Genomic DNA, 144,179 nt, shown 5'->3' with positions numbered 1-144,179 from the left:
ATTGCAGGAATCTCAGCTAAAGCATCCATGACTGATGGCCACCCAACCTCTGCTTCTAAACCTCCAAGGAAGGAAAGTCAACAACCTCCTGAGGGAGACCATTCAACTCACAAATAACTCTTATTGTCAGGAAGTTCTTCCTGATGTTTAGCTGGAATCTCCTTTCTTGTAACTTGAAGCCACTGGTTCAAGTCATACACTCCAGAGCAGGAGTAAACAAGCTTGCTCCATCTTCCATGTGACTTCTCTCAGTCTTCTCTTTTCCAGGCTAAACATGCCCAGTTCCTTCAACCGTTCCTCATAAGGCTTGGTTTCCAGACCCTTGATCATCTTGGTTGCCCTCCTTTTCTAAGTGCTCATAGACTGACTGTTGAATTATCTGTTCTAGGACCTTCTTGGTAACGATGTCAAGCTCACCTGAATCTTCTCTCTCCCCCTTTTGAAGATGGTGGCAACATTTGCTTGCCTCCAGTCTGCAGGGAGCTCACCTGTCCTCCAAAAATTCTCAAAGATCACAGACAAAGGCTCTGAGTTTACATCTGCAAGCTCCTTTAGTATCCTTGGGTTCAGCCACTGGTGGACGAAGGCGGGGCGGGGGGAGCACCTTGGCCCGGCTGCTTTTCCGGGGGGGGGGGTGTGCCATTGTGGCTGCCCCCCGGAATGTGCGCCACTCGCCGCGCACCCCTGGGATGCTCACCGCACACCTCCAGGAAGCGCAACAAGTGCCCCCCGCAACGTGCGCCACGCTCCCCTGTGACGTGCACCAGCCACGCCTCCACCTGTTCACTGCTCCAGGTGCCAGAGCATGTCGCTCCACCACTGGGTTCAGCTCATCAGGCCCTGTAGATCTGAATTCATTTAAAAGAGTTAGGTGTTCCCTTACTACCTCTTTTCCTATCTTGGGCTGCCTATCACTCCTTACATAATTTATTTTCTTATCACCAGGTTGGGCATTGTTTTCCTTTTGGGTGAATACAGAGGCAAAGCATGTGTTGAGCAGTTCCGCCTTCTCTCTTTTACCCAATAACATTTATCTGTTTTCTCCACACAGAGGACCTACCATTTGCTTGTTCTTCCTGTTGCTTCGAACATAGACAAAGAAACTTTAAAAAATATTTTTAACCTCTCTTGCAAGCCTTTGTGCAAGAATAACTTTTATTGGTAATTACTTCACTCACTTTTGCTCGTGGCCCCACCCACTACTGCCATGTGACCCCCCCCCCCGAAGGTTACCCAATAGGGAAAGTGGCCCTCTTGCTGAAAAAGTGTCCCCATTCCTGCTGTAGCCTGCTGAACTATGGACCATGCAGCAATCTTGGGTAGGCAAGCAGAAATGAGTCTAATAGGTTGTTACAGTTTAATTTAATTTTATTTATTTATTTAACAAGATTTATATACTACTGTACTTAACAGAGAGAAAAAACTCTTAAGTGTTTTACATAAAACAATATAAAATTTTCATAATGAAATACCACTGCAAACAATAAAACTGTTGATTTTATCTATATATTGATAAATTTCATATGTCTACTTGTTTTAGACCTAATAAAATTGATGAAAATGGAAATAAACTCAACAGATTTAGAACAAATATACATAATAAAATTTGCAACATAGCTTCCTTTTCCCATCAGATCTGTGAAAACGAGGTATTTTATTTAAAATGCCTCTGAGAATAAAAATTCTTAAGCCTGCACTTCAAAGATGACAACATTTGCACCAGGCTGTGTTTCAGTGGTAGTAATGTTGACCACAGCCAAGGCTAACCAGGGTTTCAGTCCAATTGGATTAGACAATTTGCTCCCAGTCTTATCACCAAGGTTTAAGGCCACAACCTGTACCAGCTTGTGATATGCCCCAGAGGATGTTCTGTTTGTGGAGTTAGACTATTCTTTGTTAATTTAATTCAGTGGCTTCAAATTATCTTCTGATTACGCTTGTGTGCTGTGTCCTCTCCCCCATTAAGACTGGCCATGCATTTCTAATAAAATCAAGTTCTGGAAGCCAAGGCTGCAAGCTTTGCTTCAGCAGATGCACCCCAATGGCCTCATAAAACTAGGCCTTTTAACGTTAAATAGGACATTTTATGGTTACATGTAATCTTCTCTCTTTTGAAGCAGATGAACCAGCATCTCTTAATCTAGCCTTTAATATGTTGGGATAAACCCTGAGAGCAAATTGTCTTTGTACTATTAGAACTATTTTTTCTCCCCCACCCCCACTTCTCCATCTAAAAATCTCAAACCAGAAGCAGCTGTTGGTAGCAAGCGGAGCAGAGGCCACAGAATAAATTTGGGTAAGATGCTCTGTGGTGTCTGGAATACAATTTAACGGGGCCCAGAACAGTTTTAAAACCCAGCTACATGAACTAAGACGCTCTGTAAGGAAAACCTGGCCTGACAAAGCTGTTTGACTCCCACAGTTGCACGTTTAAGACCGCACTTAGGACTCTTGCTACACTCACACGGCCATAGCTGAGAAACCATCTACTCTGTTATGCTCAACATTATAATCTCTGCAGATCTGTTATTTCCATATAATGGCAAGCACAATACATTTGTGCTTGTGGAAGAACGTTACCTTGTCTAATACTCCTTTTGTTGTTCTTGCCAAAATATAGGGAGACTATGAAGGTCTGCAGCCACTTGATGTATGTAGAAAAACACCATTCATTAAGTTAGGCAGATGGGACCTCTGAGTATGAGTAAAGGCTCTGCTGTTACATTCACCTAGCAGAGGGGCTATTATGGTTGTTTTTAGTATTACTGCAATTATTTTTATATTACTTTTGAGGCATAAGCAACCTCTTAAATTGGTTTACCATAAAAATGAAACAAGACATCAGTAAAAATGTCATACAATAAAGGAAAGCAGTAGAGAGAGAAAAAGTGTATCAAAAATCAGAAAAAAAAAACCCATCAGACCATGAATTTCAGCAGAGTGGGTGCAGGAGACCTTTCTAATTGGCGACAACCTGTATTAATTCAGCAGGCTGCATATCAGTCTGACAATTAGCTTTTTAAAAGTAAAATAAAATATTGTAATGTTATCTAAAAGACAAGTCTTTTGTTTTAAATATCTCTGGTAAGGAAAGGCTAGAATTACTGTAGTTACAGATAGGTAGCCGTGTTGGTCTGCCATAGTCAAAACAAAATTAAAAAATTCCTTCCAGTAGCACCTTAAAGACCAACTAAGTTAGTTCTTGGTATGAGCTTTCGTGTGCATGCACACTTCTTCAGATACACTGAAACAGAAGACACCAGACTATATAGAAGTCACACTATATAGAAGGGTCTGGTGACTTCTGTTTCAGTGTATCTGGAGAAGTGTGCATGCACATGAAAGCTCATACCAAGAACTAACTTAGTTGGTCTTTAAGGTGCTACTGGAAGGAATTTTTTAATTTTGTTTAGAATTACTGTAGACAGTCACAGTTGCTCCGAGTAGCTCTGGACCGTGTTCTGCTATATACACATGATCCCCAATTGTGTGGTGGGAAAGTGTGCTCTGAGAAAGAGGTAGAGAGGGAGCCCTTGTGGAGAAAACTCTAGAATTGTCATTTGAGAGAAGAGACTGGAGTGCTCCACTATGTGACATGCTTCCTTCAGAGCTACAAGTTCAATAGTTTTTACTTCCTGCTAGCAAGAAGGGAAGCCATTAGGATGCAGAAGCTGGTTGGTAGACAAGGGAGAAGCACCTTAATAAGTCAGGATCATCAAGATCTCAAAGAACCAGGCAGGATCTATAGGACCCATGCCATAGATGAGAGAGTTGATGAATTAGGCCTCTAGTCTCCATGGTGCACAGGTCAAAGGTAGGACATTTGGACAACAACTCCCATAATCCCCAATCATTGGTCATGCTGGGCGGAGCTGGAGTGAAACAACACTTGGACAGTCACGGCAGAGGCAGAGCCCTTGAGTGACGGGTTTGTACCTGGCACAAACAAATAACGTTTCTGCTTTGATGTGTGGATGGAGCAGGTGCCTAAATGCATTTATGAAGTAAGAACAAAAAAGCCTTTGTTTCTGAGTTTGTTCTGTATGCTTTTCTGCTAGGGCTGTGCAAGAGGTTGCTTATTGTTGATATTAGTTGATATTTTAGCCAGCCTTGTCCAAAAAGTGACATTGCAACTGAAGGACACTGGTTGGCAAATAAAGAGATTTGCTTTTCAAGGCTAGAATTTTCTAAATGCTTAGTTTGCATGCTAGTGCTCTTCTGTAAATTTGCATCATTCCCCATTCAAACTTCTGCTGGCCAGTTTGTTATGACCTGCCCTTGTTCCCAGTTTTAGACCTGATAATAATAATAATAATTTATTATTTGTACCCCGCCCATCTGGCTGGGTTTCCCCAGCCACTCTGGGCGGCTTCCATAGAAACCAAAAATACACTAAAATATCACACATTAAAAACTTCCCTGAACAGGGCTGCCTTAAGATGTCTTCTGAATGTCAGGTAGTTGTTTATCGCTTTGACATCTGATGGGAGGGCGTTCCACAGGGCGGGCGCCACTACCGAGAAGGCCCTCTGCCTGGTTCCCTGTAGCTTTGCTTCTCGCAATGAGGAACCGCCAGAAGGCCCTCGGTGCTGGACCTCAGTGTCCGGGCAGAATGATGGGGGGGGTGGAGACGCTCCTCCAGGTATACTGGGCCGAGGCCGTTTAGGGCTTTAAAGGTCAACACCAGCACTTTGAATTGTGCTTGGAAATGTACTGGGAGCCAATGTAGGTCTTTCAAGACCGGTGTTATGTGGTCTCGGCGGCCGCCCCCAGTCACCAGTCTAGCTGCTGCATTCTGGATTAGTTGTAGTTTCCGAGTCACCTTCAAAGGTAGCCCCACGTAGAGCGCATTGCAGTAGTCCAAGTGGGAGATAACTAGAGCATGCACCACTCTGGCGAGACAGTCCGCGGGCAGGTAGGGTCTCAGCCTGCGTACCAGGTGGAGCTGGTAGACAGCTGCCCTGGATACAGAATTGACCTGCACCTCCATGAACAGCTGTGAGTCCAAAATGACTCCCAGGCTGTGCACCTGGTCTTTCAAGGGCACAGTTACCCTATTCAGGACCAGGGAGTCCTCCACACCAGCCCGCCCCCTGTCCCCCAAAAACAGTACTTCTGTCTTGTCAGGATTCAACCTCAATCCATTAGCCGCCATCCATCCTCCAACTGCCTCCAGGCACTCATACAGGACCTTCACCGCCTTCACTGGTTCTGATTTGAAAGAGAGGTAGAGCTGGGTATCATCTGCATATTGATGGACACCCAGTCCAAACCCCCTGATGATCTCTCCCAGCGGCTTCATATAGATGTTAAAAAGCATGGGGGAGAGGACGGAACCCTGAGGCACCCCACAAGTGAGGGCCCAGGGGTCTGAACACTCATCCCCCCCACCACTTTCTGAACATGGCCCAGGAGGAAGGAGCGAAACCACTGTATAACAGTGCCCCCAGCTCGCAGCCCCTCTAGACGGTCCAGAAGGATGTTATGGTCGATTGTGTGTTCACAACCTGAGTGTTCGCTATGCTGTCATTGTCCCCATATAAATGCTGAGTGGTTTGCTATTGCTTCTTCTTGTTCCCAATGAGAAGGCTGAAAAGTTTGGTATTATGAACAGCACTGAGCTATTGCTGAAAAGACCAGGCCACTGAACATCTCCATTTTGTAAAATAGGCTTCACTGAATTTTGACTCTGAGTAATGCAAAACAGCACATTCCTAATTATGCCTGATATCTATGGAGTGCTTAAGCTGACTTAAAGAAGGGGTACTTCATAAATGTAGCAAAACTGTGCAGGGCAAAGGTTACAGAGCTACAGAGTATTCTGTAATTCCTATGGGTTATATCAAGTGTTATTCATCCTCAGACTAGATCAGAGTAGAAATCAGTGAACTTAAGTTACTTCAATACATTTATTTCAATGAATCTACTCTGAGTATGATTAACATTGGGTATCACCCTCTATCTGCTTGAAAAGTTGCACCTTCCAAGCCGCTGAAAAAGTAGCCATCAAAAATACTCACTTCACATTGTTTAAATCCTGTTTGGCAATCTTGTACTCATTTGGCTGCTCTTTTCAGCATCGTTTTCCATCTATTTTGTCTGCATACCACTGCTCAATCCAGGGGAGGGGGGGGGCATGGTCTGTTTTTGCAGCCCCATTCATAGGACCCAAATAAGGGGGGGTGGCTTTGGGGACAGGAGCTGGGAATATTTGGGAGGGATTGACAAATATTGCACCAGTTCCCTCACAGCTCTGTTGCTATCCCTCCCTGGCCCATTATGGCAACCCCCAGTCTACGGTGTTTGGTGGGGGGAAGCCCAACAAAGTTGTGAGGGAGCTCTGGTAAATCACCTCCTCCAATTCAAAGGCCATCCTCACCTGAATTTGAGATAGACTTTCAAAGCTCAAGGCCACCAAAATCCAGACAGAATTTTCAAAGCTTAATCCATATTTCTTCATATACAGTTGCCTAAGGTGATTTTTAAAAACAACATAACACATAATCCATGATATCATATCAAATATAGTGCCATGAGACCATCAACAGAGTTGTGTGGATCATGGCAACAATCTGGCATTGTTGGTAAAGGAGACCAAGGACAGTGACAAAGGAGGAAGAAAATGACATTCAAAGGGGTATAGCAACATGGAAACACTAATTTCTGAAATATAAATATGTTCAGAACATTTCAGAAAATAGATAACACTCTCTCATCACTGAAAATGAGGCAACCCGTTTTGGTTCAACATGCAAGGCATGTTAATTTCATTGGTGAAATGTGCATGGCTAATTACCTATAACATTCCACAAAGGTAGATGGGGCCAGTGGCGTAGTGTGTGTGTGTGTTTGGGGGAGACAAAGATGGTCGCCCTGGGTGCAAAATTGTTAGGGGCGCAAGCTGTGAGCTTCCTTTGCTGGGCTTCTCCATGAGAACCAGGAAGTGATGTCTCCACGCAATGGAATGATTCTTCTTATCTTTGTGGCTGCAATCTCCTGGGTGACGCGGGTGCCATTAGGCAGTTCGTCATTGTCATCGTCATTGTCATCGTCATCGTCATCATCATTTTATTTTTATACTGCCTTTCCACGGTTAAAACAATGCTCAAGGCAGCTTACAATATTTACAAAGCAAAACAGTCATAAAAATAAATAAAACACACCAAAATCTACACAACCAAATTGAACAATTTCCACATTAAAATAAAGAAATCAATATCAATAACAGCAAAATCTCCCGACAAAACTTCCCCTAAAATACCCCAGGCCTTGCTGGGCAGCAGCAGCAGTCCTTAGGAGGCCTCTTCAGCTGGGCCAGGTGGAGAGAGGAAGGAACGGGGCCCTCAGGCTCTCAGCAGGGTAGTTGCATATGCATGTGTCCTCTGTCTGTTTCCCTTGCTCTCACCCTCCTTCTGTGTGGCCCTGGGCACCGGCAGTCCCCACTACGTTACTGACTGGGACTATATGACATGAATTTGGTTGTCACAGAACAACCTACATTGGTTTGAGTACTGCACAGCTTTCAACGGACTGATGCCAATTGAGAGTAAAGGGCAGAAAATCTAATGGTTCCAAACTACAATAAAAAAGATTCCACCTAAACATTAGGAAGAACTTCCTGACAGTAAGAGCTGTTCGACAGTGGAATTTGCTGCCAATGAGTGTGGTGGAGTCTCCTTCTTTGGAGGTCTTTAAGCAGAGGCTTGACAACCATATGTCAGGAGTGCTCTGATGGTGTTTCCTGCTTGGCAGGGGGTTGGACTCGATGGCCCTGGTGGTATCTTCCAACTCTATGATTCTATGATTCTAACCAAATCAATGATGAATCAATGATACATTTTCAGATTCCTTGTATTTGGGCCATGTTGTTGTTGTTTTAGTTCATTTTCCCCATATCTGGGCAGATGGCCTCTATTGAAGCAAATGGAATAATTTGAATGTAAGGAAATGACATGACACACACTAAGGAGAAACAGAATGCTGCGTACTGATTTTTCAAGTTCCCCACAGTGGCAAATAACATGTGAACATTCAACCAAGGATTTCCTGTTAAATGATGCTGTGTACAAACTGAAGATTCTATCCAAAATCATATATTGGATCTAATTTGATGAAAAATTTGTGACTGAGCCTTAATTCATTTCCACTTAAAGCCAGCCAGATTTTTCTTGAAATAGAGTCCAACAGAGTGAACCTTTTTAGTCAACTTGGCTTGATTATCAGGCTTGTAATGCAAAAATGAAATGCATTTTTGAAGGCTTTCCAGTTTAGTTATTGCATTTAGCTTGATAATACTAAATCAAACAACATAATCTTGTAGTTTCCAGTATAAAACAAAATGTACATAGAACTGGGTGGACAAATTGTTGCTCCATTACAACATCCCAAGTCGCATCAGTCTATATCTAATCCATGTCACTTTCACATACATGAATTCTTAAATCCACAGTGTCTTGTTTTTGCATTAATCTGCACACATACATACACAAAATCACTTTTAAATATGTATTTAAATAACTAATCCTGTATACATTCCAGATAGTGTGTGTCAGCTAACACAGGGGTGACACTCAGCAGCCGGTGGCGCCAACTCCAGGACACACACACACACAAATTGGTGTGGGTGCCCAGCCTCCATTGTCCGCTGCCACTGGCCACCTCCTTGCCTCTGGCGCTCTCACACCAGCAGCAACTGGGCCGGGGCCTCCACAGCAGGGCCTCTGTTGGGGCCCATTGCAGTCATGAATGTGCTTCTGGGGTGCAAGAGCAGCTGCCTCTCCCAGACAGAGCCCCCATGGCGGAGGCGCAGGCTCCGGATGAGTCGTCACTGTGGTGCCGGAACATGCACACACCCGCCACCACACCGTCATGGCGCACATCACTGTCATGATGTCACTACACGGTGCTGCGCTGGGCCCCCACAGTCTGGGGCCCAAGTCAGTGCCGCTGCCAGCAGCTATTTCTGATACCTTGAATCACAATGGGTTGGTAAAGGTAAAGGGACCCCTGACTATTAGGTCCAGTCGTGGTCGACTCTGGGGTTGCGGCGCTCATCTCGCTTTATTGGCCGGGAGCTGGCGTTCAGCTTCTGGGTCATGTGGCCAGCATGACTAAGCCGCTTCTGGCGAACCAGAGCAGCGCATGGAAATGCCATTTACCTTCCCGCCAGAGCGGTACCTATTTATCTACTTGTACTTTGACGTGCTTTCGAACTGCTAGGTTGGCAGGAGCAGGAACCGAGCAACGGGAGCTCACCCCGTCATCGGGATTCAAACCGCCAACTTTCTGATCAGCAAGTCCTAGGCTCTGTGGTTTAACCCACAGCGCCACCCGCGTCCCTAATGGGTTGGTACTGTTACATTAATTGTTGAGTGAATTTCTTCATTTTCTGCCTTGTGCTTTTCATATGATTATAGTGACTGTAATGTCTGCTCATTTTAAATCTCATTTTAATTGTAAGCTGCTTTGTTGTTGGAAAAGCAGAATACCAATATTAAATAAAATCAAAATGTGGGTAACTCCTACCCAGGGAGTGCAGAAGTCTGAGAGATTGCTGCAGGTGTAGAAATGACTTAGGATGGAATATTTGCTGTCTAAGTGGTAAAGGACACCAGAATTGTGAGATATACCTTGTAAGATCAGACCAAGCATATTTCTGATCCTCCTAAAGATGCCATCTATTTCTGATCCCCTTTTAAATAATATAGCCTGCTGTTGTGCAACTGTAAGGAAAGAAACTTATTTGATTTTTATAGTATACAATCAGAATATCAAGTTTTTTCTTCATGCCCACATTCTGTAACAATGCAAATATTTGTTAATGATTAAAAAAAACCAAGAATAAATTAACATGGTCAAATTTTAGGTGACTTCCTTTTAATTTAAAATGCTTTAATACTTCTGCACGGTTACACAGAAGTAAGCCCACTGAATTCAGTGGGACTTGCTCATAGGTAAATATGTCTAGCGTAGCAGCTCAATACATTTTAAGTATTTCATGTTTCAAACAAGAACCTTTTTCTAATTTTCATCCCAGTAGACTCAGCCTGGTCCATGAGATGAATTTGAACAGATCCATCTAATTGGACTGTAGTAAACAGTTCTGCGGTTGAAAGCTTTCCAAGGCATGGCAAGTCTCCCTTCACCTTTTCCTCCTTGGTGAAATCAGATGAATGGATGGAGCAGATACACTGAATTAGGAGTTGTCAATTTTACATAAACAGTGCTGTGCTTTAGTTTCAGAACTTTGCTGCAGGAAAAACAGCCGCTATCTACAGAAATTCTGGTTCAAATCTGTCTGGTTTTAAATTCTTTTTAGAGATGCTCATGTCAAATTGGCTGAGAAATGAGCCATGCTGTTTTCACAAAAGTGGAGAATGACTTGATTTATTTCCAAACATATCTAAACCAGCCCCCTCCCACTCCTAGAGGCCAATCTGGCACACTTTATTGCTTTGCTTTTAAGGTAAAGGACCCCTGACGGTTAAGTCCAGTCGCAAAGAACTCTGGGGTTGCGGTGCTCATCTCACTTTACTGGCCGAGGGAGCCGTCATTTGTCCGCAGACAGTTTTTCCGGATCATGTGGCCAGCATGGCTAAGCCTCTTCTGGCGAAACCAGAGCAGCGCACGGAAACGCCGTTTACCTTCCCACCGGTCGGATCAGCAAGCCCTAGGCTCAGTGGTTTAGACCACAGCGCCACCTGCATCCCTTTGCTTTTAGCTGTTGCAAAGTTGAATTAATGCTTCCTTGATAGTTCTTTGCTACATGCCCTTCTTGTCCTTGATTCTCGTCTACAGACACTATATTGCCGTTTGGGCTTGTCACAGAGCAAGGAGCTCCAGCATATGAACTCGGCTCCAATTCCAATGCAGCCCCAACTGAGCAGTTGGACTTCTGTTAATTGGCTAGGGAAGTGGAACATGTTTTGGAATTGAATTGCTGCCCATCCTATACCACCCATGTCTGCTGCCCCCATCCCCAGTATCTTGCTAATAATATTGAAAACAATGATCTTGTATATAATAATAAATGAAAATAATTAAGCATTTGCTATCCTTCATTTTGTCTCCCTGCTTATTTAACTTATATGCAGAATTCATCATGCGAAAGGCTGGGCTGGATGAATCCCTAGCCGGAATTAAGATTGCCGGAAGAAATATCAACAACCTCAGATATGCAGATGACACAACCTTGATGGCAGAAAGTGAGGAGGAATTAAAGAACCTTTTATTGAGGGTGAAAGAGGAGAGTGCAAAATATTGTCTGAAGCTCAACATCAAAAAAACGAAGATCATGGCTACTGGTCCCATCACCTCCTGGCAAATATATATATATATATATTTAAATGATATTTATTAAGATTTTCCAATTACAACAAAAAGAATAAAAAAAAAACCATCCAATTTTAAAATCTTTTCCCCAATAACATCTTTTCGGGACTTCCCCTCCCCTCCCCCTCCTGTATTCCAATTCTTACAAATAAACAAAAAAATTTCAACAAATTCTTATCCCAAATTTAAACTTATTATCATTGACTCAGTTTTAAAAATATTTTCCCATCCCCTAAAATCGACCTGTTCCCTTCCGCGAGTTCCCCCCTTTAATATGCAATACAGATTAAAATAGAAGAAAAATAAAAAAATAATTTTACACCCTTTGGATTCCAAGTTTCCCTCCCCCCTTTCCCGGTTGCGTTCCCAATGTTCCTCGACGTCTAATGTCTTCCTGGAGTTCCCACATCTCTCTAAACCATAGTCCTTTCCCAGTCATCTTTAATTTCGAATGTCCAATCTTGGAAGGAGTCTGTTTCAAAAAAGTCCCATTTCTTCCATCCAGATTTTTATATCTAGGAGTAAAAGCTCCAATTTTATTACTTTAAACCTGTCAAATCTGGATGTCCCAAATGTTCCCATTTCCAGCTTTGTCCAGTTCTTATTATTCTTGTTGTTCTTGTTGATCTCACTCCTCCTTTTTTTTTTCCCCCTGCTCTCCTGCACAAATGTTCCAATTCCAAAAGCTTCTAATTCCTCTGCAGAGGCTTGTTATTCAAGGACAAAACATTACGTCAAGTCCCTTTCATTCTTCAATAGATAAATCTATTGTCTCCTTTAGTGCGTAGACCTCTGTAGACAAAATAGTGTTCCATTTCTGCAGTTTCCCAGGAGATAGAGAGTTCTGGTCAAATTCCACGCCAACAATACTTGTAATGTCCCTCGGCTCCTCTAGGTGGTTTGCAATAACTAAATTCCCTTCCAGATCACGTCCACCAGTCAAAATAACTTGTTATTCCTTGTTTATAACAATTTGTATCCAATTTGTAACAAATGTAACCGCCAAAGTCCTCATAACAAAGTTCTCTATTTTATTCTTCCACTTTGACAGCTCTTTGACAGCTGTCAAAACCTCTATTTCTCTTCTCCCGGCGCAACCTGGAACCTTCACATGTGCTAAAACCCCTTCCTTACAAATTAAATTTATTGCAACTGTGCTATACGAAGATTAATCTTCCATTATCTTTTTAATCAAAAAACCGAAGATCATGGCCACTGGTCCCATCACCTCCTGGCAAATAGAAGGGGAAGAAATGGAGGCAGTGAGAGATTTTACTTTCTTGGGCTCCATGATCACTGCAGATGGTGACAGCAGCCACGAAATTAAAAGACGCCTGCTTCTTGGGAGAAGGGCAATGACAGGCCTAGACAGCATCTTGAGAAGTAGAGACATCACCTTGCCAACAAAGGTCCGTATAGTTAAAGCTATGGTTTTCCCAGTAGTGATGTATGGAAGTGAGAGCTGGACCATAAAGAAGGCTGATCGCCGAAGAATTGATGCTTTTGAATTATGGTGCTGGAGGAGACTCTTGAGAGTCCCATGGACTGCAAGAAGATCAAACCTCTCCATTCTGAAGGAAATCAGCCCTGAGTGCTCACTGGAAGGACAGATTGTGAAGCTGAGGCTCCAGTACTTTGGCCACCTCATGAGAAGAGAAGACTCCCTGGAGAAGACCCTGATGTTGGGAAAGATGGAGGGCACAAGGAGAAGGGGGTGACAGAGGACGAGATGGTTGGATAGTGTTTTTGAGGTTACCAGCATGAGTCTGACCAAGCTGCGGGGGGCAGTGGAGGACAGGAGTGCCTGGCGTTCTCTGGTCCATGGGGTCACGAAGAGTCGGACACGACTAAACGACTAAACAACAACAACAAATCCTTCAATAGTTATCAGCGTATACTGCCTTAGGCGGGACAACTGAACTCTGACTTAGGGCTGGCTTTTGAACAGGGCATGGAGAGTCACCATGAGGCAGTCAACTCTGGCTGTGTTTTATGCTTTATCAACCTCAAATGACTGATTTTTGGACATTCAGAAAAGAAATGCTGAAGGCATGCAATTGTACCTGCATTTCTCCTGCTGAGAACATAGAATATGAGTTTTGTGAGAGGAATGAAGTCCGAAGTGTTTCTGTTACACATCGTTGCAGAGCAGCTAACCACCCCAAAAAAACTAGGAGAGCAGAGAAATTCCAGATGTCCAGTGACAGCTGCAAAACAGACCTATTAGTGATTTTCAGGCATCACATTTCAAATGGTGTTTTATCAGCAGGCACGTCTGATTAGTGGAGGTCACTAGCACGCTACCAGCAAAACTGAACTGCATTGTTCAGACAGGGGTCAACTTCTGGGATCTGGTAGGTTCACACACTAGCTGGGAGAAACTCCATCGGAAAACATCAGGCTCTTGTTAAGCAATTGCCGTTATTGAAACTTACAGGATTTATGTCTGGCATGGTAATTCATTTTGTGGGTGGCAAATCTTCCTCTAAGGGCTCATCAGATGAATTCCACTGATGTTTTATTTGTAATTCGTTTGGGGACGAGGTGGGAGGGGGGTTCTACCCCCACTTTGAATCTTGCTTTTTTGTATGTTTTAAAATACTTTGTAATTTGCCTTGACCCAATGGGAAATTAAATTTGGAATAGTAATTTAGATTTATAGCCCACCCTAATTTTCAGGATGTAAAGTGATGCCTCAAATTTGGTGCCGCTCATAATGCGTCAGCCTTTGCCTAAGGCAAACAGCCTTCAGCAGCCTCTTTCCTTGTTTCTTTCCCTCCCTGGACATCAGATCAAGGTGGCAGTTTCAGATTTCAGTCACGGTCGATGCTCAGGGTAGAAATAAATGTGACAGTTGGCCTGGAACCACTGCTAAAATCGAAGCTTTGTCCTGAATTCTTCCACCTTGTAATGCTTAGGAACAAATACCCATGTTGGAGCAGGTAATCATGTGGGTTGGGAATGGAGAAGCAAAGTGTGGTGATATCATAACACAGGTAGGTTATGTGGCAAGTAAGAGCGGGACACAGACCTGCCCTTCTTGGCAACCCCGTACTGAGAATTTTCTTGTTCTTTCCTCCATTACTCAGTGTATGTGGGGTCTTTGAAATGGTGGTTGGAGAAATAAAAGTCGCTTGATCCTATTCAAAACTGCCACCCAAAGCTCAATAGCCAGCTGTGTTTTAATTGTATATTTGCATTTCTTTACACAATTTGTATTGTTGCTCTCCAGCAGCCTTCTAAATCATGCTAGCTACTATTATGCAACCATCTAGTTAATTCTCAGCAAGCTGCACATTCATGCTAAGGGGGTGTTGCTTTGATCCCGGACTTTGCAGTATATCATGTGAGTTACTTACTTTCTTGTCATTTGGGGCTATTGAAAATACCTGATGCGTAGGAATGAGTTAGACAGAAGCTATAAATTAATACATTAACTTTATTTCTTTTTATTGGTCTAGTGTATTTCTCTAGAGTGCTAACTGGGAAATATCCTTAGACTGGGAATGAAAAGAACAGTGAAATGTTTATGGGATATCTTTTGTTTTTCTTAGATATCTCATGTCCTTTCCTTTGGTTTCAGTGGACATAAAAAATAAGCTCACCTGACAGGTTTCAAAGTGATAAAGAAGTTTTTTGGGGGGGAGGTATTTGTACACAAAGCCAATATTTGGCTTATTATAGAATCGCAAGGCTGCTTCGCTTTGGAAAAGAAACAGCGTCCTGATAGGAACCACAGTGGGAAGCAGCAATCTTTCTGTGTTGGAAAGCACAGGAGGGGAGAATGCTGTTGTGCTCGAATCCTGCTTCCAGGTTTCCCATGGACATCTGGAAGGCCACCTTGAGAACAGGATGCTGGACTAGATGGGCCATTGGCCTGATCCAGCAGACTCCTCTTATGTTCTTAGGAATGGGATACTTGAAGAACTTGAGCTTTGTGAATTTCACCATCAGTTGATCTGAGCCACAGCTGCTGGCCTAATGTGTGGTTTGGGTCTTCATTCTCCACCTGCTTTCACACTTCCTGAATGGGCCAGTTCTTGGCTCAAATAACTTATCAAAATGCATTGTAGAATTATGTATGTTGAGTGAAATTTGAATGTGGATTTTTTCTTTCAAGGAAGATTAATGCTGAAATGGGCAGAAAGGCCTTCATTATCAACACCTAAAACAGACTTAAATTTTATCTTCCCTGCTCTCTGCTAGCACCCTTAAAAAATTGCAGTCTCCAGGATTCTCCATGACTGTTGAAGTGATATAAGACTGCCTTCAATGTATAGTGTGGATCCCTCCCAAGGGGTAAGAGGTAGGGAGTACTCACTGCTTACTCTACCACCCTGCTGTGTTTCTAGCCTGTCATCCCCCCCTTTTTTTTAGTACATTGCTTTTTACTCAAAACAGGGGCTGGCAAAGAGAGTGGACCTGTTTTCACCCTCCACTAGATTCCCTTATGAGTAAAATACAGAGGAGTAAACAATGTTGGCGATGTAACATTTGGGTGTGAATTTACAAGACTGTGGATTCATGTTCTGTGGACAACTGTGGTTGGCCCAATCCCACTTATATGGGTTGCTGTAAACTAGGGGTGCAGAACATCAATTTTTTGAATGCTTGCTGATAACATTTCACAAGACTACAGAAATCTAGCACACATACCTACTTTACTTTACTTTACTTTACTTTACTTTACTTTACTTTACTTTACTGAAAGCAGAAATACCATGTGACTCACAATAGTGACTCATTATCATGGCCAGCTGTTTTAAGTAACTTGCTTTATTGGCCTTAATTAGGCCCCTTGCATTCATTTATCCATAGCAGGGATGGAAAATCTTCTGAAGGCCACATGTGAGTTGTGGATGTGGCCAAAGGAAAAAGTGGGCTCACAACCAATGAACATGTTACCTGCATCCAGTTGGCTAGTTCCTACTCACACTCACAGACTCATCTCGGTCCTCTGTCCAGACAAGCAAGAAGCATGATCAGAGTTCACCATACTGGTGAGGACTGTTGCAAAACAAGCCCTGATTGTGTGTGTGTTTTTTTTTTATTTTTCATGGTTTTTCATGCAATAATGGCTGCAGCAATATAGGACAGTCACCTCTTTGTTTTTTGTTTATAATAATGTTTATTAAGTTTTCAATTATACATCTCAGAATAAACATTTTAAAGGTAAAGGTAAAGGTACCCCTGCCCGTACGGGCCAGTCTTGACAGACTCTGGGGTTGTGCGCCCATCTCACTCAAGAGGCCAGCGCTGTCCGGAGACACTTCCGGGTCACGTGGCCAGCGTGACATCGCTGCTCTGGCGAGCCAGAGCCGCACACGGAAACGCCGTTTACCTTCCCGCTGGTAAGCGGTCCCTATTTATCTACTTGCACCCGGAGGTGCTTTTGAACTGCTAGGTTGGCAGGCGCTGGGACCGAGCAGCGGGAGCGCACCCCGCCGCAGGGATTCGAACCGCCGACCTTTCGATCGGCAAGCCCTAGGCGCTGAGGCTTTAACCCACAGCGCCACCTGCGTCCCGAATAAACATTTTACATGCTGTTAAATATTCAGCGACTTCCCTCTTTCTCCTTCCATGGTTCATTCTGTTTGTCTTTCATTCCTGCATATTTCACTCTTTGGGTCAACCTCTTTGGGTGGAAGGCAAACAGATTTGTACCTTTTGGTATGCATATCTATCACTCATTGAATTGTTTAAAATCATATTCACTACATCATTACAACTCCTGTTGGCCAGAAATACAACTTCTCCAGATGTATAATCAATAGGATTGTGGAATGGACTGCAATAACTTTAGGGACATCAAATATTCACAAGGCTTCACTTACTATTTATAAGGAGATTTTTATTAAATTTAAAACAGAGGAAGGCTGGATGTTGGCCTCCCAGTGTTCTGGTTGTTGAGCCTTTGCCTACTTACACGCATGAATGAGTCTTGAAATGAAGAGACTCTCCCTTGTTAATTGTGAGCCAAAGAGTAAAGAAAGTTAAATGAGAGTTGAAGCTTCAACTTTGGTGCTAGAGTTGGCTGAACCTAATAATAACATTTTGTTTTCATTGATAGCAGTTTCGGATTTCTCCCTAATTCTTCTTTGTGGTCTCTGTACAACAGGGATAAGAAACCTCAGGCTTGGGGCCAAATGCAGCCCTCTCAAAATGGCCCCTGGGCGCAGCCCTAACTAGCCCTGCTTCGCCCCCTGCTTGGCTTTTTTGCCTGACTGGAATAGAGGGCCGTGTGAGTGGGAAGGAAGAAGACTACTGTCCAAAGGTGAAATTTGCATTTTCTGCTCTGCCAACTTTTGCCTCCCACCGTCACCCCCCAGTGGCAAGTGGCCCTCAAAAGATGGCCCCTAGACTGGAAAAATGTCCCCCATTCCTGCTGGGTTTGTGAACCTGTGCAGAGCAACATTCAGAACTATCTAGAGCTGTGCGAAAGAGTCAAATAAAACAGGAGCAACAAGATCACAGTTAAGCAGGTGAGCTGAGCCCTTAAAGTTCAACAGCAACTTCCATCTCAGGCAGTGATTTTTTGTCAGGACTACAACATCTGGGAAAGGGCTATTCCACCTCCATGCAGGCCAATGCTGATCTGCTGCTCCAGTTGCTAGATTTGTCCCCCCTCCCCCCAAAAAACCCCTTCTAAATAAAGCAAGCAAGCAGATACATTAAATACAACTGGACATTTAACGTAACATTGTTTGGCCTTAGTAACTAGGCTACACCACCTCCCCAAGCATAAAAGTGCTGACTGCATCATGGATTTTCTAGAGATTAGAAATACACACATGCCCCTTATGAATTTGATCCAGACTAATAAAATGAAGATATGAAGGCTTTTTACACCTGTAGCTTTCACACAATTTGTGACAGTCATTGTTTGAATAGTGCAGTGAATAATTGTAGGGTTTTTGCTAAGTATTTGGAGAGCAATGTTCTATTGCTTTTTTAATGAGCCGAAAACTTTTATTGTCCAATTTGAGATTATTCAAGATTCGTACAACCTTCAGTAGTTATTTTCACTCCAAGATAGATCATATTTCATTATTTCTAGCCACTCGGTTATTTGCTAATCTTTTCTAACATCTTCCTCAAAATGACCTATCTGAATTCATACATCTGGACTTTATTAGAATTGGTTGTGATTTACACATGCAGGCTTCTAATCTCATTGTAAGCAGTGGACCATGCTGTGGTCACTAGACCTTTTGCTGTCTGAATGATTTCTAATTTGATTATCCTGCATTAATCACAATCTACCAGATGTACAAAAAGGGAGGGGGAGGGAATCCCAGGAGGTTCGTAAAGTCATTTAGAACAGGAAGCCATCCGTCAATACATTCATCATTATTCTCCTCATTACCCCATACGGTTTTAGGAAAAGCAAGTTACCACACAAGAAAGGCAGCTCATCCAGGACGAGGTTTCAAGGATCCAGTGAAGTTCTAAACTGAAACTCTGGTTCTGTTCCTACTTGTGAATTATTACTAAGCTGTTATTTACAAATAAAATGATATTTACATTTACCCAGCGAATGGTTTCTGTGAATCTACTTCCCTGGGAAGCAGTGTCTTCTGTCCCATTGTGTACACAGGGAAATCCCTAAAGGCAGGATGGGTGAATCTGCCCGTTTCTGTCCCTCTCAGTTTCTCATTTTCCCAATCATAGGTTCAGTTCATTACATTTCCACATCAGTTTCTGATTCTTTTTAAAGAGAAGTCCTCGCAAAAACTCATCACCGTATTGTATTTCCATGAATATATGCATTTTAGCTACACTTTCCCCCAGCAGATGCACTTTTGTACATATTTGGAGGGATACCTGTGTTTTAAAGTTCAGAAAGCAAGAGTTAGGTAGGTTCACATTAAAATGCAAACTAAACTGAATTTATCCCCCCTTCCTACCTAAGGACATTCTAGTAAGTTCTTTCACCTTGCTGCCCTGCCCCTTTAGCCAGCTGCACTGTGGTGGACTCAACCAGTACTTCCCAATGATATGAGCCACACATCCTCACTGGAGGCTAATTGCTGACTAATTGTTGTGAAGTACTGTGAAGACTTAAGTTTTGTGTAACCGAAGGCTTCCTAAACCTGGTCCATCTGATGACTCCACAGGTGATTACTCATAGCACCATGGATTCAAGTATCATTAAAGAAAACTCGAGGAACTCTGGGATGGAGGCATTCCCTTCTGCATACTTTGCTTGTACACAATCCTATTCACAATGTAAATATTTAGGAGTATCTAAAATGGGGCTAGAAAAAGAACATGAGTAATCCAAATAAGAAAAAGGAGTGAGCTAGTTGTGTGTTGTTGATTTTAAAGGACCAATAGAGCATCTCAAATTCCAAACAACATCTCTTAAAATGTAAAAGTATATCTAAATCATCTACCTTCCTGGAAAGCACTATGAGTAAGCGGGCATATGGGCAAAAGTGGTGGCTGCCTAAAACTGTTAACAGAATTAATCATCTAAAGAAAACTGAGCCATGCTAATGTGGACCTTAACTGCATTTATATTTCTAAAGCATAAGGGTTTTCTTCTCTCTCCCCCCCCCCTTTTTTTTTAAGGCACCAGCCTGGGAGTGCTTATTTATTGCTTCTGGGGAATGCCTTTGAAAACCCTGTTTTCTTTCTCATTGACACATTTATTTTGCTGGAATTAGAGGAGTGTCGAGGGCTTTCTCTCCCCCCCCCCCCACCTTAATAGCCTCCCCACTTCACTTATTCAGCTCTCACACACAAACGTGTAGAATGATGTGAGCTTTTCTTTAGGATCATGGTACTCCACCAACCATGAATCTCAAGGCCTCTTTTGTTAGCTAGTGAGAAATACTTCAAATATTCATGTGAAAAAATAAAGAAAGTGACCTGAATATAGATCACCACATGTAATGATGTGTGGAATGATATAATAACATTCAGACAGAATATTAAAAGATGGTTTGGCGTGATGTCGGGAAGCCTCGACCACTTCCCTCTCTTCTTTCCTATTCCTTTGTGCACAAGGAGAATATCCCCAAAGCTCCCTATTGGTTCAGAATAAACTTTGCTTAGAAAGTTAGAATAAACCACAAAGTTCAGATCTAGCAGAAAGCGATGGTCCATTCAAAGCTGAAAAGGGAAGCTTTCAATCTCTTCCCCTCACAACTGGCGGAAGACCGTGCTCCCTCAGGAGGCAGTGATGGTCCACCAACGTGGGTGGGTTTAAAAAGAATGAGACAGATTTTGGCTTCCCATAGGCATCTGGATGGCCACTGACTAGATGGGCCATTGGCTTGATCCAGCAGGCTTGTCTTACACAGTCTTGTACAGTCGCTTCTGCCCCAATATGCTCATTTTAAAAAAACATCTCTTTTGAAAACACTGACAAAATATGGATCCGCTATTTATTTTACTTTATGATTTATAACGCAGCTTTCTTCCAAGGAGCATAAGATGGTGTGCATGGATCTCCTTATTTTATCTTCACAACAACCTAGTGAGGTAAGTAAGGCCGAGAGCAAGTGGCCGTCTCAATATCACTGAATCAGCTTCATGGTTTAGTTGAGCCTGGGTCTCCCTGGTCATAGTCCAACACTTAAACCACTACATCACTCTTGATCAATGTCAATCCATAACATGCTGTTATTTACATCATCTTGGCTCTGGTTAATTTGGTAATGCAAAGTACATTAATTATTTTGCAGACTTGTATTCATTGTATCAAATTATAGGCACTTGTCATCTGATGTAACATTCAAATACTTCTCAAGAAAGCTAACTTTCTAATTTAGCAATCATGTGAAACCAGCAATGCTAGTTTAATGCTTATGTACTGGTTCTTATCTGCAGGGGACAGGGCTCTAAATCTTTGCTTACAAGCTAGCTTTCCGGGTAACAAGGGCCAGTTTTCAAACTGCTTATCCCCTCTTGATCTCTGCATAATAAATTGGTTCATTTCATCCAGGTTTTATTCCTCCATCCACTTTGGCATGGATCCAACAGTGAGTGTACTTGAAACGGGGAAGGATTTCTGGATGTGACAAAGACCACGGTTGAATGCTAACACTCACTTGTGGCCTCAATTGTAGTAGCAAAAGAGCCAGAGCAGCCAAGCAAAATCTAATCTGAAGATCTATAGTGTTGGTGTAAACAAATTAAGCCTTGCCGAGGGCATGGAGACATGTTGGTTTGTTCCTTTCAGGGAGGTACAATGGAAAGAGGCATGTGGTGACCTGCTCTTGGCACTGTCTTCTGTTTATTCTTTTCCTTAGCTTTAGCTCTTATATTTCTGTTTGTTTCTCTACAGATGGCTTGGAGAAAAGTAGCCCAGTGTTTACGCCATGATCTATAACTGAGGCATGCTTTCCTTTGCCGAGAGAGGGGCTGAAATCATAGCTGCAAGTTGACATGTGGTTTATTTTTGTTGGAAATCCCCCCTGTTCCATCATCGTATTTGTCATCCAAAAGTTACAGCAATCTGTACTTTTTATAGCTGTCATCTCTTTTGTCTAGGATTTTTCCTGCGATAAAGGGGAGGGGGTGAGCAGGGGAGTGGAGGTGAGGGGAATGCTTCAGATAGCTGAGAGAAATAGTAAAGGAGCAGATCTAACCATTGGGATAGATCTCTGTACAGACAAGCTAAAGAAGACCAGCCCAGTGGAGGCAGGGAGCATCTCATCCATGTTTTGTAATATACCTGATCAGAAAACAGCAGCCAGGTCATCAGCATGGTGTTTTAAACATGGGTGAAAGCATTTGCCAAAAGCGGTTCCTACGGAAGAAGGGGCTCAAAGGCAGGGGTGGTGATAGGGGGCAACCTCGGGCCATTGCCAGAGCCTGGTACCCTGGTAGGCCCAATGACTAATGCCCACCCTATTCCCGGAAGGTGATTTGTCTCGGCCAGCAACCCCCAGCTGAGCCCCCTTTTCACTATCATGGCGAAAGTATAACAGGGTTAGGATGTCTTTCCTCGCTCCTTCTACTGCTGAAACAGTGTTCTAGCCAATGAGGGCTGGTTGGCATCTGCCGTGCACCCCAATTCCTCTCAACCAACATCACATCATTGCACTAGGTAGGGTGGGGTGGGGGGGCAGTGTATGTTAAATGGTGGGGGCCAGCTGGCATTGGCTGGCTTGAATGCCACTGGTGTGGCCACAACTGCCACCGTCACTGCTGAAGTGAAAGAAAGAAAAATCCTGCTGCATGGCCAACACTTCTCCACATGTCACCCCTTTCCATTATAAGCAGCCCAAGCCCTGAGATGCTTACAGCCCCACCAAGAGCTGAAGCCCATCGTGTGGGGACCTGGAGGAGGGCCTTTCTTGTACTGGCCCCCAGTTATAGAACATGGATGGCTGAGGGGCATGGATGGGTGCAACTTTGATGGGGCTTTATCACATGATAAAGTTACCTCTCTTTTCTAAAGCTTCTGATGGCCACGTGTCAATCATTTTAGCCTTTACTCTCCTTTTGCACTGTGGAATTGAATGCAATTATTTTATCACTGATGCTTTGATTGTGCTTTGTATTGATATTGTTTGATTGTTATCTATAAACTGCTGTGAGGTCACACGTGCCAGAAAGCAGCATGTTCATCTATAATACAAATTATGTACAAGAGCTGTACCTATTAAGCAAACTGGGATAACCAACATGGTAGCCTCTCGCTGTTGTCAGACTCTAGCCCACCCTCTCTGACCACTAATCATGCTGGCTGCAGCTGATGAGAACTGAAGTCCAAAAACATGTGACTACCCCTGTAAAAAATAGCTCAAGCTCCCCACCAAACCTTGGCACAAATTATACAAACAGCATAATCAAATCTTAACTATCTTCCTGGACTGTCCACTTGAGGGGATAGAGATTAATATTTCCATGTTCCCCCATGAAGGAGACCTATTGGATTGTAGAAAAATAGCACGTCAGAAAAAAAGCAGAGTTGAAGCCTTGCCCATGACACTCAATTTTAAAAACATGGAAAGTGTCTTTCTGGATTGGACCAGAGGTCCATTCTAACATCAGTTTAGGATGAACTGGATGGTCTAGCATCTTAACTCACTAATGGGCTAGTTTTATGAACATGACAAAGAGCTCAGTGGCTTTGTTTTTGTCCTGGAACATCCTGATGAAACATTTGCTTGTGCTATTACTCATTCTGCCCAAGCTCCTTCTACAGGATGAAGCTAATAAGGTCACATTCTGCTTTCCTGCTTCACAGACAGCCCTATGGTCTGTTTGTGTGGGTGAGGAAGCTTAATGTGAAAGGAAGAAAACCCGTTTCTTCACCGCTTACTACACCTAACATCAGGAAGAAATTATATTTCTTTTCTGTTTTGCTGTTCAAAAAGAAATGATGTCACCTATTTACCAGCATGGGCCAACACATTAAATGGATTCCAGGTTCCTTAAAATAATAATAATAAAAAAACACAATGCACTGCATTTCATTTCATTAGGAATTGCATTCAGATCTTAGCATTTAGGATGGACTGTTTAGATGATATTTTTTCATACTGCCATCAATCGCCTCATGGCACTAAGGGCTTAACTACACATTTGCTACACAACATGAAGCTCTGTTTCTGTCTTTCTTATACAGGTCTTGTCTGCAGCAATCATTTAGATCATTATGACCCCACTATAAATGGCCATGACTTTCCTCAAAGACTCCTAGCAATTGAAGTTTGTGAAGGGTGGTGAGAGGTGTTAGGAAATCCCCCATTCTCCTCACAGATCTTACATTTCCCAGTTTTCCTTAACAATCAATCCCTCTTCCCAGGAAGCTCTAAGAATTGTAGCTCCATGAGAACAATGGTGACCTAATAATTCTTAGCACCCTTGACAAACTACAATTCCCAAATAATGGGAACCAAATAATGTTCAGAGTTGTATCACCTGCTGATGCCTTGACAATTCCATAATTCTATTGGATCCTCCTTGCTGTGGCAGTTCATAGTCATAGCTTTTCAGTGAAGCTAGTTCAAAGCCATTGAGTTGTTTGAAGGCAGTGCCAAGGTAAGCCTGAGATTTAACATGTGCACGGGACCAAGATGTTATGTGTCATGGTTCTTCATTATGCAGTGGGGGGGGGGGGTTTAGCTGCAACTTCACTAGGTCAGGGTGTAGTATTAAAAATAGGGGAAGATGGTTGGATGTCGTTTTGGATAATGACTTGTGATTGTTATACATCCAATTATCTCTAACACATTTTGTTGCATTGTAACTTCACTGCCTCGCCAAGAGGATCTTGTGACATATTAAGGAAATGAAATTAGTCACTAAGAGCACAAACATTTCTGGAGTGTGTAAAAAAAAAAAAGTAAACTCATAATTTATGCTGGGTATTTCATGGGGCCAAAAACATTGCAGAGCAAACAAACAAAAAGTAATATAATTTAGGAAGACGTTTCCATACTAAAGTGAGTTCTTCTTTCCCCAGACACCTGGCTGGTTTTTTGTTCCATATATTTTCATTCTGCTTTGAGCGTGTGCTTCATGTTCTCCATTCCTTAGTTGAGCAGTCTTCCAGGATCTCATAAGGAAATAAACGAATTGGCTCTGTTGCTGTTCTATTTAGAGATGGGTTGAAAGTTCCACATTGAACTTTTAATGGAACTATGATGGATCTTGGAGAACAAAAAGGTCTCCACAAAAAGTCAATTATCTTTGTGAAGTGTTCCCTTTATTTTTTTAATATATCTTTTTTGCCTTAACCCTGGCTCATATGAAGATTCTTTTGTGCATTGAAGGTCTTGCTCATATGAAGCTCCTTCTCTGGAGGCTCTGTATAGACACCAGAGATGCAGGGCTGGAGCTTGTCATTTCACAACTGAGTTCTTCTGCAATGGCAAGAGATAGTTATTTTCTTTGCCTCACAGACTCTGATTTCTATTTTCTCACACTATTTATTTTATTTCGTCTAAGTTTAAAAGTTAACTTAAAAAGAAATCCCAGTTTATAAATTATATTCTTCTTTTGTATACTTTGATATATTTTTTACTTCCCATAAAATAATATGCAATAAATCTCCCAGAAAGCAGATAATTTCCTCATCAATTTCTATGTTGGGGTTTTCTTGAACAGATCTCATTACTACAGCTCTTGAATTAATGTCAGAAAAGACTATCAAGATGTCTCTATCTAATTTTTTCTTTCATGAAAGGGCTGAGTTAATTCTACATACTGATTTGATCACCACATTGTCTGCATTTCTTCCTAGATTGTAACAAAGAACTCTTATAGAAACATCTTTAAATCATTTGCTTTCTCTTTCTCTTTAATACCTTCGACCTTAATGCTAGCACGACTCTTTTTATCATCAATAATATCTTTATGACTTTCTAACTAATCTGTCTTTTGTAACATTGATCTTGCTAATCACATCGATAAGTCAGGGATTCTGTCTTTTCCACTTGTCTTGATTTTCTGTGTACTTCCTCTGCTGTTTGTAATTCCTTACTTATTTTCCCTTGGTTAGATTTTCAAAACTTTCTCAGAAAGTTTTAATTTTTAAAATTCTGAGTCTGCCTTTCTTTTTTCAAATTAGTTTGCATTGTGTTATTTTTTAAAAAGCTTCAGTATTAATATTCCAAAACATATTCATGATTATTCTCTTCATATTTTATTGTTGTTAGCTGCCCTGAGCCCGGCTTCGGCTGGGGAGGGCGGGATATAAATAAATTTTATTATTATTATTATTATTATTATTATTATTATTATTATTATTATTTTCCATGTATATATCTGTGTGCGCATTTTATATACATACGCTTCATCAATTGCATTAGAACATTCACAATTTTTATCAACTAATTATGCATTCTACCACCCCATTATTAAATTACCCTTAAGCCCTGAATAGATTTCACTAGACTTGAGCATTAATGAACTATACCACTGTTTGTATAATTCACAAGTCCTCTTCAAATTTATTTATACTCCTATCACCTTACATAATATTACAGTAAAAGGTATCTACACTCAGTATTGCACAATGTCTAAGCATAATACATCTCTCTCTCTCTCTCTCTCTCTCTCTCTCTGTTAATTATATCACAAGAGTAAACTGTTTCTTGGAAAAAAGGGCAGAGCACAATAATTGTTCAGTCTTTTCTTCAACTGACCATGGTTCTTCACCTTTGTACGCACCAAAGGAGCTCACCCTTCTAGTTGTACTCCTCTGGTGGCACATCACCCAGCACCCTAAGACTTATTTTATAACTGTTCTCTTGCCTCAATACTATATGCTATTCAGCTGACCCAGAAATACTCACGCAGAGCCAGTCTGCTTTACCAAACACTTAAGACCAGCTGCACAACTGCAGTTGAGGAAAAATGAGAATTATGAGTCCATCAGGAGATTCACATTGGTGCTAAAATGGACCACACCCCATTCTCCCCATATCTCCATTCCAGCCAGGACTCTAAGTCCTCTTTGACAGCTTTCCTTTCCTTTCAGAAATGCTCGCTTACTGCTGATATTCTTCACCAAATACTCAAGGGGAGCCCCACACTGGTGCCTAGATAAAAGTGAGATTCAAGAATCTGACAAGAGAGGTCATATAGGTGGCAAGAGAGACCACACCCCTCTGCTTCCTGTGTCTATACAGTATCACACCTTTATATTATATTTGTAGGCAGATCTTAAATCCAATCCATCATGAATTTTTTGGAAGGGCCAATACTTGAAGAGAGTGAAATTTAGAAGATATCTAAGGTTGAAAGAATCATCTGTTCTGTCCAGGCCCATATAAAACAAGTCCCCACAAAAATTATTATTATTTTGCTTTTGCATTCCTTTTAGAACATCTTGATGCTGATTCTTTGGCAGGGCACCTGGACAAAGGTCATGCAAAACATCAAAATAGAAACCATGCAAATCAAGTGTGTGGATGAACAATGAGCAAAAATGATCTCATTGTTCATTTTTGCACAATGCCTAGTGAAGTACTTGGGGCATGAGGAGTTGCACAAAATAGTGGGACATCTGCTTTTAATAGGATTTTCTTCAGCCAGCTCCGCTTACCACTAAAGAGAAAATGCTCCTCAGATGACCTGCCAAGACTGTCTCTTTTCTCCTTATCACCACTGCACCGTGCCTTTCTCCAAATCTTCTGCTGACTGCTGGTGCCCTTCACTTGTTTCTTCGATACTGAGCATATAATTAAAATGGTGGCTGGGTTTTGGAGCTCCAACATGCACCACAGGCAGTAGATCAGATGTTGGAGCCTAGATCCAATCATTCGTCTCCGCTGTCCATACTGGCTGGCAGTGGATGACAGTTAGAGCTGCCCCACCAATCTCATTCTTCCCTCAGCAAGTCCCAACCTGTCTGCCTTCTTACTTACAACTAGCCAGGGGGTGGCTCAGGTGCCCTGCCTTCTGGCCTACCGGTCCCACTGACAACCCAACACTATTAGTGGCTGGGATTGATGGGAGATAGGAGTCCAGCAACCTCTGGAGGGCCACAGGTTCTTCATCCCTGAAGTAGATGACATGGGCAGCATAATTTTGCTTTTTAAACACCTATGAGGACAAAGCTAGTTGTGGCCTTGGAGATACATGAATTCATCTCTGATGTCTTTGTCTCCTTTTATGTGTGCAACTTTGGGTGTGCTGATTGGTATCAGGGTTGTGGTCCAACCCCAGCCCCAAATCACGACAGTTGCTCACTGACCTCCTATTAGCTATGGAAGAAATATATATATAAAGGGACAATGCAGATGCCTGCCTGTTTTTTTCCTGCGTAACTAGGAACAGATCTAGATGGGACTTAATTTATGTCAGGAAATTATGTCAGGGTTAAACTTGCCGCCCCCTTTGCCGCAAGCCTGATCCAAATTTTCTTCAGGTTTTGTTTTTGGTTTTTTTCTTTTTTTCTTTTTTTAAGCAAACACACACAAAGTTTTTGGAGATGAATTTGTGCATTTCTGAGGACATGCCTGGTTTGGCCTTGAACTGATGGTCTGGATATGGGCCATGGCTTTGTGGTAAAACTGTGTTTTTGGTAATTTGGTTCAATCCTGGGCCCGGTGTCATTAAAAAGATCCTTAGTAGTGGGCCTGAGAAAGGCCCTTGGCCATAGAGCATGGCCAACTAGAAGAGAAGGACCAATGGCCTGACAATCGATGGAAGACAGCTTCATGTGTTTATATTTGAGCTTGCTTGATGGCTCTCTTCAAGTGCTGACACACAAGAAAATGAAACAGACTGGTAGGACTAAGACCAATGGGTGGGGAAAGTAGGAAAGCACCATGGGGCTAAATTTCCTAATGGCGAAAGGCATTGGATATCTGGGAGACTGTATCAGGAGTTGGCAGACACTCCTTCACTATAGCTATTTAAGCAGCAATTGGATGGCTAAGTACCAGGCATGCTGTTTTTTGCATTCTCTACAGCAGATCCTGCATTGATCTGGGGGATGGAAGATCCCCTTGAAGATCTTGAAGATCCTGTTCTAGCATGATGCTTATGAATTCTTGTATCTTTATCCCTGCAAAACCAGATCCAGCACAGAGGGAGGGAGAGAGGGAGAGTCATGTATTCCTTTGTATCTAGGCATTATACTTACATGGTTACCTGGAGCTTCTGCAGGTAACAAAACAAATAAGGAAAGTCTGGGTGAAGTAGGAGACTGGAGTAACAGAATGGCAAAACAAATAACGTACACTGATCCCTGGATAATACTGAGACTCGGTCATCAACAGGATAGAGAGTCCACGAACAGTGCTTCTCTATGTCTGTAAATCCCACTGCCAGCCCATTAATTGAGCATCTCATCCATTGTCTGGAACTGATCTCCTCCCTTGCTGGGAGATGAGTTGATGGTTTAATAGCTTTTTCACATTTTTGACTTCTACACGTTGCAGCAGATGTTCAGTTGATAAGCCATTAGTTCATAATAATTACAGTATGCCTGTGTGCATAAAAGATAACAGCCACCTGGATGTAATGGGCAAGTTCCCTTTTATTATCGCAGCTGCTGAGTCGTCAAAAAGGTCTTAGTAAATACAAAAGAATCTGATTCCATACATAACGCCTTACAGAGTTACAAAGGCAGGATATGCAGGTCCCCACCCACAAGGAGCTTACAATCAAAGGTAGACAATGGGGAAAACAACAGGAGAAAGAGGTGAACATCAAAGGAATAAGGGATGATCCAGTTTTGACCTTAAGGTGTGTTGAATTAATCTGTAGTCTCTCTAGAAAATGGTGGTCTTCCTGTTTATAGATGGGCAGTGATGTTAATTTTGACTAGGCGATGTACTTCATAGACTGCTGCATTTGCTCAAGCTGGCTCTGAGATCTTCATTAAGCTGCTCTGAGGCCTCAGTTTGCAGCCCAGAGGTTTCTAGTTTTGCTTCAAGGGTGTCCATTTGCTGCTGATCCTTGGTGTCTTCCCCCTGCTGTGAGATATATTTCCTTCAAGCTACTGGCTTTGCTGTTTCAATGTCCAATTCACTTGGACTCGAGAGTGTTGCTGTTATTTCCTCCATTCTGGAACCATTATATGGAACAAAGCTAACATAAGGCCTTGGAAGACTAGACTCTAGACATGTTTTCTGAACTGAAAACCAAATATGTCTCAGATCGGCTTAAATGGCAATCCTTCCCAGGGAGCTCTGGGAATTGTAGCTCCAGGAGGGGAATAGGGGTGTGCCAACAATTTTGAGCATGCTTAGCAAACCACAATTCCCAGGCTTCTTCAGGGGAAGCAATGGCAATTTAAAGTGGCATGATACTGCTTTAAAAGTATAGTGCAGATAGGACCTAAGTCTTTAAGGACCAAACTGCATGCTACATTAATCATCTAGTTTGCCTTTCAGTGAAAGATTTTTCTTTCCAATAGCCAATATAGGAGAGGGTCAGGAGGGAAGCAACTCGGATTCTGACATTGGCATGGAGGATCAAGAGCTCCATCTCTCTGTCCTCTGCTGTGTTAGAGATGGTGGCTCATATATGGTGGCTGTTTTTGAAAGAAAAGTCTTGTACTCAGGGGCAAACCTGAGTACATTAGTACATGTTACATCAGTGTAACATGTAGCTTGGCCCTCAGCAACTGTGGCTGATTTAAAGGCCTCCACGACTTTGAATGGGATTTGGGTTGAGTTTGTTCTGCCCGTTGAAATTTGGCAGAGAAGCAAACTTAACATTATCAGCGGTTATGTGAACTTGGAACGTGCAACACACCCTCAAGACAATGCCGATCTTTTGTGCTTGGTAACAACATGATTGCTGCTTCCTTAATCTGCACTCAGTTTCTCGCAAGTGCAGCAGCACATACATTTCCCCATGAGCTGTTGGTTTTATGGATCTTGGGTGTTAGAATCTGTGCGTCATGGCATTAGCAAGAAACAGTCTTGTTGCCCTTTTAATGTGTACAGGTAAGTTGGACTATGACAGAGGCAGGTGAATATATTGAGAGAAATTGTACTTAAGATATACTTTCTCAGATAAGGATCTTGGTAAGTAGTATCTGTAGTTCAAACCTGAAATCTGACAAATCAAAGAGAAAGAAGTAGATTTTCTTCCTTTGACCCTTTTCCCTATCGTATTTTAGCAGTTTCAAGGATGACAGCTGACCTCATATTTACTTTCAACCCGGTCAATCTGAATGAGTCGACACCTGTAGAAACGGTGCTAAGTCAAGTTTCTGACCCTGATGTTAATGACACTACAAATACTTACACGATGGTTGATCACTTGGATAAATTTAGCATTGATCCAGGTAAGTATGCAATGCTTTTTCATTTGGGCATGTTCAGTATCTTCGTAATTTAATTTTGGGATGAAGAATGAATGAAAAACAAGAGGGTGAAATCACAAGTGTGTGCTTTGTGGCTTTATAAAGTATTTTTATAAGTACAGACAATATAAAAGAAAATGGGCAGACGTAAGAGGTTATCCTGGCCTCAACGGTGAGCCTTTCCTCCCAATTCATTTTGCAGTGTTGCCTCTTTATCCTTTTGGTTTTTAAAATAGTTTTGCCCCAAATTTCCCCTTCAAAGTTGTATCAGCCCCTTCCCCCTAATGAATTTAAAGAAGACTAGCAAAAGGAAGCAAATATTTCAGGTAGGTCAAGAACCATAATGGGTTCTTTGCAATACTATCCCTACTCTGAGTAGACCCACTGAATTTTTTGAATACAATTAATTTTCATCCATTAATTTCAATGGGTCTGCTCTGAGCAGAACTTAATTAGTTACCACACGGTGTCTACTCTTTGGGAACAATTCACTTAATATATTTTTTTTACAGTGCTTCCCTGCAAATGCACTCCCATCCCATAAATCAATTTTGCAGTAAACAAAAGTATCTTTTGCAACCAAAACCATTTCCTGAACTGAGAACAGGGTAAACAGGGCCATTGCTGGCCACTGAATTATTATTTCTTATTATGAAATTAAAATACACACACTGTATGCCAAATATACAGGATATGCTTTTGGCAGGGGCACTGGAGGAACGAGATCACGGCAGAGTGCAGACTGGAGTTCTTCTGTGTGTGCACATGCAAGGGAAAGTGTCAATGGTGTTATTGAGAGCAGCTAAAAATGTGCAGGTTACAGAAGGTGAGAGACAAGGCAAAAGCGAAAATCGCAACAAGGGCCTGACCTAACACTGAACTCACTGAGAGCACCATAACTTCAGGAATGCTTCAATATCATTCTTTAGCTTAAAAAAAGGGCCGCCCATGTGGTAAACCATGCCATCCCACACTGCAGATCTCCGGCAACATTCTGCAACATTTGGTGTGTGGGGCTGCCCTTGAAAAAAGTTTAGAAGCTACAAAAGTAAAAGGTAAAGGACCCCTGACAGTTAAGTCCAGTCACGGACGACTCTGGGGTTGCAACGCTCATCTCGCTTTACTGGCCAAGGGAACAGGAGGCGTTTGTCCGCAGTTTTTCTGGGTCATATGGCCAGCATGACTAAGCAGCTTCTGGCGAAACCAGAGCAACACACAGAAACTCTGTTTACCTTCCCGTCGGGGTGGTACCTATTTATCTACTTGCAGTTTGACATGCTTTCGAACTGCTAGGTTGGCAGGAGCTCGGACCAAACAATGGGAGCTCACCCTGTTGTGGGGATTCAAACCGCCAACCTTCTGATCGGCAGGCCCAAGGCTCAGTGGTTTACACCACAGCGCCACCTGCGTCCCTTTAGAAGCTATAGGTAAAGGTAAAGGGACCCCTGACCATTAGGTCCAGTCGTGGCCGACTCTGGGGTTGCAGCGATCATCTCGCTTTATTGGCAGAGGGAGCCGGTGTTCAGCTTCTGAGTCATGTGGCCAGCATGACTAAGCCACTTCTGGCGAACCAGAGCAGCACACGGAAACGCCTTTTACCTTCCTGCCAGAGTGATACCTATTGATCTACTTGCACTTTGACGTGCTTTCGAACTGCTAGGTTGGCAGGAGCAGGGACCGAGCAACGGGAGCTCACCCCATTGTGGGGATTCGAACCGCCGACCTTCTGATCGGCAAGTCCTAGGCTCTGTGGTTTAACCCACAGCGTCACCCGCATCCCTTAGAAGCTTTTGTTAGTGACTTCCGGTCGGATCGCAAAGTGGAAGCAAGCGGGTTTTCCCTCGGGAGAGGGAGGCCAGCTCCTAGAAGATAAAAGGGGGTGCTAAAAGGGCGCCTTAGCCCCCCAAAACCCCGCTGAAAGGATATTCAGGGGGTAAGGATCCCAGCGCTGCGGAGTAGCGATTCCCCTGGCCGCCAGGTATCTTCCTTAAAGAGGAGACGAGAGTGGTGGGGTAGAAGGGCTTGCAGCGGGACACCATTGCCAGCCTCTAGGAGCGCGGCCCCGAGCCTGCCCACTGGAGCGATCGGCTTTCCAAATTAAAAGAAATTGTTTGGGAAGTTCTGAAAGGACTAAAATTTGTTGATTCGGACCCAATTCGATGCAGACAAAGGGTAAAAGGGAGGTCAACTTTGTCTGAATTCCAAAGCACACACAAGGACTATTATCAGTGCGGAGCGTAACCGTGAGTAAAAAACAAGTGGAGACCGTTTGGCAACTGGAACTATCTTGCTGTCTTACTTTTGTTGGCTTTTGGTATTTTTTATGGGACCTACATAAGGAATAAACTGGTGGGGTGAAGAAGATTGAGGGGGTAGAGGGAATAATCCCCTTTCTTTTTTTAATTTGGAGAATGGTCAAGATGGCGAGGAAGGATTGTGAGACTATTTTGCGGACTATTTTACTTTCGATTTTAAGTGAACTGCGTAACGAGCTGAAAAGCTCTTATTTTTCATTATTTTTACTCCCTCACTTCGACAGCATTGTTTATTAAAAAGGGAAGAAGTATTATTTGCTTTCTACGTTTGTTTGGAGAGTGGATTGGAAATATTTGGACCGTTTATTTTGGTTCTTTGAGAAGATTTTCCCAGAGGATTTCTGCCCCCCCCAATAACTTGATTGTTTATGAGAAGAAAGCAACGCCATTTTATTTTACTTTTGGACATTGAAGGGGGTTTGGAGTAGTGTTTGTTTATCCTGTTCTCCTCCCCCCTCGAGAAACTTGGATCGGCTTACTTTTTTGTGTTTTTTTTTGTGGGGTTTTCCTTCTTACGATCTGTTTTTTGAGGCTTTTTGCATTTGTTTTCTCCGTGGACCTTGCTACCGTGATTTAAAGGATACTTCTGAGAATACTCTTGGGTTTTTTAATTATTATAATCATTGTATTGGATTTGGCCAACCAAGTGGCAAGAAGAACTGAAGAATTTATTTGGGTTTGGCTGTTGTTTTAATTCTCCTTGGCGATTATTTGGTTGAAAATTTGGAGCGCACCCTAGTGGACAACCATATAAATACAGTCCTAACAAAATAGAAATTGAACTTTAAGTAAACGTCACCCCCTGGTGGACAATATTATTAGTGCATTAAAAACTATTAGTTTAATTTGATTAAATCTACAAGATGTCTCACTCACAGAAGAATCATAGAATCATAGAATCATAGAGTTGGAAGAGACCACAAGGGCCATCGAGTCCAACCCCCTGCCAAGCAGGGGTGAAGGTGAAGCAGGGGCACCAGCAGAAAGGAAGGGTTCTAGACAAGAATCTGATATAAAGGGGGACTTAATAAAGATGTTTACAGAACTCAAAGCAGAACTTAAATCAGAAATACAAAAAAGTGAAAAAAATATAGAAACAAAATTGGAGATGGTGGATAAAAAAATAGATGTGACTGTGGAAAAAAATTGACGAAACAGTTAAAGAAATAAAGGGGCAGATGAAAGATATGATAAAAAGGACACAAAATCTGGAAGAAGGGGCTAAAAAGGTTAAAAAGGAAGTCAAGCAGATTAGAAAGGAAGAAGAAAAAATTAAAGCAGAAGTTACAAAGGTTACTAAGACACAAGAGGAACTGTGGGATGCTATTGCGATGAATGAACGGAGACAGAAGGAGAACAACTTAAGATTTAGAATGGTACCAGAGTTCCAAGGAGAAGAAATAAAGGAGAAATTAATCAAAGAAATTGCCATATGGCTTGAGATGCAGGAAGAGGACGTCGCAAAGACAATACAAAATGCTTTCAGAATTAAAGTGAGATCAACAAAAGCTAAGAAGTTTCCAGGAGATTGTTTGGTGATATTTAAAGATAGAGAAATAAAAAATTTAATTTTGCAAAAGAACAGGGAGAAAAGACTAAATGTCGAGGGGAGCAATATAATCATCTTCAAAGACGTCCCACTTCGGTTGTTGAAAAAACGGAACCAATATCAACAGCTGGTGCAAGCTTTGAGAAAAAATAAAATTGAATTTAGATGGGAGTTCCCAGAAGGAGTGTCATTTGCTTATAAAGGAAAAAGACACAGGATAACAAGATTTGATGAAATGGATAATTTTTTGTGAAGATATAAAGAACTGGGAAGAGAAGAAGAAGCAGCAGCACTGGCGGAAGCAGGTGCGGGAGGAGGAGCCCCACAAGAATCGGAAGAGGAGGGAGGAGAAGGGGAAGAAGAAGAGGAGAAATAAAATTTAAAGACTATTATTAAAAATTAATAAGAAATCAAAATGGCGTTGAAATTATGGACTTGGAATGTTAATGGAATGAATGAGAAAAAAAGAAATAAAATTTATCAATATTTAAAAAAACAAAATTTGAACATTATTTGCCTACAAGAAACACATGTGTCGAGAAAACACAGGAAAATCTTAATAAATAAAAAACTAGGAAATGAATTTATCGCATCGGACAAAGCTAAAAAGAGAGGTGTGGTACTATATATTAAAAATAAACTAGAAGCTCAACAAATTTTTAAAGATGATGAGGGTAGAATTGTGGCAGTACAAGTTAAGTCTCAAGGAGAAAAATTAATAATTGTCGGAGTATATGCACCAAATGAAAACAGAATGGACTTTTTAAAAGATTTAGAGGAAAAATTATTTGAACATATGGATCAAAAGATCATAATAATGGGTGATATGAATGCAGTGGTGTCATTGGACATGGATAGATTAAGAGCTACAGATAAATCCAAAGAAGGGAAATTACCAAAGACATTCTTTTCAATGGTAGAGAACTGCAATTTAATAGATATTTGGAGATTGAAACATCCATTAGAAAAAACAATTTACGTATCAGTCAGAAGCAAACCAATCAATGTCAAGAATTGATCAGATGTGGATAACTAATGAACTTACAACAAGAATCTTAAAGATCGAAATTCAACCTAAGGTACTATCGGATCATAATCCAATAAAGTGCATTTTGAAAGGATATGAAGAAAAATCTTTCTGTTGGAGACTAAATGAATCTCTTTTTGATGATCAAAAAGTCACAGAGGAGGCACAAAAGTGTTTGAAGGACTACTTTTTTAAATAATATGAATCAAGGAACAAAAATAACTACAGTATGGGACGCTAGTAAAGCTGTGATGAGAGGACTTTTTATTCAACAGAATTCAATTAAGAACAAATTACGAGAAAAAGGGAAAAAAGAAATTTTAAAACAAATAATGGAGAATGAGAAGAAATTGGTTACTAGTCCCGAAGATAAAAAAAACTAAAATGAACATCAAAGCGTTACAAGCACAATTTGCAATGATAATAAATAGAGAAGTAGAATGGAATATTAAAAGAATGAGACAAAGGAACTTTGAATTTGCAAACAAGTCAGGAAAACTGCTTGCTTGGCAGATTAAAAAAAGGAAAGAGCAAAATACTATTCACAGAATAACGGTGGAAAATAATGAGATTGAAGATCCGAAGGGGATAAGAAAAGGATTTGTGGACTTTTACAGACAATTATATAAGAGAAAAGAAAAAGTCAATATAAAAAAATAGAGGAATATCTAAAAGAAAAAGGGGTGCAGAAAATTCCGACTAAAGAAAGAGGAAAATTAAATGAGAAGATAGAACTAGTGGAGATTAGAAATGCAATAAAAGAATTAAAAAGTGGAAAGACACCGGGACCTGATGGACTAAGTGTAAGATATTACAAAGAGTTGAAGGACATCCTACTTGTTCCATTCAAAGAAGTTATGAACAATATCTTATTAAACAGAGAAATACTAGAAACTTGGAAAGAAGCGTATATCACTTTGATACCCAAGCAAGATTCTGATCTAAATCAAGTCAAAAATTACAGGCCGATCTCGCTTTTGAACAATGATTATAAATTATTTGCAAACATTTTAGCAAACAGGTTGAAAAAAGTATTGAAGGAGTTAATACATAAAGATCAGGCGGGTTTTCTGCCTGGTAGACAAATGAAAGACAATATTAGAAATATAATTAATATTTTGGAATACCTGAGTGCTAAGAATGATAAACAAACGATGTTAATATTTGTGGATGCAGAGAAGGCCTTTGATAATATTTCTTGGGAATTTATGTTAAAAAATTTTGAAATGGTGGAGGTGGGTCAATCGTTTTTAAATGGTATTAAGGCTATACATATGGATCAAAGAGCTAAAATAATAGTTAACAATGTGACAACGGAAAATATAAAGATAACTAAGGGAACAAGACAAGGATGTCCTCTATCACCTTTGTTATTTATCGCGGTCCTGGAAGTGTTCTTAAGGGCAATTAGAAGTAATGATCAGATAAAAGGGGTAATGGTGGGCAGAAAAGAATATAAGGTTAAAGCTTTTGCGGATGACTTAGTATTAACTTTGGAAGACCCCATGAATTCGGTAACAGAAGTATTGAAATAAATGGATCAGTTTGGTCAGTTGGCAGGATTCATTTTGAATAAGAAAAAAACTAAAGCAATTACTAAAAACATAGATTCGGAGATGGTAAACAGATTACAGCAGCAAACTGAAATAGAAGTGGTAAAGAAAGTTAAATACTTAGGAGTTTGGTTAACCCCCCAGGAGTATTGACCTGTTTCAGAATAACTATATTCCAACATGGAATAAGATTAAAAGGGACCTAGAAGTGTGGGGAAGAATGAAATTGTCATTTTGGGGAAGAATTGCAATGATAAAAATGAATGTGTTACCGAAGATGTTATTTTTGTTTCAAGCAATTCCAGTAATCAAAGGGGCAGCGATTTTTAAAAATTGGCAACAAGAAATTTCAAGGTATATCTGGCAGGGTAAGAAGCTGAGGATAAAATTTAAGATATTGACAGATGCTAAAGAAAGAGGAGGCTTCGCCCTGCCAGACTTGAAATTGTATTATGAAGCATCTTGCCTCTGTTGGTTGAAGGAATGGGTGAAATTAGAAGACACGGATGTGTTAGATCTGGAAGGTTTTGATAATAGATTCGGGTGGCACGCATATTTGTGGTATGACAAGAAACGGGTACATAAAGGTTTTGAAAATCATATTATAAGAAGGTCTCTGATTGAAGTGTGGGAAAGATATAAAAATTTGTTGGAACAAAAAACTCCATATTGGTTGTCGCCGTTGGAGGCGATGAGTGTGAAGAAAGTGAATATGACAGGGGGTTGGGTGACATATGAGAAGTTAATGTGTAAAAGTGAAGGAAAATGGAAAATGAGATCATTTAAGAAGTTAAGGATTATGTGAATGACTGGCTGCATTTTTTCAAATTAATGAGATGTTTAGAAAAGATTTAAATCAGAGGGGTTTCACTGATAAAGAATCAAAATTTCAGACAGAAATACTGAACAACGATTACAAGATTTTAGCAAAAATGTATAAGATATTATTGGAATGGTGTACGAAGGATGAGGAGGTAAAATCAGTTATGATTGACTGGGCCAAAGATATAGGGCATAATATACAAATGGAGGATTTGGAAAGACTCTAGAAAGAAGGTTTAAGATTCACTGCATGTACAGTCATAAAATAAAATGTTATGAAAATGATGTATCGATGGTATGTAACACCTGTGAAATTAGCAAAAATGTATAAGACAAGTAACAAATGTTGGAAATGTAAAGAAAAAGAAGGTACTTTTTACCATATGTGGTGGGAATGTAAGAAGGTAAAATGCTTTTGGGAAATGATTTATAATGAATTGAAGAAAATGTTGAAATATACATTTGTTAAGAAGCCATTTGTTAAGAATTTTTACTAGGCATTACAGGTAATGAGATAAATAAGAAAGAAAAGAAGTTATTTTTATATGCAGTGACAGCAGCAAGAATTTTGATGGCCCAGAAATGGAAACAGGAAGAATTACCTACGATAGAAGAATGGAGAACTAAAATGATGGACTATGCAGAATTGGATAGAATGACAGGAAGGATCCAGAATTGACGAGATCAAAGATTTACAGAAGATTGGGGAAAATTTACCCAATATATGCAAAAACTAAGTGATAATCAAATTACGTTTGAAAGTTTTAAGGACGCTCTGTGAGGGGAAACGGTTAAAACGGTAGAAATGTGTAAAAAGTAATAAAGTGAAGGAATTTCAGATAAATTGAGGGAAGTCAAATAAGAGAAGTAAGATGTAATTAAGATGTATGGAATGTACAAATTTGTTTTTATATTTGAAAACCAATAAAATATATTATATAAAAAATAGAAGCTTTAGTTAGTAGTTAATAAGGCAGGTGGGTTACTGCTTTGGACCAGATGTATGGACCATATCACTCCATTCTTAAAGCAGTTGTACCGGCTACTGGAATGTTTCTGGGCTCAATTCAGAGTGCTGGTTTAACCTTTACTGCACAATCTTCTGCAGAGGCTAAGCTCCACTTTGTTCAGTTGGTCTTATTCCCTAGTTAAATGAGTTAGGATTGCAGCTTTATAGCCCCAAACAGCTTGAGACAAGAGTAACTTGAGAACTGTATCCTCTGCAAAAATAAATTTCTGACTATTCAGATTCTCCTGAAAGGCCAAGGATGGGGAACCTACAGCACTCCAGATGTTGTTAAATTTCTGCTCCCATCACCCCCAGGCAGGATTGCATATGGTTAGGATGATGGAAGTCATAGTCCAATAATGCCTGGAGATCCAGATGCTCCCATCGCTTTCATTGGCTCTTCTTTGGAATCTCCTGCCTTAAGAAGTGAGCCCAGTGATGATATACAATTGGGGATGGAGGCTCACGTTTGTCCTTTCCCAAACAATAAGTGAACTGAAATACAGCCATCCTTTGAAATCCACACTCCTCTGAATTCTGCAGTTCAGGGGGGCCACTAGGGGGCGCATTGGAAGATGGCCGACAATACCATCTCTCCAAACCACACAGGGTAATTAAGAGGCTGTTATGGGAGTAGGCAGCCTCCCTTGTTGCCCCAAGGAAATGGGTAACACTGCCCTTGCCTGCTGTGCCCATAAATCACCCCCTAATTCAAAAGAAGGGGGTGAGGGCCTTAGGCAGAATGCCCCCGTGTGGACCTCAGCTCTCCTGGACGCTGTCTCTGATCGCACAGTAGTTGCAGCAATTTGGAATAATTAATTACAAAAGAAGCAAATGCACATATTTCAAGTGAAGAAGGGGAGTGAAGTCTGCTAATTTAAGTGACCTCTGTGAAAGAAGACGACAGGTTGGAGAAACAGGAATATTTTACGATGAAGATACACCAAAGGCTGGGTATGTTGACAACGGGACTGAATGGGGGGGGGACCTTTTTTACTTTCCTTCTATGTGATTTACAAGAACCCCTCCTCATTAGAATCGTTGGTTGATTTTGAGGATTGGAACCCTGCTTGGATTTGAGAAGGAAAGTTGGATAGATTCCCTCATGCAGGGATGTATTGAACTTTGGGCTTTGGACTTGGGCCAGGAGGAGATTGGAGTTGTGGGGACTTTCAGTTTTGGAGGGATTTTGAAATATGTCCTGAAACATCTTTTGGACTTTAGTGCTAACTACGGAGATTTGGCTGACCTGTCGAGAAAGAATAAAAATATTGCTAGGTTGGAGCCTCCCCGAGATCTACTCCTCGGCATCAAAGGAAGGAAACTAAGAACAAGATCAACAGAAGACAAAGTAAAGTGCATGTATAAATATGAAGAAGATCTGCAGAAGGGACTTTGAAAAGAGTTAAGAGTCTCAGACAGAAGATCACCAGGTTGATGGACCATATGGAATAGACGGAAAGGACTGGCAGAATCCGAGACCAGGGAGAAGAGACGGTGGAAGAAGATTGGAAAAAGTTTAAAGTTTATTTATAGAAATATTGTAAAATTAATGAGTGTTAGAAAAATGTTGGAATGAAATTATATGGCTTTAGTAGAAATGTTATAAGGAGTTAAGTATAAATAAGTATTATGGTATTAATGGAAGATAAGGTTAAAATAAGTTAAGTTAATTATATGACAGAAAATAGAGAAAGAGGGAAAGGAATTGCTGAAATAATTAATAGAAGTGGAATACAAAAAGGGAGGTGAGAGGAGGTCGATGAAACGAGGGAATGAAAGATAGGGCATTGAAACAGTATGATGTATGTTTTTTTAATTTTTTATGTTTAGTTTAATGTGTTAATGTTGTGTTGTATTTCTTTTCTTTCCCCCCTCTTTTTTTCTTTTCTTCTTCTTTTCTTCTTTTTTTGTAAGATTTAAAAGTAATAAATATTATTTTTTTAAAAAAATAAAAATAGAATCATCGGTTGAACTGACCCAAGCAGGATGATTAAGGTCTGTGTGGAGATAAACTTTAACCAAAAGTATGCTTTATGGAGATCGAGAAGCAATAAGAGCTTTTGGGAATGGCGCAGCAATTAATTCGGAGTTGCCATTTTGCCAAAGGATTTATAGCCGGGAGGAAGAACGGACTTGTTTTCAGACTGCATTCCTAGTGAATCTCCTCAGAGGTTTTGAGAAAGGAGGCAGATTGGTGAAGATTAATGACGCTAAGACTGTTTTGATGTATGGAAGTGATGTTCTATGGAAAACGTCTGGATATGGCTACTGGATTAAAAAAAAATATATCCACGCAGGATTACAAACTGTTCTAACCAGCTTGCGGAGATTATCAGAGGTCACAAAGAGAAAGGAAAAATATATGAAAATAACAACAAGAGATGTGGGAAAACAATAAGAAAGGACTGGATAGTACTGTGAACATCATAAGGTTAGATTTGTGGACATTAAAACAGCAGTAAGAAGCAAGAAGTTGATCCCCTTTGGAACTTGAAATATGGGTATCCCCAACAAAAATTTAAAATTCGGCTGTGTAATTTGGAATTTATGTAATTTGGTTTAATTTGATGTGATTGGTTGGTTAATAAAAAATTATTCTTAAGAATTCTGCAGTTCAGTTCTCCAGCTAAGCAATGTGTACAAAAATAAATATACAAGCACAAAGTGTGCAAAAAAATTGCATATTAGTGAAAATAATAAAAAATGCATTATATAAAGGAAAATTGTTTTGCAAAAATATGGTTATTAGGCAAAATTGCACACAAAACTGAATATCAGGAGAAATTTGTGAATTTTCATGAGTACTTGCTCTTTAACCAAAAAAATAAAATAAATCACAAACTGATATAAAAGTGTGACTGATGGAACTTAAGACTGGAAAAAACTGAGAGAAGCCAAATTTCACAGATTTGCCCATCTATTGGTTCCTTTTTCTTTGTGGGGCTATTGACTTTGGAATTTCCTCCCTTGGGAGACTCACCTGACACAGAGCCTGATATATTTTCAGCACCAGGCAGAGACCATTTTAGTTGCTTGGATGCTTTAGATAGTGGGTTTTTCTCGGTGTTTTGATCTGGGACCTGATCTTTCTCATCTCAAAAGTTCCGAAGGTCAAAAGTCAAGTAAGCAGGTCATAAGCCTTACTGCTTCAAGTAGCTTGTTTCCAAGGTCATGCAAAACAAGCGGGAAGTTTACCAGTTTGATTTATTACGGCCATTGGCCCATATCGAAAACAATACATCAAAATTTATCCATAAACAATACAATTTAAACAGTTAAAATCCAAGTTAAAACACCCATATAAAACCAATTTTACTTCAGTTAAGTAAACACTATACACAATAAGCTCCCTCTATGTAAACCAAAAGGGACGCAGGTGGCGCTGTGGAGGGACGCAGGTGGCGCTGTGGGTTAAAGCCTCAGCGCCTAGGGCTTGCCGATCGAAAGGTCGGCGGTTCGAATCCCTGCGGCAGGGTGCGCTCCCGCTGCTCGGTCCCAGCGCCTGCCAACCTAGCAGTTCGAAAGCACCCCCGGGTGCAAGTAGATAAATAGGGACCGCTTACCAGCGGGAAGGTAAACGGCGTTCCGTGTGCGGCTCTGGCTCGCCAGAGCAGCAATGTCACGCTGGCCACATGACCCGGAAGTGTCTCCGGACAGCGCTGGCCCCTGGCCTCTTAAGTGAGATGGGCGCACAACCCCAGAGTCTGTCAAGACTGGCCCGTACGGGCAGGGGTACCTTTACCTTTACCTTTATGTAAACCGAAATTCAAATCCCTCGGATTTTGGGAGATATGCGTCTTAGTTCTGGCACTTATTGATGGTTCTTAAGTTTAGCTAAGCTGTCAGAGTCATACAGTGAACCATTTCTCCTCTTTTGAAATAAGACATTAATCAGGTATCTAGCGACTGCAAGGGATCTACTTGTGTCTTCGTCGTTTAATAAGTATATTATTTGGGCTTCCTGAGGTCTGTCAGCAATTCTCGATAAATATGGGGCCAGAAACTTGGACCGTGAAGCCGAATGTAATGGACAACAGAAGATTATATGATATAATGATTCTATAGATCCACTTTTACAGTCACAGAGGAGTGAGATCTGTCCGTTGGAGAGTCTGTTTCCCAACACATTTGATGGGAAAACATTGAATCTAGCCTTTATAAAGGCATACCTGTGCATCACCACAGATAAGGTAGTTAAATAAGATGGAAGTTTCGTTGGAGGTGTTAAGCCAAGGTTTATCGGCGAACAGGTACCACCACCTGTCGCAATATTAAATTGTAAATCCATCTCCTCTAATTTGTGAGTTATAATTCTCTTGGCAGAAATTAAATCCAATTTTAGTAGTTCAGATGGAGATAGTCCTAAGGACACAAGTTTCCCATGTATTAACAAGCGGGAAGATATCCGCTCTCGTAGTGAGTGCTACATGGTATGCTGATCCCATCCATCTCCTGCTCTGTCACAACAACAGCACCCAGATGGGAGCAATATTATCTGCCATGTGCTTAGCAAATTGGTCACAGTGCCTCCTCCTTGAGGGTCCCAGGATCAGCATTTCAGGGGGGCGGGCAAGGTTCAGTAAAATTTAACAAGATGCTCATTCAAGGCTCAGGTGCAACCCTCCAAAACCTGTTTTTTGGTTGTTTTTTCTAAAAAAGCAGAAGTGATTTTCTTTTTTTAAAACCCCCAACTTATTTTAACCATAACAGTATCACTGACACAAAGTCACCCCTTTCTGAAAGGCCCTTTATTTTAGCCTTGGCAGGTGTAGCTAGTAGCTAGGTGTAGCTAGAATCATTGAATTCACAACAGTAGCCATTAATGTTGCAACTACAGAGGTTACCACACAGCAGTGCATACACTTGATACAAATTGATATATAAAATGTGCTTGCCCCCACCCCAAATGCTCTGGTTTATTGGTCCATGTATGTTTTAAACTAAAGACAAAACAACAGTGGTAAAATGTAAAGCAGCTATCTCTCTTCTAAGTTTCAGGCATCATTAAAAACAGGAAAGTATTTAATTTTGAAAGAGATGACAAACATTATGAGCTGCTCATTGAGTCGGGCCTTCTCACAAAAAGGAAACTTCTCATCATCAACATTCATGATGTTCCTGAAAAACCCAACTGTACAGACTCTGAGTTTGTTTTAGGAACAGGTGAGAAATACTAAATTTGATCCAATACAGTACAGTACTAAATATAACAGAAAAATAAAAAATCTCATTCAGTTCCCCAACAAACCCCAACCATAAATGAATGCATAAAGTGCTAATCTTCCATCTATTCCAGTACCCCACTTGCAAAGTTAGTGCTGGCGCTGAGCTGTGAACAGCAGAGCAGTCTGAGGTGACCCAGGAGCTGGGAACCAGAAATTGTGGGAGAAGCCCATTCTAGACCAGAGGAAAAAGAGGAAGGTAGAGCAAAAAATCAGCCAAGGATACAAGAACACATTAGAGCTGCCACATTGCTCAAGCAATGCTCTACTGGAACAGGAAGTATTCTTATACTCCAGGGGTGGGGAACCTTGGATCCTCCAGATGTTACTGAATTACAATCCCCACCATCCTTGGGTACTGGCCATGCTTGCTGAGGCTGATGGGAGTTGTAGATCAGCAACATCTGGAGACGCCAAAGGTCCCTCAATCCTGTTATACTTCTTCCTTTCTAGGAAGATCCAATGGCCACCCTGGGTAGGCAAAGTCATTTCAGGACCAGAAGGTTCTTCATTGAGAAGTTTCCACCAGTAGTTCCATACTTCATCACGTGGGGCTTCTGCACATGGTGCCAGTAACTCCTAACCATCAGCCATTCCCATGCCTCTAGCATCTCACCAGTAGAGCCTTGCTGCTGGTATCAGTATTCTGAGGTAAACTACTTGTAAAAGCACATTTTAGTTTTTGTTAATTTATTTGCTTCACAGCTAATGTAATTGTTGATGAAAACTTGCCAGTATTTACGTCAATCTACAGAATGGAAGCAGTAGATGAGGATCTTGTAAATGGTGATCATTTAACGGTATGTAGTTCTCTTTTTCCTGTTGTAGTGGAGTACATTCCATAGATGTTGTTTTTAAAAAGCTGAAGTGCTGCTACTAGGTTTTCAGGAAAAAAATGGCCCCCAGTTTCCTCTTTGGGGAGGGACTGCATTTTGCTGGCTATGTCACCAAAAGGTCTCTTCTTGCTGCAATTTCTACAGCATTTGGTCTTTTGAATTAATTGTTTCTGAATCTCAGCCGTACCTATGATATGTCTACACTGTGCAAATGATAGGTATGCTGTTTTGCAGTTCACTGTGGAGAGAACATTGTCTGCACCCAAGGAAGGGGGAGAGTTCTTTATCCTGGATCCAGATACTGGTATTTTGAGACGGAATGCAAACCAGCCCCTGGACTATGATCAAGGATATCATGTAATAATGATGAGTCACTGCGATGTAATACTGTGCAATGCTGAAGGGTGGCAGGAAAAGGATTTCTTTGAAAATAAATGACTCTGCGGTCTAGCTCAGGGCGGGGGAGAGGAAAGGGGTCGTGTAAGTAAGGTTAGCTAGCATAGAATGACTAGATGTGCCAGGATTGCTACCTTATGCATGTGTTGTGGCAAAAAATCTCTACCATGCCTCTCCTTCACCAGCAGAACAAATGGTTGCATCTGGTTTGGTTCAGAGTAGACCCACTAAAATCAATGAGTTGTATCTAATGAGGTCGTCATGTTGCCCAAGGACTTCTGCTTGTGCAATGGAACTTCTTCTCCCCATGTCCCTCTCCCATAGATGCCATGGAGAGTTGGTGGAACCATGAGGAGAGGGAGAGGAAGTCCTGTTGTGCTGGTGGAAGTCTTTGTGATATCCAGATGACTTTGTTGGATACCACCCATGGGACTGAAGTTAAAGGTGTCCACTGATTTTAGTAGGTTTACTCTGTGCAGGATATATCCCATACACAACTGTTGCTGTTTTTAAAATGCTCCTCTGTGAAATGCTTCAGTGGGATTGCTGATGTTAGATTGCTCAGTTAGACCTGTCACCAAATTTCACATAGAGTGAAACCAGAAGAGAAATGGGAATTTCCCAAAAGGGTGAAATGTATTCACTATAAAATATAGCTCAGAAATCAGTTAAGTAATAATAAGAATAAAATATTTAGTATATTTAGTATTAAGTTTGTACTTGTTGGATTCTTGCCCTGTGACCATAAGATGAAGGGAAGTATATAAATATGCATATCTACTATATATTTCTGAAAGTGGTTTGCTTGTCCATCTGTTCTCTATGGGTTTAGGTGTGCCTGTTGGGTTCCTGAGGTGGGGGCAGCGGTCTTCATCGATATTTGAACACCAGCCACCATTTTGAATTAAGTGACAAACCAAAATGTCACCCTTCTTTGTTAATAATAATAATAATAATAATAATAATAATAATAATAGATTGATTTACTCCACTATAGCTGTTCCTATGAATGTCCTATATTCATACTTGTAAATTTTAGACGGTTATTTTTTTAAATTTTAGATGGTTATTTAATTATGGCTGTAATAAATGTGATGTTCTGCTCCACCAATATTTTCTCCTAGAAATTTCTGTTCCTGATGAGAGCCACAGATACAACAGGAAACTTCTGTCAAGGAACACTAACCGTGAATATTCAAGACTTAAATGATGAAAAACCTGAATTTGAGTAAGAAATGTGTTTCTTTTTATCAAAGAATAAAACAAAAAAGGACTGTTTTATCAAAGTTTGCTTGAATACAGAAATGTTTATAAACACTTGAAAGATAATATGCTCTTGTGACTTATATGGCTTTGGCTTTTACTCAAAGCTTAATGACATTTGACTAAAATAAGACTATAAAAATTGGTTTTGTTAAATGGAGGTTTTAGATGTGTCTCCATTTTCAGTTTAAGGCAGTATAGCCCACAACCATGGAATTCCCTCCCCACGGAGATCCGTCTTCCCACTTCATTGAACAGTTTTCAATGAATGCTGAGGATGCAAATCTTTGCCCTGATTTGATTCCTGAGATGTATAGTTTCAGAACCCACCCTATTCTTGGTGATTGCATTTTTTTTGTAATTGTAATTATAGGGTGAAGGGCTGTTAATATATTAGTAATAGTAAAAATAGTAACAAGAACAACAACCCAATGTTAATAATAAGGATGCACACATCAGGGAGTTGAGATTGGCTGAAGATTACCAATAATTGGGCAATTGGTGATATATTTGGGTTTGCTGCTTTGTAATGTGCAGAAGGGCATTTTGCTGTATTGTAAGCATTTACTTGCCGGTGTTGCACATGATGGAACCATAGGTCTTTGAACAAAGCATAAGAAATCACGAGACCCCAGCTTCACCAGTAAATATATCTTACTTTCATGTTTGCCACTGCATTTAGACCCTTTCCTTCAGATTCTGTGAATGTGACCGAAAACGTGCCAGTGGGAAGTATTATTGCCACAGTGAAAGCGGTGGATCGAGATGAGAACAGCAACATTACCTATGCATTCATAAAGCCACAGGCACTGTTTGGCTTGGACCAAAGTAAGCAATATCTTTCACATTTTCAGCATAGGCCTCATAAGAATTGTGAAATGGTTTAATTTCCTCAGTGTCCCTTTCTAGAATTTTTATTCACACAAAATCTCCCTATAAAGTGTCTAACTACCGTACTTCTTTGTGCCTCAATGATTTACACAACCAGTGCAGGTGATCTTAATGCAGCTTGCTTCTATGTCTGCCACTGCACTGTGCAATCATCTACGGCCTCACTATGTGTAGCACCTCGAGTACACTATGAACTAGTCCCTTTTGTCCCAATAAATTACCTTAAAGGTTACAAGTGATAGGACTTAGTCTATTGCACCGTACTCTCTTTTCTTGCAGGAACATTTCAGAGTGACATTCGGTATGATCTATCCATCGCAATGTCCTCATTTCTGTTCCTTTTCCCCCACAATCAGAAAGAGGCACAATTACTGTTTTAGAGCCTTTGGATGCAGTCAGTACTAAACATGTCAGAGTTTACCCACTGGAAATTGAGGCAAGAGACGATGGAAACATGCACACTGCCTCTTACACACTAATCGTATTTGTAGAAGATGTGAATGACCAACCAGTGTGTGATCCAAGTTTTTCTACAGGAACAGGCAAGTTGATGTTGACTGCGTCTATTAACTCAAAGTCAAGTCATTGAAAATCAGGTCTCAATAGGCAAAGTTAAACTCTTTTAATCTTCTTTGACTACAGTGGGACTTAAAAGTATGTAAACTAATGTGGGTAATTTGAACATTACATATTATGAAAAAAATCCATAGATTTACACGTCCTTTAGCTCTGCATTCATCCGACTGACATTAGAAGGTGGGTTTTTGGGCATTAATGCTGTCTTTGAGCACAGTGGAAACATTCAGCTAATTGTACAAAAAGAGAGAAATTATATGAAGTGGGAAGTTCATCAGCAATTGAGAGGACAGTGGTAAGTTATAGAAGAGATTGTAGTGAACAACATAGGCTGCATTCAGACAGCATATTACTCCATTTTCACACAACATAAAAGCAGATCTAGTGAAAGTTCAGCATTCATTTCTGCCTTAATTCCTTCCAGAAAAGAATATTTCCAAACCCATTAACCCAGAAAATTGTGGAAGAGATGGGATTTGGGTACATGGTGTACAGGCATATAGCTCTGTTATGGGTGAATTAAGGGGGGGGGGGACAGAGAAAGGCAGGTGTAAGGAATGGGTAAGGGGGGTAGTGACTTGTCCAATGACATTTGTTGCTGTGTCACAACACTCTATTGGTGTAAATGAAATTTAGGGCCACATGCTGGTATATCATTCAAAAAGCCACAATTCCATAATGCAACAGACACTGTGGTGTGAAAAGAATGTTAGAAATTGGGACCAAAGGACTGCCTTTATAGTCAGTGAAACTAATGTAATAAACCTCATTTCTGAATGCAGCCATAAAGATGCTGAACTATCACTGCCAAGAAGAGGACATTTCATGGCCTAGTATAGGTGGGAGGTCAAGAGGAGCGTTTTATTTTGCCTGGGGTGCAAAAATGCTGAAGCCTTGCTCTGTGTACAAACATCTGTTTTTCTTGGCTAGCTGGGAAATCTTGTGAGGTAGAATTTTAGTGCTAAAGTTCTGGCTTCACAAAGAGATTTAGCTTGGTCTCACTAGAGAATAGCCTAGCTCTGCTCAATTTTCCTTTCAGTTAGAGCTCCTACATTCCTTATTTATTATTATGTCAGTGGGATGCTCACCTGCTATTGACCTACACAAGGACAGCAGAGCCTTAGACTGGGCCTATTATTTGCAAGGAATCTATGTTTTTCCTGCTCCCCCATTGCAAATGGGTATAGACGATTTCTACATTCAAATAAACCATTTATGGTTGTTACACAAATTCTGTTTGCCTGACTTATTTTAATGGGTCTGGTTTGTTATTCTTATTGCCCAGGCATTTCTGTATCAGTTCCTGAAACATTTCCAGTTGCCCCAGCTGTCTACACAGTTCTGGCAAGAGATCCGGACCCAGGCGAAGAAATTGAAGTATGTGGACAAGGGGTGTTCCAGAAATGTTTTAGTCAGTGAAAGGAGTATGCCACAGTAGGAACTTGCCTCTACTAAGTTCTCAATACCCTACAAATGAAACTTTATGTATCTGGGTTCATAATGCAGAACCTGAGATTGCAATTTCCCCCCTCTTGCTTAAGGAATTTCCAAGTTCAGTACATAACTATTCACAAGTAAGTCTCGTTGGCTTTAATGGGGTTTCTCTCAGGTGAGGATGTGTGAAATTCTATTCACTTCACATTTAAAGGTGAACTTGCCAAATCAGCATTTTCCAAAACAATCTGTGAACCAAAATGCAGCTAACCTTTGAAATTTGCACTTCTCTGAATTTTGCACTGTAGTTTTCCAGCCAAGTCATGTGTACAAAAGTGCATGTACTATGGGAAAATGTTCAGATAAATGCATACATTAATGAAAACAACATACAACATGCATTATATTAAGGAACATTATTTGCAAAACTGTGTAAATTAGCTGACATTGCACGGAGAAAAGTGTATAGTAGGATAAATCCACTGTAAAATGCTGGTGAATTTTCACAACTTTTTTTTTAAACTGCAAACTGATTTAGAAATTTGGGGAAACAAGAAACTTAAATTGTCATATTTGCCCATCCCTTGCCACAAATAAGTGAGTATATGATTACAGCCCTAGTAAAGTAATACTTCCCAAAAATCATGGATTTTTTGAAACGGTTTTTCTTGAGTTTTTCAAACATTTGGTTTGGGTTAAAGAAGAACTGGTCCTAAGAAAAGCTGTATTGGATTGGACCAACAGTCCAGGTAGCCCAGTAACTAGCAAGATGCCTCTGGAAGTTTGCAAACAGGGCATGAAGAATAGGGAATATTCCTGGGCCAAGTAAGGTGGTTTGCAGCCTTGTACTCCAAGACATTCCCATTAAAATGCAGGTGGTTTTGTTTTGTTTTGTTGTTACTCCAAATAGCCATTCTTACTTTTTATGTGGCCTTCTGGGCATTTGAAGCTGCTTCAATGATTTAGCATTCTCCTCAGTGGTATATTTAGTATGTTCAAGGTGGCACACATGATTTTCCCCATTTTATCCTCACAACAATGCTGTACTGTGGGTTTTGCTGAGCGATGGTGACTGGCCCAGGGTTAGCTTCATGGCTGAGTCTCCCAGGTCCTAGTCTCATACTATAACCATTACAACACACTGGATGTAGGCAGGAGAGTCCTTTTATTTGAAGTAGTCCTCTAGCGGAAGACTAACCTCTGAGAGCCCTTCAAAAAGAGAACTTTCACCTGTAACATAAAACAGGTGGTTACCCTATACCTACTCTCATATTGATATATGGGACTATTATCTGACTAAGGATCTATTTCCCAAACATCATTGAAAGACCTTGGGAACAAAAACCACCCTAAGCACAAGCTGTGAGTCTCAGAACACAACAGAACACAACACAACAGTGGCCTGTAGGGTAATATTTGCCCATATTCAAAATGGGGCTTTGGGGCACTTGTAGAGATTTTGCAAATAATGCTTGTTACTAATAATGCCTGAGTCAATAATTAGCTAAAGCTATTTTTATGAAACCAGTCTGCTGAACTCCCACCTTCTGGGCTCCTTCTGGGCTCCTTCTCTTGATGTTCTGATTCTTCCGATTGCCTTTCTCCTCTGTGTCACTGTGTCATTCTTCCTGCCTGCTTTCCTCACGTTCTTCCTTAGTTCCACCTGCACTGATAAAGCAGCAACCCCAATTCACTTGTACAGCCCATTCCCTCCCCTTTCTGTGTTGTGATTTAGGGCAAGGGACCTTAGCAGACAAGCTGCAAAACAATAGACTTCATGGATCCCTGCTGAAGCATACTGCTTATGATTGAAGACTTTCTAGTGCCAGACCACCACCAAGAAAAGGAGAGAGAAATGTTGATTATAGTCAGACTATATCCTTGTGTTCACATGCTCAGGTTTTCCAGTGCTATTGGCTATAAGAAGCCTAATTCTGAGCTATAAAGTATCAGCTGAATAGAAAGACATTGTAATCCACCCATCACTCTAGGATAATATGCCATATTAAGCCCTCTTGTTTGGCAATTAACTGTTTATTCTGAGATAATGGATTTGTTTAGCTCTTCTCTCACAAGCTGATTTGTCTTAAGAACACAATATTTTATCACATGAAGGTCAAGGGTGTTTGAAAGAGAGGGTAAAAGGATAGGGAACAAATTATGCGTTGGAGTAAGATAAACATCCTAACCATTGTTTTTGCACCACAAGTTTCCCTTGGCATTCTCTTTTTGTTTCAAACAACTGAAAGTATGCATTTGGGGAGGGGGGAGAGTAGTTCTGGTTTTGCAAACAGAAGGAAAAGAAGTGATTTCAGTGATTCTACTGATATTGCATTTTGCAACTAGTTACATAAGCATAACCATTAGTACTAAACAGCAAACAAAATTGAAGGAGAATTGTTCAAGTGCTCTTCCCTTCTCTTGCAAATACTTCCTTTAGAAGCCCTGAAAATGGAAAGGAATAAAATTCTCTGACTAGCCAATTAAAGCCTCTCTTGAGAACTGAAATACCTGATGTGATTGACAACTTTTGTATTTGTGTTTCAAATATGCTTTGTGAGTCTAAACTGCAGTCTGGACAATGTGTCCTGACTGTACAAAATTAAGTTGTGTATTGAACACAGGAGAGTTTACAAGGGCTTTCTAGATATTTAACATTAGTCCATCCCTCCTTACACAGGGGAGGGGAGCCCTTTTGGCCAGCTGGACCACATCTTTACACCCCCTCCAGACACCAGATGTCAAAGCTGGAGCAGTGGCAGGAAGTTTCTGCCTTGTCAGTATGTTTCCTACAGTGAAGACACTGGTGAAGCAGGACCCATCAGGATTGAACCCTTTCATCCAGCTCTCCACAGCCTCGTAATCGGAGTAGTAAAAGAGGTGATTAGGAATGCACACTGATTAGCCCCTGTTCTTTACTACACATTTCAGAATAGGGACTAATCTTTGCGTAATGCCTGGAATGTCTCGAGGGGCTGATGTACCAAAGCTTTCTCTCAATAAAAGATAATAGGAAAACCCTAATGAGTCTCGGCTCCGTTGCAGGAGGCGAGGGCATCAAATGTACTTTAGCACTGTTGTGAAGTGCTGCTGGGAACGACACAGCTGTTAGTTTTTTTAATTCTAGTTTCTAGCTTTTTAGCTTTTAAATTAATGTTGAATCTTGTACTATGGGAACTTTGGCACAAACCAAAACCAAGGGCTCGGCTATACAGATGCAAATATAACATTTTAAGTGTGTTTTAAGTGCATTATACAAATGTGACACTAGATGGAGATGGTGAGCTCATGGCAAATTCAATATAGTTTTCAAAACACAAAAAAAGGCGTTTTCACAGCGGGGTTTTTTATGTGTGTCTGGATTCCACCCAAGTATCCTTAAAGCATGTATGTGTGGTACAATGGGAAACTCAGGGGATACAAATTGAACTTTGTATATGAGTTGCTTGGTCCCCTCAAATTCCATGGAGGATTCTTCCTGTCTTAAATCCCAAATCCACCTCCAATCCTCCCCCCCCCAAAAAAATGGGTAATCCATGTTGCTGCAGCGGAAACTGTTCAGATGTCTTATTCGTTTCCCTAATTCTACAAACCAATGCTGCAAATGTACTATATGAATCAGGCAGCAGCGAGATAATTTCTGGTCCAGTTTTATATCAAGGCCTATATCAAAGCCTGATCTCTTCACACTGACAAAGAACGTTCTCCGCTAGCAGACTCATGAACCCTCTGCAAGGTGAGGGGAGACAAATGCCAGGTGGAATGGGTTATATAATCATTTGACTGCTCCTGAAATTTTAATCCTGCAGTCGACAAAGGTGAAACTACTATAAACATGGGTCCCCCATCTGTGTATAATTACATCCGCTTTCCATTTCAGAGCAAACACTCAATGCTTGTTCCATAACAGCCAAGAGGCATGCCAAGTTTTCTCTGTTCTGTGGACCAGCGGCATCTAACCAGGATGACCCTGGTGTGTAGTAGCTCTCATCCCCTCAAAATCTGGGGAACAGATTTCATCTACTGGCATTTAATTTCAAACGGTAGAGGGCACAAATATGATCCAGATTTTCTCCTTATTAATAAATCTGAGGATTTAGGGAGCCATAAAAATATTATGACTTATGCACATAAATCCCATTATTAAAAATGAATGAGATAGTATAAAGAAATAATTTAGAAACTTACAACTGAGGACTTAACAACCCTCGTGAAGTTCATCTGATGTTTGGAATAGGATGAGTGGAAAGGCTTAGTTTACATAAACTGTGCTCATCAGATTAATGTTAATTTGCAGTGTGTGTTTTTTCAGAGTGCTCTTTAAAACATCACACACAAAAAGCACGCAAGGCTACTTTGTCCTTTTCTACCTTTTAACTGTTTCCCCCCTTTCTTCCTCAGTTTTCTATTATCTCTTCTTCAGCCAACACCACAACTTATTTTGCACTGGATCCAGAAAACGGTGGGATTTATCGAAAAGCTGAAGCAGCTCTGGATTATGAAGCAGACCCTAAAGTAAGGTTACCCAGATACAGATCCGTTCATAACGCTCAGAACTGACGTTTGTTCTAAGGTGGTGTATTTTCCACTATTTTAGCTTTTGCCCCCAAATGAATTGTACACTGCTAATTGGCTCAGATACATAGATAGATTGATCTATGTGATATGGGGGGAAAATCTATCATCTATCTATCTATCATGTATCTATTATCTATCTATCTATCTATCATCTATCTATCATCTATCTATCTATCTATCATCTATCTATCTATCATCTATCTATCTATCATCTGTCTATCATCTGCCTCCCTGCCTATCCCTGCATTATAATCCAATCCTTGGCATCCCCAGAAAGGGCTGGGAAAGATCAGTCTGAAGCATTGGATCACTGCTGGTAGGCTGTGTAATTACTATTGGGACAGATGCGGTATGAGTCTGATTTGTATAAGGCAATGGTTCCCAAAACCTGTCCCCCATGGATCACCGGAAAATTGCTGAGGCAGACCACTTACTGATTTTTCTGCCTGTTGTAGTAATTTCATTAGATGCTATATGATTTTTAATTTTAATTTTATTGCTTTTATTTATTATAATGTATTTTATTTTATTACAGTTTAATGTGTATGGAATTCAAGTTGCAATACAATAAGATATAATGCCAGAAATAAAAGTAGCCATAAAAATACAATGAAGGATCAATATGAATATTTAATGCAGACATGCCACAGACCACCTGAATGAAACTCATGAGCCATTGGCGGTCCATGGACCATATTGCCTGGTATAAGGGCTCTTCCTATGTTCCTAAAGAACCAGAAGAATATCACCTAGCATTGTCTTGCATAACTTGTGAATGGAAGCAAGCACAATGGACAAGTCACACAATGGACTAGCCACATGCTGTGGTTGGCCACCGGCTAGACAGCTCTCCCCTTCCCGTCTTTGTAGTCCTGCACCAGCAGCCCAAACAGGAGTTTTATTGAGCCATAGACTAAGTCAGGCACCCCCAAACTTGGCCCTCCAGATGTTTTGGGACTACAATTCCCATCATTCCTGACCACTGGTCCTGTTAGCGAGGGGTGATGGGAGTTGTAGTCCCAAAAACATCTGGAGGGCCGAGTTTGGGGATGCCTGGACTAAGTGATAAAAATCTGCATTCAGCGTAATGTGCTGGTGGATGCCCTTTTTTGTGAAGGCATCACAAAAAAAGCTCAAAGCTTTACCTTGAAACAATTGGAGTAGAACCCAAAGGTTTGGTTCACGTGAGCAGAACTTCTCTCATGGGATGAGAAATGAGGTGGTTCTCACTGATGATGATGGTGATATATTACATTTGTATACTGCCCTATACCCACAGGTCTCAGGGCGTTTCACAAGATAAAATCACAATATAAAAACACAGAAAATGTAATCAAAACAAAAACAAAATGATTGTTTCTACATCCTCCTGAAAATCCCATCTGGAAGGAGGTGGCATGGGGAAAGTAGGAAGGGGAACTGGTAAAATTCACCTCCCCAGGGGGAGCCTGTGCTGGGTCAACCTCCATTCTGCTAGGAGGAGGAGTCTTTCTAATCACGAATGGGGATTTCTGGATCCAACCCATACATTTCCTGCAGAAACAGGGAAATTCATTCATTCCACATCAACTGTTCATAACATTTGCATATTACCTATTGTTCCCACAAACTCCAAGCAGGGTATATGTGATCCAGCACCAGTCTCTCAACAACCCAAGAGAGCAACAGAAAACTTGAAACGTCTGATTAGCTAAAGGTCACTTTGTGATTTTCACATCTGCTGAGCAGGGATCTGTATCCAGTTCTGGCTGGCTCAAGTTCAATACTTTGTCTATCCTACATCACACTTGTACAGTGTGTATTCAGGTATCCAGCTGCCTGCTTTTCCTAACTTGGAAGACAAAAGATTGGAACAAATGATGTAAAATGCAGAATACTAAGGATTTATGAATGTCATTGATTTTAGCATTTCCGGATGGTGGTTGCTGCCAAAGAGAAAGAAAAAGCAAGCCCTGGGTCATGTACTGGAACCATAACTATCAGTATCCAGAATGAAAATGATGAGGCTCCTGTTTTTAGGTAAGCCTTTTCTGAGCTGTCTCCTTTGGCTTCTGATTAGTTCATAGTTACATTTGGAGGTGTAAGAATTATGAAAGTATATAATGGGATACGGGTGGCGCTATGCGTTAAACCACAGAGCCTAGGGCTTACCAATCAGAAGGTCGGCGGCTCGAATTCCCACAATGGGGTGAGCTCCCGTTGCTCAGTCCCTGCTCCTGCCAAGCTAGCAGTTCGAAAGCACATCAAAGTGCAAGTAGATAAATAGGAACTGCTCCGGCGGGAAGGTGAACGGCGTTTCCGTGAGCTGCTCTGGTTCGCCAGAAGCAGCTTAGTCATGCTGGCCACATGACCAGGAAGCTGTATGCCGGCTCCCTCGGCCAATAAAGCAAGATGAGCGCCGCAACCCCAGAGTCATCCGCGACTGGACCTAATGGTCAGGGGTCCCTTTACCTTTACCTTTATACCTAATAATGTTCATATGAATAAGACAAATGCATTTGAAAGCACGAGTATCATACCAGAACGCTCACCAGAGAACAAAGATGTCTGCTGTTGCACCCTTTTTTTATATATATAATGATATTTAGTAGATTTTGACAAGAAAAAAGTTACAATTAACAAAAAAAAGAAAACACCAGAAATATACAAAAAGCCAAAAATTTAACATAAAAAGAAAAAAAAGAAAAGAAAAAAGACAGAAAAAAATAAAAATAAAAATCCTTTTTTTCAATTTCTTACTATTCATTTACTTATTTTCCTGACTTCCTCTCATCTCCCTTTTTTGTATTCCATTTAAAAATTAATTCAGCAAATTCATACCTTCTTGATTTACCTTTAAATTCATCGTCATATGTTCTAACTTCAAATTTTCATCTAGTGTCAATCCATTCTTTCATGTTCTTATTTTAACTTATTACTTGTACCTCATTTCATTTCAGAGTCATTAACATTGAAAATTTTACAATTCCCTTTACCAATAATTTCTTTAACCTTGTCTCACCTTCAAAACATTAAAATTTCAAAATTTAAACCATATTTAAACTTAACTCCTTCCAACCTTTCTGCTAAAGCCAATTAGTTCCTGTCATGCACATTTTAATATTTCCTTAGTGTATTAATATTACACTAATTCCAAAAATAAAATAATTCATAAAAAGCAATTCTCATTCTAATTTTGTCCAATGTCCCTTGTCCCAATGTCCAATGTCTGCCGTTGCACCCTTGGTGGCAAAGTGTACCATTTGTGATGTGGACTTGTTTGGGTTTGGTGTTTGATCATGTGGGAAATACCCCTGGTGGTACATTGAAAGATATGAACTACTGTGGTATTCCTTAAATGATAAAATTGGAGTAGGAAAGGGATGATGATTGCTTTTAAAATAATTAAATAACCAGTATTTTTTTTAAAAAAATGTCACAGTTGTTTAAAACAGAGGTACTTCCCTCCTTCCAGAACATCAAAGCCCCTTTGAATAAACGTGCGGTTCCCTCAGTATCCCCCTCCAAATATCTACAATCCCGGTGGAAAAGAAAGTGAGTGAAGGTTATGAATAAAATATGCATTAGAAACAAAACAAAAGAGTCAAGGGAGACATCTTGGATATCAGCTCTCTTCTGAAAGTGAAAAAAGACAGAATTTATTTTGCTCGCAGCTAGACAAAGATGTCAAGATAGATTAACTGTCATCTCAAACGTATGTTAAGGGACCATTCAGAAGCAATATTCTTTCGTCCACTATTTTAACAATGTATTCTTTGATGCAGTATTCTTATTGGGAAAATATGGGATTCTGATATCAGAACGGTGTGTTTTCAGTTACCTTGGATTAATAATATCCAGGTAAATATGTTTAGATGGCTGCCTTCCTTAATGGCCCATGCCATGTCCAAAATACAATAAGGTCAGATTTCAGACTTTGTTATGGATTGATGAAAGATGTTATGCAGATTGCAGTATGTTCTAGAACAGGGATTTGTGAGAAACCTTTTGGAACTACATACCAATGGAGAGCAGAGCCAAAGGCAAACATGGGTGGATCCAGTGCTTTTTTTTCTTTAAAAAAATGTTTGGGGGTACTTTCTTTTTGATTCAAGAAAATCACCATTTTGTAGTTCAAATTGGGGGAAATAAATACAAAGTACAAAGAACACGCATTACCTCATATTACACAGCTGAGAGCTCACAATAACTTCCACATTGGCATGAGGTTTCATCAGTAAAACACCACACATCCACATTCCACACTGCTTCACACATTAAATGCTCACTTCTGTCTGAGACTCAGGAAACACTGGGAAAGAAAATGAGGCCGCCATTGGGGGTAGCAAAAGAACTGACGATTCACTGTGCTAGAGAAGAAACTAAAAATTTTAATTTTTTTAGTTTCTTTTCCTGTTATATTCACAAAATGTTTAGGGGTATGCGTACCCCTGCATACCCCCAGAAAAAAAGCATTGGGTGGATCAATAGATATGGCACATACCTTGGTTCAGTAGGCTACATTCCAGCTTTGCACACAAACATGTCCTCTCCATCTTGGCAAGCAAGAAGCATCATTGCAGTTCAAGGACACAATCCTGGCACCAAGAAATGCTCAGGGAAGCTGCAGAGTAGAGATGGCAAAGGGAGAGAGCAGGTATGGCCTGCTAAGAGCCCTGAAGGTCAAATAGAACAGGGGCCAAATGAGGCCCTTGAGTTTTTTCTACATTGCATTGCATTTTCATTCTGCCCAGGCAGGCATTGGAAAACCATCTGGGCTCATGGGACCATTTATGAACAATAGGAACTGCTGCAGGCACCATGAACAGCACACACTCATTCTCCCCACAAGCAATTAGGCTTGGAAAGTGCAATGGAGGGCCAGCTATTTCTTTCTTTTTGGATGGGGTAACAGCTCTCCAGTTGACTGCCCACCCCCAATTACCCCGTCTGTTGTCTATCATGGAAGGCTTCTTTTGAGCCAAATGTGGTGAGGAAGGTATCAGCTGGGAACCAAAGGGATAATCTTTTTAAAACCAATGTATGTGTGTGGGGGGGTGTTCTGTAGAGAAGTCACAGCTGTAACACCCCCACCAAAAAAACCCTCTGTATGGCAATCAAGCTTGGAAAAAACCACACTGGCTAAGAGAAGGCTTCTTTCAATCCTAGTTGCAGCAGGGGAGGGGTGAGAAAGAGGACCCTGTGGGCACCGGGGTTCATGGGGACCCATGAGTACCACGCTGGCAACTCGTGCTCTAAGGAGCAACATACAATACATGGGCCTGCCTTTTATCCTCATAACAGTCACTTTAGGCTAGGCTAAGGTCGGTAGTCTAAGAGGAAGGTTAGGCTAAGAGAAAACGATGGTCAAAGGTCACCCCATTTGAAAGCTTCTATGGACTGTGCAACTCTACTGCATGCCTCAAAAACAGCATGGTATATTGTACATGTTTCTGCATTATATGTGGTAGTGGTACATAATGAGGCATGGCTGCCTTTCCAGCATCTGCCCCACTGCTGTGTACCTTGATGGGGCTGCAGTAAGGTGGCAAGCTCAGGGCCACATGGTTGTCCCAGCAGGATCACTTCCACCAATCTGGCACTCCCATTGGTGCACCTCAGCAGCCTTGACTTCACCACCACCCGGTCCCCACCCCATTGAGCTAAGCAGCAGTAGTGTTGTTGTCATTGGCCACCTCTACATATTGTGCATATTTTAACCAACTTGATGATTTGGGTCAAAGCTTGAAGCAGTCTTTCCTTTTCCCACAGGAATTCATCTGTAATTCATATTACTATTTTGGAAGATCTGCCTTTTGGGACATCGGTGGCAAGACTGGTTGCAGTGGACAGAGATATAGGGGACAGAGTCTACTATGAATTTGTGGGCAGTCACAGAGGTTTTGCTATTGATTCTGGTAAGGTAGGATCATCAAACATTTCACAACTGGGAAAAATGCTTCCAAATCTAAGTTATGAAGAACAGCAGAATGCATCCACTCAACCAGCCCAGCCCAACCCAACCTGTGGTACACTAAGCCAAATAGACTCCAGCATCCATACATGGTGCTAGGACCACCCTCCACCTTGCATTCCAAGCAAGCAACACAACCAGGAGTTTTATCATGTCTCATTGGACGGCCACCAAAAATGGCTGGTTTCATTTAACTTTGAAGTATTCAACAAAAGGCTCCAGTGTCCTGAAAGAGGGTGGGAAGAATACAGGAAGCTACTTATATATTTTTAAAAGTGAGAATATTGGCCTATCCTGCCCAACTGGTTGCCTTATATTTTAAGAAAAGTGACATTATTGGCCCATCTTGCCCAAAGTTCTCCATTCTGACTGGGAGCAGCTCTGCAGAGTCTAGGGCAGAGGTGTCTCCCAACCTGGATGCCTGATTCTTTGAACTGGAGATGTCAGAGATTTAACCTGGGACATTTTCCTACAATGTTTGTCCTCCAGCACTCACTTCCAGCCTTTCCCCATAGACAGGGGCGTAGCTAGCTGCTCCGGCACCCGGAGCAGTGGGGCGGGGCGATCTGCCCATGGGGGCGGGGTGATCCACACATGGGGGCGGCACGGCAGAAGCAGGCCCCACGCTGCTATTTCGGACAGCACAGGGCTCTAAGTCACTGCATCACTCCCAGGAGAGACACGTGGCTTGGGCGCTCTGCAGGCCCAGGCGGTGTGCCAATATGTCACCCCCCTCATGACACCCAGGGCGGACAACGCTCCCCTTCCCACGCACCTGCCCATAGACTCAAATATGGTGGAAAGGATTTCATTGTCAATTTCTTACTGCAAAGATTTGGTTCCCTTAATCATGAATTCTGGAAATTTTAAGCATGGAGGATTAGATGATGGACATTAGAGGGGATAAGAATATAAACATCAAAGGTCTGTAGTATTTAATTTAATACTATGAGAGGACATTCTCAATAGATGTTGAGAGACTATTTGGAGATGATAATAAACTATGTTATTTATAATATAATACTAATGTAAACTATAAAATACAATCAACTGACTGATTAATATGCTACAACGTGTTTAGCTGCTTTTGATGTAAAATTAATGATTATGTTGAAACTGATATTTTTATGTATTTAAAACTTAATCTAAACCGCTTTGTGACCTGAAAGGCAATTATGCATATTTGACTCATGCTCATCTTTTAGGCCTATAACTGATAGCAGTGTAGTAATGCTATCAGCCTGCCTAGCTCAAATAGTACTTGGACTACTTGGACTACTGCAATGCGCTCTACATGGGGCTACCTTTGAAGGTGACTCGGAAACTACAACTAATCCAGAATGCGGCAGCTAGACTGGTGACTGGGAGCGGCCGCCGAGACCCCATAACACCGGTCTTGAAAGACCTACATTGGCTCCCAGTACGTTTCCGAGCACAATTCAAAGTGTTGGTGCTGACCTTTAAAGCCCTAAACAGCCTCGGTCCAGTATACCTGAAGGAGCGTCTCCACCCCCATCATTCTGCCCGGACGCTGAGGTCCAGTGCTGAGGGCCTTCTGGCGGTTCCCTCATTGCGAGAAGCAAAGCTACAGGGAACCAGGCAGAGGGCCTTCTCGGCAGTGGTGCCCGCCCTATGGAACGCCCTTCCAGCAGATGTCAAAGCGATAAACAACTACCTGACATTCAGAAGACATCTTAAGGCAGCCCTGTTCAGGGAAGTTTTTAACGTGTGATTTTACTGTATTTTTGGTTTCTATGGAAGCCGCCCAGAGTGGCTGGGGAGGCCTAGCCAGATGGGCGGGGTATAAATAATAAATTATTATTATTATTATTATTATTATTATTATTATTATTATTAAGCAGATCAATGGGACTTGAATCCAATCTGATATAAACACAATTCCTATAAAATAAAGTTACCCACCTATAGAGGAAGCTTATACCTTTGCTAATATGTTCTATTATCATTCTAAACTGGTCTCTTATATCTTGCTTCTGTTTCCATTACTTTAAAATGTTTTGCAGTGTCAATCAAGGCATTCTCTCCCCTACCCCTAATATAGATATATTTTGGTACCTAGATACTGGTGAAATTACAACCACCTATCGTTTGGACTATGAAGACCTCACTTTCCCCCATAAAACTGCATTGGAAATCAGAGCTTTTGACAATGATAGGTTGCATTCTTCCACTCTTCTGCTGATTATCACCCTGCAGGATGTAAATGATAATCCTCCATTTTGCACCCAAGACCTTTACATGTAAGTGTCTGAAGTACTTTCTATAGTCGTTGTTTTCAGTAGTAGAAAAAAAGTGCTTAATTTTAATTGTAAGGGTTGCCATAAGTCTGTAAATATTGGCAGTGCCGTTTTTCCATAAAAAGCTCAACAACTTTGCCAAAAAAATCTCAACACGGATTTTCACTGTTTGAAATATGGCAACCCTATCATATCTGTTCAGTTCTGACTTATCTGGGTGTAAAAAAAATGTGACACCCTCCACAAATGCCAAGTTTAAAATGTTTGCTCATTTTGATTACTCTCAAATGTTCCTTCTTGCCCCCATGACATCAGCATGCAGCCTGACCTGGCCATGCAATGTTCACCATGGAGGTCCGGTTAGTGTAATCACCCTTGTTGATTAACCCAGAAGGGAGATTTCCAAGTAGAGGGAAACAGCCAAATGATAGAGCAAAGTGGCAGGTCAGAAGGCACAATGGGAAATCAAGGAAGCAAACAATCAAGCAAGTAGGGTGGTACATTAAGGAATCAATAATGGACTAAGTCTATAAGCAGATCAAGCTGTGTCCCCCCAGAATAAAGATCTTAGCCGGAGCCAACAGAATTATAAGGCCAGATGTGTTTTTCTGGATCCATTACGTGACCTGATCTCTGGTAGATTGCACACTGAAGTACTACCTTCAACCATCTGCACTAGTGTAGTAATCAAGGAATCAGGTTAAAGCGCCTACATTCATGCTTCCAGAGTGGTGTGGGGAGCAGACATCCGGGTTTAAAATCCCTGAAACTTTACAGGAGGAAGCGGGAACAATCCAAGGAGAAAAGGTGCCACAGGGAAAAAAATGGTTTATGTAAATGTTCAACCTCTTCAATCTGAATGTGTTGTCTGGCACTTACAAACCAATTTCAAGCATGGCATTTGGGGAAGCAGTATTGGCTACTAGTTGACACTGCAAAACCCAAATATCAAAGCAAGTCCAAGAGTATTCAGTGAAGCCAAAGTTCTGAATGTAGGATGTTCACTTAAAAAAAAGCATGATCAGGGGCGTAGGAAAGGGGGGGCGGGGGGTGGTCCGCCCCAGGTGCCATCATGGAGGGGGGTGACAAATTATCAAGGAACAATTCCTGCCCTACTAGGGTGGTTCATAATTATTATTTTTTGAAAATGTCTGCTCTGAAGGTCTTATCTTACTACACTAGGGATTATATAGCTATATATGAAATTTCATGCATATCAGTTAATATCTTGACCCTCCTCCATGAAAATAGCTGTTTACTTGGCCGTTTTCCTATGTGGTGAAGGCTGAAATTTCAATTCAGTGGAGCAGGGTCAAGATATTAACTGATATGCATGAAATTTCAGATATAGCTATATAACCCCTAGTTTTGTAGGATAGAATCTTTCGAACAGGCATTTTTTTTAAAAAAAGTTTTTTATGAACCACCCTACTGCCCCACCCTCTGCTGGGCTTCCTGGGTCCTGGAAAGTCGGCCTATGAGAAGAAAATGAGACGAGGCCAAGTCGATTAGGCCTTGCCTTGCCTTCGCCCCGCCCCCTGCACGCAGCCGATTTTTCATGATTTTACTGCTGTGGTTTTTTTTTTTTTTTGGGGGGGGGGTTGGTTGGGTAAACCACTTTGCAGGTTTTTTAAAAGAAATTTTATGAAATACCGTATTTTTCGTCCCATAGGACGCTCCGTCCCATAGGACGCACCTACTTTTTTTTGGGGGGGGGGGAAATAAAGGAAATTTCCCCCCTTTATTTCCCCCCCAAAACCAGGTCGGGGAACAGTGGGATGGCGGCGCTGCGCCTCCCCGCTGTCCCCCGAGCTTGTGGGGCTGGCCGATATCTGTCCGGCGCGTGGGCCACCGGGCGGCAGGCTGCGGACACCTGCGTGAAGCATGGGGCGTCCTCCAAAGGGCGCCCCGTGCTCCGCACTGCCGGCTGCCGCCCGCAAGCCCTGCGCACCAGGGGAACTCCCCCTGGGCGCGCAAGGCTTGCGGACACCTACGCGAAGCACAGGGCGTCCTCCAAAGGGCGCCCCTGCTCCGCGCTGCTGGCTGCCGCCCGCAAGCCCTGCGCGCCCGGGGGAAGTTCCCCCGGGTGCGCAAGGCTTGCGGACACCTGCGCGAAGCACGGGGCGTCCTCCAAAGGACGCCCCGTGCTCCGCGCTGCCGGCTGCCGCCCGCAAGCCCTGCGCGCCGGGGGGAGTTCCCCCAGGCGCGCAAGGCTTGCGGACACCTACGCGAAGCACGGGGCGTCCTCCAAAGGGCGCCCCGTGGTCCGCGCTGCCAGCTGCCGCCTGCAAGCCGGGCGCGCCCGGGGGAAGTTCCCCCGGGCGCACAAGGCTTGCGGACACCTGCGCGAAGCACAGGGCATCCTCCAAAGGGCGCCCCTTGCTCCGCGCTGCAGGCTGCAGGCTGCAGGCACGCAAGGCTTGCGGATAGCTTCCTGGAGCCTGGAGAGCGAGAGCTGTCGGTGCGCACCGACGCCTCTTGCTCTCCAGGCTTCAGCGAAAGTCTGCATTCGCCCCATAGGATGCACACACATTTCACCTTCATTTTTGGAGGGGGAAAAGTGCGTTCTATAGGGCGAAAAATACGGTAAATAAACAATAAATATAAATAAAATAAAACAAGCCAAAACACAATCCATCCTGTAGATTTAAGTATCGGTCCATTGTTGCCTACATTCCTTTGTAAGAAAATATGAAATAATGTTAAACCATTTTTGCAGGCAAAAAAAAAAAAAAAGAAAACAAAAAATCACAAAGTGTGTGTGGGGGAGGGGGTGACAAGAAATTTTCCGCACCGGGTACCACCTGACCTTCTTATGCCTCTGTGCATGATGTCTTGTTTTTATCATAGGTATGTCAATTAGAGTTACATGCATGTTCTCTATGGATTTTCTCATTTATAGCATTGAAGTGCCTGAAACAATTGCTATTGGGACTCGCTTGTGCACCCTAGAGTGTGGAGATAGAGATGGAACACCTCCCAACAATGTTCTCACCTTCACACTGGATGATTATTCCAATAATTTTTTCACGCTAGCTGACAATGAAATCAAAGTATGTACTATCACAAAACACTTTACTGTGCACAAGTGTGTGTTAGCCAACTAGATTGTAGCTTTTAACTATGCGCATTTTAAAAATATAACTCCAGTCTGATTGTTAATTACAATTCTTAATTGAAAGACAATTTGTGTTGACATAGATATTAATACAGAAGGGTAGGTGCTTGACTACGCAGAAGAGATCACGGTGGTGTGGTTTGGGACAGTAATTCTGTGCTGAACAGCTCTTGAAAATCAACACCAAAACATCTGACCCAGATATGCATCTACATAGTTTGGTCACTTGTCATTTTATTATATAACACTTGGAAATTGAATGTGTGAACTATCTCCATGGGGTGGAATGTAAATGGTTGGAGGTGACATGATGCTGTCATCTATGGTGTTAGCTCTGTAATGACTTTTTCACTTATGTGGATATCATTTGCTGCTGCAGTCATCAAATGACAAAGCAGGAAAACCACAATATCCCAACTTGTATATATCCTAGTCTCGTTGTTCTTAAGCTGGTTTTTCTCATGCACCACTTAAAAATTGCTGTAGTTCTTGATGTACCAATTAATGCTTTTTTCTGCCTGTTGTAGCAATTTTAATGAATGCTGTACTAGATCATAGAATTGTAGAGTTGGAAGGGACCATCAAGTCCAACCCCCTGCAGCCTAGAATAGCATTAACTTTTTTTTGCTGCTGCATCACACTCTTGATTCATGTTAAGCTTGTGGTCTACTAAGACCCCTAGATCTTTTTCACATGTACTACTGGCAAGCCAGGGGTTCCCCATTTTATATTTATACAGCTGATACTTCCTGCCTAAATTTAGAACTTTACATTTCTTTCTATTGAAATTCATTTTGTTACCTTGGGCTCAGTTCGCCCAATGGCAAAAGCTGTGTACAACTGATATATACAATTCCTTCCCAGTAATTCACAAATGAATTAATATATATATATTCCCTATAGGTTGGTCCTCAGCACCTAAACTGTGATTCTGATCTGTTTGCCGCAATGCAGTTCAAGCATACAATGATGATCCAAGTGTCTGATGGTGGTGAGCCACCACAAACAAGTAAGTTGTCCTGAGCATGTGGAAGACCTAGATTTATCTAGATTCATGTGAGGGAAGATCACCTTCTCAGCAAGGACCCTGTTACCCCAGGAATCTAGTTGTCCAGAGCATGTGGAAGACCTAGATTTATCTAGATTCATGTGAGGGAAGATCACCTTCTCAACAAAGACCCTGTTCCCCAGGAATCTGGGGCTGGACCGGCTTCTGCTTACCCACCATGGGTTTGGGGGGATACAATAGAAATATCTCCACTGACATAGAAAGGCATAAAGCCACATGAAAAGGAAATGTTTTCATTCCTTCTCCCAAATCACTGGGTTTGGAGTGCCCTGGGAAAACAATTCACTGTGATTAAAAACTGAAATAAAAGATTCCCCCTACCTGTCAACCCCCCACAAGATGCATAGCTCTTGCCACCCACATTTTAATTCTGGCTCATTCAGTAAAATCCCGTAATAATAGTTGTTTTTGAAGCACTGATCTGGCATTTATAAAAGAGCAGTTGAAGGTTTTGTGGATTGAAAACGGGGCTTTCTCTGGGATCAGAATTTTTGGAGAAGGACTGTAGGCATCTAAACCATCTTTCATCAACTATATTTCTCTTCCTTCCATATTCTTTCCCTCCCATGAATCCCAGTCTTGCTCTCTTCTCCAACACCATAGGATCCAATTTCATCGCTGTATGCCAGGCACACCCTAAAACCTCAGTGTTGCAGCAATACTAGCCAAAAAGGGAATATAAAAAAATATGATACCCCACCGAAAGCTCTTGGCACTTTTGTTATCAGAAAAATGCAATCTCAATCAGAGAGTAATTCTCATTATTCTATCATTAGTATGAAAACAAATATTTTTGTTTCTACCACTACCCTTGCTGGTGATGGGAACATAGATGATTAAATGTTTGTTCTAATTCAGTCACCTCTCCACTCTCAATGGCAAGCCTTTATGCCCCTCCCCAAATTAGCAGAATCAGAGGAACCCCTGTACTCTTCTCCCCACACCTGCCGTACAGCACTAAGGGAACATCCAAGAGGGATGGGAATCTCAGTCACGTTGGGAATTTCATAGAAGGACTACCTACGGAGGCTTTGTGGTTTGCATGAAGGGCTAAAAAGAAGAGTGGACCACATTGCTTGCTTGTTTAAGAGCAATGTGTTATTCTGTATTTTGTGATGTTTATTTGTAAATATGTTAAGACTGTTTTGCAGTGAAGCTTTGAAACTCATTCTTGGTGGTGGAGAGCAAATTCATTTCTATTTTGCACAAGGTCCAGATCAGGGATTCTTCATTTGCAGCAGCTCTAACAAACAGAAGGGTCTGTGTCCTAGGGACATTAAAGGAGGGGGACAGCTCACAGCTAGGACAACAAGTGCAAAGACTGTATAAATAAGCCTTCTGACTACTAAGCAGTGCAATCACCACTGAAGGCTTTTCACGGTGTGTTTTTTTTAGATGCCAGCCAGGGCCACTAACAGGCCTTGGCAGGATTAGATGTCCACAGCAAAACTGCAACTTCTATTGTTCTCCTGTTGACTGGGCAGAGGGGAGATGGGAAAAGAGGAGGAGGAGGAGGAGGAGGAGGAGGAGGAGTTTGGATTTAATATCCCGCCTTTCACTCCCTTTAAGGAGTCTCAAAGCGGCTAACATTCTCCTTTCCCTTCCTCCCCCACAACAAACACTCTGTGAGGTGAGTGGGGCTGAGAGACTTCAGAGAAGTGTGACTGGCCCAAGGTCACCCAGCAGCTGTATTTGGAGGAGCGGAGACGCGAACCCGGTTCACCAGATTACGAGACTACCGCTCTTAACCACTACACCACGCTGGCTACTAAAGAGAAGGGAGGTATACCACCTACCCCTTTTGAAGCCCTCAAGGAAGATCCAGCTGATTTGGGGAATCATTCAGCAGCCACTCTGGCCCATTAGGTAGGCAAGACCTAGCTGACACACCTGGCTGCTGAATTTTAATCCTTCTGATTCCAGTAGCCCTTTTTCTGTCCAAGCCTAGGCACCTTCATGGCAGTCAGAGCATAATCCTTTAGCCATACACTGCAGACAATCTATGAGGCTAAGTTCTCCAACAACATTCTTTGAAACTTGTTTATTGCTCATCTTCTTTTTTTAAACCCCCTTTCAGGCACAATTAGGGTTATTGTGAAAGTAACCCGTACTAATGAAATAGATCCTCATACTGGCACAAATATATTCCGCGTGCTTGAAAATAGCAGCATTGGCACTGTGGTTGGAAGAGTTGCCTTTACAGATGAAGACTGGCCATTCAATAATTTGAAGTACACACTTGTTGGCGATGGCGCAGGACATCCTCCTAAATTTTATATAGAACCAGATACAGGTACTGCCAATTATTTTAAAGGCTTCTCTGCTCAAGAAGAATGAATGCCACAGGAAGAAAATTTGCCTTAGCTTTCATCCAGCATTTTACTGGAGTTAAGAAGAGAACATGGTTTTAGGCAAGATTCAACCCTGGACCTAACTAAAGTGGTCTTGGTTCTAAAGTGGTGTCTGTCATCAGTCATGGACCAGATAAGGGTGAACAAATTGAAACTTAATCTAGACAAGACAGAGGTGCTCTTGGTCAGTCAGAAGCCAAAACAGGGAATAGGGATTCAGCCCGTGCTGGATGGGGTAACACTCCCCCTGAAGACACAGCTTTGCAGTTTGGGCTCCTGGACTCAGCCCTGAGCCTGGATGCCCAGGTCTCTGCTGTGGCAAGGCGTGCATTTGCACAGTTAAAGCTAGTGTGCCAGCTGCGCCCATTCCTTGAGGTGCCCAATTTGTCCAAGTGACACACGGTTCAGTTACATCGTGTTCCTTCATTTCCTTTACACTTCCAACATTTGTTATCAGACACATGATATATTTTGGCAAGTTTAACTGGGGTCATGTACCATCTATATATCATTTTCATTACATTTTCCTTCAAAGCATTACATGCAGTGAAGTTCAACCCAGTGGTCCACAACCTTTCCCAGTCTTCAAACATAATGTTATACCCAACATCCTGTGCCCACTTTATCATAGCCGATTTAACCATTTCATCTTGTGTGTTCCATTTTAACAGCAAGTTATACATTCTTGAAAGTACCTTAGTCTTAGGTTCTAACAATTCTGTTTCCAATTTCGATTTCTCCACCTGGAACCCTAACTTTTTGTCATTTTTAAAAACTTCTTTAATCTGAGCGTAGTGTAACCAGTCTTGCACTTTATCCTTCATTTTCTCCAAACTCTGCAATTTCCAATTGTCTCCATCTTTTTCTAGTATTTCCCCATATTTTGGCCATTTGGCCTCCATATTGGGTCTTTTTCGGGCCTTAGCTTCCAGAGGTGATAGCCACCTTGGAGTTTTATTTTCCAATAAGTCTTTATATTTTGTCCAGACATTCAACACTGCTTTTCTGACAATATGGTTCTTAAAGGCCTTATTGATCTTAACCTTGTCATACCATAAGTATGCATGCCAACCAAAAGCATTGTTGAAACCTTCCAGATCCAGTACGTCAGTGTCTTCAAGAAGTAGCCAGTCTTTTAGCCAGCAGAAAGCTGCGGCCTCATAGTACAACTTTAGGTCTGGCAGGGCAAAGCCCCCTCTTTCTTTCACATTGGTTAGTATCTTAAACTTAATTCTGGGCTTTTTGCCCTGCCAGACAAACTTAGATATATCTCTCTGCCACTTCCGGAAGCACTCCGTCTTGTCGACAATCTGTAGTGTTTGAAACAAAAACAACATTTTTGGCAATACATTCATCTTGATAGCAGCAATTCGGCCTAACAAAGAAAGTTTCAATTTTGTCCAACTGTCTAAATCTCTCTTAATTTCTGACCAACATTTTTCATAATTGTCCTTAAATAAATTCAGATTTTTTTGCTGTTATGTTTACCCCTAGGTACTTTACTTTTTTAACCACATTTAATTCTGTCTCTCTCTGAAACCGTTCCGACTCTGTATCTGTCAAATTTTTCCCCAATACCTTGGTTTTCTGTTTGTTTAATTTAAATCCCGCCACCCGACCAAAGTCTTGAATCAATTGTAATACTCTTTTCGTACTAGATTCTGGCTCCTGCAAGGTCAAAACTAGGTCATCTGCAAAAGCTTTAAGTTTATATTGTTTCGCTCCGACCTGAATTCCTTCCACCAACCGGTCCCCTCTAATCATATTCAAGAGCACCTCCAGAACCGAAATAAATAGCAGAGGGGAGATAGGGCAGCCTTGTCGTGTTCCTTTTTCAATTTTAAACTCTTCTGTAACCACATTGTTAACTATCAATTTGGCCTTTTGTTCTGAATATATTGCATCAATCCCATTCTCAAAACCCCGTCCCACTCCCATTTCTTTTAAATTTCCCTTCATAAATTTCCAGGAAATATTGTCAAAGGCCTTCTCCGCGTCTATAAAGATTAACACTGCTTTTGTATTTATATCTGTTTGCAAAAGTTCCAAAATGTCAATAATGTTCCTTGTGTTAGCAAACAAGTGTCTACCTGGGAGAAAGCCCACCTGGTCCTTATGAATTACTTCGTTTAAAACTTTTTTAAATCTACTTGCCAGAATATCTGCAAATATTTTGTAATCCACATTTAAAAGAGAGATGGGGCGATAGTTCTTAAGTTGTGTCTTTTCAGCTTCCGATTTTGGTATAAATGTGATGAAGGCTTCTTTCCACGATTCTGGCGCCCTCCTTCCCTCCATAATTTCATTGCTAACCTCCATCAGTGGTTGTATCAGGTAGTCTTTTAGTGTCTTATAGTACTTGGAGGTCAGCCCATCTGGTCCTGGAGATTTGCCCAATTTCATGTTCTGAATGGCTTGTTCAATCTCTTGTCGTGTTATTTTACAGTTCAGGATTGATCTATTTTCTTGTGACAATTTTGATAGTCCATTTTTTTCCAAAAATTGTTTAATCTCAATCTCATCTTGCGGCCCTTGAGTATATAATTTTTTGAAATATCTTTGGAAGCACTTTCTAATATCCACAGGGTTCTGGATGTTTCTTCCTTCAATCTCTAAATTTGTAACTGTATTTAATTTTTGTCTCCTCTTCAACTGCCAAGCTAGCAGTTTTCCACATTTATTCACCGATTCAAAAGTTCTTTGTTTCATTAATTTAATCTTCCACTCTATTTCCTGGTTTATCAATTTAGAATATTGTGCTTGATGAAATTTAATTTCTCTCAACGTCGGCTGTGACTTCGGATTTAATCTTAGCTTCTTTTCTAGTTCTTTAATTTTCTCCAAAATTTTATCTTTCCTCTCATTTTGTGTCCTTTTCTTTACAGCATTCTGTTGTATCAAGAACCCCTCATCACTGCCTTGCTTGCGTCCCAGATAATTCTTTTTTCCACCGTAGTGTTCATATTTATCTCAAAATAGTCCTTTAGAGCTTTTTGGGCCTTCTTGATAATCTCCTGATCTCTAAACAGGTTGTCATTCATCTTCCATCTAAAGGAGCCGGTTGGTATTAATGTCATATCCATCTTTACTGCATTATGGTCGGAGCAGGTCTTTGGGCAGATTTCCACCTTCTTGACCTTGGGTGCCAGACCTCTAGATATCCATATTTGGTCGATTCTTGTCCAAGTCAGTTGGGCTTCAGAGAAAAATGTTCCCTCTCTTCCCAAGGGGTTCTTTATCCTCCAGATGTCAATCAAATCCATATTGTCTGTCATTTCAAAAAAGGTCTTTGGTAGTCTGCCATCTTTTGTGACACTTTGGCTTTGTGACTTATCCATGTTGGTTGATACGACCCCGTTCATATCTCCCATCAAAATGATGTTGTTGTAGTCCAGATAGTCCAGCATGGTCTCATGCAACTTCTTATAAAATTCCGATTTCCCCTCATTTGGTGCATAGATTCCTAATATCAAAAGTTTCTCTCCTTGATATTGTATCTCAATTGCCAAAATTCTTCCATGTTCATCTTTAAATAGGAATTTGGGTGACAGGCTCTCTTTTGCATAAATAACCACGCCTCTCTTCTTTACTCTGTCCGAAGATATAAATTCCTGGCCCAGTCTTTTGTTTATTAGCACTTTTCTATGGAGCCTAGTCACATGTGTTTCTTGCAGGCAAATAATGTCCAATTGTTCTTTTTTTAATATATGAAATATTTTCCTCCTTTTTTCTGGGATGTTACAGCCATTTATATTCCAGCTCAGAAGTTGCAGAGACATCCTGAAATAATCTAGTTATTTTTCCAGGGGTGGTATCTTGTTCTCTAAGTCTTCAGGTTCCAAGGGTGCCGGTACCGCCGGTGCTCCAGGCCCAAAGGGTAGTTCAATTCCTTTTTGAAGGTCCTCTCCGTATGTAGTCAGAAATTTGTCTCTATCTTCCAGTGTTCTAATTTTAACCTTCTTCCCTCTGAAGGTGAAAGATAATCCTTGTGGAAATTCCCACCTAAAGATAATTGAATTGCTCCTAAGCAGTTTAACCAATTCAAGGTAGGCGGATCTAAGGTCCAACAGTTGTTTAGGAATATCTTTGTAAAACTCAATTCTTCTATCCAAAATGTCCAGTGACTTTCCGTAATGTAGGCCCAAAATCTTATCCCTTTCCTCCTTTGATCTCAATATTATCAAACAGTCTCTGGGCTTTTCTTTCTTTACAAGTCTTCCAAGTCTGAAAGCAGACACAATTTTAAAGTCCTTTTCCTCTAAATTCCAGAACTTGGAAAATTCTTTAGTCAGAAACTCAGCTAGGTTGCCTTCTTCCACTTCTGGTATCGACCTTATCCTTAAATTACTCTCCCGGTTCCGCAGTTCTATCATAGATAGATAAGTCTGATGTTCACCTACTTGTTTGCAGAGTGGTCTTACCTCTTGTTCTAAATTTTCTAATTTTTGACTAGTATCCTCAGCCAATTTCCGATTTTCTACTATGGCCTCCGTCAACTGCCCAATTGCCTGTGCGTTCTGTGATACTTGTCCAGTTAATCTATTTAGACATTCTGTGTTTTGTTCAATTTTGGCTGTTTGTTCATCGACTTTCTTGTCCAAAGATTCCCCACTCTTGTCCAGAGATTCCAATTTTTCATAGATTTTCTCTAGGATGGAAGCAGTTGCTCCTGAGGCCATATCTTCCAATTGTAACTGTTCAGTTTCTCCCTCTCCTGCCCTTGGCAGGGAAGCAGCTTCTTCCTCTGAAGGCAAAGTAGGTACAGATGATCTACGTGCCTGGGAGACTGAGGTTAAAGTTGTCAAGGTTGCTTGTCTAGTTCTTTTTTTTTTATAAGAATTTTTATTAAGTTTTCACATTTTGTAAAGACAAACATACACACATATAGACAAAGACAACACATATGAAGTTTCATAACCTTACTTTCCTAACCCCAGTTCTTGACCTCCCCCCACCCCCCCTTCATACATCCTAATTCAATTAAATTAACTCAGCAAATTCATATCTCTCATCCTTTACATATTATTATTGTATATATATATTTTTAAAAAACCTTTTACTTGGCCAGATTTTACTTATCCAATTTTCTTGTAAATATTAAAACCTTTTCTAAGGTCGACTCGAGTTCCTTCCACGAATTTCCCTTTTATCTTAAAAATAGATCATAATAATCAAACACAAAAGTCATAAACATTTTTAAAAAATTCTTTTCCTTCCCCCCCCCCAGCCCCGGTTTCTGTCCCTTCCCAATGTCCCCATGTCCACAAAAACAGTTTTTAGCCTGGATTCCTCACATCTGAGGCCTTTAAGTCCCTGTCAGTCTCTCTTTGCCGGTTTTGTTGGTAGCCCTCTTTATTGGTCCTCGGGTCTCGAGGGAGTTCTAGCTCGGTCTCATCAGAATTTCTTCCATCCAAAGTACTTGATACCAGCTGCTGCAGAAGGTCAGCTAATCCATACTCGAAGAGGAAGCCCCAGTCATATTTCTTGTTTCTTTTAAATTCAAATATTCCAAAAGTTCCAGGGGCTTCCTCCCTCCTCTTTCGCATCTTTCGCAGATTTGTAATCCAAGGGTCTTCTTCTTTGTATTCTAACAATGTAAGCTTGTGGTTGGTACTTTCCATCTGTACTGGCCCTTGCTCACTCTCCCCCTGTTCCAAAGTTATCTCTTCTGATTCAGCTGCAGATTTTTTCCCAGTCAAGTCCATTGTGCCTTCAGCAGAGTCACTTATTTTAGAGTTCAAGGTTATAAGTTGTTTACTCATAGCCGTAGTCTGCTCCTGCAGCTTTCCCACAAGAAAAAACATTCTTTCTAACTCTGCCTGTAATTTTCCATCTGCAGCCATTGTAGTGTTTCAATGTTTCCCCTAGGGGGATTCTGGTTACTTAATAGTCTTTTCCCAATAGTCCTTTACCTTGTTATTTCCCTACTTTGTTTCCAACCACTTTAGTTCAAATGTAGCAAATTAAGTCCAGAAAGGTGTTAAATAATAAGGTTTTTAACTTTCGCTGCCCGTTTGACAGCTCCTTTGACAGCTGTCAAACTCCTCGTTCCTTTTTCTCCAGCTCACATAGAGGACACTCCCGGGTCTGGGGAGGTTTAAACAAAAGCTTCTAAAATTCCACTCTTACTCTCCAGCACAAATCTTCTTCTGTCAAATTCGTGCAAATATTATCTTTTACAAAACACCAAAGAAAGAACTCTCCACCTTAGTTCTCCGATCCTTGCTTTAAATTTTCTGTAAGCAGGGGGGTGCGGACTTCCCTTTAGCACATCCCCCGATCGTGCCGAATTCAAGGATAAAAATTTTAAAGTCCAAATTCCAATCTACTCACGGATTAATTAAAGTCCGAATTTCAGGGAAGAAAGTCAGCGGTCTCCGGCCATGGCTCGCGGCTTCGCTCCACTGCAGTAGCGGTCTACTCACAGCACCACGCCGCTCCCCGTACCCTCTCTGTAGCCTTTAAACAGGCTCTTCGTGGGTCGGGGGGGCGCTTTAGGTGCCCGCCGAGTCACCAGGTCCGCAAGCTTCCGCGCCTGCGGTTTCTGAGGGTCCCCGCGTCGCCGTCGCGGTGAGACCCGTCTGCAACGGAGCCGATTCCCTCCGGAGCTCGGAGGGAATCCGCCATTAACAGGATCGCGCTAACCCGGAAGTCCTGCTTGTCTAGTTCTTCCCCTCCTTCTTGTGCCACTCATTCCAAAGTTATCTAAAAGTCAAGGTCAAGCTGAGTTATTCCCATGAGAAAGTAGCGGCCCAGAGGAAAACAGTCAAACAGGAGGTCGGGGAAAAGGAAAGTGAAATAATGTCACTGCTATAAATCCCAAATCCTCTAGGGGGAGCTTGAAATGTCTCAAGGGAAGAGTCCGATTCTAATAAATTTACTAGAATCAAATTTAATGTCCAAGGACCTTCAATAGCAGGTTTTAAGCAGAGTTGGTATTAACAGCCACATTGTATCAGACAGTGCATACTGGAACTTCAGTTGATGTTTCAAAGTAACAAGTCCAAACCCCCTCAGATTGTTGCAAGTTCTAATACACAATAGCCAGATCTGCAGAACTGACAGCTCAAGTTGCTCAGGCAGCTCCAGCACCTGGGTTTCTCATCCAAATTGTAGTTCCAATAGAAGAAAGGTATCCCAATACAAATAAAAGTCAGATAATCAAATGCTTAAAGTCCTTATTTTGTTTAAGAAAAAGTTCAATGGGTGCTCAGATCAGTTAGGCTAAAAATTCTTTTTAAGCCTCCACTCCTCCAGCTCTTTGCTTTGAAGTTCAGTGACAGCGGAAGACGGACTTCCTGTTTTTACGTCACTCCGCTTTCAGCCAAATTCAGTAGTTTTTAGTCTCAAATTTTATAAAGTCCTTCTTTACTCACGGGTTGTTGCTTTTCCGAATCAGAAGTTTTCAGGAAGAGAGGTCAGCGCTCACCGGCAGCAGCAGCGCGGCTTCACTCCGCGGATTGCGAAACGACTCACAGCGCCGCTACCCCCTCCACGTTCCGGAGCCCCTTACGGGGTTCCTTCAGCGCTTTGGGGGTCACTTCTGGCGCCCACCGAGTCTCGAGACCACAGGCTCTTGCTGCCTGTGGGTTTCCAAAGTGGGTCTCCGCTTCGCCGTAGCGGACGACCCAATTCCGCGGAGCTTCCTCCTTACTAGTGGAAGAGGACCGCCATTACCGTTCGCGCCGCCTCCGGAAGTCTGTTGGAAAGGACTGAGTTTTTGAAACTGTTACAAGAGTGGAGTGGAGTCATCCAGCTGTAAGATAAGGACTGTGAGAAACCAGAATTTGACTTGGAACATCCCAAGAATGTCAGCTAGGGAAAATTTAGTGTCTGCACTTTATAAGACAAATTATTTGCTGGAAAAGCTTCATAAACAGATAGATGCTATGGCCACTAACGTTGTCATCTTGGGATCAAAAGTGGGTATCAACACAGAAGTTGTCAAGGATCCGGCACAGGAATTTATCATGACTGAACAAATCATTGAGAAGGAGAAGGAAAAAGTTGCTGTGGTCGAGCCTAGAGTAATACAGGGGGGAGCCTTGACCTTGCAGATGCAAATTGAGGCTTACAAATTGATGCCCTTTATGACTGAAGCTAGAAAAAGCCAGATTTTGAAGATTGGAGCCTGGCCTGGTCTGGAAAAGGAAAGTTGGAGAGATTCCCTAATGCAGGGATCAATTGATTTTTGGGATATGAAGCTGGGTCAGGAGGAGATTGGAGCCTTTGGGACATTTGGATTTGGAGGATTTTTGAAACAAGATTTGGAACGCTTTATGGATCCTAGCTTTAACTATGGAAATCTGGCTGCCCTGTTAAGAAGGAATAAAGGCATTGTTGGGATGGAGTTCCCCCGAGATCTGCTTTTTAGCACTAAAGATTATGAAGAAGACCAGCAGAAGGGACGTGAAGGAGAGTTAAGAGCCTCGGATATAAGATCTCCAGGTTGATGGACTTTTTGGAGTTGACAGAAGGGACGGCAGAGGCCGACACCAGGGAGAGGAGACGGTGGAAGAAGATTGGGAATTTAAAGTTTATATTTGGAAATTTTGTAAAATTTAATGAGGGAGAGAAAAATCGTGGAATGAAATTTTTATGACCCTAGTGGAAATGTTTTAAGAGTTTAAGTTCAAATAGATATATTAATTTTAAGAAGAAAAAGAGGGAAAGGATTTGCTGAAATATTTAATTGAATTAGAATACAAAAAGGGGAGGTGGGAGGAGGTCAAGGAAACAAGCAAATGAAAGATATACTATGTGAAGGTTTGATGTGTTTTTTGCTTTTGCTTTTCTTTTTTCTTTAACCTTTTTTGTTTCTCTTTTTTTCTTATTTGTATGGTATTCTTTTTTCTTTTTTTTAATGTGATACATTGTTTTGTTTTTTGTTTAATTTGGCGTTTTTCTGTTTTATTTGTAACCTTCAAAACCTTAGTAAATATTTTTTTTTTTTAAAAAAAGAGAGATTTGAGGATGCTGTTCAAGCAGCTTTCAAGCATCATCTCTTTTGTTCTCACAAAACAAAGTTTTAAAGGATCCCATTATTGGTACACTAAGGTTGATTAATGTATTTTTCTACTCAAAAAAATAGAAATGTATTTTTTAAAAATGATTTAATGGTGTGTGTGTCCATGCCAGGTATTATAAAAGTTTTGAATATGCTTGATAGAGAAAGTGAGTCTCAGTATTTTCTCTGGGTGAAAGCTATTGACCTGGACAATGATATTGAACCAGACCCCGTCCGGCAGAGATCCAGCATTGCTATGGTCACAGTCTACATTCTGGTAAGTAAAGGATTTGTTTTGGGGAAGTTTGGAGCATTTGATTCTATATGTATCTGTTGTAAAGCAGTTACAATAATATATTGAGCATGGTTTATTTGTAAACTAGCAGCAACTAGAATGAATGAGATTATTGACTGAGAAGATTAGTGGATTCTACCAGGGATAGAAAATGTGGTGACCTACCATCACCTCCCCACCCCCACGCAGCCAGCATGCTTGTGATGGTCATGATCCAGCAACCCTGGATCCTGGGCTCTTTGAGAAAGGGAGACCTGGCCTCCACAGAGTATACCCTTCTCTTGCCCCTCCCTCTCTCCATTTGAGAGACTCACCATCACCAGGTAAGAGAATCATTATTTACCAGGCTGCTCCCTATCAAACAAATTTCCAGAAGCTTCCTGAGGCCTCTCTGAAGCCTCCTTAGGTACTAGGACATGAAAGCTCTAACACTGCTACAGGTTATGTTAGTAGGTTAAGTGTCTTATGATTTTTCTTCTTTAATTTCTCTGCTGTGTCTTGCTTTATTGTGGGTTTTAAAATAGTGATTTACTGGTTTTTGTTTGTTATGGGGGGGGGGAATAATATAAAAAGGAGAATTCCCTGGATGCTAAGATCCAGGTTTCCGGCAAGTAGTCTTTGGTGAGGGACCCCAGCAGAGATTTAAAATCACAAAATATGCAGTAGAGTAAAGTGCAGCAATACAGACTGTTAGACCGTTAATATATACCTTTCTAATTTCCTTCCAAAGTTTCCCACTTTCCCTAGCGTAGAAAAATATCATGTTTGGTAGGTTAAAAACGGTTTGCTTACAAATGCTTCAGAGGTCTGGTTCATCTGCTTCCCCGTATGTCAGTCTGAAAAGTTGCATCTGCAATAAAACTTAGTTGGTTACACAATGGTGAAAGTTCCTAAATGGTAGGTATAGGGACGCAAGTATGACTTGTAGAGCCACACAGCTAAGCTTGAGCAACCAGCTGAAACCTTTTCCCATGCTGAGTTCACAGGGCCGTCTTACCCATAGGCGCTAGGGGGGCACCCGGGTGCCGGGCTTTCAGGGGAACCAGGCCGAGAGTCCAGGGCCCGAGAGTTGAGTCCGGTGAAGAGCCCGCCCATCAGTCAGAGTGCCACAGTGGGATCTTCTGCTGCGGGTGGCTCTGCGCTGCAAGTTTGGGGGCAACCGAGCCAGCGAGACGCTGAGGCAGCCGGCCGGCTCCACCCTCCTGCGTGCCTGGGACTGGGCAACCTAGGGGGGCTCTGGGCAGATCTTTGGGCCCCATATGCTTAAGACAGCCCTGTGAGTTCATCAGGTAGACAGAGAGTAAATGATTACCTAGTTCCAAGGCGATGGGAAGAGGACAGCTTACTCTGTTAACCCCTTCATGCATTAATTAGATGTAAGCATGTTAGTTATATGATGCTGGTTATCCCCCAGTTTTAATGATGATTGTTTTCAAATTGTGGGTTTTCTTATTTTATTATAAGCCATTCTGACAGCATTGCTGAAGGGTGACCTAAAAATATAGTAAATAAATAGCCTCTAGGAAACTCACAATACGAGAGCAATGGCTACCCCTCTCTTAATTGGTCCTCAGCATCTCATACATAGAGATATATCACCTCTGGATGTAATGTTTCAGTTTAATTATTGTGACTGTTAGCCCTTAAAAGGCCTATCTTGCACGCCTGGTGCCATTTCTCCCGATAACAGAAAACAGTAGCCATTTCTGCATGTCCCAAATAAAGCTACTATTAAGAAAATGCATTACTGTACTTATATGGAATCCGACATAGTGATGTCATTGTAGCACGAGTGAGCAATATGGCAGGGTATTTATTCTACAATGTTTATTTAACAGACAATAACCATGTCTCCTTTTGCATTATACAATATGGGAATTGGGGACTGGCAATTTATTGTGTCAGACTACATCAGTGACCCAGCAGAGGCTTTGGGGTGTGTGTGCTTTGTTCCTTTAACAGAAAGCAGCATTTTAGAGACAAGAAATATTCATTAGGGGAAATTATGGCATTGTTAAAGGATTTGCTTTTAAGCTCACACGATCAGTCTGCTTAAAGTCAGCTTTCGCCTTAATTGAAGTTAATGGATCAATATAAATCAGTGTCAGAGGAGGATATGGTGCCCAGCTCACTCTAAACTGACAGCTGAAGTAGCCTTTTGCCTAAAAGTTATAACCAAGTATTATGCAGAGACACAAGGCACAAATTAGATTTAATTGATTACAGGACAAATAACTGTACCAAATAACTTCAGCTCCTCTTTTCATTTATTTGCTTGTTTGTTCATTCTTCATTATATTCCTTAAGGATTATTATATGCAATTAGGTGAGAACAGAAAAATGAGTTGGACATTTAGAGTCACTGATTACATGCTGGGTAAATCTCTTCCAGCAAAGAATCAGCAGACATTCTCACTTGCGAATTTCAGGCATCTCTTAGAGGACTCAGCTACATTAGTAAAAAACACACACAATGTTTTGGATGCATTATAAACATACAACACCAGATGGTGCCAGACAGCAAAAACATTTTCTATGTGATTGTCACATAGCGTTTTTTTCTTTTATTATAATGATTTAATTTCTGACTTATTTATAGCGTTTTTTTCCTGAGTGCAGATCCACCCAAAGACAGGCTTTCCAGCCATTTAATTCCTGATTAACCAGTCACTTTAATGATCATCTGTATTTTTTTAAAAAAACCCTTAAAATATATTTCATAGTGAACGTTGTCTTGATATTTTATAATGTGGCACAGAAATACATTTATATATCAATAATTCCCTACAATAAAATGGGATCCTTAATTATGCCACAGTGTGTTCCAGTGTCAATTTTCTACCCTAGTAATTTGCTCATTCTCTTAGTGTTTAGTTTCAAGTAATAGATTCATCTTTCTTAAAACAAAGAGATGTTTCTTAGTGAACTTGATCCAAACACATCTTACATGACAGGAATTTCATATAAAGTGCATGACTTCATGTGGGTTGTAACAGCCCCCTGAGACAGTTATCTCTGCTGCATTTCATATGTACATTTAAGGGCTAAAACTGAGAACAGTAACTGATTCTAGCTGAGGTCACTGCAGTCACTTGAATGAAGCTTGAATTCTACCTTTTATAACAAAGATCTCTTGCACACTTGTACACACTGGCAGAAAAAGATACAGATGCACAAAGTATAACCTCCTTCACCATTATGTTGTTCCCATCTTTAAAATCTGGACATCAAAAAAATTGTCAACAATTTCACAGTCATAGTATTGCAATCAAATCCACTTATTCATACGTAAACCAGCAGCGATTTCAGTGAAATCACTGACTATGAACAAACGTATGGCATGAGTTGTGGATCCATGCACTGAATCTTATTGCTGATTTTGATGTCTGTGGCATGGTTAGGACTGCCATATGTCTAGATTTCCCTGGACATTACCGGGATTTCTGAAATGCTTCGCTTTGTCCTGGATCTTAGGCAAAAATCTGTTTGCAACCTTGCGAACTCAGCAAACCATGGGAGTTTTGCTGTATAATGTTCCCACTGCTTTCATAGATCATGCCGTGTTGCAAAATTTGGGGTGGTATTCCACCAGTCAGTTCTTTCCCACTTGGGGGAACAGAAAAACACATGACCATAAAGGCTGGCAAGATGTCAAATGAGGTCTGCTGATGTAGCATTCTATGCCCACTGGTGTGAATAAAAGTGTGGCATGGCAGTATATTGATCAAAAAGATACAATGCAACAATGCAAGAGATAATGCAATGCAAAAAGAACATTAGAAACCCAAAAGGAAGCACTAGCCTTATAAAGTGTGTTCTCCTTAATAGAGAGCATGTGTTGCGCTGGGGTCTAGCAGGCCACCCCACTGCTGCTGGACAGATCTGTTTGGATGGCCACAGGCTACTGTGATTGGGTACTTGTGGTTCTGGGAAGATTTTGATGTTACCAATTTGTGGGTTGGGCTCAAAGGTTTTAAATATTGGACACACAGCTTTGGGCTTTCTCTTTTGCTGCGTGCACCTGATCACCCGCCCACCCTCCCTGAACTGGGGATTTTGCCCTTGACCTTGCTATGCCTGTCATGGGGCCACCTGCTTTTGGGGCAGGGGCCTGGTAGGAATTTTGTCCATTTGGCTGGAGCCATTTGGTTTTTGCCTAAATGTAAAGGTAAAGGTACCCCTGCCCGTACGGGCCAGTCTTGACAGACTCTGGGGTTGTGCGCCCATCTCACTTAAGAGGCCAGGGGCCAGCGCTGTCCGGAGACACTTCCGGGTCACGTGGTCAGCGTGACATCGCTGCTCTGGCGAGCCAGAGCCGCACACGGAAACGCCGTTTACCTTCCCGCTAGTAAGCGGTCCCTATTTATCTACTTGCCCCCGGGGGTGCTTTCGAACTGCTAGGTTGGCAGGCGCTGGGACCGAGCAGCGGGAGCGCACCCCGCCGCAGGGATTCGAACCGCCGACCTTTCGATCGGCAAGTCCTAGGCGCTGAGGCTTTAACCCACAGTGCCACCTGCGTCCCTGTGTAGCAAATCATAACAACTTGTAAGGTTTGCAGTTAAAAGGTAAAGGTAAAGGTACCCCTGCCCGTACGGGCCAGTCGTGTCTGACTCTAGGGTTGTGCGCCCATCTCACTTAAGAGGCCAGGGGCCAGCGCTGTCTGGAGACATTTCCAGGTCACGTGGCCAGCGTGACGAAGCTGCTCTGGCGAGCCAGCACCAGCGCAGCACACAGAAACGTCGTTTACCTTCCCGCTATAAAGCGATACCTATTTATCTACTTGCACTTAAGAGTGCTTTTGAACTGCTAAGTGGGCAGGAGCTGGGACCGAACGACGGGAGCTCACCCCGCCGTGGGGATTCGACCGCCGACCATACGATCGGCAAGTCCTAGGCGCTGAGGTTTTACCCACAGCATCACCCGCGTCCCAAGGTTTGCGGTTAGGCATTGGTTAAAAAAATTGGTTGGTGGAGGGGTAAGTGCCTACCCCTCCAATGCTGGTGTTGCAAGGGAATTCCATTAAAGGAATCTGGGGGCTTGCCATGCTTTCGTCCAAGTCCCTGGCATCGGGCTTGAGCTGCGCAAGCCTCTGGGAGCATGCGAGGAGAGGTGACGGTCTGGTGCCCAGCTTCATTTTCCCCCAATATTGTTTTCCCTGACTGGCTTCTGCTGGAATCCAGAAGTCAGTTCTGTCCCTGGACAGGGGGACAGATAGTTGGAACCAATGCCTAAGCAACCACTCACAGTTATGTATTTAAATAAAGTTGTGGCCAAAATTATGCCAAAAAACCTTAAACAAAAATTATGTGTGATATTTGAGTTATTGGGGTACTTGGGGATCTCAGCACGCAACCAGGAAAACTAACCCACAACCAGGAAAACTAACCCAATAATCCCTATATCTGAATGCACCCTCAGCTGAATGCCACCAGAAATTTCTTTTCTTTTCTTTCTTATAATAGGCTGAAGTATATAGTCTTGTTTAGGAGGCCAACTTAGTATTAGGGCACATAAAGTCCAGCCCAATAGTTCTTCCAAATGTTAGAGGCTCCAACCTCAGTCATGTTTTCCTAATGCTGTAGTGTTTTCCTTGAGCCTATCGAGTTTATAGTTATTCAGTGAAGGAATAAGCCTAACAGCACTGGTGGGGTCACACAATGGTTTTTGCAGGTTACCCACAAGCACTGTTTATTGCCTGATGTACTCCTAGTGAGACTTTGAATCTGACTCATCCGCCGTTCCTCATGCTGACTCAGGGTCTCTGTGGGATTGATGTTCTTAGCGCCTCAGGCACAGGTTGGATGTATTTGTGGGGTGGAATGGCTGGGTGAAGAAAATCTCCAGCCATAGATCCTTTTGTTATGTTCTAGCAGAAGCCGTTAAGTATGAAACAGACCACATCAATGGGATTCTTAGTGTAATGGGTAATGTCCACGGCCCTAATAAGGTTTCTTATATCCACTTATCATTATGTGGCCATTGGAGATTATGTTTTAATATTTTCAGATACCCAAACATGGCTTTAAATAACAAAGCCCTGCTAGTAAAAATCCAAAACATGCACACTCCTAATCTGTCTCTGAAATGACTCACCCTTGTAAATGTGGCTTTCTTTCAGATTTTAGAAGGCTGATGATTATTGCATTTTTTCCTGCCCAGAGTAAACCTACCTCATGCCCAAATAGGGATGGGAGAGAATTTTGATTTTGTTTGCATTTTAATAAGTAAATAGCTAATTCATACCTCTCAAACCAATATGGAAACTGAAACATGATAATCCTTCGAAATTCACAGTTCTCCATATTTTGTGATGCAGTTGTCCAATCCATATGTACAAAAATGTGTATATTAGGGGAAAGTGTGAATAAAATGCACACATTAGTGAAGATAGCATACAAAATCTTAGGGAAAATTGCTTGTGGCAACTGGCATACAGCTGCACACTGCCTCCAATACTGGAGCCATGATGGCTTGTAGTCATTGATAGCCTTATCAAGTTAAGAGAGACCTCTCAGAAAAAGCTACAGTAGCTATCATTTATCTTTGTTTGTATTTCCATTAATTGCAACCACATGTATCACACAACCCTCAAAGAACAATTAAAATGATGCTCAAAGTGTTGTTCTGCTTAAAGATAAGGTGCAGGGCACATAAATTATTTAATTATCTGTGTAAACAGATGCCATTAATCAACACAAAGGCATTTATAGGTTGGAAACCGTGTAATTATAGAAGAAATCCAGGAACTCTCATGTTTGGGATTACGTCATGACAACAACACCTTTGCCTTCTTCACTAAACGTAGTTAAATGTAATAGGAAGAGGAATTGTTTTCTAAAAAGAAAAATGCTGATTAGATTTTAAGAAGGAAAACAATAATTGTTGAGAAGAAAAATGATATCATCCTGCTCACTTGCACAATGAAGATGCCTCTCAGATGGAAAAATCTTATCTCGATCTTTCTCTGTAGATCAGCCTTCAAAGCATGTCCAATTTATAGAATTGTATTCTATAAATAGTCTGAGACTCCTGGACTGCAGTGGAGTTGCTAGAAGTTAAGCCAATTTAGATCTGCACAGAGATAGCCAAATGTGAGCTTCCTGATTGTTACTGCGGATACCTTTTGGGAATCTGCGCCTGTAATGTAGATGGAGGAATGAGAGTTACCTATGGTGAGGGTGCCCTTGGCTATATCCAGTGCTTTTTTTCCTCTAAAAATGTTTAGGTAAAGGTAAAGATAAAGGTACCCCTGCCCGTACGGTCCAGTCTTGCCAGACTCTAGGGTTGTGCGCTCATCTCACTCTAGAGGCCGGGAGCCAGCGCTGTCCGCAGACACTTCCGGGTCACGTGGCCAGCGTGACAAAGCTGCATCTGGCGAGCCAGCGCAGCACACGGAAACGCCATTTACCTTCCCGCTGGCAAGCGGTCCCTATTTATCTACTTGCACCCGGGGGTGCTTTCAAACTGCTAGGTTGGCAGGCGCTGGGACCGAACGACAGGAGTGCACCCCGCCGTGGGAGTTCAAACCGCCAACCATGCGATCGGCAAGTCCTAGGCGCTGAGGTTTTACCCACAGCGCCACACGCGTTCCTAAATGTTTAGGTGTACTCTTATTTTGACTCAAGAAAAACCACCATTTTATAGTTCAAATGGGGAAAAATAAATACAGTAAATGGACAAAAGTACAAAGATTCATAAAATGTTTAGGGGTATGCGTCCCCCTAGAAAAAGTACTGGCTATATCAACCACTGGATATTATTCTCCAGTGATGTCAACATATATGGCAATGCTATAGCTCTGTAATGCTGCTGCAGATGTTTTAGCGCTGCAAATGACTGCTCTGAAACACTTCTAGTAAAGTCAATCAGCAAATAACTACTTTCACTCAAGTAATCATGATTGCATTATAGAACAACAGAAAAGAATTAAATATAAGCTATCTGGATTGGAGACAATGTACCTTTCGTAGTGCAGCCTCAGTCTCATTGTGTCATGTCCCATGTGACCTCTGAGTGACCTCTGAGAACTGAGCGGTGCAGAGGGACACATCTCACGTTTTTTGGACACGGTGGTGATAATGAGTTCCTTAAACTCGAGGGCTGCGTTGTGGAGTCTAGAAGTCCCAAATTGTCTCCATATGGATCACCAACAGTGGTTCCCATCAGTTTGCAAACCGCTATTGACTATGGAGAATTATGATTTCCCACTACAGCAGAAGTGCAGTTGAGAACACCTGGAGAGCGGTGGTGGCGGTTCCTGCTGTGGTGGGTCTCCTTGCCATGTCCTCTAGTTCACACTTTCTCCCAGCCAGCTCTCCAAAGTCTCCTGCCAACTTCCACCTTCCGCAACAAACATGTGATTGCTAAAACTTTCCAAAACCCCCACTTCCTAAATCATCCACTTTTGTTCCTGAAATGAAGGCTTGAAATAGCAAACACAAGACAAACTATTAGGCTCCTCCACAATTCATTTCCATTTGGACAACTCCACTTTTCCAAGAAGATGCAGACATAAGTGAATATGAAAATACAAATAATGGCAATGTAGATAAAGGCGGTAATAGAAACAACATTTCAAGTGGATCCTTCCAGTGTGGGCATTTAGCAATAGTGCTTTGATGTAAATTTAGCTCCCAGCTAATAACACTGCAAAAAGTCTTATATCATATTGTGGGAGGTTCTGAATGCTTAGCTTGCTTGAAAATCAGAGAGTATTATTAAAATGCTTTGAGTGGGAGCAAAGACCTTCTGAGATTCTGGCCTTCCTTATAGAAGCTATGTAAATGGATATCGGACTTCTTTTGATGAATGGAGGCTTAGCAATAAAACTTCTATCAACAAAACATGAATGAAATGATCAGGTACAAATGTGTGGGTTTAAAATTATGCTTCCAGTTTGTAATTCAGGCACCAAGGCTCAAATTCACTATAAATACAAGTTAGGGGCCTGTCAGGCATTGCATGGAGAGCCCTAAGCGGTTGGGAAATCTCCATCCTCCTGTATCGTGTAATGGAGCAAGACGGAGTGGAACAGAGGACAGAAAGATACATATTTACCTTCCCATCCCTGTGCTAAACCCTTGAATTATGCTTATTATCATTAAAAAATCTTTACTCAACTTGCATAAAGCCAATAAAAATTCAACAACCTCATCTGAGCAGTGTACAAAACATGAAAAAGGTCCAGGAAACCTTGGGTAAACATATGATTTAAGCAAGTGTTTTAAACAGGAGCTACATTTTCCATGATGCTGAGAGCAGGTGATAACCTAAGCAAAGGAGATCAGCTCATATCCTCATCCCTGTTGTTCAGTCTGTTCTTAAGGCTGCAGGTCTTGACGCATGTTAGTGACATTATCAGCTCATGCCAGGGGGAAGCAATCCTCCAAACATATTGGACCTCTTTTAGATCTGGGTGATTTCATTATGTCCAGGTCTGAAATGGAAGCCCAGAGGGCCCAGGCCCCAATTTGGTACCATGTTCTGGATTTGGGGCCTTTTCTCTAGGGCACTACATGACGAAGAGGTCGCTAAAGCCCTGCCCTTTTGTGTGTCATACATTCAGTTCTGTGACTTGTTCACTGATAAACCATGTTTGCTGCAGCTAATAGGGCTTCATGGTTCACCTGCTTTTCTATGAGCTGTGTCAATCTGTAGCACCCTGCTTGTGGTTAACGCTTAGCTGGAATGAAATATTCAACGCAGCAATAGAGAAATTAAAATAGTAATTTATTTGTCAGACAAATAAATATGAGGCACAGTGGTATATGGTTACCAAGCTCTGGCCTGGCCTCTTGCCATTCTGGCCAGCACTTATATTTCCTTAATCCAGCCCCCTTGCTCCTCCTGTGGCTGCCTCTGTCCAATCAGCCTGGTTGAAATTCCTATTGGCTGTTTGCTAGAGCCAATCACAAAAGATACACCCATTTCCTTCTTGCCCTTTTATGGAAATCAAAAAGCTATATATTCTTCTATCTATAAATGACAAATAAGTAGTAATATATCTTACATGTGTCTCAACAAGGAATCTTAATTACCAGCTCACCTCTTGCCCTCCTTGCCCTATTGCCTTCCAAAACAGATAATTAATCTTGAATTTTTATCTTATGCATGTCAAGGATTGAGTTCACATCAACATTGAGAGATCTCCTTCATTTGAAGGTTTCTAAACAAAAGGCCTGACAACCATATATCAGGAGCGCTCGATTGGCGTCTTCTGTCTGGCAAGGGGGGGCTGGTGCCTGACTTAATTTCAGGATAGTTACAACTCTTACAACTATATGAAATAGGAATCTAGCAGTTCTTAAATCCTTTGCATAATTATATTTAAGCTAATATATTTAATACATAAACAACCTTTTAAAAGGAAAAGAAATCTTAAAAGGATCTTAGTTTAAGAAACAAACAGCTTTAGAAAAGATTTCCCAGAAAATGTTCTGTTTCTACCAGCTAGATGCTTTTTCACTGCTCTTGACCTTCTTAACCTTAGGAAGAAGATATGGCTCATTTTACTATTTATCCACCCTTAATTTGTAGGGTCAGTGTAACCTTGGCTGTCAGCCTGTAATTCCCTTTTTACGACTTTGAGAATTGTTTTCTGCTATAAATCAGGGGGGCCCCTTGTCTAGGAGTAAAACATCTTGTCAAGGTTTTTAGGCAACTGGTCTTCTAAGACTGGTCTTTTAAGATACAGGCCCTGATTAAACATATAAGCTTTAATAAAAATGCAGGCTTATGATTAGATGCCTCATTCCCCCCTTTCAAGCTCAAGGACCTTCATCCCAAGTGTCCTTGATAGCTTGACCTTCATCATATTCCTGAGGTAAAGCTCTGTATAGGGCCATGATATGAGGTAGAGTTTCATTTGAAATCATCTTGCTAATTGTACTTCTAAAACATGAAATGATACATGGCACCATACATAAAACCATTATTACTACTGTCAAGAAAAACAAGCAAGACAATAGTATCCCTTTGAGTCCTGCGACATTAGGTAACCAATTGGTGAGCCATCCCATATCCCATCCTTCCCATGTTTGTACTGGGACATGTGCTATATTCTCCATCTTTGTGGCCAACACACGGATTGCCTCACCATTATCAGAAATGTTAAAGCAACAGGCATTCCCTGTCAAGTTCAAGACTCCACATAGGCCTCCCTGCCTGGCAAGTACATAATCCATTCCCATTTTCAGCTGCAAAATGGCGGCTCTACTTTCATCCAACTGTTGTGCAATAAGTCTCAAACTCTGGGCCGTTGCATTGGTTACAAGTTCCACTACTGCTTGCAATCGAATTATTCTGTTTAGATTATAAATAGGATCCCGTGCCCCTTGTATGAGCTCACCAGGATTCCATGAGGCAGGATCATAATAAGCTATAATGCGCTCTGGTGGCCAATCATCAGTACCGCTCCAACTTTGGGTACTTCCTCCTGCTATATGAGAAATGTCAGCGTTTCTTCGTGTACGCTTGGCCGAACTAGTGGGCATAATCCACATTGGTGGTAATACCCATCCCAAGAAACAAGTCCCACTCCATTTGGAAGGGAGTTTCTTGTATGCCCATTCTCCACATATCCACCACAACCATCGGGTCTGAGGTTTTTGGTACGTGGAGTGCAGAAGGCGAAATATCAAAAGGGGTAGAGAGTTCACAGTGCAGTATGTTAGATTGCCTTCTGTCACAGTTATGTTCCATACGATTTTCCATGCATGAATAAAAGGAGGTGCACAGGGCAAGGTATTCCGAGTTCGATACGTAGTACCGTTTGCCCAGGTTTGACTATTCTTAATATAATCCCAAGTATAGTGGCAATGAGAAGAACCTATCATGGTAGGATCAGCTGCATCTGATGATTTATGCACACAGAATTCCCCTTGCACAGGTATAACTCGTATTGGTTTAGTTGAGTTCCATCCGGGGAAATTCTGTACTTCTGTTTGGTGTGGCATTTCGCTTACCATACCAATGGCATTTAATGGTATCGGTAATAAGGGCATACCTCCCTCTGAATCATCTGGCCCAAGAGAGCAAACAAGGCAATTAGTCCTATTTGCAACATTGGCTACCATCTCAGCTAAGCCTACCCACATATTGTGGTCATGGTGGAATCCATATTTAGCAAATTTGGTCAGATTCAAGGACCCTTCCCCTTCCCAAGGGATCAGGATTAATAATAAAATCATGTTGATGTCTAGCATATGCATTCCTTCCACAAAAAATTACCTTATTGTGACAGCAAATAAATATTAGCCCCAATATAATTCCCCCAGTGACAAAAATGGGGAACCACCAAGACCAAAACATATATCCCGAGGATCCCCAATGAGTAATATCCCTTATAATTGTTCCACAAGGGGGCAGTCAATCAATTGTATAAGAGAATCTTCCCGTCCACAGTCACTGGTTCAGACGCTCCTCAAGCTTCAGGCGTGCGCAGGTCAGCCAGCTTCCAGGTTGTGGCTGCAGCAGGCCGGTCGTCTAATGTTGCCCGTGACCTAGCCCGTTCCCGGTAGGGCTAGATACAGGGGTTTTTGGAGAGAGTTAGTTTTAAAGGATTAGAGGGGTCACCTTTGCACGTCCAACTGCCTTCAGACTTCTTCAAACGAGAGTGATGAATCCAGGGGGTCACCTCAGCTACCTTCACTGCTGTTGGAGTAGAGAGCAAGACGGTGTAAGGTCCACACCACTTAGGTGCAAGTGGATCGCGTTTCCACTCTTTCACCCATACGCTATCGCCAGCCTGGAACTGATGAATCGGCTCGGCAATGCTGCACGGCGTGCGCTCGAGGGCCCACCTGTTAAGAGAAACAAAAACACGGGAGAGAGATTGCACTTGTTCCTGTGTCACATGGTCTCCTATTTGTTTAAGGTCAGCTGGAATATCCTGAACAAAGGAGGGTGGCCTCCCATACAGGAGCTCAAAAGGTGACAACTTAAGTCTTTTTGTGGGTGCACACCGAACACGAAACAGTGTTATGGGTAACACATCTACCCATCCCAATCCCGTTTCCTGGGTTAATTTTGCCAATTGGGTTTTCAGAGTCCGATTCATTCTTTCAGTTTTCCCTGAACTCTGAGGCCTATATGCTGCATGCAGTCTCCATTTCACTTGTAGGACTCGACATACTTCTTGTACTACTTGATCAATGAATGCTGGCCCATTATCACTTCCAATGCATCTAGGTAATCCAAACCTCGGGATCAATTCAGTGAGGAGTCTCTTAGTTACCTCTCGTGCCTTTTCAGTTCGGGTGGGAAAAGCTTCAACCCATCCGGTAAAAGTATCTACAAACACAAGGAGATACTTGAATCCCTTAGAAGGGACCAACTCTGTGAAGTCCACAATTAGGCTTTCCATGGGGACGTATCCCACATGCTGAATTCCAGGAGGTTGTACCGGTCCCTGCCTGGGATTGTTTTTAGCACAAAGAACACATTTCTGTGAAATGCAAGTTGCTAATTGTGATAGATTAATAATATACAACTTCCGACTGAGACTCTCTCTGGTTGCAGTACCGCCAAGGTGAGTAGATTCATGATAATTTCTTACAATTGTGCCTGCTAGATGATGAGGTACATAAATCCTATTGTCCGGCAGGATCATCCAACCGTCCTTCACAACCGCTCCTTCCTGTTCAGCCCACTTCCTCTCTTCTGGGGTATAGTGAGGTTTAACTTCTTCTGGAACTACCTCTGGTATGAGGGCTGCTATAAATCCTCCCACAGGCTTTTGGGCTGCCTCTCGGGCTGCTTTGTCAGCAGCATGATTTCCTCTGGTTATTGGATCCCTTCCTCGTCCATGACCTTTGCAGTGCATTACAGCAATCTGTTCTGGAGCCCATACTGCTTCCAACAGGATTTCTACTTCAGGTCCATATTTCAAGGCCTTCCCGTGGGCTCCGATTAGACCTCTTTCTTTCCATAGAGCTCCATGTGCATGCAGGGTTAAGAAGGCATATTTAGAATCAGTATAGATGTTTGCCTTACATCCAGCTGCCAATTGCAAAGCTCTAGTTAAACCTATAAGTTCAGCTTTTTGTGCTGAGGTGCCAGCAGGCAAAGCTTCAGCTTCCACAACTTCCTCATTAGTGACCACAGCATATCCTGCTCGTCTGGCACCTTCATGCAGGTAACTGCTACCATCAGTATAATATACAACATCTGGATTTTTCAATGGCTCATCTTTCAGATCGGGTCTACTGGAATAAACTTCATCCATTATTTGGAGACAATCATGTGATTCTTCATCATCTACCTCTGGTAGGGGCAGCAAAGTCGCTGGATTGAGCATATTCACTACTCGTAGATGAATCCTGGGATTTTCACACAATAGGCCTTGGTATCTAGCCATTCTTGGGTTCGTTAGCCAATAACTACCCTTATATTCCATGAGTGTCAGAACAGCATGAGGTACATTCACATACATCGTCTGGCCAAAGGTAAATTTATCAGCTTCTTTGACAAGGCTTGCAGTGGCCGCTACTGCCCTTAGGCATGGAGGCCATCCTTTTGCTACTGAGTCCAATTGTTTAGACAAATAAGCTACTGGACGGTTCCAACTTCCTAATCTCTGGGTCAGGACTGTCGCTGCAATCCCATTCTGTTCATGTACATACAGCTGAAAGGGTTTTTCCGAATTAGGCAATCCAAGGGCTGGGGCCTCCATAAGTCGTTGTTTGATAACTAAAAAGGCTTGTTTCTGCTCAGGTCCCCATACAAATGGGTCCTTTTCTGCACCTCGAGTGCTTTCATGTAAGGGCTTGGCCAGACTGCTGAAATCAGGTATCCATAGTCTACAAAACCCTGCTGTTCCCAGGAATCCTCTAAGTTGTTTTCTTGTGGTAGGTTCCTTGATAAGGCAAATAGCTTCTTTCCTCTCTGGTCTCAATGCTCGTTGTTGGTGTGAGATGTCAAAGCCCAAATATTTGACCTTTTCTAAACATAACTGTGCCTTTTTCTGGGAAACTCGGTAGCCAGCTTCCCAGAGCAAGTGGAGCAGTTCCTCTGTCCCTTCTTTACAGGTATCAAAATCCTTTGCCGCTAGTATAAGATCATCCACATATTGCAGAACCACCTTTTCTCCCGGTATTGAGGGGTAACTTGTTAGATCCTTCGCCAAGGCAGTGCCAAATAAAGTTGGGGAATTTTTGAATCCCTGGGGCAATCTTGTCCAGGTTAGCTGGCCTTTTGTTCCTGTCAAAGGGTCTTCCCACTGGAAGGCAAATATAGGTTGGCTCTGTGGTGCCAGCCGGCAACAGAAGAATGCATCTTTCAAGTCCAATACAGTAAAAAATGTTGCTTCTGGTGGGATCAAACTCAGCAAGGTATATGGGTTTGGTACATTTGGGTGCAAGGTCTCGATAGCCTGGTTTACGAGCCTCAAGTCCTGTACTGGCCTGTATTCATCTGTCCCAGGTTTTCGAACAGGCAAAAGGGGTGTGTTCCATTCTGATTGGCAGGGCTTAAGCAGACCATATTTTAATAAGCGGTCCAAATGTTTCTGGATGCCCTCTGCTGCTCGCCGGGGTAAGGGATATTGCTTTACAGATACAGGGGTAGCCATAGGTTTTAGGGTTACTACAATTGGAGCTATATTCTTAGCCATTCCTGGTGGGCTATTTTCGGCCCATACTCCTGGTGGCACCTGTAGAGTTCGGAGGAGCTTGTTTAATTCTGTATCTAATGTGGGTTGGACTTGCAAGGCTGACATTAGGCGCCATGATTGTTCCTTAGGTACTGAGAGGGTAATTATTCCTGCTGCTTTTGATGGCAGTTTCATTTCTGGACCTCGAGGAGTGAAGGTGATTTGGGCCTGCAATTTGGACAGCATATCTCTGCCTAAGAGAGGTATTGGACACTCAGGTATATACAAAAACTGATGGGTTAAACGATGTCCCCCAATCTGGCATTCCAAAGGTTGGAGGAAAGATCTCTTAGCTGACTGTCCAGTGGCACTTTTAATGACTACACTTTTGGATGCCTTTTTCTGCAATAGTTCTGGGAGTACTGAGTATTCAGCCCCAGTATCAATCATAAAGTCTATTAAATGGCTCCCTAATTGAATCGTGACCGTGGGCTCCTGGAAGCCTAACTTTATGGAGTCCGGTCGTTCCTAGTCTTGGGTAAAATCCTCTTCTGCCAGTCCAATGAAATTGTCTCTACTCCGTCCTTGTCCAGGTCTCTGATATCTTCCATCTCGGATCATTCCCCGTCCCCGTCCCTGGTTTCTTGGGCCGGAGCCTGGGCCTGGGCCTGGACCTGGGCGTACTTCTTCCAACCTCAAGGGTTCAGGACACTCCCGCTTCCAGTGACCCTCCTTCTTGCAATTTGCACATTGATTCCTTCCCAGTGGTGGATTCTTTCCCCGTCCTCTCCCTCCATTTAAGGGGCGGTAATCTTGCTTCACTGCTGTGGCTAGCATTACCATCTTTTCCTTCTGCCACTTCTTCTTCTCTTGTTTCTCAGCCTCATCCCTATTCCGATAAACTCGGCGTGCAATGGCCATAATTTGGCTCATCAGCATCCCTTCCCATCCTTCTGATTTCTGAATTTTCTTACGAATGTCAGAAGCGCACTGGGCCACAAATGTAGCAGTAATCATTCTGCTGTTTTCAGGGGCTTCAGGGTCAAAAGGAGTCCATATACGATAGGCTTCCTGCAGCCTCTCTAAAAAGTCTCCCGGACTCTCATTTGGTTTCTGTTCTACTTCTGAGACTTTAGACATATTAGTGGGCTTCTGGCATGCCCTGCGGATACCTTGCACAAGTGTCTGGCGGTAGGTGGTAAGTCTGGCCAGGTGAATTGCATTGTTTGGATCCCAGTTAGGATCTTCCAAGGGAAAGTTGTCCTGAAGATGACGATCAATATTAAAAATATTTCCCACTCTGGCCTGCTCACGCAAATATATCTGTGCCTTTTCAATTATGTCTCTCCTTTCCTCAGTGGTGAAAAGAGTATTTAGGAGCTGGCGACAATCTGTCCAAGTAGGACTATGAGTATTTACTATTGAAGTCACCAAGTCCATCATAGCCTGAGGTTTTTCTGCGAAAGATGGGGTGTGTGTTTTCCAATTCATCAGATCCGTAGTCGTGAATGGAATATATTGCAGGGTCGAAGTTCGAGGTGGCCGTGGTCCGGGTTGCCCGTTAACCAGCACAGGCTCCTCAAGTGCATCAAATACTCTTCTAAGAGGGGCTACTACGTGACCTTTTTCTTCACTTTGCTCTAGGGGCCTCAAATCATAGGGGATAGTATTTGTCCCAAGGCGTTCTTTTAGCAGCTTTATACGCCTGGCTGTATTGCTTGCTGACCGATCAAGGTCTCCCTGTAACTTCTGTAATATTTCTCTGGGACTTGGATGTACAGGGGTTTGGGGTAGGCAATCAGTTGTTCCACTAAAGGAGACTGTAGATGGAGGTCTATTAGGAGTCACAGGTGGAATAACCACTTCTGCTTGGGCTTTATTATAGGACTCCAATGCCTCCTGAAGATATTTAGGAATCAAGCTCTGTGACTCCACCCCCATTATTCATTCCAGTTTCTTGCCTTGGGGTTACAACTGGTGGAGTGTTTGGATTAGGCTCCCCTCGGCGTGGCGCATAGGGTGGAGGTGGAAGCACCTCTTCCTCTGGTCCCTCAAAAATGGGTTTGAGTTTATTTGGCAAGATTCCTTTCCTAGCTTCGGCTTTTACAGCCAATAATTTGCATCGTTTGACTTTGCATTCCCTTATCCATGGAGGATTTTTATTTAATGTGCTCAGCCAAGAATCTATATATGAAAATTGTTCTGGGCACCCTCCAGTTTCTTTGGTGATATCAGACCAAAGTTTGCTTACTAAATTTATATCAAAGGTTCCCTGAGATGGCCATCCAGTATTGTATTTCGGCCATTCTAATTCACATAACGTTCTCAAGCGCTCTGGCGTCATTTTGACTCCATATGCCCCTGAGAAGGCTTTCTTAAAATTATTTAACATACATTCAAGAGGTGTATTTCCCCCCTTTGAACCCCCAACTCCCATTGTATGGCCCTGTGAAGTATCCACTCAGTCACACATACACACGCTTTGTGAGATTCCTTGCCCAGATGGAGTCGCCTCACTGGGAACCGAAGTACTACTCACTCCACACTCAGGTCAGCTACAAATTGCTCTGTACTTTCTCACACATACAATGCGCTGGATACTTCACCACACTCCACTTTTGTTCCTGAAATGAAGGCTTGAAATAGCAAACACAAGACAAACTATTAGGCTCCTCCACAATTCATTTCCATTTGGACAACTCCACTTTTCCAAGAAGATGCAGACATAAGTGAATATGAAAATACAAATAATGGCAATGTAGATAAAGGCGGTAATAGAAACAACATTTCAAGTGGATCCTTCCAGTGTGGGCATTTAGCAATAGTGCTTTGATGTAAATTTAGCTCCCAGCTAATAACACTGCAAAAAGTCTTATATCATATTGTGGGAGGTTCTGAATGCTTAGCTTGCTTGAAAATCAGAGAGTATTATTAAAATGCTTTGAGTGGGAGCAAAGACCTTCTGAGATTCTGGCCTTCCTTATAGAAGCTATGTAAATGGATATCGGACTTCTTTTGATGAATGGAGGCTTAGCAATAAAACTTCTATCAACAAAACATGAATGAAATGATCAGGTACAAATGTGTGGGTTTAAAATTATGCTTCCAGTTTGTAATTCAGGCACCAAGGCTCAAATTCACTATAAATACAAGTTAGGGGCCTGTCAGGCATTGCATGGAGAGCCCTAAGCGGTTGGGAAATCTCCATCCTCCTGTATCGTGTAATGGAGCAAGACGGAGTGGAACAGAGGACAGAAAGATACATATTTACCTTCCCATCCCTGTGCTAAACCCTTGAATTATGCTTATTATCATTAAAAAATCTTTACTCAACTTGCATAAAGCCAATAAAAATTCAACAACCTCATCTGAGCAGTGTACAAAACATGAAAAAGGTCCAGGAAACCTTGGGTAAACATATGATTTAAGCAAGTGTTTTAAACAGGAGCTACATTTTCCATGATGCTGAGAGCAGGTGATAACCTAAGCAAAGGAGATCAGCTCATATCCTCATCCCTGTTGTTCAGTCTGTTCTTAAGGCTGCAGGTCTTGACGCATGTTAGTGACATTATCAGCTCATGCCAGGGGGAAGCAATCCTCCAAACATATTGGACCTCTTTTAGATCTGGGTGATTTCATTATGTCCAGGTCTGAAATGGAAGCCCAGAGGGCCCAGGCCCCAATTTGGTACCATGTTCTGGATTTGGGGCCTTTTCTCTAGGGCACTACATGACGAAGAGGTCGCTAAAGCCCTGCCCTTTTGTGTGTCATACATTCAGTTCTGTGACTTGTTCACTGATAAACCATGTTTGCTGCAGCTAATAGGGCTTCATGGTTCACCTGCTTTTCTATGAGCTGTGTCAATCTGTAGCACCCTGCTTGTGGTTAACGCTTAGCTGGAATGAAATATTCAACGCAGCAATAGAGAAATTAAAATAGTAATTTATTTGTCAGACAAATAAATATGAGGCACAGTGGTATATGGTTACCAAGCTCTGGCCTGGCCTCTTGCCATTCTGGCCAGCACTTATATTTCCTTAATCCAGCCCCCTTGCTCCTCCTGTGGCTGCCTCTGTCCAATCAGCCTGGTTGAAATTCCTATTGGCTGTTTGCTAGAGCCAATCACAAAAGATACACCCATTTCCTTCTTGCCCTTTTATGGAAATCAAAAAGCTATATATTCTTCTATCTATAAATGACAAATAAGTAGTAATATATCTTACATGTGTCTCAACAAGGAATCTTAATTACCAGCTCACCTCTTGCCCTCCTTGCCCTATTGCCTTCCAAAACAGATAATTAATCTTGAATTTTTATCTTATGCATGTCAAGGATTGAGTTCACATCAACATTGAGAGATCTCCTTCATTTGAAGGTTTCTAAACAAAAGGCCTGACAACCATATATCAGGAGCGCTCGATTGGCGTCTTCTGTCTGGCAAGGGGGGGCTGGTGCCTGACTTAATTTCAGGATAGTTACAACTCTTACAACTATATGAAATAGGAATCTAGCAGTTCTTAAATCCTTTGCATAATTATATTTAAGCTAATATATTTAATACATAAACAACCTTTTAAAAGGAAAAGAAATCTTAAAAGGATCTTAGTTTAAGAAACAAACAGCTTTAGAAAAGATTTCCCAGAAAATGTTCTGTTTCTACCAGCTAGATGCTTTTTCACTGCTCTTGACCTTCTTAACCTTAGGAAGAAGATATGGCTCATTTTACTATTTATCCACCCTTAATTTGTAGGGTCAGTGTAACCTTGGCTGTCAGCCTGTAATTCCCTTTTTACGACTTTGAGAGTTGTTTTCTGCTATAAATCAGGGGGGGCCCTTGTCTAGGAGTAAAACATCTTGTCAAGGTTTTTAGGCAACTGGTCTTCTAAGACTGGTCTTTTAAGATACAGGCCCTGATTAAACATATAAGCTTTAATAAAAATGCAGGCTTATGATTAGATGCCTCAAATCCACTTAATAAATATGGATTGGTGGTGTATTATTTTGTACCCGAGAAAATAACTCTCGGGGGAAGTGTACAGAAGCTTTACATACCTTATCAAATAATTTAATGGAGCATTTAGTAAGATAAACAGTCTGGGCCATTTCTCTTTGTAATGTAATGTTGAGCAAAGCCTGTCTGATTGATTGATTTTCCTTTAATTGAGAGCAGACAATAAAAGAAGCCATGTTTTCTTCATGCTGATTGATAAGATTTGCAGCTGAGCCCTGAGTGGTGGCATAAAATGCTATATCCATAAAGCATTGCATGGTTTTTCCGTCAGAAAACAGAGCCGGTGTTGTGTTGGCTGTCTCACTTTAGAAGAGTAAAGCAAGAAATTCCATAGGCAACTGGTAAACTTGCACTTCTCAAAGCTGTGCGTACCTTCTCCATGCTAGCAGAGGATCGCTGGTCCTCTTTTTTCCTTTCTTCTCCTTTTAAGTAGCAAAACAGTCATCTCTGGGGGGCCCATGTGAGATAGAAAGTATTTGCATGTTCAGACCCAGAAACCTCCCCCAAATAAATTCACACTTGACTCAAATTTTGGTTTTGGTTTTTGGCAGAATTTAGGCCACAACTTTATTGATTACAGAAAGTGACTTGTTGCATAGGCTCTGCTTCGACTAGCTCCCTGCCTTGCAGGTAGCGCTGACCCAGGGTTCCAGCATAGGTCAGCCAAGGGTGAACACCTGGGTAGCAGAAAGCCGGGAACGGGTTAACTCTGCCACCCAAATGTCCCCCTGGACTCAGGCACAGGCACAACCCCCTCTCAGGGGTTGACCAAACCATCGAGTCCCTGGATTCCTTTAATGGAATACCCTTCACATAGAGATGGCAAGAGCATTTTCCCATCCCTGTCATCTGAATCAGAGCCTATCCGCAACCTTACAAGTTGTGACTATTTGCTACGCGGCAGGCGAAACCCAAATGGCAACAGGCAATCAGCCAAGTGGGTAAAATTCCTGCCGTGCCCCTGTCCCAACGACAGACAACACACGACGGCAAAGCCCTAAAAGTGGGGAGAGGTGGGCAGGTGTTCCGAATGCATGTGCCAAAAGAGGAAGCTCTGGGTCACGTGCATGGGCATAAATAGGTCCCTCGAACCGTTTGGACTGCATCCCATTGGCCAGATTGCACCCAGCTTCGAGGGACCTACCAGTCGGGTGTTGTGGCTGACCCACAACACAGGGTGTCGGTTTTCCAGGGCTCACTGCACTATGTGCCCTCTTTAAGGGAGAACCCAATTTAACATTTAAATGAATAAGTTTGGATATAACAATGGGGGGGGGGGCAATGCAAGTAAACTAGTGATTAATGCCACCCCCCAACAGAAACAGTCAGGGACTGTTAAGAGTCTATTCATCACTAATTCTTCAGCTGCTGTTTAACAGGTGTAGTGCCTGAGTTTGCTATCCTCCTTCCTTTTGTGTCATGCCTTTTAGATTGTAAACCTGAGGGCAGGGACTGTGAGAGCCACTTGTGTCTGAAGACCAGGGTCAAAATGCTTTAAATAAATAAAGATGCAGAACCTCCACTTCAATCCCACTTGCAGCTAATTACAAAAAAGCAATGCCTCAGCAGCACTTAAAGGCACATAGCATAGACCATAAACATCTGTGCCCCTCATCTCTTGCTACTGCTGCTGTCCTGCAGTAGCATTCAGGTCTAACCACACTTGCATGGCAATATATCTATTAAAAGCTTGATACCCTGTTTCTTTCTTGCAAAGCAGTGTGGGGAGGGGGTGACTGGGACTTCTCCACAGCTTCCCCACTGCTTGTGCTGCTTTGCAGGCCATCATGTTTTTATTACACACCTGGCTTACAGTATACCTAGGACCTGGGAAAGGAGGGCCACATGGTTTTTTGAGAGAAGGCTTTCAACAACAGAGGTTGCTCTGAGGTGTGACAAGGGAACTTCAAATCGGCTTTCCAATACAGTGGTACCTCAAGTTACATACACTTCAGGTTACATACGCTTCAGGTTACACACTCCGCTAACCCAGAAATAGTGCTTCAGGTTAAGAACTTTGCTTCAGGATAAGAACAGAAATCGGGCTCCGGCGGTGCGGTGGCAGCAGGAGGCCCCATTAGCTAAAGTGGTGCTTCAGGTTAAGAACAGTTTCAGGTTAAGAACGGACCTCCGGAATGAATTAAGTACTTAACCCGAGGTACCACTGTAGTATGGAACTAAAGATTTTTAATGTAGCAATGCATGTTCACAGTTTGAATAATTGTGTAATTATTGACTCTGTAAACCTGTTGCCCAAGACACAAACTTTTATTCTTTGTGCATATGTACATAACAACTTTCTGAAGAAAGCTAGGAATAATCTGAATAATCAGAAAAGTGCTTCTGCCACCATCAGGCTTAATGTGTCAGTGTCTGCAGAAACTGACTTGTGAAGTTGCTGTGTAATGATTGTAGGAAAATGCTGGGAGCTTGCGGCTCTTCCTGCTGGAATGTTCTTGTTCCTAACTTTTTGTCAGAGGGTTTTTAAGCGACCTGCTATTTTCTTCTTTTGCAGAATGTGAACGATGAACCTCCGGTCTGTAGGCCACCCTATTATAGCAAACCTATATACTCTAGTATTAAAACACCCATCTTGCAGTTGAATTGCTCAGACAAAGATTCTCCCCCTCATCAGCTCAGCTACACTATTGTGGGAGGTAAGACTATATATAGCTTAGTTTTTGTAATGACCATTCATTAGTTTTCATTCTTTCTGTTTGTGTGAATAGAATTGGGGAAGCACCTTCAAGTGTATTCCCCTTCAAAGGTGAGCCATTTGGGAACTACACAGAAATCAGGGCCTAAAAAACACACACCTTATGACAATATTAGCAAGCCAGAGATTGTTCTAACCATAGAAATATGGCAACTTGGAGTAGGTCAGTTGCTAAAGAGCACACACCAAGAGTGCTTTGTTGAAATCAAGGCTAGGGAACTGTTAAGTTGTGGGCAAACATATCAGATGACACAGCGATTCTTCCAAAGCAGCTCTTTATTTGTAAGCTGGAACAGAACTGAACTGAGGAGCTCAGTCAGCCTGCTTATATAGAGCTCCACTAGAATGCAACAGTAACCATTTTCTGTAACTAACTAATCCAATCACTGAACGTCACTTTCGATCCTTCATTTGCATAACTATCTACAGTATCCCCCTGCTGGCCCAGGGTGAGAACTTCATTACATAACAGGAACCCTCTAGATGGTCCTGGACTACAAGTCCCATCATCCCAGACTGTTCGCCATGCTGGGTGGGGCTGATGGGAATTGAAGTCCCTCAGCATGTGAAGGGTCTCAGGCTCCTCACATCTGGCCTTAAATCATAGAATCATAAGTTGGAAAGGTCCCTGAGGGACATCTAATCCAACCCCCTGCACTGCAGGAATATGCAGCCATCCCATATGGGGAATCGAACCTGCAACCTTGGCATTATCAGTACCACGTTCTAACCAACTAAGCTACATATGAATATACACCTTCTGTGCTTTGAGGGAGACACCTCTGTTCTCTGAACAGTGGCCTGGCGTTGGGAAAGGAACCTGCTCTAAACTGCAATCTCTTTTGCTTCCTCCCTTTCTTTAAGGGAAGAAAAGCTGCTGTTCTCTTGTTCCAGTGCCTAAGAGGCTCTTTGCTTCATCCCAGCACAATTCAAACATTTATTAAGAGATGCCATATTCACCTGAAGTGCAAGATTCTGAAAGCTGGAGAGCTATATATGAAATGTAATAGGATGCCATTTTTATTTTTATGGTACTTCAAACCCCATTCTTTCTAGGCAATATCCATTCTCGGTTCAAACTTCAGAGATTAGGCTCTGGCTTAACTTCTTTGATGACGACACAGAACTTCCAGTATGATGTGTTTCGAGGAATTCAGGATCCCACCACATTTCAGCTACTGATAGAAGTGGCTGATGAACTGCATGGCAGTTCAGCTCACCGCTTGTCCACAACAGCAACTGTAATACTGCATGTGGTTCCCTGGAGCACAACCAGGCCTTCGACCACCACAAAAACAACCACAACTGCCGTAAGTTTCCAAGCATGCTTCTTTTTTTCAGGACGTCAAGAGACATCTGAGGCAGTTGATAGAGGAGAGCACAGTTCAAAATCTTTCTGGTATCTCTGTGACTTACAGAGAGGGGGAGGGATGGGATGGCAGCCAGGTCATTGTGGTGCAAATGCGCAGGAGGGAGAACTGGACTGGCTCTGCTGGTGTGTTTATACTGTGTCAGCATCGTCACACCCTTGGAACACCCGCCAGATGGCTACTGCTTAAATGGTTCCCCCAAAATCTTCTGCCTCAGGTAGAGTGCCTCACTGTTTGCTCTGAATGAATAAAACATAGCAATAAAACAACAATATGATATACAAAGAATAGAAATCAAAAGTCAATTATATAAAATACATTTTAGGGTTTTGAATCAGTAGTCAAATGGTAGATCTTATTCTGATTGCCCCAGCTAAAAACCTTGCAACCTTCGCTGTCACCTGCTCATCTTGATCTGCCAAGAGAAGGGACACTGTGGCAGTGGCTGGGCGACCCAGAATGGACAATAAAAGAGGGGTGATGATCTCATTCCTCAAGTCTTTATAAAGAGGGCAAGCCAGAAGGGCATGCGCCACTGATTCAGGACTGCCATCTCCACAGGGACATAAGCATTTTTGTGTGTGGAATCTGTTGGAATCGTCCCTTGAGTACACCCAAAGGCAGTACATTCAATCTTGCAAGAGTAAAAGTGTGTCTATGTTTTAGAATTGCTAGGTAATGCAGATAAGGTGCCAGAGAGTTGAAATGGGAGGGTGGAAAATAGTCATGCCATGGGCAAAATTTCCTTATTGTGGCCAAGTTGTTTTGACACTCAATATCATTTAGGGGGTTACAAATCATGCTGTTTGCTTTACTAAAACCCAGAGTGAGTAGCTGTTGTGGTGATAAACCACAAGAGTGAAGTTCTTGATAGACAATTTAAGTCCAGGCGCTCTTGTGACAATCTTGCTGCCCTATTTGCTCTATTTCTGATGTTCGGGCTGTGAGTGCCATTCCCTGTATAGCCAAAAGAGCATCATTTATGCTCACGAATGAGGCACTGGTAAGCTTGAGGGAGGTTTAGAGCTAATACATGCTAGGGGCGGGGTAACATGGGTGATATGGGCTTGCTTTCTGTTTGTTTTTTTAAGTTTAGAAGACATTTACCCCTTTTACAAAGGGGGAGTGGGTACAGTACATAACATCCTGAGATGGCAACACACAGAGCCGTGCGCAGCCTTCTCTGTTTCTCAGAGTTCATTTCTCAATCCAGGACACCTTCTTTTCCCCCTCCTCTCTCTCTCTCTGGATTAGCAATTGCTGAGGACCAGCAAGAGAATGCGCTTTCCCTCATGCTCAGTTGCTTTTAAGATTCCCAATGGCATTTTGGTGGTCACTGTTACAGGTAAAGTGTTGGACAGTTGGAGACATTTTATAGGTTTATGTAATGGTTCTAGGGGTTGCTCGTGCGTAAGCTGGTGCTTGTCTCCCCGGCTGGGTGCAAACACCTGGCTGGGTTGCCTAAGTGAACCTTTTCTGTCTGGACAGCCACTCACCCGTGGCTGACTCAATCGCTGGCAGAATCCGTCAGTGGGCATTTCTTAAACTTCTTCCAGCAAAGAAGCTCTTTGACGCCTAGTCTCCTCCTACTCTCTCTGCGCGAAAGCCTTCTGCGCAAGGAGGGCGTGGGCAGCGGAGGACCCCTACTCTCCCCGCTGGTCCCAGGCAAGGAGTCATGGGACCGTCTCGACGCTTCCCCCATCTGCCCCCCTTCTCCACTGGTGCTACACTGATTCTCTTCCCCAGAAGATGGGCTGCTTCTCCCGATCCCTGGATGCTCTCTGGAATCCCTCTGGCTTTTGCTCTCTCCCTCCAGCACTGATGGCAGTTCCCTGACAGTTTACAATGACTGTTATTAAATAGGAAGATCAGCCCTGGATCAGTTCCTCAAATATTCATTACTCAGGTAAAATTCCTGTTAAATTAACTGTCAATATGCTAATTTCTTCTATACCATTAAGTTATCCCCACCCATGATTTTCTCTCCCAATATCATGCCACACACAATATTTCCCTAGTTTATCACCCAAACACAAGTGCAGCTACTGTAACAGATGGAATAAAACAAAATGAACAAGACTCTCCACTGAATTTATATCTTGTTTATCTTTTTCTTTATTCTTCTGTGTCACTAAAGTAGATGTTCATGATTAAATAGCGATGTAATGTTATTTTTAAAAGCTTTCAGTAGTATTTTTTGAAAATTCAAAACACCACTTTAATGATAATCTGGATTGTGACTCCTCCAATGCTAAGAGGCTTCATTTGCTTTTGAAATTTGTACAACTCTGTTATATATATGCTCAATAACACAATGGAAGTTTTGCTCTTTTGGTGGAAACCAACCTGATTCTTATTTTTATTAAAGGCAAGTAAATCTGCTTTGAGGTTTTCAAGTTAAAAACTGGTGCAGATTTTTTTTGGAAAAAATAAATATTCTTAAGGCCTGCTTACATTACAGAAAGGAGCTGATTCTCTGCGCCATGCTGTGTGTCTCTTCCTCAGTCCTTTTCTGGCTCATCTGGCATCTGGGGCCAGGATGGAAATGTCAGCACTGTGGGTGTGAAGGCACACAGTGTCTGTGTTTTGTAATGGGAGCAAATTGTCAGCTTCCATGAACGGTGGCTGCCCATCATAAAACTACCCAACATGCAATGCCCCAGCTACGGTTTTAGACAGCACTGCGCATGTGAGAGCTGATGAGCTGCTCTCATTCAACAATGGTGAGACCACGTGCTTTGCCCCACTCCAGTCTGGTGGCAAGAAGAGGTGGTGTGGTCTGTGTGTGACATGTTGTGCATGGCAGGGCTGGTCTGCTGGGTCTTCTGCCAGTTGTGGCCATGACAGGGGGGACCTTCCTCATGGGACCTACTGGTTTTCTGTTGGGGGATATCCCCCCAAATGGTTACGGGCTTGCTGTAGAAATCCCATGTCGATTATGATGGTCAATCCCTTGTGTGTTATTCCAAGCATCTGATCTGATAGCTAAGCTCTATTGCTTGGTGTGAGGCCCCCCTCAGAATCTTCTATTTCGCATGTTTTCCCTGGGGCAGAAAGCCACGTTCATGGATACGCATATCCTGTGCCTATACATATAAATAATGTAAGTCTAAAACGAGATAGCCAGCTGAATCATTAAGATGTTAAGCCAGGAAATCAAATTAACTGGCCACACTCATAGGGAACTTTTACATCCGAGTCCACTGGCAAAACAGACACAGCAGATGTTAACTGTCTAAAGCCTTTAGTTTCATCATATGGTGACATAATGTTGAGATAAGTATCGGACACTCATGCAAACTGTATTCAGATCCTTTGTTTGTTCAGTGCCTTGACCAATAGCAGCCAGTTTACTTCAATATCCCCAAAATATCTGTATCGTAGGCTGGTGACAGCCTGTTTTATCACACAAGACAATCTGCACATGCTCATCTGTCTGGTATCTTTGGGGAAGGGGAGTCAATGAAGAAGGGAAAGGCTGAGATATTTAATGAACTGTATCTTAAAATATGCTTTAAAAATGAAAGGGAAGTAGTACTTCACTGGCTTGAATTTCGAAGCATGTCCCAGATCCACGCTGTCTTCATCTGAAATAATGATTAGTATGGTGGGAGCACGCCCCTCAACAAAGCCATGTTGTAGTGCTAAAGGGGCTGAATCTTTACGGTGAATCTCATATGTGGTGGAGGGGGGCAGTTGAGACAGAGTCCAACCAGAGGGAAGGGCTGGTTACTATGAAGATGAGAGAGAGAATGTTCAGGAGGAAGGGAGATGGTCAAAAGAGAACCAGGGCTTTTTTAGACCTGGAACTCATTGGAACTCAGGACCTCTCAGGTGGGCGCCATTGCCATCCTAAGAGAGAATGAGGGAGGCGTTCGTCACGGGTTCCAGCTCCTCTTTTTCTAGTAAGATAGCACTGGAGAGAACAGTTGGAGAGAGACCTGAGTGACCCTCAGCAGCCACAACGGAACAGCCTCTTAGGTTTGCTGCAGTTTTCTGGCAGGAATCCTCAGAAATAGGCAGAAGAGCCCTTCAAAGATTAATGGTGGTGGGTGGGAACTGACATAAGGATGTTGAGCTAGCCAGATCTTCTCCAGAATTATCTTGCTCACCTAACTCTGCTCTGGAGATAATTGGGAACAGTAGTAGAGTGGCAAATTCAGAAGTGCAGGGTCACAGCCAGGCCCCCTCATAACCACACCCCCTTCTAAGATTATACAATAATCTTACATTTAAACAATATTAATAATTAGGGTTGCCTTGCAACCATCAGTGCCGATCTGCAGGTCTTGCCTTTTAGCCAGATCTCCTATTTTCTGTGTGCACACATGTGCAAATGATTTGGACAGCGCCAGTGTCTTCTTTCATGGTCACTCACGTTGTGCTTTCCTTGAAGTTCCTTTGTAACAGAACTTGCACACCATTCTCTTGAAACGAAATCATGTTGTGTTTTTGGTGCTTAAGAGCAGCCAGAGCAAATCCTCTTTGGTGCTTTTCTTCAGAGTGACCCCAGGAGCCAAGGCTCAGTGGCTGATTCACCTCCTTTTACTCTGATTTTACTCTGCAGATCAGTACAGGAGATGAGAATACGGTACTTCTTCCCAGAGGCTTAAAACTCCCCATTCATGCTGATGGGGCAGCTCTAGGACACTGCAGACAGGGACCCTGCTGAGACCCTGTTGCAGAAATAGTGGCAGATCTTGGAGCCTCTGTGACCCAGACTGATACACGTCTAGATCCAAGGCATACTGTGTGCTGCTTGAGGGAAGGTGAGAGGGCTCCATATCTCACGACTCAGCCAAGAGCACGAAGCCCTCAATATTGCCTATATATACTTAGGTCCAGATGGTCTTCATGCAAAATAATTATTTATAAAAATATATAAGTCACACTTTCATAAAAATACTTATATAATATAATTTTACAATGATTAAATAGACCCAATGTCTATTTAATGTCTACACAATGTGTAGAATTTGCCACAATCTCAACTTAACAGCCAGTAACACATTTTTTAGGGGGCTCACCAGTTGCTGGTGTTTTCTGGGAATGCTTTTTTTGTATTTAATTTTATATAATTAGTGCATTTTCTCTCTCTTCTAAAATCTGAAATTAATGTCTTCTATTTTCTGTTAGCTAGGTTTTTTCTTTTCTTTTCTGGTACTAAGAATGCTGCACCGCCCACAAATTTAAAAGAAAAATAAAACACCCACGACAATATTCTGCTTTTATTTTGCAACTTCTCAAGAGTATGTCAAAACTTAAGTTTTCACTTATTTCCCCTCCAATAAGTGTTTCATGTTCTACAATACACAATTGTTCTTTTAACATAGGAACACTGCCACCTACCGGACAAAGTATAGGCCTGTCATTAGTACAAATTAATCTAATTTCTAAGCCTTTTCGAAACTTTCTTTTTAATGTGAGTTTAGGATGGAGGAAGACAGGATGTGGGGAAACTGTGGTTAGGATTTCCCACATTAAAAAAAAAACCTAACAGCAAGTGAGGGGGTGTAAAATTGGAAAAAGAGGGCATAATCCTGGGGTGGGGGAACTTTTTCAAGCTGAGGGCCATATTTCAATCTGGCCTGACTGCACTGGCAAACAATTATGTTCCAGGTCCAATTCAAAGCACTGATTTTGACCTATAAAGCTATAACTCAAGGACTGTCTCTCTCCCCATATGAACATATTCAGACCTGGAGATCATCTTCTGAGGGTGACAACATGAGAGAGGGCCTTTCCCGCAGTGGCTCCCTGTTTGTGGAACGCTCTCCCCAAGGAGGCAACAAGAAAAAACGTTTCTCTGTAACCAGACCTTTGTTGGATTAACATTCAGCGGCCTTTTAAATGTGTTTGTGGGAGGAGGGTTATTTGTTCTGTTCTTATTTTATTGTGCATTTTGTGTTTTTGTTTTTAATATTGTGAACCACCCAGAAATCTTTGGCCCTTTCCTGCCATTACCATGTATATCAGAGATGGGGAACCTGTGACCTCCCCAGATTTTGTTAGACTCAATCCTCCATTTGGGAGTTGGAACCTAGCCATAGTTGCAGGGACACAGGTTCCCTAACCATACTACAAGTTTTTCTTAGTTTTCACCATTATGGAGAATGAGGGTGGTGGGATTCAGCAGTGTGCTAATACAGGCATAGGCAAACTTCGCCCTCCAGCTGTTTTGGGACTACAACTCCCATCATCCCTACCTAACAGGACCAGTGGTCAGGGATGATGGGAATTGTAGTCCCAAAACAGCTGGAGGGCTGAGTTTGCCTATGCCTGTGCTAATACAATCATTCCATTAGCACAAGCATCCGCTTTGCTAGCTAGAGGTCATGCAATGGCTTCCACTAGCACACCGGGCTAACTGAATCTGAGATTTCTTTAGAGCATTTTTGCTTATGAATAAGTTTTAAAAGCATGTCACATGCCTTTTATTCAGGGTGTTCTATGAACCACGATGCTTCCGTTCTGGACCCAGTCATATTCACGTTTAATTGGAATTAACTTTGAATTTGAATTTTGTTTTCCAGATTATATTGTATTTTGAAAAATCTAATGGACATCCATTCCTGATTTGCAAATGTCTGTTGTTTGTTCATTTCTAGGCTACCACCTCAGTGCTGATTCAGACTTTATATTATTGGCATCCCGAAAACTGGTTTCCTGTTGTCCTAACTATAGCAGCAGCCCTCCTACTGATGTGCTTGTATATGGCGGTGTGGGGTTGCTTCAAAGAGTAAGGACTCCTTCAGTTTTGGGGACAGCTCAGAGGAGACAATGAATATGAAAATGTACACCTAGACTAGTCTGTTGATAGATATTCCACCCACTGCAATAGAAGTTTCCCATTTCCCCCCATGTCTCATGAGACACCAGTCCTGAGACTTAGAGGAGTTTTTAAAGTGGTTTTCTGTTCATCAAGAGGGAATTGTGTTTGATACAAATAAGCACCACATTTCATATACTACAGCAACACAAATGTGTGTATCAAGAATTCTGTAGGTGGTAGGTAACATGGATGTTCCTGCATGCCCTTGTTCAGTTCTCTTAGGAACTAAGGGTGCAGTCTTCTGGTCTGTGGAAGGGAATCTGAGCGGCTATGTAATAGAGTGAATCTCCCTCCGTTCCTGCAGAGAGTGAAGCCCATAGGTAGAGAAGAAGGTCTGGCCTCACAAACCTTCCCGTTGTGGAAATGCCTCCTAACCTTACCACTCCACTGATGTGAGTGACCCAAAAGGGGGTGCAGATTGCAGGATATGGATCCAAAGCCCTCGTCTTTCCCCAATATATCCCTGGGATTGGGGAGGGGGCTGTATGAGAGACAGGCACCTGGAGTGTACCATATTTTTCGCACCATAGGACGCACTTTCCCCCTCCTAAATAGCAAGGGAAAATGTGTGTGCGTCCTATGGAGCGAATGCAGGGGGGAGGCAGGCGGGAAAAGCCCCCAAGAGCCACACACAAGCTTCGTGTGCTCTTGCGGGCTTTTCCCCAGGAGGGAGAAGGGACTGACTGGCCGCATCAGTCCCTTCTCCCTCCTCGGGGAAAAGCCCCCAAGAGCGGTGCCCTCTTTAAAGGCTGCGCGGCTCCTGCGGGCTTTTCTACGAGGTGGGGGAATCCCCCCACCTCCCAGAACAGCCAGGAGAAGCCATGCAGCCCCTTTAAAGAGCGTGCGGCTTCTGCAGGAGGTGGGGGAAGCTGCAGCAGATTCCCTCCTCCCGGGCTCCCTTTGAAGCGGCAATGTGGGAGGGGAGCAGCTTACACTCATGTAAGCAGCTCCTCTCCCACTTTCCTGCTTCAAAGCAATCACAGAGGAGGGAAGGAAAGGGACCATGGATCCTCTACTGCTTGCAGCTGCAGCAGATTCCCTCCTCCTGGGCTCGCTTTGAAGCAGCAAAATGGGAGGGGAGCAGCTTACACTCGTGTAAGCAGCTCCTCTCCCACTTTCCTGCTTCAAAGTGGAGGGAATCCACTGCAGTTGCGAGCAGAGGATCCATGGCTCCGCTTCCTTCCCTCGAAGCAGGGTGAGGGGGTGCAGGGGGGAAAGACGGCAGGAAATAGATGCCGGGCAGGAAGACACAACCACATTTTGACCACTGAAAGTCCACCCCAGCCTCCCCAGATTTCCACTGAGACGGCCAGGCTAATCTCGATGGCCATAAGTCTGGCTCATCATTATTAACTGGACTTAGATATGCCATGGTTCCCCTTCCTACCCTCCTCTGAGGCTCGATTTAAAGCAGCAAAGCGGACAGGAGCCGCCTGCTTTGCTGCTTTAAATAGTTTAGTGCAACATTTTATTCAGAATATTTTTGTGTGTGTTTTCCTCCTCTAAAAACTAGGTGTGCCCTATGGTCAGGTGCGTCCTATGGAGCAAAAAATACGGTATATTTCTCCTGCTGCTGCCTCCTGCACACCATTTTCCCTGGCCAGGACAAGACGGCCAGGAGAGGAGGTTCTTCTGCCCACAATCTCCCTTGCCCCAACCTCAAAAGATTACTGACAATACATTTTGTGCCAGCCCTTTCCAATAAACTTCCACTTCTCCATGTGTTGCTCCCCAATACACACCCCGTGATTCTAATGTTGATGGCATTTTTACCCTCAACAGTGTTACCAAATGTGGAAGATTCTTTCCACAGTGCTGTATTGACCAAAACCATCCGCCAGTCCTGAACACTGAAAAACATGCCAATTCTCCAAGGTAAGGGTCCTTTTCTGTCTCGTGTGCATAGTGTCTCATCGGGCTACTTTAGCACAAATTGTGTAGCCACTTTAGGAATATTGCCAGAAAATATAAATGACACTCATTTCTTCCATGTGGTTTGGAGTCACAGAAACCTTGGAGGTCAGAAACCTCCAAGATTTTCATTTATCTCTTGCAGCATATGTTTTAATAGGCATGAATTCAAGGCTGCTTTGTACCTCTTTATGCTGGTTGTCTGTGTATTCTTGCCACCTCACGAAATGTTCCTTTCATATCTCCAATTTTCTTGAACAGATCTCTGGTTTTTCCCATTCTATTGTTTTCCTCTATTTCTTTGCATTGCTTGTTGAAGAAGGCCCTCTTGTCTCTCCTTGCTATTCTTTGGAAATCTGCATTCAATTTCCTGTATCTTTCACTATCTCCCTCGCATTTTGCTTGCCTTCTCTCCCCTGCTGTTTGTAAGGCCTCCTGGTAGAACACCTAAGGTAAAGGTGAAGGGACCCCTGACCATTAGGTCCAGTCGTGACCGACTCTGGGGTTGCGGCGCTCATCTTGCTTTATTGGCTGAGGTAGCTGGCGCACAGCTTCCAGGTCATGTGGCAAGGATTAATAAGCTGCTTCTGGTGAACCAGAGCAGCACATGGAAACGCCGTTTACCTTCCCGCCGGAGCGGTACCTACTTGCACTTTGACGTGCTTTCGAACTGCTAGGTTGGCAGGAGCAGGGACCAATCTCACCCCATCGCAGGGATTCGAACCACGACCTTCTGATCGGCAAGTCCTAGGCTCTGTGGTTTAACCCACAGCACCTCCTGCATCCCTGGTAGAACACCTACAGGGACAATATTCCTGTGAAGGGATTTCTGATGTTACAGGCAGTACTGCATCCACAACCACGAGTTCTTCTGAGTCTTATGACGATAGATTATTATTGTTTTAGAGCACAGAAGATGATGGAATCCACTCAGATATGAATATTATCATCTAAGATTCCGCGAAACTTGTGCCATAACTCTCCACATTCTGGAACAATGCCAAATGATGGTGTGTAAATGGCAACACAGATGCTGCACTCAGGCGTGACAGGCAGAGAGAGGGGATGCTACACATCTGGCCTCCTGTCAGCAGCAGAAGAGGAGGGAGGGGAGGTATTTAGGAGGTATTTCAAAGAGTCACAAAAGAGCAGCATCTGGCACCGCATAGGAGTAGCTCCTGCTTCCTAACAGCTGGCCTGATCCTGCTTCGCAAGTGGCTCCCCTGCACACACTGTGGCTGAGTTGGAGAACACTTGTCTAATGTTGCTTTTCCTGTTTCTCCCTACCAGCAAAATGAATCCAACGGTGAATCTACCCCAGTCAGATGTGACATTCAGAAAACTGTCTGTGAGCTCCGAAGTAAGTGGAATTGCACTTGTTATTTGCAAGCGGAAACACCCCTCCTCATTGTGCTGCCAATCAAAATCCCATGTGGCTGTGGGAAGAAGTTTTAGGCTGCATGTTTTGTCTGCCAGCCATGAACTTAGCTGCGTTTCAAGAGAGAGAACCTCTCTCACCCCTTTTTCATTGGACTGGGCAAGGATCTTTCTTTACATTTATTTCCCATCCTTCTTCTAAGGAACTTGAGTCAGTGTATATGGTCTGCCCCCATTTTATCCTCACAACAGCCCTGTGAAATAGGTCATGCTGACAGATAGGAACTGGCTCAAGGTCACCCAGTGTGCTGCATGACTGACTGGGAATCTGAGCCAGGCTCTTTGCCGCCCTCGCCTGATACTCTAAGCCAGAGATTGGGGGTCTCAGAGGCCAAATGTGGCCCTCCAGGCAATTCTCCTCTTCAGACTCTCCTCTATGACACGCCCTCCTGAAGCCCTTTGCCAGCCTTGCATTGCACCCTCCTTCTGTTCCTTTGCCTGGCTGGAATGTGCCCTTGAACTCTGGCAATGCTTCCTGCTTGTCTGGGTGAAGGGTAGAAAGGGATGTCTGAGTGTAGAGAAAGGTGTGGTTTTTTTCAAGGTCCCAGAGAGAGTTCTGGCAGTTTTGAAGTCTCTTGTTCAGCTGGGATAGCTCAGTCAGTAGAGAAGGAGACTCTTAATCTCAGGGTTGTGGGTTCAAGCCCCCTGTTGGGCAAAATATCTGTGGATTGCAGGGGGCTGGACTAGATGACCCTCATGGTTCCTTACAACTCTACCATTCTATGAGTCTATGAGCATTCACATTTATTGCCCTGCCCACTTTTGCCTCCTGTCCCACCCACCACTGGTATGTGTCCCCCCCCCAGGATACCCAGGAGGGGCTGTGGCCCTCAAAATAAAAAAGGGTTCCCACCCCTGTTCTAACCACTATACCGCACTGGCTGAGGTGTGCCTATATCTGTGGAAAAGATTGTCAAGGTATAGTGGTTAGAACAGGGGTTTAGTTTGTGCTAGAAACCAGCCTTTTAGTCTTTCAGCTCCAGCCCTCTGGAATCAATTACCAGCTGAAGTTAGGATCTTGATGTTTAAGTCACTACCTAAAATGCTTTTGTTTAATAATCTTTTCCTGAAGTGTGAATCGGTCATTTTATAGAATATTAACTGAACACCTGTAGGAATTGTTTCATTGTTTTTAGAATGTCATATAAATGCTTTTAGTGCTTTTAGAATTTGTTTAGAAAATAAGAATTCTATTGTTGTAGACTGCTTTCATGGCCCCAAGCTGCAAAGCAGCATATAAATCTATAGAATAAACAAAAATACCTTCTGTTAGTTCAAAAGTCAATGGTGACCAGAAGCATTGAGAGTACAGGTGTGCTAACGACAGTGATTTATGTTGCCTTTCAGCCCTCTATCATTTATGACGGTTGTGCAATGGATCCAGGTAAATATCAATATGGGTTTTAAAATACACTTGCAAGTTTACTTTTGTTGAATCTCACAGAATATGCACCTTGAGATCAGTTTGGCTTAAACTCTCAAAGGTCACATGTGGGAAACTATCAAGTGTGCCTATTGGTGTGTTTGCTCCATGCCCTCCCTCTCCTACTAAGCAACAGTCACCCACATGCCAGGAGGCTAGCATGGCAGCTCTGCCACCCCCCCAGCAAGCCTCTTCTGGATCCGTCCCTCCCTATGGTGGTGGTACTGATGGCAATGATCTGCTGTGTTAATATATTGTCTTTCCTCCCAAAAGAGCCCTGGCAGGTTGACAACCTGTTAAATTCAGCGACTCTCAAAAAAACCCCAGATTAAAATATTTAAAACTATATATCTAAAAGCAAAGTAGTAAAACCCAGCAGGCAAAAACCCTCAGTTTTTGAACTTCAACAACATATTGATCCCCAAAGCCCAAAGGAATAAATGCATCTTCAGCTGGTGCCTTCAAAATATCTGCCTAATTATGGAGGTGGCGATGTAGAGTCTACAACGGAAGGCATTGAAGCTGAATCCCCACACAATAGTTTAACACTAAAATTCTGACACATCAGTTTTTCCCTAGGAGAGAATTCAGATTTCCTCACTCACCTATTCCTTCTCAAAAGTGCACATTATTGGCAATTTTAAAGAAACAAACTAACCAATTGTTTTAAGGCTGCTTCAGGTGTTCCTGAACTACTGATTCCAACACCAGGGGTTTTGTTTCATGGTATCTGTAAATTGGGGGTGCGGGTGGTGCTGTGGGTTAAACCACAGAGCCTAGGACTTGCCGATCAGAAGGTTGGCGGTTCAAATCCCCGCAACGGGGTGAGCTCCCGTTGCTTGGTCCCTGCTCCTGCCAACCTAGCAGTCAAAGTGCAAATAGATAAATAGGTACCGCTCCGGCAGGAAGGTAAATGGCATTTCCATGCGCTGCTCTGGTTCGCCAGAAGCGGCTTAGTCATGCTGGCCTCATGACCTGGAAGCTGTACGCCGGCTCCCTCGGCCAGTAAAGCGAGATGAGCGCCACAAGCCCAGAGTCGGTCACGACTGGACCTAATGGTCAGGGGCCCCTTTACGTTTACCTTTATCTGTAAATCGAATCAGCTTCATGTCGGTTAAGTAATATTGTTAACTTGGCATTTTGGGAAACTCTGAACACTTCCTTCCAATAAAGGTTTCGTTCCACTGTGTATTTTGGAATTCAAATTCTATGTACATTCATTTTGTTTAATAAATTTAACAACAAAACATACAGCTTCCCAGAGCAATCAGTTTATCAAGGTTCCAGCTCTTGTGATGGGAAGCACAAAACGGAATATTGATTGAGAGAAGCCATAAAAATGAGAGAAAACTACTCAAATCCAAACAGTAGACCTTTTAAGCCTGTCCACATGGTGTCGCTAGTGTACCATGAATCACCCAGTGTACAGACTGTTCCCGTTTTTTTTGAAGAGTTCTCACTGTTAAGAATGTTCTTCTAAAACCTGGCCAGCATCTGCATCTTTGAAGGTTCTTACCCAGTTGTTGTTCTCCTGCCCCTGGAGCTACAGTGAACAAGTCTGCTCCATCTTCTGTGTGATGGTCCTTATGTCTCTCTTTGATCTCTTCTTCTCCAGGCTAATCATGCCCACCTTTTTCAAACACTTCTCATACGATTTGGGCTGCATCCATGCACAGCAGATTATTCAATTTCCATGACTTTTCTCTAATTGTTAAATTCTGCATTCATGCAATGTAGAAGCCACTTCTGGAACTATAGTGGAATATGTTGCATGTTTGGTGCTCATTTTCATCTTATTTCCTTCCAGAAAAGAAAAATGTTTGGAAATAATATGGAAATAAGTGCTAACCTTGTGCTAGATTCCACGATAATTCCACGATAATTCCACTATATTCAGCTATGGACCCTGTCTACAAGGTTGTAACAGTTCCAAAGAATGGGGAAGGAAGATCTTTCTAACAGCAAGAGATGTTTGGCAGTGGAACAGACTCCCTTGGAAGCTGCTGGACTCTCCTTTCCTGGAGGTTTTTAAGCACAGGTTGGATGGCCATTTGTCATGGACTCTCAGCATGTCTTCCAGCTTTCCAATTCTATAAGAGGAAAGTGCATTCTGAATCACAGGTGATTCAGTACAGTCATACGTTGGATCTCAAATGCCTTGGCTCCTGAACAAATCAACTCCCAAATGATCAAAACCCAGAAGTGACTGTTTTGATTCGCAAACTATTTTTGGAAGCCGAACGTCTGACGGGGCTTCTGCAGCTTCCAGTTGGCTGCAGGAGCTTCCTGCAGCCAATCAGAAGCCACGCTTTGGTTTCCAAACACTTTGGAAGTCGAACGGACTTCCGGAACAGAGTCCGTTCGACTTCCACGGTATGACTGTATGGGAAAACTGCTTTGCCTTGCAACAGTGTTATAAAGATTACAAGAAGATAATGTATAGGACATACTTGGAACACTTGGATGTGCTGAAAAAGTGCTATTTATTTATTTATTTATAAAAATAATACTAAGACCAAGTCATTTTTCCCTTCCTTAGCAACAGGACTGCAGTACCTCTTTAACAGTAAAACGGGTGAAATCCAGTGGCTAAACCAGAAGACCTCTACTATGTAATGTTTACTTCCTGCTAATGCCAACACTTCTCACATCTCTGCTGTCTGACAGCCCCAGATGTACGGACAACATGGCTTTCAAACAATTCACCTGAAGTGGGAAGTTATTGATTAAACTATCTGACCATCTAATAGTCAATAATGAAGTCTTTATGGAATTTGGGCATTGAAAGTAATGTTCTCATTTTGAATGTTTCCATAGAATTATTTACCTGGCTTATGTGGTTGCTATACTTTGTTGCCAAATACAATTTCATTTATTTCCTTGATTATTTTGAAGTGTTTTGCCCTTGATTTGTTCAATAAATTGCCAAGGCCAGAATAACATTGGTGCCTTTGATAGGATTGGGGGACATCATCATCATCATCATCATCATCATCATCATCATTATTATTTGCTTTTCTTCTTTATTTCTCCAAACCTCTAAAAATAAAATCACTAATTTTCATAACATTTAACACAGCTGTTCATCCCCCTGCATCCTAATAGAATGCAGGTGAACTGGGAACAAGCCTGTGATGTTGTCGCTCCCCTTTTCCATTTATTTATTGCCATTTATATCCCACCTTTTTCACTGCTCATCCCAATCGCCACCATCTGGGCATAGCCCTTCACCAGCCAGGAGGTAGGGGGCATTATGGTCAATACTGGGAATTTTGGGGAAGCAGGTGGTGGAGTGTTCAAAGGCTGTTTGCAATGGCAGAACAGCCTGCCGCCATCTTTAATTTGCCACAGAGTGGCCCAATGTGAGCAATGCTAGGAAATAATGTATCATCATTCCAAAGGCGCCTTGCTGGAGGCAGGGATATGTTTAACCCCCTGATATTTGACTTCTAGAAGATTCAGGAAATGGCTGAAAACAGAAGAGAATGGTAACTTCAGTCACTCTCACTAACATACTTTGAAAAAAGGCTCTCCCAAGCAAAAATTGGGACACTAGACGTATGGTGATTTACTAGGGGCAACTACCAGAAAGCAGGGACGGCCCTGGTAAATAGAGACCAATGGAGCATATATTTAAAATGCCATAATAATTTACTCACCAGTGAAATCAGAGCTTTACCTTTAATGACAAGCTGGCCATGGACCAAAGGTCATGATGTTTAGACAAACAATAAGATAAATCAACTGGGCACAACTTTTTAATATTGTTGAGTGATGTTTGCACACTTGAGTGCAGTTGGGATTTTGTTTTTAAGCAATCAACCAAGCCATCCATTATTATAGATGCAAAATGGTTCTTGGGTTGAGAGGATATGATAATAAACATATATCACTAACACACACTCCCATGACTTGTTTACATTCTGGTCTGCAAAAGAACAAGCCTGATTAACGGGGTAAACGCTGGCCTTTTTTCTATTATCTGATCTGGTGCCTTTTTCTTTCTGGCGATGTCATAACACAACCCGGTTGTATATTTTATAAAGATGTCATTCTGTTTATTTGCAGCTTTTCAATCTATTGAATTAATTGAAAAAGACCTACCTGTCATTTCCCCTGCACATTCCTATGATGTATTATGGTAGGAAACTTTTCTCAGCTGCCTGGGAAATGTTTCAGAAAGGAGAAATGAATAAGGCCCAAATGCAGGATTCAGCAGGTCAGTTTTCAATTGGTTCAAAGAAAGAAATTGTGAACAATAATTCACAACAACAACAGCAACAATAGAATTTACGACTTGCCCTTAACCAGCAAGTTCCAGGACAGTTAAAATAAAATACAGTCACAAGAATAGGGTACAGCCAGTATTGTTGCAGCCACTCCAATCTTCTGGGCACTTACCCAGGGTTTGGTTTCCTTGGAATGAGGGACTGCGGAGACTGCAGCCTCTTTATGGCTTATTTACACAACTATGCAACCTGAGCCTATGCTGGAGGGGCTCACAGCGTTAGCACCCCAGCAGGCCTTGCTTCTCCCCTAGGCACAGCCACTCTTGGGCTCCTGCCTCTAGGCTAGCTCTCTCCCACGCCTCTGACCTTTGTCTTCTCACCACCAGCCGGGTGAGGGAGGGGGGCACCCATTTGCCCTCTGGCACAGAACAGCTTCCTTTATTATACAAACGGGCTATATGTAGGGCCATTGCCAAGAAGCTGGCCTGGCCTGTTCCAACAATTGAATCATCCATTGGATTTTAACCCTTGCTGGATCCAGGAATCAGAAAGGACTCAGGCATACAGCCCCCCACTCAAAAAACTCACATATGTACCCTAAGGTTTTAAATTCCTGCCCTCATCCATTAATATGTTTGTCCACAGCTGTTCATTTGGTTATGTGTGTGTGTATTGTCATTCTGCAGTGTGACTAATGGAATTGGACATGATGACTTAATTCATCTGGTGAAAATAATGGAAATAGTGAAGTTCCCAGAGCTTGTAGTTAAAGGCACATGTGGAAAATCCTGGCTTCACTGATGTCAGAGACACAAGTCCAACAGATCTGTGTGGGGCCAGGAATTTGATGCCTGCTTGGGTTCAGGATGACAATGTTTTAATACCCACTCTCTGTTTGGAAAGGCCGACTGCTTCTTTGAAATGTGATAGAAGGTTGGAATTGAGGTGTGGGGTGTCTCCACATATCAGAGATTTAAGGAAAATGCTATGTTGTCCTTTTAAATGCATTTATTAGCACTTGGCCAAGAACAGAGATAAAAAAAGTGGGATTGTGTAAAATGGAGGAGATGAGCAAAGACAATTGAAAGACTGAAGGCTAGTTCTGCGTTGTTACAGACAGAGATTGGGAAGAAGATCCTCTTTCAATGGCTTGTTTCTCTCCTTCCCCAGTGTCTTCTGAAGGTATACTCCAGTGTGGACATAAGGAAGAGGACTTGGGGAAAGGATGTTCATCAAACTGAGATGGAATGGACTGTGGAAATTACATTGTGGCCCCCGGGGCTTCTGCTAGGTTGGATTTATTGAGCACATCACAGCACTCAAGGCACCTTACCTGGGGTTTTGTGGAACCAGACACTGACCCACTTAGCTTCAGCAAGGTGGCACATCATGTGCCTTCAAACCACCCAACTCGTTTGGTATATGTACACAGCTGCTTTAAAACAATTATGTTTCTCTTCCCAATTGCATATATTTCATGCTCTCATTTAATCAAGCCAGCTGGTGGCTTATAGACCACAACCAGACCCACCTCCTTTCCCCATTGCTTCCAGTATACCACCCTGTGCTAGACTGGAATCACAAGGTATGGCACCACATCTCACCCAGTGGGTGTCTGCAAATATCTGAGAGATGCATATCTACAGATGTTGCTGTTACTCAAGGTCAATGAAAGTTTTTCTGTGTGCTTCTTGGCATAGTTAATTGTCTCTATCTGCATTTGGCTATGGCTATATTTTCATACCTTCGGTTAATCCAACACATCATTTATCATGTTGCTGAATCTTAAGAAAGAAAGGATGTGATATTTCCAAGAAATAGTGTTTGATACTGTTTGTCTTTGAGTGAATTCTCTTTTTTGAAAATGGATAAATGCATGATATTAATACCTCAGAAATAGCAAGCATCTGTTTGTACATTTATCTGATGTTCTTGGCCCCCAATTCTAATTTCATGAGTTTGAAAATTCCTGTCAAAAGATTATTATTTTACCAGCATGATTTTGATGAATGACAGTGGGTGTTCTACTGGGAGCCAAACACTCCAAAATCTTTATCTTTCTTTTGTCTCTCACTTGCTCTGAAATAATAGGACAAGCAACAATGACATTCAAATAACAGGAAAAGCAAGCGGCCAAGCAAGAGGCAAAATTCCAAATAGGCAGAAACACCCAAAGAGGATGCAAAGGAGGAGGTGTGAGGGGGGTGCTGTGGAGGAGGACACCCCCTGGGGAGAGTCCTTTGGTCCAGACAGAGAGGCCTTGGGGGCCCCATTTGGCCCCATGGGCTGAGGCTCCTCACCACTGATATGTGGGAATGTACAGGGTGGCAGGAGAGGATATATTGTTTATTAATATCCTTCCTAACTTGTGCTAGCAAGTTCCTTTACTTAGCAGAGTGCATTGCCCTTTACACAGCAGAAAACTAGTTGCAAACTCGTGTGAGTTTCTGAAGACAATACAGTGGTACCTCAGGTTACAGACGCTTCAGGTTATAGACGCTTCAGGTTCTAACCCAGAAATAATGCTTCAGGTTAAGAACTTTGCTTCAGGATGAGAACAGAAATCGTGCTCCGGCGGCACGGCAGCAGCAGGAGGTCCCATTAGCTAAAGTGGTGCTTCAGGTTAAGAACAGTTTCAGGTTAAGAACAGACCTCCGGAACGAATTAAGTAATTAACCCGAGGTACCACTGTATGCGAGGGACACAGGTGGCGCTGTGGGTTAAAGCCTCAACGCCTAGGGCTTGCCGATCGAAAGGTCGGCGGTTCGAATCCCTGCGGCGGGGTGCGCTCCCGCTGCTCGGTCCCAGCGCCTGCCAACCTAGCAGTTCGAAAGCACCTCCGGGTGCAAGTAGATAAATAGGGACCGCTTACCAGCGGGAAGGTAAACGGCGTTTCCGTGTGCAACTCTGGCTCGCCAGAGCAGCGATGTCACGCTGGCCACGTGACCCGGAAGTGTCTCCGGACAGCGCTGGCCCCTGGCCTCTTGAGTGAGATGGGCGCACAACCCCAGAGTCTGTCAAGACTGGCCCGTACGGGCAGGGGTACCTTTACCTTTTTACCACTGTACGCAATTCAATCTGGCTTGTCCCTATTTGAATGTCTTCTAATATTTTCCAGGTAAGACCGCTTGAATCCCTCCTGAAAGAATAAAAGACACCACAGTCTTATTCAAAAGTAACAAACACTGTGTGATCCCTGAAGACAGGCTCTAGGCTTAAAGTTTCAAACATATACAAACAGGTTTACCCCATAAGGGAGATTTGCCTAGTGACTGCCGGCTAGCAGTCCAGCAGTTCACAGGATGAAAAGAGAGAGTGTGGCAGCCTGCCTTGGCCTTCTACCAGGTCTGGAAAGGTCACACCCACCCACTAGTCCCATGCGCAAGGAAGGACACTCCAGGCCAGGAGGAACAGGAAGCTTCGACTGGCTGGACCAAACATCCCCTTGCATGTCCACTCTAGCAAAACAAGGAATGTGGTATTTGACTGTTCCCAGCGGATTACATTCCACATGATTTACGCTGGCAGTAGCTCCCTGGGTTTATTTATTGTCACGGACTGGCTTTGTGAGGCTGGGATCAAAGGGCACATGGCCGTTGCCTCCTTCTCACAGTGCTCTGCCAGTGCGGGCTGGGAGGGCAAGAGAAGGACACAGCAAGGCAGGCAGGCCCCCTTGCAATCAGCTTTGCCTCCTCCTGGTGCCCTGCCACCCCTACACTGCTTCACGAGCCTGGGAGATGGGATCAGACTCACAAAGCAGAGCAGGGCTGGCAAGGGCAGCATGAGAAGCAAAATGTGCCCTCAACAAATAAAATAAGAATGTGCCCGGGGCAACGTTCCCCCTTGCCCTGCCCATGCTATGCCTCTGAATTAATGGAAACAATAACTGTAATAATAATTGTAATAATAATCTAAATGGAAGCAATAAGGGTATTGGAGCTCATTTTTTGGTATTTTGGTAACTTTTATGGGCTTACCTACTACTGTTCTGCATCTCCAAGCCGGAGTTGCAATACTGAAACTAGGTTTTGTGGTGAACTCTAGTTCAAACTGCTCCCTGCTAAGAGGTTTGCTAGCTTGTTTTGGATCTGTTTCTATGTACACACAATTGAAATGCATGGTTATTATTCCTTTTGGAAGGAATTCTGGTTTTATTTTAAGTATCTGCTGTAATTCTCTTACGATACCAAGAATGAGCTATTTTGCAGTTGGAGGCAGGCGGAGGTTTTTCTTGGACATCAGGTATGGAGAGAGGTCAGCGTGGTTAAGGTCCCCCCCCCACCTACGTTATTGTGCATATTTTGAGCAAATTCTATCTGTCCTTGATCATTTCGTACAACTGATAATGAACCAGCCACATTCTGTTTTCAAACAGAAGTATGCAACTCCCATAGGTTTTACTGGGGAGTTGTAGGGATGCTTCTAAAAACAACTTTTCCAGCCGTGGAATTTTGGGTGGAAATGATGTGTGCATTTCTTAGGGCCTTTTTAGAACTCCTCTTTATAAAGATAATATTTAGAAGACAAAGTCCTGCCGTTATTCAAATACCTTTGTTTTATATAAGCAAAGTAATGAGCATGCTGTTTTCTTTAGGCAGTGAATCTATCAAACCATCATATGAAACCCCAGTAAAGCAAACGTGAGTTTCATGCAGTGCCTGAATTTTATTACAGTTATCAAAAAGAATGTGCAGTTGCTTAAGCCACATAAATCCCCACAAATCCCACAAAGGTTGGATGTGATCTGTGTATCAACAATACATAATTGACCATATTAATAACATGTTCGCAGTATTTCTCTCTTTCAGGAGATGCCATAATAAGCCACTTTTGTAGAACATTAACCAGCTTCCTTCATTATTTCATGATATTCAGGATTGAGACATTTTATTTTTCATTAAAGTAATGCTGAATATTTCATCACATTAGCATGTATATACACACACTTTAGCTTCTATTCCATATATAGATAGATAGATTCTTTATTGTCATTACACAAGTGCAACATTGCACAGTGCAACGAAATTGGATGTCATCCCTTAAAAAAACAACAAAAGCAAAACAGCAACAACAACCAAACAAACCACATTCCAGCCACACCCACACCCACACCCATCAAACTCCCAGGTCACACTATCGAGTTACAGCATTCAAAAAGGCCACAGCTCTTGGATAGAAACTATTTTTCAGTCTATTTGTCCTTGACTTGATGTTTCTATATCTCCTGCCAGAAGGCAGTAGTGCAAACAGACTGTATCCCGGGTGAGATGCATCCTGCAGGATGTTGTTTGCTTTCCTAAGACAACGGGAACCGTACAGTTCTTCCAAAGATGGGAGAGGATGACCAATAATCCTTTGGGCTGTGGTTATGACCTTCTGGAGCACCTTCTTCTCCCTAGCTGTACAACTGGAGAACCAAGCACAAATACAGTATGTGAGAATGCTCTCTATGGAGCCTCGGTAGAAGGACACCAGCAGTTTCTCACTCAGATTGTTCTTCTTTAAAAGTCTGAGGAAATAAATTCTCTGCTGAGCCTTCTTCACCAGAGCAGTGGTATTTGCGCTCCAAGTCATGCCCTGATCGATAGTCACTCCCAAAAACCTGAATTCCGCCACCCTCTCCACCCGTTCCCCGTTGATATACAAGGGCTGAATGACCGCCTTTTTTGTCCTGTAATCCATCACCAATTCCTTGGTCTTAGCTGTATTAAGAGCCAGATTGTTCTCTCCACACCAAACACAGAGCAAATGGAATGCAAATGGTGGTTTTCATAAAAATGGCACATAAAACCTCTTAGAACTAGATGCTGCTCGCATTGAAAATTTGTGGCTTGAGGCAGCCTCTGGCCTGTGTATTGCACCGAGCACAAGTAAAATGAGGCAGAGAAGCAAAGAGGACTGGACAGCAGTATGTCTGAAGAGGTTGTGTGATCCTGACTGGCCTCTCCCAGTGCTTCTGGGTTGCAGTTGCTATGCTATGGTCCTCAAGGGGATTCAACCTGTCTTTGCCCTGCCTTGCATTTCTAGCTTTCCGGTAGAAGTGCCTGTCAATGATCAAATCCTCATGCTTCCAGAATTCAATTTGACCTCTGGCATTTGAAAGAATAACAATTCTAAAAGTAGCCAGACCTGTGAGTGACACCAACTGAGTATGTGGTATGAGTTGATTGTGAAAATGCTGAGCTGGTGCTTTTTCTCAGTACATTTAAAGTATTGATCTTAACAACCAATTGCTCAGGCTTGCTGATTAATTTTCTAGAAACCTAAGTGAATACTGGATCTCCCTTTCTCTCTCTCTAGCAGATAGAAACAACATCTGGAATGTGGTTCTCACCAATCGCAGCCAGAGATTGTGGCAGTTCTAGCTGAACAGGTTCCTCTCTCCTTGTGTTTACATAGGAATAAGATAAGCATTACTATTCACAAAAAAGTTTCATAAATTCAGAGGCGATTTGTGCTGTTTTGACTGAGAGCTTCTGTTTTCCCATCACAAAGTTCAGATGCGACTGTTGTCTCACTTTTTTTTTAAATTGTGCTTACCTGCTTGAAAATTAGGGGATGGGGGTGGCGCTGTGGGTTAAACCACAGAGCCTAGGACTTGCCAATCAGAAGGTCGGCGGTTCGAATCCCCGTGACGGGGTGAGCTCCTGTTGCTCGGTCCCTGCTCCTGCCAACCTAGCAGTTCGAAAGCACGTCAAAGTGCAAATAGATCAATAGGTACCACTCTGGCGGGAAGGTAAACGGTGTTTCCGTGCGCTGCTCTGGTTTGCCAGAAGCGGCTTAGTCATGCTGGCCACATGACCCGGAAGCTGTACACCGGCTCCCTTGGCGAATAAAGCGAGATGAACACTGCAACCCCAGAGTCGGTCACGAATGGACCTAATGGTCAGGGGTCCCTTCACCTTCACTTGAAAATTAAGCAGAGCTGACTGATTTTGGAGATGTTGAAGAATTATCCAACTTAATTCCAGATGGGATGCCAAATATATTTATGGATCATGGATGGAGGCCAACAGATTGAGGTTGAATCCTGACAAAACAAAAGGACTGTTTCTGGGGGAGGGCAAATGTGGGGGACTCCCTGGTTCTCCATAGGGTAACTGTGCGCCTAAAGGACCAGGTGCTCAGCCTCAGGGTCATTTTGAGCTGACGGCTGTCCATGACAAAAATTATTTGCTCTAAAATCTGAAACTGTCTTGTATTGATAGCAGTGCTGTAATTATGAATTATGGAAATATATAAATTAACTAAAACAAATGAACTAGACTGGGATCAGAGGGGGGGGTCTTTATTCCCACTTTATCCCCCCCCCCCCACAGCCTATTCTTACAAGACAAATGCCTCAAGGACAAAGCATGTGATTAATGTCACATTTAATTTTGCCCACCAATGAACTGCTTTTCTGCCGTTTTCTTTGACTGCAGGGACAGGGCACTGGATATAGCAGGCTTATTGGCTCTCCTACTGAAAGCAGCAATGATGCCACTATACTACAATTCTCATGGGCTACCAGGTTGGGCATCAGAGCACAGCAGGGCAGCAATGGGGGATGGGAGGATGGCACAGAATGCCCTTTCCCCTCTCATTGGATAAAGTCTGCTACCCACAATAGAAAGCTTTCTGGGAAAGAGGGGTGTTTGGGGTATCAGAAAGGATCCATAAGGAGGCAAGGCCAAATTTCTTGTCAGATTTGCATCTGAGCTGGAACATAATTTAAAGGCTTGTAAAACACACATCTCCTTTGAGGCAAGTTTTAAACAAATCCCAAGCATGGAGAACTTTGCCAGGGTCCTCCTGCAGTGATGCAATAATCTAATGTGGAATGAGCAGCCAATAAAAAGGAATGACAAACACATCAGCAGATATGCCATTACCATTTAAATTCAGTATTACATCTCATTAACCTAGCAATTACATGGGAATATATATGTTAAAGCTTTCCTGGTTTTATCTTCCTCGAATTGTAAATGAAAGATGGAATTAAAATCTGTAGCACATTGAAAAACTACTATTGGTTTATTCTGGATAGAAATTCAGTCCCTGCTTTGTCCCATATATGCTAAAGATAGAAAATCTGCAGTATATTCACCCTCTAGTAAACTATCCGAAGAAGCCAAGCTCTTACCAGAATAACACTCGCTTACTGAGTTTACTATTTCCCTTTTTGAAAAAGTGAGAAGTGCTGTGGAGGGTAAAATTCCAGGAGACAAATATATAAGGTTACAATAATATTGCAAGAGACAACTTCTCTTGCTTATTGTGTAGAAGAATTCACAAGCTTCAGATTGTTCATTTCTCCCCTCTTCCTCCTCCCCCTTAAAATAACTTGAGAGGCTTCAATTTTTCACCAGCAGAACCTAGGGCCTCTCCAGATATCATTTTCAATGTGCATACATGAGGGTTTCTGCTTATGGTGGCATCAGGGCAACATTCCTCCCACATACTGTACGTTCTTCCCCCAAATGTTGGCATTTGCATGAGCTCTTCATGAGCTCAGAGGGCCCTTCCAGACACCCTTTGTATTGTTCATCCATGATTATTTGTGCTCATGATGACATCAAGGTGGTTATGCATGATCCCACTTCCTGTGCTGTTTGCACTGCTCAAAGTTTCAGGACACACATGCTGCTTCATTTCCAAGCAGGGCATGTTCCATCTCTACCTACTAAAATCTTGTAACTTTTTAACAAAAAGAGTTCTGCCCCCCTCTCATTTTTTTCTACTGTAGTACAGTTTACTGCAGACAGCAATAATACAGTAAACATCACAGAACAGTGAGTTTACAGTAGTTATTTCTATTTCTTCCTCTTTCTATTATTTCTATTTCCACTTTTTCTGTTCCTATTCCTGTTCTATTCCTAAATGAGAAAGAATGGTACAATGCCCATGTCATCTTAAAATACTTTTAAATATTTGACTGACAAAGACTTTCAGATAAAAATGCAATTATCTTTCTGAACTGTGAGATTTGCTGATGTAAATGGACAGCAAATGAGGGTGGGGGGCCAATATTAAGAGGGGGAACTAGAAGATTGTTGGATAGGAATGTAGAAAATGAAATAGAAAAGTAAATTAGCTTAGCTAAGAGTTTCCACAAACCATCATAAAAATCAGACTACTGTGCTTTGGATAATGGATTCTTCTCAGATGGAAAACAGATGTGGTGAATTTGTAAAGCCAGTTTTGAAATATTTTAAATGTTAAAAAGAGAAATGATAGGTTTCGGATTAGAGTGGACTGTAATTATCAAAACAAGTACAACATAATATTTCAGTGTGAAGTGCTGCTATTCAGCATAGTCCATCACCCCTTTCCCCTTTCCTACCCCTCCGACAGTCCTCCTCTGGCTTTTTGGAGGGTCTCCCTCTCACTCTGTGCTTTTCTAAAGACTTTTTGTGCTTCTTTGACCCTTGGGGGTTCCCCGAGTCTCTTGTGCATGGATGGAAGTCTTGTCCAACTGAGAAGAAAACCCCCCCACAAATGTTGACCAAAGAAGTGATGATGATGATGATGATGATAGTACATTTTTATTTATACCCTGCCCTTCCTGGTTTAAAAACCGGGCTCAGGGCGGCTAACAGCAAATATAAAACATTGATTAAAATGCAACTTAAAGACAGCATAAAACAGCATAGAAGACAACATAAAATGCAGCATCAATATCAATAAAATTAAAAAATTCAGGGGTCATTTTTTTGGGGGGGGAGGAAACCCAGTCAGTAGACATCGAATGATCACCAGAGCTAACTGGCCAAGTTGGTCCTACTAGGGCCAGCAAGGAGGTGTGTGAATAAGAATTTAAATGTGGGGTCCCAGAAAGGGTTTCTTCATAGGAGAGGAAAGGGAAAAGGGAATAGAGGATCAGGCTAATTCAAACTGAAGACCAGGCAGAATAGCTCTGTCTTACAGGCCCTGTGGAAGGAGATCAAGTCCTGCAGGGCCCTAGTCTTGTGGGACAGAGCATTCCACCAGGTCGGAGCCATCACTGAAAAAGCCCTGGCCCTGGTGGAGGATAGTCTGGCTTCCTTAGAGCCCAGGACCTTTAAGCTATTATTATTCATGGACCTTAGGGTCCTCTGCGGGACATACCAGGAGAGGTGGTCCCATAAGTACGAGGGTTCTAGGCCGCATAGGGCTTTAAAAGACAAAAGCAGCACCTTAAACCTGACCTTATACTCCACCAGAAAGAAAAAAGGTTTTGTTTTTTTAAGAGGGCATTGTTTAAAACCAATATCAGCAAGAAAATGCTGTTTAAATACATCCATAGCAGGAGACTGGCTAGAAGGGCAGTTGGACCTTTACTTTATGTCCTCATTACCCAATTATTCTCTCCAGAGTTGGAAATACTGATATACTTTGTCTTGTTTCAGTGGAAATGATTCATTCAAATTCTCTAGTGTTCTGCTGCTGTTTATCTTCATCTACGTATTTACACATTTATGTATTTATTTCTGAGTGTTGTAATGCAGCTTTCTGTTTTTTCATCTTTTCCCCTTTCCACATTACCTTTGCTCATACAAATTCTCTAGTGTTCTGCTGCTGTTTATCTTCATCTACGTATTTACACATTTATGTATTTATTTCTGAGTGTTGTAATGCAGCTTTCTGTTTTTTCATCTTTTCCCCTTTCCACATTACCTTTGCTCATACATGCATAAAAAAAATACAATCTTGATGTCAGCGTATGCATGATTGCATCCAGGTTTTTCTTATGCACATACACATAGGGGTTCTTCTTCTTCTTTGGTGATCACTCATAGCCGAGTAAGATTGTCTTCCATGAGCACAATCTGAACAGTGAGTCCATAAGTGACTGTGGAGGCCAATTCTGGATCCACACGTCCTTCCACAGTGGGGACATAGGTTTCCAGGTGGCAGTTGATCATGGTGAGGATTTGTCAAACGTGCCTTCCTCTTAGCACATTTCTCCCTTTTGTGCTGAGTTTGAGCATCTTCAAAGTCCATGACACCTTTGGCAGAGGCTGTTCTCCAATTGGAGCACTCACAGGCCAGTGTTTCCCATTTATCAGTGCTTATGTTACATCTTTTTAGATTTGAGATCATCTTTAAACCTCCTTTGTTGTCCACCAGTATTTCGCTTTCCATTCTTGATTTGGGAATAGAGTAGTTGCTTTGGAAGACGATAATCAGGCATCCAAACAACATGGCTGCAAAGAAACAATTGGGAGCCTTAAGGCATGCTCCTCATAGTGCCCTGACAAATGAGGTCTACAGTCAGCACTCCTCAGCTGACCAGCATTGAAAGCAAGTCCCAAATCCCTTGTGCTCTCACCAACCTGCTTTTACCCAGATATTTTGGGCTAGGGCTGGTTGGAGCTGATGGAGGGCACCAGGTTGGGCACCCATCTATCATGGATGCTTTAGCTGAGATTCCTGCATTGCAGGGGCTTGGACTAGATGACCCTCAGGGTCCCTTCCAACTCTACAGTTCTACGATTCTATGATTCTAGAATACATTGTCTTTAGGAAATCTTCCATTTCGTGTACCTGCATCTAGGGCTGCATGAAAAACAAGCCAGGACTGGACAATTCTGTTCTAAATCACTTCCACCTCAGCTACTGGAAGAAGATGTGTGAAAAGACTCCATTACTTCTCCCACACAGCTTCATTGCCTGCCGCTCGCCATGGGATGGGAAAATGCTGACTGCGGTGATGTTAAGTGTCATACATTTTCTCTCACAAGGAGATGTGGTTTGGAGCAGGGGCTCCACTACACTTCTCCCATAGTGTATAGGTTGGGCTTGAGCATCCGAGAAGTATTTAACAGAATCTACCCAACACATATGAAGCGATTGCTGGTGACCGAGGTCCCACAGCAGTGTGCTAAAATGCCAGATGGGCAAAGGAGATACGAAATGACCTTTGCCGCTCTTCATTGCCAAGATATGACAACGTGGGAATAAACATTCTTGCATGCATTCCAACTTTCTTCCTCCCAAGTTGGCATTTCATGGTTGCTAATGCAACCCTTGGCCTAGCTGCTCTGAACTGCTTTTCGCAAGCTGCTCCAAGCCTATTCCCGCAGATCACATTCCCAGGCATTTTTATTGTGTCGTGCGGCGCATGCTGTAAAAGCCACGCTGTGCTGGCTTTGTTGTAATTCCAAAGGATGACTTTCTCTGGGAAAACAAACAAGGCAACTGGCCTTGTGTTTCCTGCAGAGACCTCCCACTCCCGAGCAGCAGGTGATCTCATCCATGCCACATGTGTTGCAGGGGGTGGAAGCACACAGAGAAAGAAATCTCTGTATTGATTTTCGTGGGTTGCAGTCACAGTGTTCAAGTTGGCTCCCTTATTGTTGCACTCAGTGGAGAATGTGGTAGCTGTCGGCTAAATGCTGTTGTTCGGTACGTGTGCTGTAACCAGCCCCAGACTGTGTCAATCGGAAAAGTACTGCCAAACTTCTTTCAGAGCTTGGCTCCCAAATCTCATAGGCAAACAGGCTTTCTATCTTGAGATCTATTAGTACTGTCAGATCTAAGCAGCTACTATAATTCCTAGAGAAATAACAGTAGTATATTGGGAAGAGAAAAGGTAATGGGAATCATTAAAGAATCTTTATATGTTCCCATTGTGGCAATGAAATTCAGATTACTGAATGATTTAGTTACATTTTTGTTTCTCTGCTTCTTTGATGCTAACAGCATCAAATTATTTTTCTTCCTGAACCTCTTAGTTCCAGAAATGTATGCGCCCTTTGGGTTCACCCCATTATTTTTTAACAGAAATGTTGTTCTACATTAAAGTTGAAAGTCTTTTCTGTTCTCTGGATGAGTGATGTTGACCTCTGAGCCTTTCAATAGGTTTAGAAATAAGTTTGATAAGAGACAATCTCACCCCCCAAGGCAATTTACACCTTTGTTTGGGGAGCTTTAACAGAAAAAAGAATGTACAAGCATCCTTATTTTCATTCCTAGTTGTAGAAAAGCTACAATAAATTGTGTGTGGTAGTTGAATTGTGTATTGGGGGTTGTCCATTTATATTGTGTGTCTTCTTCTTCTTCTTCTTCTTCTTCTTCTTCTTCTTCTTCTAACACTCATAGCCAAGTAAGATTGTCTTCAATGAACAGTGTCTTCTTAACAGTGAGTCTGTACAACTAAATAAACCAGTGTACTTTACTACAAAGAAGAAGAAAGAAACATATCAACTAAACAGTGAGTCTGTAAGTGACTGTGGAGGCCAATTCTGGATCCACACAATTCTGGATCCACTACAGTGGGGACATAGGTTTCCGGGCGGGAGTTGATCATGGTGAGGGTTTGCCAAGCATGCCTTCCTCTTAGCACGTTTATCCCTTTTGTCCTGAGTTCGAGTGTCTTCGAAGCCCATGACATCTTTGGTAACGGCTGTTCTCCAGTTGGAGTGCTTGCAGGCCAGTGTTTCCCAATTGTCTGTGTTTATACTACATTTTTTAAGATTTGCCTTGAGAGAATTTTTAAACCTTTTGTGTGTGTATCTTAAGAAGTGTTCATGCACACGAAAGCTCATACCTAGAACTAACTTAGTTGGTCTTTAAGGTGCTACTGGAAGGAATTTTTTTTCTTTTATTTTGTTTAAACCTTTTGTTGACCACCAGCATTACGCTTTCCATTTTTAAGTTCGGAATAGAGTAGCCGCTTTGGAAGACGATAATCAGGCATCCGAACAACATGACCAGTCCAGTGAAGTTGATGTTGAAGAATCATTGCTTCAACGCTCGTGATCTGTGCTTCTTCCAGTACACTGACATTCGTTCTCCTGTCTTCCCAAGTGATATGTAGAATTTTTCGGAGACAACATTGATGGAATCTTTCAAGGAGTTGGAGATGGTGTTTATGGTGTTGGTCCATGTTTCACAAGCGTAGGTAAAAAAGAGAAAGGTAAAGGACCCCTGTGTGGTTAAGTCCAGTCAAAGGCGTCTATGGGGATGTGGCGCTCATCTCACTTTCAGGCTGAGGGAGCTGGCGTTTGTCCACAGACAGCTTTCCATGTCATGTGGCCAGCATAACTAACTAAACTGCTTCTGGTGCAATGGGACACCGTGATGGAAACCAGAGTGCATGGAAATGCCATTTACCTTCCCATCGCAGGTAAGGTAAGTTGGGGCAGAGCGATGGGAGCTCACCACCATCATGCGGATTTGAACGGCCCAGAAGGTGGTGCTTTCCTGGCTCCCTCAGCCTAAAGCGAGATGAGCGCTGCAACCCCATAAGTCTTAAGTCTTTGACTGGACTTAAACATCCAAGGGTCCTTTACCTTTACTTCCAGAAAACAAAACCCCCACAGGACTGGCTTGAACCTCAGCACTCACTGTTCTCTGAGACCAGTCCTAGGAGGTTCCTGTACATCACAGCCATGGAACAACTCACACGGGGAGTGAGGTCAACAGAACATGGGCCCTAAGTGCTTAGCTGTCTTGCCATTTTAAACTGAAATAACAAACTGTATGAGGAAAGTCTTTGTCAGGGGGAGAATGGCAGAGGCAGGGGAAAGGCAAGGAGCAACAGCCAATCTTCCAGCTGGGGATGATTAAATAAAAATGTGTGCAGAGATAGACTGATTGAAGGGTGAATGCCAGAATTTTAAAAAAAATATTTTCGCACAGCTGAACAGCGAGGTTATCTTATCGCAGCAAATTTGATATTCTGAGTGTCTCCCCCTTCGACATTTCAGATTGACTCTGAGCCCTTTTCATGCACACCCAACTAAATTCTCCCTTAAAAATTTAAAGACACAGCATATTCCAAGAAATATTTATTTATTTGTTAGTGTTATATCCCACCAGTCTTCCCAAGGAAGTGCAGGCTGGAAAACAACAAACAAGCCAAACTATACATTTTTATACACACACACACACACACATTATTATTATTATTATTATTATTATTATTATTATTATTATTTTGTAGCTAATAGGTTCAAGGTTGCCAGGAACAATATATTTCAACAATATATATATATATATATATATATATATATATATATATATATATATAATATTTCTTCCAAAATTTCCTCCAAAATGTCACTTGCAGCCCATAGTCAAGAGTTTCCCAAGCTGGTTTGCTGGACTAATGGCCATTTATGTTTCCTGACTCAGTATCTTTCTCCAACCCCAGGGAGTATTAGAATAATAGAATTATAGAATTGGAAGGGATCTCAATGGTCATCTAGTCCAACCCTTTTTTGCCCAACGTGGACCTTGAACCCACGACCCTGAGATTAAGAATCTCATGCCAACTGAGCTAATGTTTATTCCAGCACTGCAGGCGTGCAACCCCACCATGCCCCAATAAGCTGGCTTCCATACACATATTCCCAGCTGTAAGTAGGGGTGGTGGAGAAATTTGATCCAGTTCACATTTAAAGGCCATTTTATCAAATTTATACTTTCTGCAGCAATTTGAAGTGAAATACAGCCATCCATCAAAATTCACACTTCTCTGAATTCTGCAGTGCATTTCTCCAGTGATGTAATGTGCACAAAAAGCATATGCTACAATAAAGTGTGCATTTAAATGCATGTATTAGTGATAAGAACATACACAAATGCATTATATTACAGGAAATTGCTTTTCAAAAGTGCATATATTAGGCAAAATTGCATGCATAAATGTTTATATTAAGATATATTTGCACCAAAATGCTGATTAATTTTCATGGTGCCTTTTTTTAAAAATTGCAAACTGAAGTTGAATTGTGGAGAAGAGAACTTAAGATTGGAAAATTGGAAACCAAGAGAACGGAAACTGACATAGTCATTATCTCTAGCTGCAACACAACCGGAGTGTGCAGATGGGGGCCTTGCATTCACTTTCTGCCTGCCAACCCAGCAGCTTGAGTTGAGCATCCATAACACCAGTGGGAACATCAGCAATAGCATATATCATATGCTCAGCTGGTGAGAACAATGGGCTAGATTCAGAAAAGTGTAGAGAAACCCATGTGTATGAATTCCACATTTTCCTTTATTTGTGTCACCACTCTGAGCAAAAATTTGGGATTTGTCTCAGATGGGCAGAAAGACCAGCCTCACGAAAGCCAGAGATTCTGAAAACCAACCCAGACTCCAGCGCCTTGACCAGGTGTGAACCAGAACCCAAGCCTTTTGGATCATGTACCCTTGACCCAGGAACTCTTGAACTGGAACCCTCAGAAGTCCATGCCCTCAGAGTCTGCACTTTCCGTTTGTCAGCACAGGCAACAAGTGTTCGAGAGACTTGTCCAAGAGTTCAAAGGGTTATAGACTCCAAGGCAGAGTCCTGTCCCTTTAGATTTCCATCCTTTGAGGAAGGGCTAAGCCTGAAAAGGGAGATCTGGCCCTGGAAACATACAATGCTTCAGTTCAGTTTTAGGATTAATGGGAGTGAACTGCTCACTTGGAACTCTCCATGGTGCTGCCCTGTGGACTACTTTTCAAGATTAGGACAGGACCATTTGGTGGTTACTGTCTTGACAACTAAATTTAATGACATGCAAGATCTTAAGCCTTCTAAACTTGCTTTTAAAAAAGCATTTTGCTAATCTGACTGTAATCAAATTTAACCAATCTGACCTTAATTAAAGTTTTAAGAAATGTGCTTTTGATGAGGTGTACTTGACAAAAGCTCCATTTAATCTTTCATTTTTAAATAAGAAGTTTTATAATGGTATATTTTTGTAGCACAGGTTACAACTATACAGATATGGTATCTGGAATATGTAATCATGACAGTCAGAAGGTAGAAAGGATGGGTGTTTGCTAGGGGTCCAAGACCAGGAAAGAGCCCACAATACTACCATTTCCACTTTGCATTAAATATCCAAAAAGTTCAGATGCAGCCTAAGAGAATTCTCTCATCAGTTTATGAGTTTTGTCTCTCCCATCCTTGAAGGGCTGCCTACCAGAATCAGCATTATTAATGTTCATTCCTAGGGGGTCTTATATACCTTGATATTTACCCTCAATTTCCCCCCTAGAAAAATACCTCAAGGCATTTTTTAAAATTACAACAACAATCATTAACACACCCGTATTTTGACTTCCTTCACTCACAGAAAGTACTTGTTGTGGAATTAAATTACAGTTGAATGCACAGGGTTCATTGTCGTTGCCCCCCCCAATTCACTTTAAGGGGGGGATCTAGGCGACCCCAATGCCCTTTTAGTGAAGCCTTTAAATTAAAATCACACAGACAATGGGAGGGAGAATTGAAAAACAATAGAACAATAGGTCTCCTGATCATAGCAGTATGCATGGAGTGTGAGACTGAGATTTCTTCCTTCTTCATATCCCTTTCAATTTGGTTATGACTTCAGATATGTAGTGGGGTTAAAGAGAAACAGATGAAATCTTCTGATCACTGCTGTTAAACCTCTCTTGGGGCAGTGTATCTCTTTCTTGGGGTTAGGGGAATAATCTAGTATTTTCAATGGCACAACGTGGCCATTTTCCATTGTCTAACATTTAAACAGAAAACTTAGAGAGACTGAGGCTGTAATCCTAAATCCTAAAGCACTTAGATCCAATTACTTAAGAGTAGACATGTATAGGATTCCAATACACAATATATTGGGATAAAAAGTGTTGTTTCCAATTAAGATGTCATTTGTTCTACAAAGCTGAAAGTAATTTATAAACTGTCACATTCCAGGAATCTTGCTGGTCACAAGGAATGCTTTTTTAAAAAAATAATAAATAAATAAATGATACCTGGCTCAATCAGCTTCCCAGAAACGTTAAGCAAAATCCATAAATAATGTCTCAGAGCTGAAACTCAACAAAGGGCTCCATTCATAAAAATGTCAGGATAGATTTTCTAAGTATATTTCATATTAATGGGGAATATGGGCCAAAACTGTGTTAAAACTTGAGCTGTTCAAATATATCAAAGCATTCTTCTTTATAAATAGATGGTTAGCGTGCCACTGGGCCCTTCAAGTGGAGAAGCGAGGGAGACAGTGCCAGACTACAATGCTCAGTGTTCATAATGCATTGCTGAACTATGATCCTTCCTGCCTATTTGAAATTCATTTCAGGAATTGATTAAGCCTGTTGAGTCAAAGAAACTTTTTTTGCATTGATTATAGAAGTGGGAAGGGTCGGGTGGAAGAAATCATTTGGAAGAGGGCCTGGGAAGGATTGGGAAAGGAAAAAAATATGTGGAATTGCCGCTTTATATGAATAGAAGTGTAAAAAAAATTTTCCTTGGAAAAGGGCCTGAACAGAAGGCCTTAATTCTTTGGAGTTGTCCTGTTGTGGAACTATTGCAAGCCAGCATGAATGCTATTCCAGTAGCTATCTTCCACAAGGAATTATATGAAGGCTACTTTATTGTACTGCATCTTTAGGCAGCACAATGTGTACAGTATACCATGAGATTATAAAAGCACAGATGGAGTCACAGGAGGTGCAGAACTTAGCTGCTCAGGGACACAGTTTTGAACTCAACATGCTTCTATTTCTTATGGCTGGAAGCATATCCTTGAAAGAGGGAGGGCAATGCTTAGGGAAATCTCAGAAGCCTTTGCTGAATATGATTTCCATATTCAGTGACATGGCAAGGGAATTATAGGGTGTTATTCAACCGATTTCATATACTGAAATCAATGCAGCTAAGTCATCTTTATTCATTTCAATGTGTATATTAGCTGAATGCTACCCATAGCATATTATTTAATTTATATTAAAATTTGTGTAAATTAAAATGGATTACAATTTATTTTATTGTTTATTTAAATGCCATTATATTGCTTTTTAGTATTATTTCTTTATTTCAAATATGTTGAAACACCTTTAAAGGTCATGTTCTTCGCAGTAGAAAGGCCAGCATCATTTCCCACTACAAAGTCATGTGTGTTGCAGTTTAACCCCTGTGATCCTCTGTGGGAAAAGATCCTGTCAGCTTTAAAATGGGTTACTGCTCTTCTACCAATATTGCATTTTCAGGCAAGGAAGCATGAGATCTTGCATGTTGCATTCACCATGTAGCATAAACAAGAACTAGAAATTATGGAGTCCTGCACTTTGATCATGATTTGTGTGAGATCTGTGCTTGCTGTCTATGGTTTGTTGCCCACAGTGTTTCCAAGTCAAAATGTTTAGATTAAGTCAACTGGCAGCTGTTGGTGGAGGAAATGAGATCTGTCTTCAGCACTCTGTCCAAGTGGGCCCTTGAATAACAGAGATCATTTCCCAGCATAACCAATTTTGAAAGTATAGCTAAGGGTAAAACTAGACACAATTTGTCTAGTTCAGATATAAAGCAGGGACTGGTTTCAATATCAAAAGGAGCGCACAAGTGAGCTGATCTGAATAATCCCACACCTCCCCTCCCCATAATCTACTGCTTCAGGCCCTTTCCCTCTAGCCTAGCTCCATACCAATGTGGTCTGGATTCAGCCATGAAGTTCATCTGGGCCAGCCAGATGAGAGGAAAAGCAATGGTGTGCTAATTATATGAGAAACAATGCAGTGGAAAAAGTGTAATGACTGTTTGTAACAAGAGTGGCTTTATATATCACATTCTCCCGGTGCTTTACCAGCTGCACTGGCTCCCGGTGGAGTACAGGATCAGGTTTAAGGTTCTGGTTTCAACCTTTAGAGCCCTATGCGGCCAGGACTCTCATACCTACGGGACCGCCTCTCCTGGTATGTCCCATGGAGGACCTTACGGTCTTCAAATAAAAACATCTTGGAGATCCCGGGCCACAGGGAGGTTAGGCTGGCCTCAACCAGAGCCAGGGCTTTTTTGGCCATGGCCCCGATCTGGTGGAACGTTCTGTCACAAGAGACTAGGGCCCTGTGGAACTTGACATCTTTCTGCAGGGCCTGCAAGACAGAGCTGTTCCACCAGGCCTCTGGCCAAGGCACAGTCTGACCCCCTCCTTCTGTAATCATCATAGAACTCTAGCCCAATGGTTGCCATTAATTTGATTCTGAATTGATTTTAGAATGTAATTTCAATTAATTGGCTGTGATTTTATGTAAACTGTGCTATTTTTACTGTTGTTAGCTGCTCTGAACCTGGCTTTGGCTGGGGAGGGCAGGATATAAATAAAATATTATTATTATTATTATTATTATTATTATTATTATTATTATCATCATCATCATCATCATCATCATCATCATCATTATATGACCCCTGAAACCACCACCACCCACTGCAAGACCCTGCTGATTCTTCCAGAGGCAGCAAAACAAATAAATAGAGTAAGCAGGGATGAGAGAGGGTAATGATCCAACCAGAGAGAAGGGTCTGCCTGCCTCTTTCTGTGTGTTTGCATGTGCATACGAGAGCATGGGGCAGAAGAAGGTTGGCCAATTGTGAACATAGCTCTTGGTCTATAACAGAAGCAGGTACATTCATACCTGCACAGTATACAAAGGTGTAATATTTATGCAGTGCATGCTAATATTTCTGTAGCTTCTGGTTCTGGTTGTTTTTAAAGTGATTCAGTATGCAAAAACATTTAAGTCCCAATCCTTAGGTGCACTTGAAGTCATTTAATTTGATTGGTGAAATCACACTCAATTGTGTGGTACATGGGAAAACTGTGCTGAAATCAATAGGTAAGAGAATAGCAGTTGACAAAAAGCAATTGATTTCCTCTGATTTGAATCCCAGTGGATTGAGCATCAGTTTTAACAACATTTCATTCTGTTTCTAGCTGTAAGTTTTCATTCCACAGTAGTGAGGTCTTAAACATCATCTTCTCTCTTTGATCAGTCCCTTGGAAAAAAAATAAATCTTCTTTTCCTGCCTTTTATCTTTCTAGACTTCCTCAAATTCACAGTCTTTCTGATATGATCAGCAGCTTATGACAGGGGTCAGCAAGTTTTACCTCGCCTGGGCCGCGTCACTCTAGCGGAGATCCCTCCATGGGCTGGATTTCCGTAGTCTGCGCAGATGCGATTTCTGGCACCGTAGAAGCAAGTCCCCGCATCACGCTGCACTGTGCTGGTTTAGCGCAGTGTGCAGGGACTTGCCAAGTGGGCAGCTCAGTTTGGGGGCAGTTCAGGGGCCAGTTAAACGACCCCCGTGGGTGGCTTGTGGCCTATAGGCCTTAGGTTGCCAACCCCTGGCTTACAATAATAGGATTGATGGCTGATTTGCATTCGTTTGGTGTGTTTGTGTGTTTTTTAAAGATGTGGGGAACCTCTCTCTGTGGCACCTGAGAGTCTCCTGGGTGGCACCCCCTTTCCAGTTGCCTCCTCTTGGAGTGGTTTTGCCTGGTTGGAAAGTGTCCCTGAATTCTGCGAATGCTGTTTGCTTCCCTGGTTGGAGGACCAAGAGAGTGTTGAATCTAGTCTACTGTACAAATGTAGAATTCACATGTGCTGCTTTACCCATGTTCCCATCTGGTCCTGCCCATTATTGGTTTGTGTTCCCTAGAAGGTTGCTGAGAAGTAAATGCAGCCCTCATCCCTCAGCACTTACAAATCAAAGAGGTGGATATGAAAGAATGTGGATATGAAAAGGGAAACCAATAGAAAGCAGAGATGAATCTGAGCAAGGGGTGATTGTGTCAACACCCACCACCCACGTGCGGAGTTACTTGCTTCTACAGAATTTGGCCAACTATTTTCTCTTCTTTCTCCTCCATCTAACTACCATTTGTGTTTAATTGTAACAATCTGTCATCACTTGTCTTGACACATAAACTCAGCCCAGATGATGCTGTCTGTATACACTGCAGAGTGGGGAAGTTTTGCTGTTGACCTTAGCTTGTAAATACACTCTAAAGTGCTTCTAAATGTTTCTTTGGCAGAGCTGAAAAAGTCTGACACATTTTCCCACTCTCCATTGCACTCAGAAGAGTTTGGTTATACTTTGGAAGGGATTTACCAGGGCCCATTTACAGGTTTTCCTAAAAAAATTACATATTGTGGATTCTTGGAGACCATATTCTGCTCCTTCCTCATTTATGCAGCAGTTAAATCAGGACTTCCCCTCCAAAGGATCTCAATTCACTAGTCCATTTAAGCATATCCCTAAGTCCTTTCCTGATAATATGAAACCAACTGTAGCAGTGATCAATAGTCTAATCCTGGGGTCAGCAACCTTTTTTAGCCGTGGGCCGGTCCACCATCTCTCAGACCATGTGGTGGGCCAGACTATTATTATTATTTTTTATTTTGGGGGGTGAACAAATTCCTATGCCCCACAAATAACCCAGAGATGCATTTTAAATAAAAGGACACATTCTACTCATGTAAAAACATGCTGATTCCCAGACCGTCCATGAGCCGGATTTAGAATGCGACCCCAGGCCTTAGGTTGCCTACCCCTGGTCCAATCCACCATGATTGTAGGCTAGCACATTCATGTCACTAGTCTGAAGTAGTGCCAATTCTGGGGTGCAGGGAGAGAAATAGCTGCCCCAGCTAAGGAGCCCTGGAGGGACAGAGGGAGCTGCCTGCAGCCAAGGAGTGCAGCAGCACATGAGGGAGCTGAGAAAGCCAAAAGCAAATTGCTTTGGAGCTATGGAGCAGCATGGCTGGGCAGTCCAGGCTCATCCCAGGTTGGCTGGGAAGCTCAGAGTTTCAATGGCGCCCACTGGATGCTTCGTCAGGGGCAAAATTTCCAGCTAAATCTCCTTCGTTTTGCCACTGCTTTAAAATGATTTTGGTGGCACCATAAATTGATGATGAGATCCCTATATGGTGGATTCTAATGATTGCAGCTTGTTTCTCAAAGCAGGATTTTTTTTAGGGAGGGGGGTCAGAAGTGAAAAAACTGGCATACTTCATGTGAAAGTTTTATCTCTGATATGTTATGTCTATGTGATGGCTGGCTGATGCTTGCCAGTTGCCATGATCAAATGATGTGAGCAAGTCCAGTCTTTAAAATGGAATTTTCAGCTACCTATTTCACATGATTGTTTGTGAGGTAAGGAGAGGTGTGGGGGAGAAATTTGTTTGCCTTTAAAGACAAGCCTGCCAAGTTTGCACTTTCACAAACCAAAACACAGCCATCTTTCAAAACCCACAGTTCTCTGGACTTTGCAATGCAGTTCTCCAGCCAAGTAAGGTATACAAAAATGCAAACACTAGGGGGGTTAAGCACACATAAAAATACATAACATACAAAACTGCACTATATTAGGAAAACTGATTTGCAGAAATTGTGTATATTAGGCAAAAGCAAATACAAAACTATGCATAAAAAGCTGATGACTTTTCATGAATCATTTTGAATATAGTTAAAATGAACAACCTGTGAAAATTTGGAGAACTGAAGAATGGACCAAATGAGAAACTGAGAGAAGCCAAAATCTACAGATTCATGCATCCCTAGATAAAGTTTGTGAAGTATCTGGTAAATATGTTGTAGGAATAATGAGCTCCATACATGTGACACACTTTGTGATGCTTTTTGATGAAAACCATTTGAGAAGCCTATAATGGTGCTTTCATTCATTGGGGGGGGGGGGGGACAAGGACATCCAAGAAGTCATTCATTTTAGGAGGCTAAAATAGCTAAAGAACAAGTTCCCTGTAGTCAACCCATTAACACTGATTTTATACGCTGGACTAATCCATGTGTGTTCTATCATTTTAAATGGAACTAAGAGCCTTCACTGGACACAATCTTGCCCTGAAGTGCTTTTAAACCTTTTTTGCTTGTTTGTTTAAATGCATAATGTAGTATGACTTCTTTAATGGGTCTGAATCTTTTAATTGCAAGTGTTTATTTTTTTCCCCTTTCCTAAATCCTCTTGGTCAAGCACTTTGCAGCTAGTATGCAGATTCTCCTTGCAATAATAAACTGACCCAGACATAAACTGTCACACTGGAAGTGAAAGGAAAGTCGTGTGGTAACTGAGACTCTTTCTTTTTATGACTCATGGAAAAACACACACCCTACTTCCTGGTGTTATAGACTGTTAACAGTCGCCATTTGAATTCCCATTAATGAGTAACACCCAATAATTGCATGGCTTTTTCCACTCTGGGTGCAATCAGATAGCTGTAAGAAATCTTAAATCTGAGGGCCAGCTCAGAATCTGTACTAAGGGGGAAAAGTATGACCTAACAAGAAGGGGTTATAAAACATATGGCTTCTTAAAGCTAATAAATACTCCTAAGGTTCTAAAGTTCAAGTTAAGCCTTAGTATACACGTAGGGGCTAAGAAATGAGCTCAGTGAGTAGCAAAATGAAGTACCTATGCATGACAAATAGAGGCAAAGAGGGGAGAGATAGTTGATTAGAAAGTCATGCTTATATGTTCAGCAAATCCTGATAATTAAAATACAAATGATGAAAAATAGAAAGATATGTTAAGCCCCCTTTTGGGTAGCAGCAGGTCTTAAGCTGGGGAGCCTAGCTGAGGGATGCTTATTGTCGCCGGGAATCCCCCCCCTTCCATTGTCACGTGTATTACACAAGCACCACACTCACACGTACACGCATCTCCCCTCCCCAATCCTAGAGATGTCCCTTTAGAGGGTCACCTCTTAAAAGCCTTCCGTAAATAAGGAAGCGCTAGCCTGACAGTTTTCCGCTATAGCGCTCCGCATCGCCCTATCTTTAACATGAATAGACCGGGCGACCGAACCCTGGGTCAGTCGACTGCCGCTTCAACCAATCAGCATTAGCGAACAGCGCCCCTGGTGGCGGCTGCGCTGGTACTGCAGCCGGCATTCGCTGGTTCCCTGTTTGACAGCTCACTGATACGACTTTCCGAATTCAATCAACCATGACTGATCCAATCAAGACCTTGCTACATTGTTTCCTAAACTTGGGGTTGGATTGGACTTCAAAGTCTTCGCCGTTTTATATTCACCAAAAATCAGCCGTACGTTGGATTTTTATCGGACCACTTTTATTTTACTGCATATCTCTAGGACTATCAAAGGGGGGTGACCTGATGCTGGGCAACCATAATCCTTCGACTGAGCGGTCACGTACTCAGCGATTCCTCTCGATTGACGTGACTGCCTTGATAGCCATCGTGATGGGTCCAGACAGGAGGCTATCAAGGACACAATAAAGCTGCACCTTTTAGTGTATTCCACACGGACTCTCACAAAGGACTCTGACCGGATTCCCCTCAGGGGGCAGGAAACCTCGCCCTTCTCTTTTG

At 42.2% G+C, this 144,179-nt stretch overlaps 1 protein-coding gene across 1 annotated transcript; it reads left to right on the top strand.

Moving 5' to 3' along the window:
• Positions 1-30,655: 30,655 nt before the first annotated feature.
• Positions 30,656-117,691, top strand: LOC307224875 (cadherin-related family member 4-like; the record flags this gene model as incomplete). Its single annotated transcript, XM_079992043.1, has 24 exons — positions 30,656-30,701; positions 30,878-31,045; positions 44,340-44,504; positions 45,269-45,363; positions 45,634-45,756; positions 46,920-47,023; positions 47,741-47,886; positions 48,306-48,491; positions 49,811-49,902; positions 54,361-54,474; positions 56,444-56,556; positions 60,289-60,434; positions 62,571-62,751; positions 65,651-65,801; positions 66,770-66,875; positions 69,013-69,228; positions 78,425-78,570; positions 101,704-101,845; positions 102,961-103,214; positions 109,883-110,013; positions 111,889-111,981; positions 113,308-113,377; positions 114,802-114,838; positions 117,417-117,691. The coding sequence occupies 24 exons, from the start codon at positions 30,656-30,658 to the stop codon at positions 117,491-117,493; spliced, it is 3,102 nt and encodes a 1,033-aa protein (XP_079848169.1). The 3' UTR covers positions 117,494-117,691.
• Between the last annotated feature and the right edge of the window lie 26,488 nt (positions 117,692-144,179).

The sequence above is a fragment of the Podarcis cretensis genome, assembly GCF_951804945.1.
Source record: "Podarcis cretensis genome assembly, chromosome: 10".
Classification (NCBI taxonomy): Eukaryota; Metazoa; Chordata; class Lepidosauria; order Squamata; family Lacertidae; genus Podarcis; species Podarcis cretensis.
Note: the sequence above shows the minus strand (reverse complement) of the source record. Positions and strands in the feature narration are given on the sequence as shown.